This window comes from Carassius auratus, unplaced genomic scaffold (genome assembly GCF_003368295.1).
Source record: "Carassius auratus strain Wakin unplaced genomic scaffold, ASM336829v1 scaf_tig00026523, whole genome shotgun sequence".
Taxonomy (NCBI): Eukaryota; Metazoa; Chordata; class Actinopteri; order Cypriniformes; family Cyprinidae; genus Carassius; species Carassius auratus.
In genome coordinates, this window is record NW_020525524.1 from 1 (window position 1) to 119,344 (window position 119,344).

Genomic DNA, 119,344 nt, shown 5'->3' on the forward strand with positions numbered 1-119,344 from the left:
ACTTGATCATTTTGGGTTTTTCATATTGAAATACAAGTATATATTTAATGAATAAATGAGTGACAAGGAATCTTGATTTAGTTGAAATCATTTTAGTATAAATGAGAAAAAAAGACCACAAGTGGATGGAGAATATGAAATTTGCTATGTAGAAAAGACAACAATATGCAAAATATTTGACTGTCACGATTGGACAGTCAGAAACCATGTATTCCAGAGAGGCATGTAAATATTATGTAATATTCATTTTGCTATAATTTCTCATACTTGTAATTCTCATAACATAAAAGGTCCTAGCCTCAAAGATTATTTTATTAAAAAAATCAGATATTGGGAGTGATAATAGATATTAAAATATGTGGGAAATGACTGCAAGCTCAGCATAATCCAACAAAGACGAAAGATAAACCAGTTATATATCTGTAAATGAACACTATGGGATAATTATTAATTTATGAATATTTCCAACTCAAGTGAAGCAAACAGACTGACTTTTTTAAAGTGCATTGAAGCCCCTGCAGAGATTATATATTGATTCTTATTAAATTCACATGAGTGTAATGAAACCGGTAAGCATAGCTTTATTTTAAGCAATCTCGGACTTGCTGTTTCTAAGTTGCATCTTTAAAATGTAATGGAGATATTTTCACAGCGAATAGTGTATTCAAAACATTTTTACATTTTTGAAATTCCCAGTCATTAATACAAATCTGAAATAATTAAAAGTGTAAAACTCTCCATACTGTTTTAGTAAGGCTGCTGCTGCTGCAACTCAGAAAACCAAGGACACATTTTGCAGCCCTGCTGGCTCTGAATTTTAATGCTTTTTATGTGCAAAAGGCGGGACATATGCTTTTTATGTGAGCCTTTAACACAGACAATGTAGTTAAAGGCTTTAAAAGATATACAATAGTTTTGGTGAAGAAATATGTGACGTATTAATGACTTCAATCAATGTAATATTCTTCTTGAAACGTTCTATACACAAAGAAAAGAAAGAGATAAATGTGCAATGTTTCACAGAGCTTTATGAAGTGGTCTTCAGTTGCCTTCAAAATCTGTTTCCAAGGTGATACACATCAAAATATTGCTCAGTACTGAAGGTTAAATATAGACAAACAGATTTTTGAACTTGTATTTTGTGTCACATGTATGATTACTTATCTGATATTTATTCTGAACTCAAGCAATGTGACATGCAGCCTAACTGAAAGAATAAAAAAGTAAAGCATCTGTTGTTATTAGTCTTTCACCTTAAAGCATGAAACATATGCAATCTGAAGTGAAAAGGAGGCCTACTGTTGCCAATACAGAGGGAACATAAAAAAGTGCATCATTCTTTTCATCTCATTTAATTTAAAAAGCTCATTTATTTAAGCGTACTGAACTTTTTTACTGAGACCTTCATTTCCATTTTGCAGGTTTGCAAACAAATTGTTGCATTTGAAACTTGAAAATAGGTCACAAACAAAAAACAAAACAACAACAACAACCCCCAAAAAAATTTTATCATTAAATTTAATGTTTGCCTCGATTCCTGAAAAATTGAAATGGTTCTTAGATTTGCTGGATGTTGAGAGCCTAAATTATAAGTTATCTTTAATGAAGCGCTTCTGAATTGTTAATAATATTCTGGCTGCATATCCATGTGTCAGCGGGAGGTAAATTCACAAGTCAGATCTGCTGTTTTTCCTCCAACTTTTTCATTTCGTTGGGGAAGTAGCGAGGTCAAAGAAACGCAGGCTGGATGCTGGGCTGTCCTCATCACAGAATCTGGGGCTGTTGATCAGGGCCAATAGTTATGCAACAACAAAGATTACTTTTAAGAGAGGTTGAAACTGAAGAGAATTCCTCTGGACTTCACATCACCTCGCATCATTTTAGCAGCTGTTTGGACTCTCATATCGACAGCACCCATTCGCTGCAGAGCATCCACTGATGTAATGCTAAACTTCTCCAAATCTGTTTTGATAAACATAACTCATCTACATCTCGGATGGCCCGAGGGTGGATACATTTTCAGCATATCTTCATTTTTGGGCGAACTATTCCTTTAACAATTTAAAGTTTTACCAAAAGATACATTATTTGTGCTTCGATCATAATGTTGCACAATAACAAGCAATACGCAAACTATGAGAAGCTTAAATATACATTGAAAATCCACCAACAGTGTGTAAGTGTAGCACACAAGAACGGAAATATCTGGATAACTTGACATGTGTCCAATGTGTACCTCATGTCTGACAGCACAAGTTACATGAAGACTGCTCTCTTTTCACAGAATCAGTGAAGACCATGTGAAGAGCCCATAAAGCCTTTTCTTAATGTGGAGCGACAGCTTAAGTCTTGAAGCAATCTAATCCTCTATGACAGCCTCTGATTGGTACATTCACTTCAGCTGCTGACTAGTTGTGACTGAGAACTACGGCTGATAGATTTAAATTACATTCGTTTTGACATGGTAACACTATTTCAAATGCTGCTTGGAAAGAGTCCTTCTTTGATTCTAATATATTCATACTAAAAGAGAGTTTGGAGTTCTTCACTTCACCCATGTGCCTTGACAATACATAAGTGCAAAAGGAAAAGCCCTCAGTCACAGATGCGTCCCTGCTCTCGCTGAGTAAATAGCGTTTGGCCCTCTGATGGAGATTATAAGACTAAACATGAAATTGTCTTACATAACACATTGTAGTTTCACTACAGATGATTTAGTGTCCATCCAGAGAGGAGCAGCTCTTGCGTAAGCGGCTCTGACCTCATGAGATTTACCCATCAGCCTTCATTGCTGAAGCAAAGGTATCCCCTGGGATTAGCGCTGGTTCTCTAACCCCACAACGAGACACTTCCACTGCACACGCATGAACCCTGACAACACACACCAACCAGTGAAATCAGTTACATGATATTAGTGCCGGGGCGGAGGCAGGACCTTGTACTTCCTGTGATGCCAAAGAAGTTAATTGTTCCTTGCAAGCAAAAGCTAAGTGCGGATGGCCTGGAAAGGGAAAAGTGTCTGAGTCAATCAACACTTCTTGCATTTGGTTCAATGTAAAAATAAGTATCATTTTAGTAACAAATTAAGAATGACGTCTTATATAAATTTAGATATGTGGTAGTGAAATAAAAATACTATTTTCCCGTAGTTGTGAGTAACAAAGAAAGGGACTTTTTTATTTTTTTACAAAATCCTTTTAATTTTTTTAACAAATAAAATGTATACAATATGGCAAATGTACATGCCAGTGGTTCTCAACCTTTTTGCAAACAGACACTACTGTATAAATAGTTATTGAGGGGGGAAATAAAGAAATAGCATTAGTTGTTAAATTAAACTATTAATAGCCTATTATTTGTATTATAATAATAATTCACTTGAATTATTTTAAGTCATCTTGTGCCCCCTTGGAAGTTTGCGGAAGTCTTCTAATGGGTCCCGGGTCCCATCTCCTTGACTGAGAACCACTGGTATATGCAAATCGACCAATCATATGCTTGTTTGTTCATTTAAAGAAGCTGACATGCTTCAATAACAATTTTAATGAAATGAACAGACAAAAAAATATCATAAGATCAAATCAGATAAAAAATCTTCTATAGAGGTAATAAAAATAAATATGACTTCAAAGGGGAAAAAAATATTTTCTAATTTTTACTTTTAAGCAATTAATATTACTATTAATATTATTATTCTTTTTTTACAATGTATATAGAAGATAACAGATGTCCATGCCCTAAACATGTGACAAAAGTATGAGCACTTGTGACCTTTAGCACAGAATCTTTTCAAGGTAAAAAAAAATACATATATATTATTGAAAAAAAAGAACAGTACAGTAAATTGCCCTAAAAAAGCTGCTGAGAAACTTAAATCACAATTTTAAATGGGCAATAATTTATTTCAACAAAAAAAAATGAATGTTAAAAAAAATCACTTTCTTGTTTTAAAATGTATTTTGAAGTTAAATTAGATGTTTGTGACCTACTGTACAAATGTGGCAAAATTACTGTATGATCTTGCATTCGTGACTTTGGAAATGACTTTTACCATGTTTTTGTGGAAAACTGTAGCACAGTTGATTGATTTTGCGTAAAAATACTGTATTAATGAAAAAAACAACAAAAAAGTTACTTACTTTACGAACTTTGCATGAACGGCTAAGTTAGCCGTGCAAGATATTAAATGCACAACAGAATCCACTGTATATTTTTTATATTTTTTCCATTTTGGATCGTTGAAGAGCAGCAGGTGGCCCTGAAGACGATTGAAAGCACAAGCGAAGTCTGTGTGAAGCCGTCACTCTGGAGTCACTGTAACAGGATGGAGGGCTTTCAGTGCTCTTCAGTGAGGATACACCTGAGTCCCGTTTGGCACGGTCTGCCTGCTCCACCTCCTCTGGCTCAGAAGCTTCCGACTCCTCTGCACTTTCAAGCGCACGTCAAACACCTCTTCTATGGCTTTCTTAAAACAGTGGAAATTGTAATCGATAAGTCCTGCATGAGCAAAGACAAGTGTAATTAGCCTGCGGCAGGAAAGTCGTTTGACCCATTCTCAAATTGGATCACTGCATAAATGCCCTTTGAATTAAGATTGTGACACACATAACAAGAAATGTCATTTAGCTTTGAACATAAAATATTTATTAACACCTACATACAGATATACTTTGAAAGCTAGTGTAAAACAGACAGTTCCACTTGACGGGTGCCAACTTAGATTTTTGAAACAACAAATGATTAAATATTCATTTTGAACTGAAAAAAAAAAAAAACAGTTTCCATAGCAATTTACCTTTCTAATATGGGAGTTAAATATTGAGTTCAGTTGAATATTGAGTGAAAAACTGAATAAAATGTATTATTACTTTATGATGCAGAACATGTAAGTTATGTCATCCAAGAAGCCAGTGCAAATCTATGCTTTTGTAACATGCCTTGTTTTCCCTGCTGACTAACATGATTGCTCATGATACTCTCCCTAACCCCCTTAGTAATTCCTAGCATGAATATTTCAATCTTCATTAGCCTCCCAAGGATTCCACTAATTATCCCATTCTCTCATGTGAGAGCAGGTTCTTCTCTGACTGATTTAAGACAAATGTAGTGTAGCTGTAATTGCTAAAAACAGCTTGTAGGCAAAAGCTGATCTTTAGGTCTTTATTGTAGTCCCTATTGAATCCATATGTGCTGCATGATGATTATTAGGGGGAATTATTCATAGTTAACACATATTTTGATGCATGCTGTTCTTTTTCTTTTAGCTTTCTTTTAGCTTTTTGTCAATTTTGTATACTAACAAACCTTAAAGTGTTGGTTACAAAAACCAATTGCCAAGTAAAGATTTTTTTTTACTCCATTAAACACATGCATTTACACTACTGTTTAAAAGTTTGTGCTCAATAATCTTCTACAGGTTTTTGAAGTCTCTTATGGTCACCAAAGCTTCATTTATTTGATCAAAAATAAAGAAAAAACACTGCTAATGTAAAATAGTTTTAAATGTTATTATATTTTAAAATGCATTTTGTTACTGTAATGACAAAGCTGAATTTTCCACATCATTACTCTAGTTTTCAGTGTCACATGATTCCTCAGAAATCATTCTGATATGCTGATTAAATGCTCGAGAAATATTTATTTAATGTTGAAAACAGCAACAGTGAAAAAAAATTCCCAGGACTTTTTGATGAATAGAACATTTAAAAGAAGAGCATTTATTTGAAATGGTAATTTTTATAACAATGTCTTCACTGCCAGTTTCGATTAGTTTAATGCATCTTTGGTAAATAAAATTGAAATAATAATTTTAAAAAACTTTTCATCTTGAACCGTAGTATATAAAATATTAAACAAAATAATTTTAAAACTAGATGATTGAATCCAACATAGAGAAGTGCTGCAAGAGAAAACAGCTATTTTTATAATTGGACTTTAATAAAGTTACTGAGACTCTAAATAACCCTTGAGACTACTTCTCAACAGCCCTGGAAAAAAGCAGATTTAAACAATAATATTCCACCAAACTCATTTGCTTGATGTCCAGAAAGCTCACCTTTCCTCTCAAAACTCTCTTCTCTGAGGAAACACACCAGGGCAAGGAATTTGGTGACCTCTTTTAGGTACATGACCGTAGTGTTGTTCAAGTGGATAATGGCCATGGATTCTTTATCATAAGGTGTTCCCACCTCATCTCCAGTCAACCTATATAAAAAAAATAACAACAATAAAAACGAAGAACACCCAAAAACACAACTCTCATCATGTCTTCCCTGTTCTCAGCAGACATATTATGCTTTTTTTGTACTTGTCCTTCAATTTGTATGATAAATGCACATAATGAAAGTGTGCCTGACAGGCAGCTTCCTCTGAGGATGAAGAGGAGCGTGAATTACTGCTCCATCTGGAAGACACTTTCCCAGTTCAGCTGAAGAACAGACTGGATGCAGCTGAAAAATCGTGCAGTGTGGAACAGATGTTGATTCATATCATAATTATCAAAATGAACAGATGCCCTGTCATAATCCCCCCCTTTTATAACCAAACAAATTTACGCTATTATGCATGGATGTTACAAATATATAAATATTTTCACACAAAAAAAGAAAGTACGGAAATATGATGAGCAAATTAAGTCGACATAATAAAGCATGTAATTTGAAGCTTCCTGAAACTGAGAACACGAATCAATGTCAATATGATGAATAGGGAACTAATAAGCAACTTATTAATTTCAGTGAGTTACAAACAAGGCTTGCAGAAATTTATTCCACAGCACCTCACCAAATCTATATAAAAGCCACATACTATATATTAATGCACATTAAAATGCCGAAATGGGCTGAACTGACATGAACATCTTGTGCCTTAAAGGAATTCACCCAAAAAATAAACATCTTATGATTATTTACCCCCAAGCCATTCAAGATTTTGTAGAAAAATTTTCCAGGATTTTTTTCTCTCATCTAAAACAAAAGAACTGGGTTTAACATAGACCATTTTTGACTGTCCACAATCCATATTAAGCCAGTTTAAGTAATCCACATGACAGGCAAAGGTCTTTTATAGTGAAAATCAGTCATTTAAAAAAAATAAAAAAAATTACGTATTTTTCGGACTATACTGTAAGTCACACCTGAGTATAAGTCGCATCAGTCTAAAAATACGTCATGATGAGGAAAAAAACATATATAAGTAGCACCTGACTATAAGTCGCATTTATTTAGAACCAAGAACCAAGAGAAAACATTACCGTCTACAGCTGCGAGAGGGCGCTCTATCTCTTCAGTGTAGACTACAGGAGCACTGAGCAGCATAGAGCGCCCTCTCGCGGCTGTAGACGGTAATGTTTTCTCTTGGTTTTTTTCTCTTGGTTCATTTCTCTTGGTTCATGCCAAATTAATTTTGATAAATAAGTCGCACCTGACTATAAGTCGTAGGACCAGCCAAACTATGAAATAAAGTGCGACTTATAGTCCGGAAAATACGGTACATACTTTTTAACTACAAATGATTGTCTTGGTCCAGCTCAGTTTAAGTGCAATGCACAAAGCTTACATGTCAAGCATCCTTCCCACTGTAAAACAGTTCAAAACAACTATGTTGAACAATTTTGAAGTTGGACGAGAAGAAGAGATAGAGTTGGAGAACATTTTTGATGTTTGATATTTTTATAATAAGAAAATTCTCAATTTTGCATAAACTATTCCTTTAAACTCCATGCCTCTCAGTTACAGACTAATACGGCTACAGTTTGCAGGGTTAACTGTCCTGCCTGCTCTCCTATTCATCAGATAGTGATGAGGTGGCCCATCTGCTCTCGCAGGCCACCGAGAACTGACATATGTGGGGCCCTGGGTAAGGCCTGTGTTCCTTTACCTACCCAGACCACTGTGTCCCGTCAAATTCAAGGACAAATGGCGCTGGAGGTGCAACGCTCTGCCCTTCCAATGTGTACAGCCAGTGTTTACATATCCCCAAGTTATATGCTATTAAATTCACAAAAGATTCAATTCCATCCAACAACGGCTATAGGAAAACAAGGTTGTTGCATGTGGAGTGTTGTATTTTATTGTGTATTTTTATATTGGTTAATAAGGGAAAAAAAGGTCCCGTAGTTTAATGTGACTGTGGAGAGATTTCCATCCAGTGTCACTCACCCATAGATGCATGAGATGTCGATAACCACATCTATCATGTCACAACATAGTTCATAGGTCTGCATGTCCACCGGGCTGCTGTCGGTTGCTATGTAAATCTTACTGACCACATCAAAGAGAAAAGCCTTTTCAATCCCTGAATTCTGCAATGAGAGCACAGGACGGGGTTAGAGGTCAGCTGTTATTCTTAAGAAATGCAGCGGAACAATCTAAGAACACTTTGAAGTGGAAATGAATTACGCAACCAAGTAATCAACTGCATTGCAAGTACTGTTGTTAGAAAATGCATTTAATTCTATAAAAGCTGTTGAAAGCTTCTTCCCAAGTTATGTGACTCTTCCCATGTGACGTTTTTTTCCCCAAACATAACAGTAAAAAATTATATTCAGTTATATTTGTACTTTATATAAATTTAGATTTTACATTTACATTAACTGGTCTAGATGTATTTATTAAAAATAAAGTTAAACAGTAATATTGTGAAATGATATTACTACTTTAAATTTTATTTATATATAAAAAAAATTCTCCTTTTTTTTCCTGTGATTTAAAGCATCATTACTCCAGTTTTCAGTGTCACATTATCGTTCAAAAATCATTCTAATACACTGATTTGGTGCTGAAGAAACATTTCTTATTATTCTTAATGTTGAATACAGTGAGAACAGTAAAAAACGCTTAATATTTTTGTGGAAAACATGATTTTATTTCAGGATTTGTTGATGAATAGAAAGCTCAGCATTTAGTTTAAATAGAAAATTTTTATTTACTGTCACTTTTGATTCATTTAATGTGTCCTTATTGAGTAAAAGTGTTTATTCTTTTAAAAATGTATCTAAATATAGTTAAAGGACACAGATCAAGGGTCAATCTGAATCAATCTATGAAATCAGACAATGCACTGAATGTAGGATGGTTAAGAGATTTCATTCTTCATAATAATAAATCTATAGATTGCTCAGTTATTGTACTGATGTAGCAGTCTTTTTATCCCGTCAAATTACCCTCTGCTGCCGCCAACTGACGAATTTAAAAAACCGCTGAAGAATTTCTGAGTCTGCTAAATGTAATTGCTTTCCTGATCAACATTAAAATACAACATGAGCACCATAAAATTATATTATGTCGGAAAGATATAATAATAAATAATAATGGGTTCTGTGATCATCATATTATTTCCATTACACCTCACTGCAAGCGGCACATCACAGGCCAGTGCTAATGTACCTATGCTAATGGTTGATTATGACAGATATAACAGACAGAAACTCATGCTTTCTGGTTATGCTTGTTTGCATCAAATATATAATATCTTTTAACATGTTAATTTGTTTGATAGTGAAAACTATTTGCAAGTTATTTATAATTAGTGTACCACTCTTTTAATCCTAAAGATAACTTTCCATGCATCATCGACTGTAACCATTGATGTCTTAATCATACGTTTCATTACCTCTGCTCAAAAATATATCAATTACTAGAAATAGTTACGTTCTACATGATCATTCATTGAGCAAGAACATAATTAATTCAACACTAAGCACTGATCAGAGATTCACTTTGGTTATCCATGATGAAAATAAGACAGGAAGAGGTGCATGGGCCACACAGTGAACTAAAAGATGTTCATCTACTCACAGATATGAAAATGTTGAGCAGATTCTCAAGGGTGGGAAGTTGAGGGATGAGTTTCTGCACGACTTTACTGAAGGCCTCAAAGATTGAATGATCATAGATGCTTGTCAAGTAGAAGCTGAAAGAAATAATGCATTTCACATCGCAAATCCAACTTCTGATGATTTCAAAAATGCCACGTAATATCTGATCTGTTATTATGATACCAACCTTAAGTGTATTCTTTCTAAACCAGCATCGGCTAGATCGTCATTGGCTCGTTTGTGTATGTCCCTCTGTTTCTCAATCTTGTGGTCATCTGAAAGGCCGTCCACCTTGTGGATGAAGACCTCGAAGTTGATGTCAGGATTGACCTTGTAGGCTCTTGTCACGGTGAGGTGAAGTCTACTCAATGCCTCCACGTAATCGTCCTGCACAGTAACACGTTTGTAGTGTATTTTTAGAAAACAGACAGACAGACAGATAGATATTTCACCTGAGAGTCTATGACAAAGATGAGTGCCCCTGTGCCACGAAATATCATCTCATAGTCGAATGTGGGGTCGAAGAAATCAATCTGACCAGGGAAGTCCCAGATTTGGAAGCTGACAAAGGAACTGTTGGAAACGTCCTCCCGACAAATCTTATTAGTGCTCTCCAGGAAGAGAGTCTCGTTGGGTGACATCTTGTGGAACACAACTTTCTGAATGGAAGACTTGCCACTTCTCCTCAGGCCCATGAGCAGGATCCGAGGTTTCACCTCACTGCTGAACGGATCACTGAAGCCCAGCACTGTACAAGAGCCAAACACAGAAACACCGCTTGAGAATCTTAAATCATCATAAATACATACGCCACATTTGGTTAATGATGAACCACACCCAGGATTCAAACAAAACTAAACCGAGCCCATGAACTGCTGGTGACATTCATTTGAATACTTTAGTAATATTATATTTAATATAACACATTTATTTCTTGGTTATACAAATTTGACAGTAAAGAACTAAGCTTGATTTGAACAACATTTACTTAGTAACAGTAACGTGCAAAATTAGATTTTTTTATGGAAATTGTATATATTCTACTCTTATTAAATGGAGTATTATTTTTTCTATAAAATGATTATAAAAGAAGCACCTTTTGCTTGCGTTATGTGTGATTCAAGGCACTTTGTGGCTTTTCTTTCCTCATACATACAACATGATTTGATTTCTTGAAGATTTGTTATTTTATAATAATAATTTTATCATCTCAAAATATGAAGCAAAAAAGTGGAAATGAAATTACTAACAAGTCAGTAAGTGCTCCTCTAATGCCATCTACTGGTAACAATGGTAATAACTTTTTATAATTGTTTAAAATGTGTAATAATTCTGACTGGATCCATATATACAGTCAGGTTAAGGCGATTTGTAGTGATGTGTTGTCATCTCCATGTGGTCCTATTTGATATTGCAGCTTATATATATATATATATATATATATATATATATATATATATATATATATATATATATATATATATATTCTGTCTCTCTTTGATGTATGTCAAATGCTAAATGTACTGACAATAGCGGTACACAATAACACCTAATTAACATGCCGTCATCAGCCGACAAAGGTTATTAATTACTTTAGTCAGTGTGCTGCAGATTTTGACAAAACAGTCAGATGTGAAGTTCCTCACCTGAAAAGAAAAATCATGCATTCGAATGAATAATAACTAGTCTAAAATGAAAGTACACCTAATTTTAATAGAAGAGTTGCATGAGGACTCTCTAAATGGAAAAGCTCTGATGTTTACGTGTTTACGATGTTTACGAAACGTCATAAAGGAGGTTTTAGAATAACTGTCATTTTTATTTGATTTCAAAACAGCATCATTCTGCATCATTACACATACTTTAACATCTAAAAGAGGTGTCAAACCGCCAATAATATAGGCTTGTGACAAGTTTATACACTCCTAATTAATTAGACATGTAGCAAAGTGAAAAGAGAAATGGCATACTCATCCCATCAGTCTGAATCATATTACATGAGAGCATGAGTGTGGAGTTGTGGGCAAATCCTCTCGTGGCATTCCACTCCTTCATATCACATGCTGCAGCTGATTTGAAGACTGTGACCTTGCTAGCTCTCAGCTGAGGAATCTCAACTGCGTTTGGTGAGACTGAGGGACACTTCTAGTCTCAAAATACAGTCTCAGGAATCCTGCAGTGTTTATCGAAGTGTCCAACTGTGTAACACATAGTGTTTGTTGAATTGGTAGACAAATGTAAAAACAAGTGAAGAGAAACGTCCGCTGACTGTGCTGACGATTACAGTTTGCTTCTAAAGTTGTGTAGAAACAATGAGGTGTAAGCAATGCCTTAAAAACATATACATCTACCTGCTTTCCATAAGGTGAAGCTTAATGGTATTATGATCAAATATCCAAAAAAAAAAAAATGTAAAAGCCAACAATTGAGAAACCAAATGTGTTCACTCTTATTAATAAAACCATTGTAAGCATTTTTATAGTATTTCCTACAGCTGGCTAATGCCAAGCTAGCAAAGTTTTACTGTACCATGATTAATATCATGCCAAATTTTCCACCAAAACACCTTAGCGTTACTTTTAAATCAATAATACATTTTTAGGGGTTCTCAATTATTCATTAATGACGTTGGCGGACATCTAATTACAATAGTTTATTAAAAAATCCATCATGAATATTTACCAAGCAGAGTTTACACCAACAAGTTTAAATTATTTAAATTATTGGCGACACTTTCAAAACCATAATAAATTTATATAAGATGTCACAGAGTGGAAGCTTATATAATTTATTGGGATATTTACTTTTTAATGACTTTGCTGGCTATGAAGTTACTACAAGTTAGTAACAAATTAAACTGACATTTAAGAGGGAACCACTGTTACATTGGTAATTGCTTTGTAATAGCGTTACACTTAGCGCTCGTTCAGAAACACGTAAAATATACACGAGCCCTTATTTCTGGGTGATAAATGAATACTGCCATCTAACCTCCTTCTTCACAGCCGCAGTCTCCGTCCTCGAATGTGTCGAAATCATCATCGTCATCAAAATAATCGAACAACAGCGCTTCGTTTTCTCCGTCCACTCCGTTATATTTCCGTTCGCTTGTCATTCTCCGAGTTTGAGAAGTTTAATCTGAGGAGGCAGCCAAACTTTTCTACATTGTCACCTGATATGGCCAAGCCATGGTGAACTTTCACCTCCCCCTCGCTCTCCAGCTCTGTGACACAAACACAGCAGCAGCCCGCCAGGAATCAGAGACTATTCTTCACTACCATCACAGAATGAAGAGCTGCAAGAACTTTGTGAGGAGACGGAGACGGAGAGGAGAAGACGCCTCCCTGTCCCTTCCCAAAAACAAACGGGCTATGCGAGTTTGCGTGGACTGTCACAATGACTGTGGATCTCGGGAGATGTAGTCTTTTCTTCACATAAGGGACACACTTAGAGAATTTATAATGCATATAATGCATTGCATGCTTTTAATAACTTATTGTTCTGTTATATATATATATATATATATATATATATATATATATATATATATTCTTATAGCCTATGTGAAATGTAAATAATTTATAGCCCAGTAGCATAATAGAAACACAATATTTTACTTAAACCGTAATAATGCTGTAATGCAATTATAATAGATATTCAACACTCTAACAAAATACTAATAATTCAATATAAATAACTGACAACAATAATGATAATAATATTTAGCTTTATTATTATTATTATTATTATTATATACACATTTATTGAATTGTTATTTAATTGTTTAATCAATGTTCTATGACCTTATATGGCTCTAAACTAAATATTTTATTTATTTCAAATGTTGATTTCGTGGCCAGTCGACAGACGGCGCTGTAAGTGCTGTGATGTATCCCTCAATAACTATTTATAGAGAATAATAAAAGTACGTTTATGAGAGACCAGTGTTATTTTCTCTTTATGTTCACCGCTGCAAAAATTGTATAATAAATATTTTTGATTTCATATTTTTCTAGTTCAGCTCTCGTTCTGTTGGGTGCAAACCTACAGTCTCAAACTTTATTATTGTAGGCTACATACTTTGTACTGATGCTCCAATAGGCCTTATACAACCAAATAAGGGAACATTCGATCCATTACCGAATATGGAAATAAACACAATTGCACACTCTTCTGATTCCTCAGGGTCATAACTCGTCTGTTGAACTTACAGAGGATTAACTGGCTCTTTTTTACAGCTAATATTTTGACAAATGCTTAAGTTACTCTTTTGTCAGACAGCTTTTAAGTTTGAAAATCACTTACAGTAGGCTACTGTTAGGCTGTATTCATTAAAGAACAGGTATAAGGTATATAACATTGTTACACACTTTACAGTGACTCCAGTGTGAACTCCAGCCCATCTTCTCTTGTGGTTATTGTGGTCTCACAGGATTTGACCTGCTGTGATACCTCAGCTTCCGTACAGACACAAAGCCAGCAGACTGCCTGCTCGTGTGGGTAATTTCCTCTGGGACAGCAGGCGGTGAGTGTGGTTAGGTGGTGTAGTACAGATGTTTAGCGTGTGCATATGCGAACTCTGGACTTTTACTCCAGCCACTGACGCTGTGGAACCCATCTGACCCAACAGAAACTCTAAAAAGGTATTTATGAATTGTATTATTATGATCATCATTCTTTGATTACCTTATTATTTGAAATGTAAAAAAATAAAAATTTCCAAACATTTTTGTAAAGCCCACAATATATGTACACATTAAGTAAACCAGTTCTTAGCAGATGCTGCTTCAGTTCAAGCTTTGAGATCAGCTGATCATATAAAATAAAGATCAGCTTAGAAATGATCCATGAGGCTCGAGCTATAAGCAGAAAGACTGCAATAACAGGAGCCTTTCATCTGTACTGATTATAATTTTCCTATAAAATGGATACAGTAAAAGGACTACAATATATGCTGAAACAATGCATGATTTGCATTGATTTATTAAAATTTCAAATGGAAGCAGAATAAAAATAATAATCAGAATAGTACAGTATTAAACTACGAAAATGACAAAATTTTAAGTTGAATATTTATTATTATTATTTTGTGGTATTATAGTGTCTGCAGGGCATTTCTCTGGTTACGCTCCTTAAATGACCAGAGATTGAACTTTTTGTTAATTATTTTATGATTTCTAACATGGATTCAGCAATCTGGCCTTCATACACATTTCATTCTCGTGTTATTTTAAAACAAATCTTAATTTCCCTGTGGACTGAGTAATTCATGAATCCACATGATTAATGCGGCCTTGATAACAACCCATATGAGCAAAACACACTCACTCAGAAATGCTGTACTCTTGTGATTGCATGCAACATTTCCACCCACATTAAACTCTCAGTTTTTTTACATACTTCATGATGACTTCAAATCAGATACATTGACATTTAGAAGGTGTCATGTTGAGAGTTGATTGCTTTATTCTAGGATTTGTGAGAGGCTGAAGACATTGACATCTCTCTCCTTTTCATCCAGACTTAATCTGTTTGTTTTATCGTTTAAGATTTGTATAAACAATTTATTTACCTCCAAGTTTTGTGTTCTTTTCAACATGTGAATGCTATGAGCTTCCCTCAAACATCTGGTTTAATTTGCTTAAAGGAACAGATTTAGAGAAATATAAAGTAACATTACATCACTTACTCATCAATGGATCCTCTGCAGTGAATGTAAGTGAAGAACACTAATGAAAATTAATGCACACAAAATGTTGGCAGTTTAATTCAGTATATGATCAAGCAGAGACTTCTGTAAGTATGATTGTGGGTTTAAAACAACAAACTGAAGAAAATATGATTTAATTCTATTTTGTGAGCTACTTCCAATATGGACAATTTCAGAGCAGTCTTATAACTTAAAGAATTTTGAATATTTAAGTACAAATGTTGCTTGAGTGCAGCAAAACATTAATAATTCATGAGCTAGACTAGGTTATAAGCACCAATTATTTCATGAACTGTTGAGCAACAAGCAACATTATGATTTATTTTTCTATTTAACTAAAAGAGACACCAGAGCTATTCTCCATCTGTCCTACCATGACCCCGCTGTAGCTTTTAGGACTCTCATCTTGCTAAAACCATGAGATCAAACTCTGCAACTCTTCAGACTTGCTCTCTAGCACATTTGGTTCAGGCTTTTCATGTGTATATTGTTTAATGCATATATTTTTACGCCGTTTTCAGCGATCCCTCTAATGCTTCACTGTGGTTGTATGCAGTTAATATCACTCTTCAATGAGAGAATGAGATCATCACCAATTCAACAAAATGCTGATTTATGAGAGTGGTACAAAAACCATTTTGATTTTGACATTAATTAGGGAAAGTGTTATTATACACTTTAATAGCATTTATTTATATTTTGAATACATTTTTATTTTTATATTTTCTTTAAAAATGATTTCGTTTTAGTAATTACCTTTTGTCATTATTTTTTGTGTTTTAGTTATTTTAATATTTAAATTAATTTCAGTTCTTATTTTTCACATACTGTATGTATTTTCTTTTGTCATTTTTTATCATTTTATTTCAGCTTTTCAGTTAGTAACATTTTTCAAATAGTTTTAATTTGAGTAAGTTACTACCTTTTTTATTTTACAATAACAAAACTGACCAGAGACCATTAGAATATTTCTTAAATCTTTTTTAATGTTTATTTGATGAAACATTTAAAATAAAAATCTCAGACCATAACTTAATGCAGATTAAAATATACTGAATAACATAAGAAACATCAAGTCATCATCACTGTCAGATATTTATAAAAATATTACTATAACATGAATGTTAACTTATATTTATACAAATCTAGTAATATCAGAGTCAGCCTTTTGATGATTGGTTTGTAAAAGATTTTCAGTTGGACTGCAGTGTTCAATACAATTCAGTAGAACTAAACACAATTCAATGTAGCTAAAAATCTATTTATTACCAACCTGTTGTCTGAATAAATTTTTTAATTGTAGTTAAATGTTAGATTTGCAATTGTTTATTATAAATATTTTGCATTACCATACACATAATTGTCCTGTGTTGACGCACTAAATTTCAGAGAGTAAAAACACATTTTTGTTTTTTGTCCCAGGGTCAGCGGACAGCCCTGCACCGGGCAGCTGTTGTGGGAAACCGTGACGCCATCGCTGCCCTCATCCAAGGAGGCTGTGCACTTGATCTACAAGACAAGGTCTGCTCATTTGCAATCAATAAATCATCCTTTTTTTTCATCATGAATATTAATAACAGAACTGTTGCAATTTAAACGAATCAAGACTGAAGTATCTTGTTAGCTGTAAATAAACCTGTCAGATGTAAAAATCCTGACTACTGTGGGAATGAGTCAGTTTTTTTAAATGAAAAACTCAATTGCTATAGAATCTGATTTTCAGGAAGGAAACACTGCTTTGCATGAGGTATCATGGCATGGCTTCAGTTGTGTAAGGCTATTGGTCAAAGCTGGAGCCAGTGTCCAAGTGAAGAACAAAGTAAGTCAATATTTTCCATTTACTTTAGGATTAAATCAGATTTTAATCAGAATTTCTATTTAAAAATGTACATTTTCTTGGGTTTTTTTAGAGACCCCGTCAAATAATTTGAAAAGCAAAAATTTCCTTTCTATGTTTATGGATTTAATTTTAAAACAGGACGCTCAAAAGCCATCAAATTAAAATTGTATTACTATTTACAAATATTTTTAAGGGTTTTCCATTTAGACAACATAAGGAACTTCTGCTAACACAAATGTACCAAAACAAGTAGCAAAGCACATTTCCACCAATCAGCTTTCAAATATGGTTTGTTTAGTTATAGCAGGATTTGCTCTTTGATAGTCAGCTGATAGTATAGGCAAGGGAAATTCTCTTTCTACAGAATATTTCAGTGTACAGAAAAATAAATCTATATGTCCATGTTCACCCCCCCCCAAAAAAAAGTAATTAAAATAATATATATATATATATATATATATATATATATATATATATATATATATATATATATATATATATATATATATATATATATATATATATTATGCATTACTGTAGATAAAACAGATCGACTAAAAGCTGATAAAACTCAACATTTTGAAAACTGGAGATGTTCTATTAAATTTCAAAAATCTCTTTTGGTGAATTCTGATGAATGATTATTATGCAATCAGTTTCAGTTCTAATATTTAAACTGTATTCATATTTTATTTTTAAAGGCAGGAAACACACCTCTCCATCTAGCATGTCAGAATGGACATTCCCAGAGCGCTCGAGTTCTAATACAAGGTGGAGCGATGCCTGATAGCAAAAACAATGCAAGTGCACTCTTCTAAAATCATTACAATCTATTTTAAATGATTATATTAATTGCAAAGTGAAAGTAAAAAGTTCAACTATAAATACTGAAAATATTATTTCCTTCCAGGCAGGTGACACTTGTTTACACATTGCTGCACGCTCAACAAACCATAAGAAACTGGTATACAATGAAAAATTGAGAGACAAATGAACAAACAATTAATGGTCTGCTTTGAACCACTAGATTGTAGTTTACATTACAGTAACTTCTGTTAATTGCATCTACAATTACAGCTACAGCAGGTCATAGTCTTATGGAAAATCAACATATTTTACAGATAGGAGACACTGCGCTCCATGTCGCTGCTGCCCTAAATCACAAGAAAACTCTCAGTCTGTTGCTGGAAGCTGGAGCTGATGCAAACATCAGAAACAATGTAAGTCATGTAATCTCATGAAATGCCTGAATCTCTTTATGATTGAGTTATAATGGGGTGGGAATGGGGTTATAACAGAGCCGCTCAAACTGAGCTGTAAATAGCTTTGGGTGACAGCATCTGCTAAATGACAATTTATTTACACGCTGAATCTATCAACAGACTGGCCACACTGCGCTTGATAAAGCCCGAGACAACAACAACTGAGATTTGGCTATACTTCTAGAAAAAATCTAATCAGGTAAGTTATGTTATTACATTCAAAGATTTTCAATTTCGAACCAGTTCTTTGTCCTGTTAGACATGCTCTTTATAACAGAGCGTTTTATGATTACTTGAATAACCTCTGACTCAGTCATCTCTACTAAGTGAACCAGTTGATTAATGAATAATGACTCACTCATAAAGGCAGTTCCTTAATTAGTTCCTAAATGAACGAATCAGTTTTAATGCTTTAATGGCTCATATAGGCGGAACATAACTAGTTTCAAGGACCAGAACAAATGTATTAACTAACATATCTGCAGGAAAGACTGCACATCCATTCATTCACCACACAGACTTTCACACTACACAGTACACCCTGGACTTAATTGCCCATAAACCCCTGCCGAGGAACTCATAAAGATCAACTGTGACTTGAGCTTGTTCACAAAGATCAACTGTGACTTGTCTTGACTCATGAAGTTTAACTATGTGGTTTTACTTGACACATGGGGTTTAATGGTGACTTGACCTGACTCCGGACGGTCAGAGGTGACTTGAATGGACCTTGATTCTGGAAGATCAACGGGGACCTGAATTGACTTTAGTATCTTCCAGAGTCATGTCAGGACCCCGTCGAGTCACCTCTGATCGTCCGGAGTCAGGAAAAAGGTCAAGTCACAGTTGATCTTTATGAGTTCCTTGGCAGGGGTTTATGGGAAATGAAGTCCAGGGTGTACTGTGTACTATGAAACTCTGTGCGTTAAATAAACAGATATGCAGTGACCAGATCATGACACTTTTCTTGTGAATATATTTATTTCACCAAAATACACGGAAAAAGACATGTACTCTCTGATGGTGTAGTTTTTTTTTCTTTTCGTTTTGTCATTTTTGTTCACATTTTAATTTTAGTTCATTTTAATTAACATTATTATAAATGAAATGTAATTTAGTTTTTGTCATTTTTATTAGTTTTTTAATGTCTGTTTAGATTATGATTTTGTTTTTTTAATAAAAATATATAAAAGGTTTTGTAAAATATTGATTAATAAAAATATATAAAAATAAGAAATGTTGCTTTGGCATATATCTCAAATTTAAAAAAAAGTAAGATTTTTTTTTGGTGGTGGTTTAAGTTATTGCCATGAACCTTGCTGTGTGGTTACAGCATCTACCGGCAGGAGCTAAATGAAAAATCCTAACCATCCAAACTTCAATCTTTATTTCATCAAATGCTTCTCATAACTCAAGTTGTATGTCCCTGCTCAGTTGCAGAGGTTTCTGCAAGAGATGTCTTGGGGACCCAGAGAAGAACTCAGTCCCTCCCCAGAGTTCATTCCTCCCGACAGAAGGTGGAAAATTCAGATAAGATTCACGCATGCAGAATGACATCTGTGCTATCGCAGATTCATTGTTTGTAATATGATTGGGGTTTAGGGGCCAGTAAGAAAATGTCACATGACTACTGAGCTTCCATAACCCTAAAAGAGATCAGAGGTCATGTGATTGCTTTCGTCTAAATATCTCTCTCATGCCAAGCACTCCCATCATTGTGCAGGACTGTGCTGAAGTGGCAGAAGACACAAACGACTGTGATCAAGAGCATCACAGGATACAACCGGAACAGAACACAGCAACTTTGAGCCCTGGCACAGGGAGAAAGATCAGGAGCCCAAGAATAAAGGTGGCGATATTACATCCAAATGAATAATAACTAACATTATTATATACTTCAATTTAATACTACATACCAATATACCATGATGCAGTGATATGGTTGTATGGTGATATGGTCTTGTATATTTTCGATAGATGGTTTATTTTGCAATAATGACATGCTGACTGTACATTCTTATGCATATTAAATGACATAAACCAATAAACATGAACTATTGATTTATTATTTTACTATTAATAAAATTAATCTTAATAACATTGATATTAAATTTTTTTACTGATTGTTACATAAATTTCAGAGTGCAATATATTATCTTATATTCACTGTAAAAGGTTAAGAAACATTTCTTTTAATCATATTATATGTTCGTCTTATTTATTTAGATGTTATCACATTTTTAGGTGACAATTTTTAAATGATCCTAGAAGGTTTATTTTGCAATAATAAAATGCTGACTGTACATTATTCTGATTATTATGTTGCTTTATAACTAAAAAATAAACATGAGCTATTTTAACTATTTTAACTTTTTTAATATTTAAAAAATCTTAATGAATCTTAAGTTTACTATTAAAACTAAATCGAAAAAAAAACTTTTTTTTTAATCATCTTAATCATTGCTTTTATTGATATAACCTAATATAATAAGGTAGACTCATTATTATTATTATTATTATTATTATTTTGTCTTAAATAAAAAGTTCATTAGATGTTATCACATTTTCATCAATTCACATGAGAATTTATTTTCTGCATGAGATGAACAGCAGACTTGGCAGAATAGAGCAAAAAAAGAAGCATCAGGTACTTTTCCTTTACAACCCTCTATATTTAGAAATTAAAAATACTTTTTAATGTTTGGTGTATTTTTACAAAAGAAATTCTATAAAATGTCTCTTATGCTTACAAAAGCTGCATTTATTTGATCAAAAATACAGTAAAAATAGTAATATTGTAAAATGTTATTACAAGTTAAAATAACTGTATTCTATTTTAATATGTTCTAAAATGTAATTTATTCCTGTAATGGCAAAGCTGAATTTTCAACAGCCATAAATTATTTGAAATGTTTAGGTCATAATTAGATTATTTGAAATATAAATCTTTTGTAAAATTGATGAACAGCAGACTTGGCAGAATAGAGCAAAAAAAGAAGCATCAGGTACTTTTCCTTTACAACCCTCTATATTTAGAAATTAAAAATACTTTTTAATGTTTGGTGTATTTTTACAAAAGAAATTCTATAAAATGTCTCTTATGCTTACAAAAGCTGCATTTATTTGATCAAAAATACAGTAAAAATAGTAATATTGTAAAATGTTATTACAAGTTAAAATAACTGTATTCTATTTTAATATGTTCTAAAATGTAATTTATTCCTGTAATGGCAAAGCTGAATTTTCAACAGCCATAAATTATTTGAAATGTTTAGGTCATAATTAGATTATTTGAAATATAAATCTTTTGTAAAATTATTATTGATTTTAGTTTACTACCACTTTTGAACAAATTAATGCATTCTTGTTGAATCAAAGTAGTAATATAAAAAAAAGGAAAAGAAAATCTTACTGACTCTGAACTTTTGAACAGAAGTGTAATATAAATCAAATATGAGATTTTTTTTTTTTAATTTGTAATTCTTTGAATTGGAATGAAAATATGCCTTTCAAAATGTATGAAAATAAGAATAAATAACTTACGAATATTAGTTAACTCAGAAGGAGAAAGACTTGATCACGGTTGGTTTTGATGCATGGCTCTTTATTGTAGATTTCTTGGTGAATCAATTAGAAAAACAATTTCAAAACACTGAAAATGTGGGTATTAGAGACAAACATCTCTTTATGTTCAGATTAAAGTTCTTTAGAAACTCATGCAGGAGCGTGTGTCGGCTGAGACGATGGAGTGTCATTATCGAATCAATCAGAGGGCCACCCTGGAACGCATAGAGGATGAGAGAAAACAGGTACAATACCTTAAGAGAAGAGATGCTCTACAATTGCATCAGTCTAGACATGATTGATCAAACTTATAATGCTGTTTTAATCTTTCATGCAGGAAGCTGCTAGCAGTGCTGTGAAAAACTGGTGCATGTCTAAGATTCAGGATCTTGAAGTGCAAATGCCTGCAGAGACACAATACTACAAACTTCTGCGGTCTCCATCGGTGGATCACTCTCTGGTGGACTCAGACCCCGAGGGTCTCCCGCTGCTGTCGCCTCATCTCTGAGGAGAGCTCCAGCTCGCTGGCCACCTATGTCAATATGTTACCCAGCCCAGAAGCAGATCATAACAATGATGTAAAAAGTCTTGAATTTTGGGGATGCACTTGGAAGGAGATACTTTGAGATGAAGTTGAATGGTTCTTCAGTTTTTTTAAATCAGTGTCATTAATTACAGTAAAAATATCTAAACACTCATAAAGCAAGATATACTTTTAACCGGAAAATAAATAAATACAGTCAATTTCATTTATTCATGCTTGCTTTAAGCATTAAACTAAGCATTTTATTTATTATTTTGAGAAGTTTTTTTGTGTGTGTGTTTTTAATACTCTAAAACTAAATATAAAATATGAAATGAATATTTGAGAGTATATGACTCTAAACAATCAAAAAATAAACACTTATCTTTTGTTTCATTAAAATACATTTCTTTATTCAAACAGATGATTAATCATAACCTGTCAGCTCCTTCAATGGTCAAACACAAACCTCTTTCCCGGAAGCTGGGGGGCTGATGACCCCAAGTGGCACAGAGCACAAGTGCAGGAGGTTGATGTCTCAAAGTCAAGGATAACTGTTCGATAGCACTGCCAGCAGCAGTCTGTCCACATCCAGCAAGTGTTACACACAGCGTTTCTTTGAGATGGTCTCCACACAGCTGGAATGCTGGTATGAGAGGAAGATCCAGGAAGCAGAAAAGAAAGCCATGCAGGACAGAGCCAGTCTACTGGAGAAGATCAACACACTGGAAGAAGAGCTACAGAAGCTTCGCGCTAACACTAATACAAACTCTTGACACATGCGGCACTTTCCCCATATACCTGGATTCCACCTAATATGAAAGTCATGGAATTACAAATGAGACTGGAGCTTTGTAAACACTGAGTGAGCTTACAGTAGTTTTATTGTACTGTAAAACACAGGGATGCAAAACTATTTTAAGATGTATAAGACTCCAAATCAAAGTTTAATTTTGACCGTGGCATGCAGGAATCATTATATGTAGGTGGTGGTTATGCTAACGGTAACTAACTACAACAGTGCTCTATTAGCCTACTGAGTACAGTACTCCTTTGCTCAATGTCAAGTCATCCAGAAATGGAAATTGTTATCATTTACTCACCATATTGTCTTTCAAACAGGGTTGAGAAAGATTCAGAATCAAAGAAGTACTTCCTTTTAATGAGCTGGAATGTGAACTGAATTGGCCACAAGTTCAATTGGAATTTGAATCGGAAAGACAGGAAGAGGAACGTGCAGAATCACGGTTCAAAGAAATGTAATTGCTGTTCCATCATTGTGAAATATATAAAGTAGATACTTTGTTTTCTATAGTACAAATGAAAATAAATGAAGACTAGTCTATCAACGAAATAAACAAATAAAATAAATAAATTTCAGCTGACATCAAAAGAATAAATGTATTTTATATATATTAAAATAGAAAAGTATATTATACAGTTTGGGATGCATTATGGTAAGTAAAAATTACAGAATTTACAATTTTTATATTTGTATAAAATATTACTTTCAGTAATTAAATTATCTTCACTGTTTGTAAAGACTGAAATATTCTGAATTAAATTGTAATGAAATACTTTTCAGTCAGTCAAGATTAATAGTAGACTTTTTATAATCCTAGATAGAATTACCTTAAATAACATAGTACATGTTAATATAAAATGAATGTCACTATAATATATTGTTTGAGTCTTCAGTATCTGCACATACAAAATGTAATTAAAAGGTTTTAATTAAATTGCATCTATAGTAGTTTAACTTGAGAATGAAGAGAACTGTTTAAAATGCATGCCATAATGCAGTATGTTTTGGTTTTTATTTATGATACAATAAAGAATTCATGCGATACGTGTAAAAGCTATAAATGTTTGATGAGTCAAATGTTTAACACTCATGACCATGATCTCTGCTGCACAGCATCCTGCAAGAGTCAGATGCATGATTATCCTATATACAGTGTCAGATTTGATAGTATCTTTTCATAAAGAATTCATATCTTTTCCACTAAATTATTCGTGATCATGTTCACCACAAAGTTGAAGTCAAAAACTATCTAATACCTTGAGACTCAAGTACGAGGATAAAATAATTAACAACAACAAAAAAAGACCCTCAAAGTCTAACATTATTATAGATGTTTTCAAGGTATCGCTATTAACGCTCTGTTCTTTACCCTGTTCACACCCTAAACCACTTCTCGGTAAACATCCGCAGGCGTGCTGGAATCTCATTATCTCAAAACAGTCAGATCAGGGCTGCACGAGTCTGTATTGATTGAAATGGATCAGAGTGAAATAATCTATAAGCATGGCGGACGTCCATCCCACCGCCTCCATCCACCCCTAACAACAAAATATTTGTAACACTGCAACAAAAACAAAAGGCTGTTGCATTATTACATATTTTAATATTTAGATATTTGCAGTGAATTTTGAATAATATTTAAATTGGCAATAAATAAATACAAATAACGAAACAAAAGTAAAAAAAAACAACCAAACACTTTCATTCCCAGTTATTCAAACAGGGAACATCCATTATCAGATAGCATTATCACTTCAGTCTACTCTAGCGCGAGTTTAAGTAAATGAAGTTGCCTACATTATGAAATCTCTTACCGTATGTATCTCAGCACTTTGTTGTTTATGAGAGAATTCGCGAGATTGCAGAGTTCGGTTTTCTAGCCCGTGCACAGAACAAAACTCCGGGGTTTCAGCGATGACTTATCTGGACGCCTCTGATTGGCCGATGCATTCATAAGCTCAACAGAATCGTGTGTGATTGGTTACAACGCAAACGCAGCGAAAACACGTAAAAAAGGAAATTTGATGCTACATGGCCAGGTTCACACAGCAGGAGAATACTGTTTTTAGTCCTGTGTGTTCATTAGTTAATTTCTGGATTGACAGCCATTGTAGAACTGAACTCACACTCATACATTTTTAGGGACTGGAACCATTGTGGACAAGTTCTTGTCACAAACTCCTTTTCCACCATGGCAGTTTGAGTGCTGGTTCAGAGCCAGAGCTTACAGTAGTTTTAAATCGGTTCTTTGTCTTTTGATACCCAAAGCACCAGCTCTGAACCAGGAAAAGTGGTTCATTAGCAACAAAATATCGCTGGTCTAGAAGTAAAAATGGTTTACAACTGTAAAAACTGCATCAGGGGCTGGGGGCGATGTTATTTTGACAAACAAGACGAACAGAAACTTTTGACCACCGTTTTTGAAGCACGCTAAACACAATGGACATGATTAAGCAAAAACAACAGTGATCCGAGAAGGAACCAAGCTGCTTTCTTGCACTCAGGTCCTCTACAGAAGTCCAGAGTAAATTAGAGGGAGCTTCACACACGAAACCAGTGTTGCACCAAATTTAACGTGAGATGGCTGCAGCGGGGTTCGACAGGAACATTGAACAGATTAGCTACAAATATAAAAAAAACTGAAGGAAGAGTGCAGGGACCAAAATACGGACCCATTCACAATGGTGGGAAATGGTTTATTTGGGGACAATGACCATGTAGTAGGTTTCAGCACATAGCCTATGACTTTTGCACTACAATTTTACCTAGTTGCAATACCCAACAACCTGTTCCTCAAAAATTCAGTGCACATTTTGGCCCTGATCAAGGCAATTAGACACAATGAACCACCGCAGAATAATGACCAATAGATGGTTTTCTGCCTTTTGTGTGGTACCATATGAACTCATTATGTAATGCAACGTCCCTGATGTGACTTTTGGCATTTGCAGTTCAAGCTTCTGCAAGGGAAAATCAAATCAATCTCCCATTGACTCTGTCAGCATGTGATGGAAAGCTAATTAAAGGCCCTGAGGGATGGCTGGTCATTTTATGAAGCATGTAGTGTGATCGGTGAGATGATCCAGTTGTGCAGTGCCTGAAAGGTTCGGCTAGGGACGAATCAGGATAACAAAATCACGTGCGTATGCTGACTGGTGGATCATGGCTTGTCCCCCCCCCCAACCCCCTTTCAATACAAAACCATGTTTTTTAAATCAATCGCTATTGGATTTATAGGGTTAATGCACAATACTGTGAAAATACGCTTGTAATGAGATTTGTGCCATATAAAACTAGAAAAAAGTACATGCTAAACAAATCACTGCGGTATTGATGGATTGAGTTTAGGAGGGGGGCATGATGCAATCGACTGCAAGGTCTTTCATTTGACATTGAGTGCTCGCAAACGTAAACAACATGGAAAGCTTCGGCAAAAACTCAAAGGGAAACAAAGGAAAACGGTGAAATAGAGTTGATAAAATTGATATGGTTCATTTTGTTCGAGGTGCAGGGTTAGATATCCTTTATTGAAATCTCTATCTAACAGATGTGCACATTGCAGTTAGGAGCTATGAAACTGGGCTTTAATTGACTAGCATTATAGATTACACAAAAGATTAATGGTTAAATAGGGTGGATATACATGCTTACAAAAGTTTGAAACCCATTTTCTGTTCGAGCCAATATGTAGTTGGGTTTGCAAGAAAATGGCTCACTAGAGAAAAATATCATGACTTTTTGTGTGGCAGAATATACTGTATTGACTGTATAGGGGACATTTGGTTGGTTGGCATCGCGAGCAACTTTTTATGTGTGTGTGGGTGCTGTTTTTTAGCAATTGCTTGATAAGATCTGCCATGGGGCATTGTCCTGTCAGTTCCTGATCAATTTCTACATCCTGTGAACTCGCTGCATGCGACAACTGTGGGGAGCATTCACTGTAGCCGACATTATGTGGAGAGACCGGCTGCGTTTTAATGTGCAAACTCCATGGCTGTAAAATGAAGAAATGATTTTCCTTGTTTGGGAAAAAATGACTGTTTATATACTAAGGAAACAAGACAGCAAATCTCACTGAAACGTAAGTTCATTTTAGTTTGGTTCTGTGGAAAAAAGCTTTGACTGGCTATGGACTATTATTTTGGCAAAATTACATACAAGCAGTTTGTTGATCCATGTGCATGACTTTCTAGACTTGGAATTTATTGTTTTTTGTTTGTCGAATACATGCAAAAAGCCTTATGCATGATGGCTAATGTATAAATGCAAAAAAAAAAGAATAAACCAACTTGAACAGTAGTCTAAACTCCTATTTTTTGTCTTAAACTAAGCACGGACATGTGGCGGTGAAGATGGGGGACTGGAACTTGTTGGGGAGCATTTTAGAGGAGGTCCATATCCACTCCACCATCGTGGGTAAAATATGGCTGACCATCCTGTTCATATTCCGGATGCTGGTTCTCGGCGTGGCGGCTGAGGACGTTTGGGTGGACGAACAGAGTGAGTTCATCTGCAACACGGACCAGCCGGGATGCAAGAACGTCTGCTACGACCAGGCGTTCCCAATATCGCTAATTCGCTTCTGGGTACTGCAGATCATTTTTGTTTCCTCACCTTCACTGGTATACATGGGACATGCTCTGTACCGGCTGAGGGCTTTGGAGAAAGAACGGCACAAGAGGAAAATCCAGCTGAGAGCTGAACTGGAAGAGATGGAAGCCCTCTTGGAGGAGCACAAGAAGTTGGAGAAGGAACTGAGGAAACTAGAAGATCAAAAGAAAATTAGTAAGGCTCCTCTGAGGGGCTCCTTGCTGCGTACATATATAATTCATATCCTTACCAGATCAGTGGTAGAAGTGGCATTCATTGTTGGGCAGTATATCTTATATGGGATTGGACTGGATCCTTTGTACAAGTGTGAGAGGGTGCCTTGCCCGAACAGCGTGGACTGTTATGTCTCCAGGCCGACGGAGAAGACCATCTTCATGGTTTTCATGATTGTCATCGCAGGGGTTTCGCTGTTCCTGAACCTCTTGGAAATATCCCACTTGGGGGTGAAAAAAATTAAACAGACTCTAAGAGGACTCCAGTTTGTTGAGGACAAAAGTCTTTGCAAACCCAAGCACTCGACCATTCAGCAACTGTGTGTAATGACGAATATGTCCCCCCACAAAAACCCCCAGTTGAAAACGTTTATCCAACAGGGGCAAATGGACCCTCCACTGTTCCTAACCAGTGCTTGTGTCGGCTCGAGCAACGACATGCTGCAGCACAACAGTTTCACCGCAGCCACCCTCCCAGTGTCCTGCATAACCCAGCAGCCCCGGCAAATGCGGCAGCCAAGCCAGGGAATGATCCATGAACTGCACTCCCAAGGGTCCATGGAGTTACTAGAGGACCGGGAAAACCGCGGCCAGCGTCTAGAGAGCAGTAACGGCTCAGAGAGGGATGTTATGCCTTTTAACTCGGGTCATCTGGGTCCTGAGGTTCATACAGAAATACCAGCCTGCCTTCGCAACGTTCTGCACAGGCCCAGTCGTGTGCCAGAACTGGGGGACGATGCTGGGGAGTCTTCAGAGAGCGACTTCTGTCAACCTAACAGGAAAGCCAGTTTTATGGTCCGTATGCCCTCGGACAGCTTTTCTGGCAGTCCGTCCTGTCCCTCCACAAGGAGTTCAGAGTCCGAGCTGGGCTCCCTCAATGACCTGCCAATGAACCCACCACCAGGGGGAGGAAGACGGATGTCTATGGCAAGTAGACACAAATGACATCCAGCTACTAAACTGGTCATATAGAGGCTTTCATAGGCTTCTTTATCCAAAATGAAATTTTGGAACAGAAAAATGTATTTATTTCTAGATCAGATTCCGCCTGTTACATTCAACATTATTTATTAATTATAATAAATATTAATAGCAAAATTTTGTTTATATTGATGAGTGTTTATGTTTTAGATTTTATATATAATAAATACTAAAAATAGATACTTACTGGTGATTGTTATTTCTCAGATGTGTGCCAAATTTGTTTACTGATATGAAAAATGTCCTCTTTTTTTTTTTTACAGAGTGTATTCTTGGATATCTCTTCCATCATGAAAAAGTGAAATTAAGAAGCGCAGAAGGACAACAGGAATGTAACAGGCCGTTCATGAGCAGAAATGAATGGAGATATCAGCGACAAATGCTCTGCAGGATAGCACTGGTTTAACACAGTTTCAACGTGGTATAAGTTGTGCTGTTTTGTACTGTTCATTTTTTATTCTAAGCACCTTAATTTACCAGTTAATCATGTTATACCGTTTTTCCATGTCCAATTATGGAAGCCAAAGGTATGGTGGCTGGTATGGAGAGCTTAATGCGTTGCAACTTCAGAAAACATACACAAATAAAGCAACAGCTAAAAAAAAAACAACCTCTACATCAGTTTGACAGCAGGTGCTACAAATGCACACAGGAAAACAAATAAAGAAACGCCTTGCAAATGCACACAATAATTGTATTTGTAGTGCATTTTTTTCATTTGCTTCTATTGTGAGTATTCGCAGTGTGTTTGTTGTCTAATTGATTAAGTTGTTTTCTTTATTTGCAGGTGCTTTTATAATTTGCAGCGCGTTGAGCTCTCTAAGAAACTGTACAAAAGACATCTGTGCATATTTATAAAAATTTCAGACCTTTCGACAGCTGGCAAAAAATAACATTTTAAAATCATTTCGCTTGCATCCATAAAATGTGATGCAAGCTGATGGACTCTTACATCAAATTCAGAAGAAAATAAAAGTTTTCTCATTTCCAAAAGGGTTTGTGTTTGAATTCAGGGTGAATACAGATCGTGCCTATTTTAAACTCCTCAGAGCAAATGATGCAAAACGCATTCAATCTGCATAAAATATGCTTGGCAATTTATTTAATATCCTAGTAGACAAATTCAATGTGGACACACTCAAGAATGAAACAAACACAGATTATGAACATTGAGGTCACAACTTTTTGAGATTTAATTAACAAAAGAAAAAAAGAAACAATCATTTTCAAAGAATTCCACAAATACCTATTAACAGAATATGTACAATACATACAAAATCTACATAAAATAAATGATTGTAAAACAACTTTTAAAAAGGTTGTAAACCAGTTCTGCTACAGACCTTGTCCGTGATGAGAGGTATATCGATTTTACAGGTAGCTCGGTGATCTCAAAACTCTCCCTACTGCATTGTAAACTAATAATCAATATTAATTTTGCCCCTTATCATAATATTCATATCACAACTGTGGTGCATCATATAACAAAGGTATGATTAATTGATTTATCCAAATCCATACTCATGAGAATACAAATTCAGATTATGCACAGAATTCTGAAGACTCAATAAACATCATGAGGACATATCTGATGTCCTGACAGTCAATTATTTGAGAATCCTTTTTTTTGTGGTGCACAAATTAGCAATTTTTTTTTTTAAGGCCAAAGCTTTTCTGATTGATTTTGCTCAATCAATGTTTAATCAGATTCCCAAACGGTTTGGTAAAACCAAATATTAAACAAAGCTTAATCATGCCTTAAATCTTAAACCATGCAGTTCACAATAATTTAAAGTAAACAGACTAAATTAATTAAAACATGAAAACATATACCCCATCTCTGCTTTGAACTTTAGTATTGTGACGAAGCGGATGTGAGTGGCTCTTACACACGGTAGCTTACCACACAACATTAGAAACAAAAATAGAAATGCAGCATTAAGCTTTTTCAACTCTTGTTACTTTAAGGCTTGATTTTTCACCCCGTTATTAAATCAAACATGTAAAAAGTGTTATAAGACTAGCGAAAATTACACCGAACTGAAGGAAGCAGTGAATTGAGAACTTGTTATGACCATTAAACTAATGAAACACTGAAAGTGGACTATGGACAAGTATACACACTTATTATCATTTTAAAAATGATAAAGGACTGCAACCCACCCATTAAAAAAAAAAAAAAAAAAAAAAAAAGAGAGGAAAATAATATTGATTTGCTTTGATTTCTGACTGCAGTAAAATTATCATGTGCATAACCCCCTGAAGGAATCAAATCAGATCTGAGAGATCTAAGTGTGAGCTGCCAAAATGAACGTCAGAATAACTGAAAGTCAGAAGTTTGCTTGGGGAGTTTTATACAACAGGCCTCCCTGATCAATCATTTGAAAAGTCTAGAAAACCGAACTTCTGTAGAAAATTGCTTCCATATCAAATGATGCTTCATCACAAAATATTTGAGGGAACATGCAGGCTAATCGTCACTGCTTCATCATCTATTCTGTAGAAGAGCTCTCCATTATGCTAGTTTAGAAAGAGATGATCAGATGTTGACTTCTCCATGCTGACAAACAGATTGTTTGGCTTTTTGCAAATTGGGGTGAGCAGCTGTTTAGTTTTCTCCATCATTCTATTTTGTTAGGAATGCTTTGATGCACAAAAGATACAAAACACTTTCAAACACTCAATGTCACATTTGCATATGTTGCTTGATTTAAAGTTGTGCCAAAAATCTGAAATTCCTGAGATAAATCTGAGAAACTAGGTAGCATAAAATTAATATGAAAAAAATGAAGGAACGGTTCAAAATGAAATGATTTTAGCATCATCATAGAACAAATCCATATGCGCACACAAACAAAACACATCAGGTGATGCACCATGAAGATAACACAACAGAGCAGTCCTTTAACGTAGTGGGAAAAAAGTAAAATTTGAACACAGAACCAATTGTCATAATAACAGATAACAATGCAATTGACCAGACTTAGTTTCTCTCGGGCAGCTCTTCTGTCGTACACTTCTCTGTCATTTCCTGGCAGAAATCAGTTGTCACACTTGAGCTGCCCACGTGGGAAGGTTCTGACCTCTCAGAAGTGACTCTTAGGTGTAAGTGTGGTGGTGGTTCGGCTACGGCCTGGCAGCTAGTTAAGCCTGGAGACAACACCACGCTGTTGTGTGAGGTGAGAGTGACGTCTATACTGGTGGGATTGGGAGAGATTCTAAGGTCTGTATCGGTTGGACTGGATGAAACTGGTTCTGGGTGTAGATTATACAGAGACCGAGACTGTTCTGGACTCCATTGTTCTTCCCTGCAGACCTCCTGAGACAAAAAGGAGAAGTTCTCCCACAGCTCCCCCATGCAGGTCTTCAACTGGCTGCGTTCAGTTAGGAGCTTCTGTCTCTCACAGACCTAACGGAGGAGAAACAGATGCTATAATGAAGGTGGTATAGAACAATCTAGATTCTTATGCAAGCAAACGCTCTTAGTTCGTTGGTCGTGGCCTACCAGTTTGTGAATCTCACGCTCCAGGTTCTGGATGCAGTCCAGTTTTCTTTTCCTGCAGCGCTGAGCTGCGATGCGGTTTTTACTGCGGCGTCTCAAGTTGTGGATGAAGTCTAGCTGATCTGAGGTCAGTGTATGCATCTTAATCATCAGCTGAAAGTCATTGCGTGGAAGCTCTGTGATATTGTCTATTGAGAAAGGCAGTTTGATCTGCAAGTGTACAGCACATTATAGTTAAGATGTATATTTTACAGCATGCAACATTTTATACTGGAAGAAACATCAAAAAAAAAAAAAACGGCAAAAAAAAAAAAAAAAAATATATATATATATATATATATATATATATATATATATATATAGTAAATTTGACACTTTCTTCACAGAATTTATAGTGCTTCACCACTAGATGACACTGCCATCTAACTTGTATGAAAATGTTTTATTTATTTGCATCCAGAGCACTGATAAAGGCAGTGGAAAATAAACTTGTATACACATGTACATACATACATATATATATATATATATATAGATATATATGTGTGTGTGTGTGTGTGTGTAAATTCTTGATAGATTTCATATAAATGCTATTAAATGATAAAATGATTCAGTATCAGATCAGTCATTCGGTCTCAATTTTTTATCTTATCACTACTATTTTATATTAACAATGATCACTTTTATTCAACAAGGATACTCTGAGAGCAAAGACATTCATGATGTTTTAAAATATTATTTTCCAAATAAATGCTTTTCTTTTGAACTATATATTCAACAAAGAATCCAGACAAAATATTAAGCAGTTACACTGTTTTCAACATTGATGATAATAATCATTTCTGAAGGATCATGTGACACTGAAGACTAGAGTATACAGTAATGGCTGCTAAAAAAATTCAGCTTTGCCATCACAGGATTAAATAATATCTTAAAAAATATTAAAATATTAAATAGTTATTTTAAATAATGATGTTTAATAATTAAATGCTTTGTGATTAATTAATATATAAATTTCCTTTCCGGCAAGCCACTGAGTCTACATTTTGTTCTTTAATATGTGCTGAAGGATTTTATGTGGGTTGGTAATGTGTGATTGTAATAAGCTACACATTATGGTTCAATTACATATTCTGCAAATAGAGCGACTGAAATTTCATTTCTATGCAATGACAAAGATGGAACCTGACTCAAAACTCTGCTGAGGGAGTTGGTCACAGTGATCACCATGACGATTACTCCCTCTCTCTTCTGTGTCCTTGTGCCACTGCTCAGTCTGTGTAAAATGGAGGTCTATATTTAACCGCTCTACTACAGAGAGCTCTGTAATAAGGCTAGAATGACAGATTAGGCTTCCAGCTGCACAGGCACGTTTTCTCCTCTCCTTCTTTCTGAAGTCAGGTGGTTTCTGGGAGAAAGCACTCATACAGTGAAGTAGGGCTCATCTGTTAGCCAGTGAGGTGAAGCGGCCCATCATCAGATGGCAGCCTGGGGTCCGGTGCCCCACTTCTGTCTGGGGAACTGCAGCTGGGAGCTTTAAACTCAGGCTGAGTGAAGGGCAGAATAAAGACGGCTATAGAAAGATCTTTTCTGCAGAGATTTCTACACTTTATTGGGTCAAATTTAACATTTTGGCATAACGTTTTTTTTTCTTTAATTTGTGACTAATAAAAAAATAGCATGGTATTACCATAGTGCTTTGGATTATTTTGAAGTACCATCTAAATACCATGACTTTATTTTTAATTTTTTTGCCATAATGTTCATTATATAGTTAACATCTATTTTTACTGACAATCATTATAAACAGTTTTCTAGTTAATATCTAAAAACACCTGAAATTAGATAAAAGTACTTAAAGGGATAGTTCACCCCTAAAAAAGGTACCAACTTATACTAGCACTTACCTTTTCTTTTCTTGTCTATTATATTCTTTAAAAAAAATAACAACACCTGGCTACGTGTTCTGTACTAGACTAACTGAGACTCGTCATGGTATTTGTATACTGTTCTCTTGTTGGTCTGATTGCTTCTATTGTTCTCATTTGTAAGTCGCTTTGGATAAAAGTATCTGCTAAATGATTAAATGTTAATGTAAATACTACAGTATTTTTCTTTTAACCAGTTTTGAGTACCACATTCTTCAAAATATATTCTTTCGTGTTCTAGAGTGGGGACTAAAAAAACTGCTTGGAAGAAAGAAATCCATACAGGTTTGGAACAAATTGACAGTGAAAATTTTTGGGTGAGCTATCACTTTAAGAAACAAAACTCCAGAAGATATTGTTTTCAGAGAATGCTTTTTCTTTAATCTTTAATAAGAGTACATTTTAACCTACTTGCAGATTTTTTTCTTTTCATTTTTGAAGTACAAAGTTTTGAAGAGAGATTCTATTTAGATTCAAGATACAATCTATGAAAACAAGTCTTATCTTGTTCAGTGTAGCTTCAAGTCATTTATCTTGTTATATATATATATATATATATATATACATACATACATACACACACAGAACTAAAGTTTGGTCATAGGTGCGCACATATATCCTCTATTTTAAAGCAATGTAGAAGGAAGATCATTCAATCATATTGTAGAAGCTATCAGTTTCATAAAGCTGCTGTGATCTGGGTTTTTATGCAGCTGCTTTCAAAACTTTAAGAATTCCACAAAAAAACAAAACAAACAAACAAACAAAAAACACTTAATCTTTGTAGTCACTTGAATAGACAACAACTTACTCAACTAGGTCATCAAAAATCAAACGACTAAATCAGAGCACAAATGATCATACACAGATTCTTGAACTTGCAATGTGTCTGTTGTCAGGAGGAGGAGCAATTATGTTATTGGGACCTTAGAAACAAGAATGGCTCAGAGCTTATTGCCATGGCAACCCTCCAGCGTTAGCCAAGTTGATTCTTGTTGCTTAATCCCAGAAGCTCAGAAATCGGATGTTGGAATGTTTTGTAATGTTTATTTTTTTCATAATTATTTATGTGGCTTTTTCTTTTCTTTTGGATTTGAACACCATATGTGTGCTAACCACTCCAATAGGGCTGCACTATTTAGGCAACAGAAAAATGAACTTGTGATTATTATGATAAAAATTGTGATCATGATATAGTCTGATAAAAAAAGGGGGTTCCAGGTTTGTTGTGCCTGCATGCAGGGATGCCCAATTTGGCGAGGAATATTACTATTGCAATACTTAACTGAAAAAATAAAAATCTGTATCATTTTGCTGTCTCAATTTCTAAATTTTACATTTTCAAAACATTGAGGTGATTTTTGGTGGAAAAAACAAAGGGAGCCATGAAAGCCAAAAGCCATGCAACCATCGGAGACATGCAGCTCTTATATTTATGTGATTTGATAATTGCACTAAGCCATGTCTCAATTTCAGCATTACACTTCAAGCTTTAATTTCCACTTTGCTATTTACTTTGAACACAGAATGTGCAACAATTATTCCAAATAATCCTAAATATCAGTGCATTAGACCAAAACTAATATTTCCAAACGTACACCAACCTCTTGACTGAGCTCTTTGGAGGGAAAGGATTCGCTATCTCCATCAGAAAAAGATCCAGATTCATCACTGGAATTAGTGTCGTAGGACTTCTCGAACTTAATCTTTGGTGGCCCCGACATGCTATGCTCCTGGTGTTCAAGGACCAGGCATCGCGCCATGGTGGAACAAGGAGAGGTAGAGAGCTCAAACTGTGGCAGGCTGGAGGGAGATCCTCCACTGCCATCCTCAGCGTAGGAGTAGGAAGAGCAAGAGCTGGAGGTTCTGATGTGGCTCTCGGTTTGAGATGAACGGGGACACATCTTAATGGGCACCGGACAGCTGCTCTTTGGCCGGCGGCGGTAGGGCAATGCGGGTTCTTGAGTGACAGAAGTTGGGGACAGTGCTTGGGAGCAGGGGAATGACTGGCTGGAACCTGCCCATAAGTCATCCGGAGTCTCCTGGCCCAAACAGCTCTCACCCGGATAAGAGTGAACGGGTGCCGCCAGATGGTAGGGGGCTTGAGAGGAGAAGATGACACTTCTTCTGTCGCTCTCCTGTTCAGATTCTTGAGAGCAGATCATCTCAAAGGAAAGTGACTTGAGCGACACGCCATCAGTTAATTTCTCAGCCTTCTTTGAGGATGTCACTCCAAGTCCCCCAACGAAGGCCTGATTTGGAGCAACTTGTTCTTGAAGGGGAGAGGTTCTGCTGGTGAGTTGCAGATCACTGCTAAGACAATGATCCGAAGACGTGGCTTCCTTTTTAACAAGGGAGCGCAGGCACACTGGTGAACGTTTGCTCACAGGCAATTCCATGGGTGTTGAACTAAGTTGTCTTCCTTCAAACTCCATTTCCATCTCCATCTCATTCCCTTTACCCCTGACCAGACCGTCCTGCTCCAACTCCGACAAATCCAGTGCCACACAGTCTTCCCCACTTGCTGGTTCTGCTTTGACCTTGGAAAGATCAAGGCCCTGGGCATCGCTGCTGGTGACGGTATCCTGCAGGGATCCGTGTAAGCTTGAGGTACTGCTGTGTGAGGAGGTGGTTGCGGTGCGCTTTGCATGAACCTGATGGTACTTTCTATATTTGGGATAATGAGGGATGTCAAAATCTGGAGGTTGGTCTGATTGATGCAGGTTGTTGGTGACTTTTAATTGATCATTTTCAGGGTGCAGGCTTGATCCGAACAGTGGTGGTTTGGAAACACTCAACCGTACCTTCGGGTCCACTGACCCATTATCAGGATGTTTCTGAACCAGGGTCTGAGGTGAAAGGGGATTCTTGCTGGTGTGCATGCCAGGAACCTCACTTTTCATCTGGGCCTGTAGGAAGCGGAAGCAGGAGTCTTCGAGGTTGTGCATTCCCAGGAGTTCTGCACAACACATAACATCGTGGATGTTGTCCCTGTTGAGAAGCAGCTTGGCTGTGTAAGCAAACTGCAACAGTGGAGCAAAGCCTTTCTCCGTGATCTAAAAAAGAAAACAAAACAAGCTGACATTCCAGGGTCATCGGTGGTATTTTCAGCGGCACTTTTGTGAAGTTTTATTTGTTTTCCCAAACAGCACTTATATTGTTACTCAAGGTTTCAACTCATTTTCTACCTTCTTTAAAAAAGTCTGTTTACTACTGTACCTTTAAGACTTAAATAATAGTGATGCACTGATATTTCTAATTAATGGTAGACATTAAAATCTGAAAATACTTTGTCTAAAAACATATAAAAGAAAAAAAGAATGAAAATAATTCAAACATAATTGAATGTAGTTATGACATTCTACAGTATGAAAAACTGATGTTTATTTTGATCTTTGCTAACGATTACGTTACAGTTTTATTAAATGATACACATTTTGTAAAGATTAAGTGTTAGATGATGACAAAGGGTAGAGCGGAGCATACAAAAATTACTTAGATATTGACTGATATATAGACACACACACAACTGTTCAAAAGTTTGGAGTGAAGTTGTTAAAACGTTTCTGAAATAACTATTTTATGCTTACCAAGGCTGCATTTTTTAAAAAATCAACAATACAGTAAAAATATTGTGAATTCTTAAAATTTAAAATATATGTTTTCTAATTTAATATATATTAAAATGCAGTTCATTCCAGTGATGGCTAAGCTTAATTTTCAGCCTTCAGTCTCACATGATCCTTCAGAAATCATTCTAATATTGTGATTTGGTGCTCAAGAAACATTTCTAATAATTATTAATCTCGAAAACAGCTGCTTTATATTGTTGTAGAAACTGTGACCACAAGTGACGGAGAATAATCAGATCATCCTCAAATCACATTTAAAATCATAACTGCGTCTATGCTACAAAGTATCTGAGCTTCCTATAAAGGTCTTACAAGGCTTTATGTGAAGTAATAAAAATAATTAAGCTGCAGAGTGTCAGGAACTAAAATAAACCAACCCCTCTCATCCCTTTCAATCACTATCGCTCTCACAGGTATCCATGAATGCTTGGGGCAGTGCAACCACACCAAGAACATCATCTCTAAAATAGAAAGTCATCCTGCTGAAAATACAGCTCTCCCAGACATTCAGTCCGTCTTCCCAGAGATGCTAATAAATAGAAAAGCTTTGGGGTGGGGTGGGTGGGGGGTGTTGCTGAGCATTCTGTGGATCTATTTTCAGCTGGCATAAGCAGCTGCCGCCTGCAGAAGCATGTCTTTATGGAAGCCAAGCACCATATGAGACTCTTTTAATGTTATAACCAGCAATCCTAATGAAGGCAGCGGGCAGGGACACACACACACACACACACACACACAAACACACAAACACACAAAGCAGAAAGCAGAGACTCCACACTATAAAGCAGCTCAGCATGGCTCTGAGGAGAGAATGAGATATGAAGCCTATTTCCCGGTCATTGTAGAATACAATTTGACATTAAGTGTTTTGAAGATGAATGATAATTAATATATAAACAGAGGCAAAAGGGGCTTCTGACATATCTGGGATATTGTAATATAAGTTTGAGCTTGCCTTGAGTTCGCAAAGCACCTAAAGTATTACAACACAAAAGCTCAGCCATAAATAAATCATTCTTCATTCAAGCTGAATGAAGTTCTGAGAGGTAACAGTCCTGGTAAACAACATAAGCAATTAAGCCAACTCAAAGCTGCAGACGATGAACATGTTTTCTTCACTGACACATTCCTGTTGGACTGGTCTATCTATCAGTACACAAAGAAAAACATTTCTAGATGTTAGAAAACAATATTCCTAAAAGGAAACTAAGTTGATACAGTTATATATATATCAACCACAATATAAAAAACATAATATATTCAAATATAAAAAAAAATTACTTGTTCCTTTAAATGACAAAGCTGAATTTTGAAAGTCTGCAGTGTCACATGATCCTTTAGAAATCATTCTAATATGCTGTTTGGTGCTTAAGAAACACTTTTTATTTTTGATTAACAGAAAGATAAAAAAACTATTTGAAACATATTTTGTAACAAAGATATGCTAATTTGGTGTTAGGAAACATTTCTTTAATTAACATTAAAAAGGGTTCTGCTGCTTAATAATTTAAGAAAATCATAATAAATGTTTTTATAATTTCCTTGATGAATAGAAAGTTGAAGCATTGTAAGCAGAAATCTTTTGAAAACATTGCAAATTTCTTTACAAATATATTTAACAAGTCATTGTTTGAATAAAAGTAGTAACATCCATCTTTTGAATGGTAGTGTATATTCACTACAGAAATGTCAAGACATTTTCAAATGACTATTTCAGACATTCTTCAATTTACACAGTATTTTTCATGACATGGTACACAACATTCACTCTAAACGCAATCACAAATAATGCAAACCATAAAATGTATTCTCTGTTGAAATCACAGCTTTTAATTTTCAAGGCAGGCATAATTATCTCTGCAATAACTTGTCTGATCAATGACCTTATCCACAAAAATATAAAAGTAGTCCTGACAAACTAAATTAATTAACAAAGAAATGACAATAAAGATGTTTATATGCAGTCATCTTCAAAAAATAAAAGATTTCATAGATCTCATAGTTAACCTAATCTAGCACCGTTGGGATATTTGTGAGGTTTTCAGTGCAGGTCTTTCAGGTGTATCTTCGCAGGGTGTTAATGTATGCTGAATCTGTACTTCTGCCAAATGAGGACACTCACCTTCTGTGGCAGGTTGATGAGCGGCTCATGTTCCGTCTGGCCCCTGAGCAGCAGGGAGAAATACTGACTACAAGCTGCCAGCACTGCCCTGTGGGCACGGATCTCCCTCCCCTCAACTAACACTGTCACATCACACAGGACGTCCTGCTTCCGCTGTTCATTCAGGCACAGGAGGATGTTGGCACAATGCACCGTCGACTCATAGACATACATGGGAGCTTCAGGCTTCTCCTCCGTAGACATTCCTTACTCCGAGCCTGTGGATAAAAGTGACATGACACGACTGCTCCAAATTTTATTAAATATTTACTGCACATGTGAAAGCTAGAAAAAAAACATATATGCTATCTATCTCAATGGCAGTTCTTCAAAACCAATAATGGACAACTGCACAATTGCTGATGTCTCAGTCACAATTGCTCGCACAGATGAGCTGATGGCCAATTAGCAGCATGTGTCAGCTTTAAACTAACTTTGGACTAATGATTAGGATTTTGATATCTGAATTTCCAAAGTGACACTAGTGGAGTTTCAAAGAGGCTGTTGTCACACATAAACAGCAAAAGTGTTAGTATGTCAAAGGTAATGGTCTCAAAACAAGCAAGTTCAAATTCAGGGCAGTTGCTTAATATAGAAAGCCAAAAACATGTTGGCAACCGTAAAAAATGGAGTGTATAATAGTACAATAGTACACAACGATGGCTCTGCATGACCACAATAAAGGCAAAAGAGTATGAGCCTAGTTTGCAAGAATAAATTAAGAGTAATGTGGCAGATTAATAAAATTATCTAGATTAATATTGTAATATTAGGACATTGATAGTGGTCTATTTTTCTAAGCAGAAGTTAATCTACAAACAAGACAATATAAAACTGCACTACGTGTGAATATAATGTTTTACATTATTGAAGATTATACAGTAAGCATAAACCTTTAGATTTTAGCCAAATATGTTAAAAAACTATATTCATAGATTTGTAATCCATGTAATAAACACAAGAATATTTCTTCTAAGCAGAGGTCAACAAGTAATATAATACAATAACACAAATAACCACTTTTTTTTTTTTTTTTTTTTTTTTTTTTTTACAAGTGGTCATATTTATATTCATTACTTCAAAATACATTTCTTGAGGATGACAGAAGACCTGATCCAGATTTATTTTGCAGGAATAATTGGTTGACTGTGCATTATCCCTCACATATACTTCTACAACAAAACAAGTACCGTATTTTTCGGACTATAAGTCGCACCTTATAATAAGTCGCATAAGTCCAAATATACGTCATGATGAGGAAAAAAACATCAATACGTCGCACTGGACTATAAGTCGCATTTATTTAGAAGCAAGAGAAAACATTACCGTCTACAGCCGCGAGAGGGCGCTCTATGTCTTCAGTGTAGACTACAGGAGAACTGAGCAGCATAGAGCGCCCTCTGGCGGCTGGAGACGGTAATGTTTTCTCTTGGTTCAGGTCTCTTAGTTCATTTCTCTTGGTTCATGTCAGATTAATTTGAATAAATAAGTTGCACCTTACTATAAGTCACAGGACCAGCCAAACTATGAAATAAAGTGCGACTTATAGTCCGGAAAATATGGTAGTTTCTACTCTATTATCACACTTGAAAAGCTGAAAGGAGGACCTAGTAAGAGCTCCAATTATTTTGAACCATTCTAGTAAAGATTTGCTGTTGAATAGCAATTGCTCACTCTAACAAATGGCATTTCAGCATCTTGGCTTTGGTTATCTTAGCATCAGCTTGTGAATCATTAACACATCTCCCAATAAAGCACATAACAGAGAAATGTCTGATAGCAGCTGTCACTCGCTCGCTCTACGCACACTAATGAGATATCACCAGTATGACAATTCATTCAGAGATGGCGCTCTGAAAAAGAAAAATACCATGCACATAAACAGAGGGAATTACAGCATGTTTCATCATCAACACTGATGCATGACTCTGTCAGACAACCATGACCATGATGCAGATAAGCATCGTTACAATGCTGCTCGAAGTATTGTGTATTGCACAAGCAGTACAATGAAAAGGGGTTATGAAAAGACAAATTATTCTGAGAAAAGTGGTCCACTAAAAACTCATTCAAGTGCAAAACTAGGCTTAACCGGTTGCTGTGGAAACAAACGTGGTACAGTAATATCCTATTCGGTTTCTGCTCCTCCAGGACTGAATGGAAATATAATTAGAAAGCATTTGTTAAAATGCCCACGATGTTGACCAACCCAGCAGTCTCCCTAATTTATTAAGCCCCTAATTCCCCGACCTAGATCCACTGTCAACAGCAATATGGTTTCAAATGCAAGAGCGAAAACTCCTTTGATGGAAATGAGCATGTACACACTCTAGGAACAAAGTCAGATAAACTGCGTATACATAAAATTCTGGATAGTTAAGTTTAATTTAATTTATTACAAAGAGATTTCAGCACAATTTTTTTTTCTCAATTTTACATTTTCTGAAGAAAATGTAAGTACCACAAAACACAAATGGAGCAGGTTAAAGTTCAATGCTAAAAGGGATTGTTGTTAATGGAAATTCAGTTACTCACCCTCAAGTTTTTTGTAAATTACAACTGTGTAAATCAGTGATCCTCAAATCTGGCTCGCGAGATCCACTTTACTGCGGAGTTTAGCTCCAATCCTAATCAAACAAACCTACCTGTGATTTAATGACCTAATGATCCTAAAGACATTGATTAGCAGACTGAGGTTTGTATGATCAGGGTTAGAGCTAAACTCTGCAGGAAAGTGGATCTCGCGAGCCAGATTTGAGGATCATTGGTGTAAATGAAGACAGAATTTTTATTTTTGAGTGAAGTATCCCTTTCAAAGTTGGTTCAGAGAGCAGTTGTAATTGTGATTTTTACTTTAGGGTTTCCATTTAAACTCAACAAAAGTTAAGTTCAAGTAAAGAAGTCCGTTAGATCCCACATGGACAAACATTAAATAGTTGATAACACAGCACAAGTGTGGTGACCCCATTTTCCACACAATCACCAAGACAATTATTAAAAAGTACATATAACTCAAAGCCTCCTACTTCAGGGGGTAATATGGCCGTTATGACCACCAAGAGAAGCCTGGCCTAATTTCATCCTGACCTGATTACAGCAGCTCTTCTTTCAGTTCCAACCACTGAAGAGCTTTCTGAGAATCACAGTATGCTGTATTTTAAAACAAGCTGAAATGAGATGGTTTAACATGGTAAAAAGGAGAAATTATTAGCTAATAACTAAAATAATATGATAAAATGTTTTTAGAAACTTTTATCCAAAGCAACTTACTATAAAACTTGACCGATGAACAAAGGAGGAAAGAAAGAATCGAACATAAATACAGGAATATATGACTTGATAAAACAAATACAATTCTTTCTTTTTTTTTTAAATCATCACTTTTATAAAAACAAAAAAACATTTAGTCCTAAACTGATTTTTTATTATACATTACATTAATTATTTTATGTTTTTAAGTTTACCTTAATTAATTATTTAATGCATTAATTTCTGCCGGTTTAGTTTTCCATAAACATAAACAAGAGTGTTTGTTTAGAATAAACATAAAAAAAAAAAGTCTGAATATATACAAATATATCTATGTATAAATGAATATATGCATGTACAAATGTCTCCAATAAAAGAATAAATTTAAAGATTTAAATATTATGCTCTCTCACTTTTTATATATACAGTAGGGGTGCTCCGATCACGATCGGACGATCGTTAATGCGCATCTCGTCAGTAGGCTAAAGCCGGTTTTCTAATCAGCGGTTAATTCCATCAGGTGCGTGATTTCACATAGAGCAGCTGTTACTACACAGAGCCGTTGTTAATAGAGAAGATGCGCAAATCAACTTCATTTTCAGCGTTTTTTGGCGCATCTGCTCAGTTAACAACGGCTCTGTGTAGTAACAGCTGCTCTATGTGAAATCAAGCACCTGATGGAATTAACCGCTGATTAGAAAACCGGCTTTACTGAGGAGATGCGCATTAACGATCGGCCGATCGTGATCGGAGCACCCCTAATATACAGTAAATATTATATAATAACATCGATATAAAACATATTACAAATTAAGTACATTAGATTTGTTAACCATGCACCACACCAATGTAACGGTCATTGACCTACACATGAACTCTATGCCTGTCTGATGCTCTGGTTGTGAGAACATTTGATGAATCATTGTGCATATCCTTGTGAAATATATAAGCGAACCACTATCTGCAGATTGCATGAGCTCACACTTTGTGTTGCGGGACGTGGCTGCTTGAGACTGCATGTCAGGAGAAAAACCAGACACAACTAAACAGAATGACCCAACACAACTCAGATAAGAGCTCATCTTGGGGGGATTTTCCAGCTGGAAATTCAACAATGACATCAATAGTTTCAACAATGAACTATTGTGCTCAAAATAAGGTTAGCTGTCTCTTATTCAGAGGGTTACTGTCATATTCACATGCCAGTATAAAGGATGTGAACAAATGGTGTTTGAAAGAATGGATCTCTTTGAAAAAAGCAAGCTATTTTTTGCCACTTCATGGGAAATGTCCCACAATGCATTCACATCTAGCTTGCTTCAGTTCCCTTTGCAATATAGAAATAGAATGGCAAAGTCCTTCAGGAGTAAATGCAGTTGTGCCAGTTCATTTAGTTCTACAAATTACTGTTGCTTATTCAAAAGGAAATCAGGTGTGAGATAAACAGCTGAAATTCCACTCCTCAAGTCAATCAGGGCATTCCTAAGCAGGCTTTCCAACTTAAAGATGGGGTGACTCCATGCCAGAGTATTTTGGGCATTGGTTGCTGAAACAGATCTTGAATGAGTCATGGTTTCCCAGACTGAAGTGAGAAGTGACTCATAACTGTCTTTAATATGGGCAGAGGCAACCATGAAAAACAAAAAACAAAAACAAAAAACACAGCAAGCAGGCTATAAATATACGTAGAAGCTTGCAATGAGCTGGATAAACATACTTTAATACAAGCGGTACATAATACAACTAGCAGATGGTCATGAACGAGTCATTAAAAACATAGATCACGGATATTTTAGACTAAAAATCACAAGGGACTGTGAATTACAGTTAATTTGGCATAAATAATTAGTACATTAGATGAACTGTTAGATTAAATGCTAGTGAAAATGTTTTCTTGCTCACCAAGGCTGCATTTGATCAAAAGTAAAAGCAGAAATATTATGAAATATAATTACATTTTATTATTGCAAAACAAAATTACTGTTTTCTATTTAAATATATTTTAAAATGTAATTTATTCCTCTAACGCAAAGCTGAATTTTCAGAAGCCAGTATTGTCACATAATCCTTCAGAAATCATTTGATTTTTTTTTATGCTGATTTGTTTCTCAACATGCTTTTTTCCCGCCAGGATTCTTTGATTAATAGAAAAGAACAGCATTTATTTGACAGAAATGTTTGGTAACATAAATGTCTATAACATCATTTAGTCTTTTGATCCATTCAATGATTAAATAAAACTAAAGTACTAATACCTATAGGAATAATACTAATAATTTATTTAAAAAAGAAATTCTTAATGACCCTAAACTTCTGATTGTTTTTTGTTTTCTACAAGAAAACTGATGAAAATTAATACTGAAGCAATTTGCTAAAGGAGATTTAATGCAGATTTAATGTAAAATTTAAATGCAAAATATGTTTTGCTATTGAAGCATAAATTGAAAGCCACTATTTAAATATCACACACACAAAAATTAAAGCATTGCAATATTGACACTGTTATGCCTACATTTATTTTGCCTATAAGCACAGATCAGCTTTTGAAATGAGATTAAAAAGCTGAACTCTTTTTCTCATTGCCTTTTGTAACTTATCTACACTATTAGAAATTCCTGAAAACACAACAAAACTAGTATAGAACAGTCCCGATATAATCAACAAGGCTGCCTACACTGTCTGCACATTGCAGTTATGCTTTTCACACTTTTGTGGTCTATACAGTTTTCTTGATTAAAACTGGAGCATGCTAATTTTGTCACGTCATGTTGCTTGCATACAGTGTAGACGAGATGTCAGCATGACTAAGGTCTGGACATCCTTTCTAAACAGATGGTTACTGAGGCCAGCATGGGAGGCAGTAACCAACTGAGGGTGACTGACGGTTTAGGCAGCAGGTTGCACCTGATTTCCTCCCTACAGTAAAATATCATGAATTTCAAATGAATATCACACAAGTACCATGGGCTCAAATAGCTTGGAAGAAACTATTAACATAATCAACTAGGAAACGCTGAAAAGCTTTGAAGATTTCATTCTGCTGTGATCTCATAAACCGATTGCAAAACATCAAAAAGAAGGAATGCAAAAAAAGCAAATGCTGAAAGGTTTGTGCGCTTATTAAAATTTCACCATGTTCTACAAATCTGATGAAGAGCATAAACACACATTTGAAGACAGTTTACTACTTTTTATCCATGTAAGACAACCTAGACTTGTGCGAAGGCATGCCAGGACAACAAACTGTTGAGAAATGCTAAAGAACATCTCTGAAACATTTCAATTCAATTCAAGTTTATGAACTTGAATTATTTGTTTAGTGCTTTTTATGATTCAAATCATTGCAAAGCAACTTTACAGAAAATTACGCTTCTATAATAATTAGTAGTAGCTTATCAGTGGTGACTGTAATTTATGTGCATATGACAGAAATGTATGGAAAAATAAAAAATTTAAATCAAACAGACGATGAAGATTATTAAAATCAATTATTATACGATGCAATCAAATATAGCAAAATGTTGTTTCAAGGCTAGCATCATCTGAGGTCCTCTGAGGGGTTGGCATCATCTCTTCTCATTTATTTTTGTGGTAAGATCTCTTTCTGTTATAACGAAGGACATTTGACAAGGTAGAAATGTTTACAAGTATAATACCATAAGCATGTTAGTGTCCTAAAAATTTATTGTCTCCTGATGCATTTCCTTTTTCGCTTAGACTGCTAATTAGGCAAAACAGGTTGATTAATTAAGGACTTGATTTATGAGAAATTCCCAGTTATAATTACAATTAATGGCACAGTCTTGCTTTTCAAGACTCCTTAAACTGTGGAAAACAATATCACAGTGACATTTAGAATCACCACCCTGAAGTTGAGCTGAAGTTCACTGTTGTCATTTCAATAGATCTCTCCTACACTCAAAAAAATTAATCATGGCATAGTTTATAATTATGTATTTGAATCCTTTTGATTTTATTTAAATAATAATATTTTCAAAATGTATGTAGGCAAATTGCTTAGAATCCATGTAAATTTGCCCATTGTGAAAACTATTTGATTTAATCAGTTAACAATTATGAATATGGTTTAAATATATCTAGCTGTGGAACGAGCCAGATCATATCAGTTATATTTTATGAGATTGGTTTGCATATAATTTATGGGCAATGGAATTGTTTAGAGGCGGAAATGATCCATACTCCAGTCGGTAGGGAGCGGTACGGCACATACACGTGTCTATGGCAATGCACATGAAAAAAAAAAAGCAGCAACCAGCGCGCGCGCGGCAGAGAGGCAGTTGAAAAACCACCGTTCTCCTCGCCATCTTACATCGGATCATCTTCTTGGATCAACCTGATTGCAAGGCAAGTTACATTTGTACTCATCGTATAAAAGTTGACTGCTTTCAATATATATGTGTGTTATTACTGCTGTTGATATCGTATTAAACTGTATCAATGCACTGACTATCAATCTGCATTTATTCCACTTATGTTAGCTAACTAACTTGCACATGGTTCTTATAAAAGCTAACTTTATCTACTTTCCCCTTAAGCTACTTTTTTCAGCTAGACAGTATAATTAAAAGTAACTGGGATGCGTATTTATTTTTAGTTTAACGTTATATTAATTTCCGTATTTTCTGACCTGAGTAACATAACTAGACCTTTGGCCACGTGCATAGCTTAAGTTAAATCCGAGAGGAAAAATGGTGTTTACTGTTTAAAGATTAAAATAGCGATGTGTCGTTAAACGATTACTAAACCAACTGCAATTTTAAATGTATTTATATCGTACATGGATAACTTCCAACAGTTGGTCGTGTGTTCTATGTGAGCCATGGTTTTATCCCGTCTGTGTCTTTTGCTGTTGTTCTGCTCTTGTTCTGTGGTTTAACGTTTGACGGCAAATAAAGACAGTTATAAACTACTGCAATTAGTAAATGAGAGTACTATTCTAATAAATCTCTAAAAATATAATGCTGGCTTTGTAATTTCATAATCAAAAGTATGCTTTTGTTTCTAACCAAAACCATTTTTTTCCCTTTACAGATACATCAAGCATCTTTTCTTACATCTAAATGGTGGGACAACCTCCTAGACCTTGTATGTATGCTACAAAGATGTTTTTTTAATACATAGAAGAATCAATACATCTGATTATGAACAATTAATCTCAGTTTGAATGTTAAATGATTCAACATAAAAAAAAAACATAACATACATAGTTAAAAACATAATTAAAAACATATTTTACAGACATGAACAGCCTAATATCATCCTGCAATCAACCAAAGTTTCTTATAAATTGGACCTATGTAGTTATTTCATTGTTATAAAAAAGTTATTAATAAATTATTATTAGTAGTAGTAGCTGTATTTTGAATTACAGTAAAATCAAGTATAAATTAAATTATTTATGTTGATTCTTTAATATTTGGATGTAACTGATTTTTTTTTTTCTTTTGTCTTTGTTCACAGATATGTGAATGTGGCCATGCAAAGTGTGTGACATTTCATTATCTACCCGGTATGAATTGTTAAAACATTTTAGGCTGAAACATTTCCACTATGGTCGCAATTGCCGGTATCCCTGTCTATATGCAGATTGCCCATGTACATTCACAAGTTGGAAGAATCTTTTGAGTCACACATATCAAACACACAGGAAGTTAACAGCAGCAAATGTTCAGTTAACTACATTCTTTTGTCAGACGTGTGCATGTAAGGAAATTTTAACTGAAAAGGAATACTTTGCTCATGTAAATCAACATCTTAGGCAGTATGAAACCGTAACTTGTATGTTTGAAGGATGTAAGTTTGAGACAAACATATATGGAACATTTCACTCGCATAAAAATCGTAAACATAATCCCTACACTCTAAACGATTTTAAGGCAGGTATTGTTAAACTCGCTGCTCAGTCAGACGAATCTGGTAGTACTGTAGATGAAAGCCCCTCATCTTCTGCGGACATAGATTTTGTACCTCCGTTAGATGCAGATAGTGAAATAGATACTTCTGATGACCTGCCGAAATTAGTAGAACAAAAAATAGCTGCAGTTTTGCTGAAGTTGGAAAACATTTTTCATGTGCCATCTACAGCTATTGATGAACTACTAGATGAACTACACTTCCTCTTAAGTACTGTGTCTGTGCCTGTAACTTGTAGCAGTCTTTCAGATTTTTTAAAAAACAAAAACCTTGAAGTTGATAGCTTAATTATTAAGGAACTAGCTGATGTACTGTGTAAATCTAACCCTTTAGTAAAATCAATAGGGAAAGATGGTCCCCTTTCTACAACTTATAAGAGAAAAGAGTACTTTAAGGATTTGTTAAATATTGTTGAACCAGTGGAGTTTATTCTGGACCAAAAAAAGAGCAGGACATTTCAGTATATCCCATTACTGCAGTCTTTACAGCAGCTACTTGATTGTACTGCAGTGTTAAACGGTATTATCAGTAGCCACAGAACACAGGAAACTACAGACAAGTTAGATAATCAGCAGTATCGCTCTATAAGAGACGGTTTGTATTTTAAGGACAACACTTTCCTGTCAGGTGATGAGTAAAAAATTTGTTTAACTTTGTACATCGATGATTTTGAGTTATGTAATCCCCTGGGTACATCGCGAAAAAAACACAAATTGTGTAGTGTGTACTGGATTCTGAATAACTTGCCACCAGGCTCTCATTCAGCACTTTCTTCCATTTATTTAACGGTTTTGTGCAAAAGTGACGATGTAAAGGTATATGGCTATGGAAAAATTCTAGAGCCACTTTTACAAGACCTTTGTACTTTAGAAGAGCATGGTGTTTTCAGCTCAAAACTTGGGAAGTTTGTCAAAGGAACAGTCCATAGTGTTGTAGCGGACAATTTGGGAGCCCACGGATTGGCTGGTTTTGTAGAGAGCTTCTCTGGCCAGTATATTTGTCGATTTTGTACTGCTCAGAAAGTAGATATTCAAACAAGGGATGTTCATTCAGGTGCTTTTTTGCTTCGAACAAAAGAAATACATGAAGCACATGTAAAGTCTGCACAGGAAACTGACACAAATTGCTTTGGTGTGAAGAGAGCGTGTGTTTTAACAGAAAAACTTCAACATTTTCACGTTAACACAGGCTATCCCCCAGATATAGTGCATGACTTATTTGAGGGTATTGTCCCTTCTGAACTGGCACTATGTTTCAGTGTTCTCATCTCTAAGAAGTATTTCAGTCTTGAATGTCTTAACACACGAATCGTCAAATTTCCCTATAAGTGGAGTGACAAAAAAAATAGATCTCAAGTTATACCAAACAGCTATTCATGTAAGAAGACAATAGGTGGCAACGCCCATGAGAATTGGAATCTAATTCAATTGCTTCCATTTCTAGTAGGAGACTTGATTCCAGAGGATGAGCTTGCTTGGCAAGTGATATTAGACCTGAAGGAAATTGTAGAATTAGCTGTGGCACCAGTTCACACTGATGAGACAATTGCTTATCTTGATGTCAAAGTGTCTGAACACAGACAGAGACTACTCGAGCTTAACCCGGACGTAAAGCTTTTACCTAAACACCACTATCTTGAGCATTACCCGCACCTGATTAAGTGTTTTGGGCCTCTTCTAGGTTTATGGACGATGCGATTTGAAGCTAAACATAGCTTTTTTAAACAAGTAGCTCGACACACAAATAATTTCAGGAACATTGCACTCACATTGGCAGCCAAACACCAGCAATTCATCAGTTACCACATATATTCATCCACACTCAATACATCAAATTTGGAAGTTTCAAATGTCTCTACAGTCCAGGTTGATGTTCTGAATAAGGAAGTTGTGTTGGCTCTCAGGCAGAAGTATCCAAATATCAGTCAAGTTCACCTTGCAAAAAGTGTCACCACTAGAGGAATTAACTACAAAAATGGAATGTTAATTGCATGTGGTTCAACTGCTGGAATGCCAGAATTTGCAGAAATTCTGCAAATGTGCATAAGGGGAGATGAGCTGAGTTTCATTGTGCGTTTATTGTGTGCATGGTATAGAGACCACTTCAGATCTTTTGAGTTGACTTCTTCACCAGGTAAAGAGGTTGCCCTGGTTCAGCTTGAAGAACTGACAGACTGCTATCCACTTGTGGCCTATACAGTTTGTTCCAAACGTATGGTAACCCTGAAGAGACACATCGTCATCAAAGGTGTTATTTATAAGACTTTCAGTACCTTTTTTAAAAGAATGTAGTAACTTTAACATCAATGTTTTATTTGTTAATAAGACAATTCCTATGTTTTTTGGGTCTGCATTCTAGATTAAAAAATCAGGATGGCAGGACCAGTTAGCTTCAGAGTCCTGTTTGGAAGTGAAGATGATGCAAGAAAACTAACCATTAAATCCGGAATACCGTCTTCTGTGGATGAATTGTCTTTTGAAATTAAGACCTTCTTTGGAGTAACAGAGCAGTTTAGGCTTCAATACAAAGACGTAGACTTTGGAAACGAATTCATGAACCTCTTATCAATTTCTGATATTCAAGATCGCAGTACTTTGAAAGTGGTGTACTTACCTTGTGAGGCTACCACCTCCACAATATCCTCAGCTCCATCCACTAAAGATAACTGCTCCACAATCCCAGTTACTCCCTCCAATATATCTTGCAGCTCCTCATCACAAGAACCAATTGATTCAGCATCTGCTGACTCCTGTAGCAGCAACGATACTGTCATATTGTCATCTCCTGACTCCCGGTCTTGCACTTGGCCTAAAGATTTTGTAGTGCCACGATTTTCATATTGTGCCGAGATGCAGCTCCAGAAGGGAAATGATGAATTCAATGCAAGTGGAACTCTCCTATCTCTTACGCCCAAACTCAGATCTGATATTCTTGAAGGCATTGCAGAAGAAATAATCAAGTATACAGCATATCCAAAGGACAATCAGTTTGAAAAAGTTGCTGAGGCCTTGATACAAACCCATCCATGTTTGCGTGAGAAAGGAACTCGGACTGGGTGTTGTGGATGGAAGCACTGTATTAAGATAAAGATGATGAACTTCCGAACCAAGCTTGGCCGAGCTGGACACCCAGAAGTCACAGTCAACTCACTTAAAAACAAACAGAAAGGCCAGGGAAAACCAGCTGCAAACATAAAAAAGCCACGGAGGGCAGAGGTTAATTTCTGTCCAAACCATCCGAGAGGTGAAACCAATGACAGCCTGGAGGTGGAAAGGGTTGCTCTATTGACCGAGGTAAAAAAAAAGAATAACGAGACCATTATCAAGGAAAAGATGCAGCGTACCTTCTCATACCGACGACAAGAAATTCTTCAGGAGCCAATGATTACAGAGGTCTGAAACAGATGGCCAGCATTGTTTGAAGTTGAAGAAGTAAGTAGTTAAGTGTTGTTTGAAAGGGAAGTGCAGATTTATACACTAACACATCTTGTTTAAGGTGAAATATATTATTTTGTGTCCTTTTTCATCTTTTTTCAGGTCAACATGGAGTTCATGCGTATAACAACTGTTCCGCTGATATCAAAATTCATTGGTCAACTGGACAAATACACTGATGGCCTGATGAAGGTGTTCCGTCACAAAGGAGGATGTGCAGGACAGAAAATCCGCACCATAATGGCATTGACAACTAAAGTAAGTGTGTTTTTATGTTTTGCATTTGTTTTCAACTGGTTACTCATTTGACTTGACAGGAATTCAGAAAACTCTCTCTCACACATGCGCACACACACACACACTTTCTCTATCCCTCTGAGATACCAAGAACACAATCTTTCTTACACATTAAATACACATTTATTTGATTTATTAGTGAGGACATCTCAATCTCTCTCACACACATGCACACAGTCTTTCTGTTTCTCTCTATTCTAATTACAGAACTTTAAAAATATTGTGCATAAACAATAATGCCAATAAAGCATTATTCATATAAATAAGTTGCTAAATAATTAAGATTGTTGTCTGTGTATGGTGTTTTATAATAGTGTATTAGTTTACCCAAAAATAAAAAAGTGTTATTAACTGAACCTCATGACGTTCCAAACCCATAACTTATCTTCGAAACACTACGGAGCCCCGCACATGAAATGCAAGAAAAAAAGCACAATTTAATAATTAATTCCCTCGATTTGCTAAATCGTGTGCACAATTAAAAAATTTTTTCCTGCATGTCATGTGCAGGGCTCTGTACAACACAAATAAATATATTTTTTATGAAATCTGAGAGGTTTCTGTTCCTCCATTGACAGCTACGCAACCAACACTTTGACATTTCAAAAATGTTATCAAGAGATCATAAAACTATTCCATATGAATTGAGCAGTTTAGTCCAGAATTTCTGAAGGAATTAACAGATAGAATTTAGGCTTTTTTTTTCACAAACAAACATTCATTAACTCACATCAGTTATAGTAAACGGAAGCTCAGGAATTTTTGCGTTGATGTGCGAGAACCAGTGTGGTTTGTTCTAGTGTGTTAAGCAGGTTCGGTTGATCTTCTGTTTATGTTTGCTGATCAATGTTTATACAAATAAAAGCCTAAATTTAGTCTGTTCATTAAATAATGCGATCATCTTCTTATGCTTCTCTTTAGAAAATTTGGACTAAACTGCTCAATTCATATGGAATAGTTTTATGATCTCTTTATGAATTATTTGAAGCGTCAAAGTGGTGATTGTGTAGCTGTCAATGAAGAAACAAAGTTTTAAGATTTCTTAAAAAGAGATCTTCATTTGTGTTCTGAAGATGAACAAAAGTTATGACAAAATTTATGACATAATTGTACATTTTGGGTGAACTACCTCTTTAAAATGTAGCCTTACTTGAACTATTAGTTAATAATTAATGACGTTTTTTTGGGGTCTTCTTATGCTTGTTTGAGAATGAAGACATAAACACCAGGCGTGATTGTATCCTGAGGTGCCTAAGTGTCTACCTCAACGAAGACATTGAGACACTTGTCAAAGAATATGTGGTAAGTGTGTGTCAAGCTATTCTCTTCATGTTACAAATTTCAATTTTCATTGATTATGTTAATTTTCTCATTGGTATCACAGTCTAGCTTATGCCCTTGTGTGTAGTGTGCAGCGAAAGATTAAACTATGCAGCAATCAGTACAGAGCATGATTGATCAAACTAAAAATGACCTGGATAAAATGATCCAGTTGGTATTACAAAGTAAGGAACATATGAAATCAGAATCGTGAAACACTCACATCATTATGCTGATCTCAGATTTGGTGTAGATAGGAAAATTAAAGGGTTAGTTCACCCAGATAGCAAATTTATGTAATTAATAACTTACCCTGATGTTGTTTCAAACCCGTAAAACCTCTGTTTATCTTCGGAACACAGTTTAAGATATTTTAGATTTAGTCCGAGAGCTCTCAGTCCCTCCATTGAAGCTGTGTGTACGATCTACTGTCCATGTCCAGAAAGGTAAGAAAAACATCATCAAAGTAGTCCATGTGACATCAGAGGGTCAGTTATAATATTTTGAAGCATCGAAAATACATTTTGGTCCAAAAATAGCAAAAACGACGACTTTATTCAGCATTGTCTTCTCTTCCGTGTCTGTGTAAGAGAGAGTTCAAATCTAAGCAGTCTGGATATCCGGTTCGCGAACGAATCATTCAGTTCACCAAATCAAACTGAATCGTTTTAAACGGTTCGCATCTCTAATACGCATTAATCCACAAATGACTTAAGCTGTTAACTTTTTTAATGTGACTGACCCTCCCTCTGAGTTCAAACAAACCAATATCCCGGAGTAATGCATGCACTCAAACAGTACCCTGACTGAACTGCTGTGAAGATGAACACCGAGCCCAGCCAGATAACGAACAATAGACCGACTCTTTCATGAGTGAAGAACCGTTTGCATCGGTTTTCGGATCACCAGTAGTTCTTTCGGACAGTTCGATTCAATAAACCGGTTGAAGAAAACGGTTCACCGGTTCTTTTGCGCTTTACGTAATGGCGTCATTGGCGATGATTGCCCTTGATTCAAGCCTTCGGTTTACCCGCGCTCATTACACTAGCACAGAATCAGTTCAGAATCAATCACCAAAAGAATCAGTTCAGTTCCGACGCTCTGTGTCGGTCTGCTTCACGCTGAATCACACATGCGCAGTATCATCAGCTCCTCGGTTCACGAATCGGACGCGTCTGACAGAAACGGTTCTTGACTCGTGAACGAGTCAGTCTATTGTTCATTATCTGGCTGGGCTCGGTGTTCATCTTCAGTTCTCTCTTCACAGCAGTTCAGTCAGGGTACTGTTTGAGTAAATGAATTACTCCGGGATATTGGTTTGTTTGAACTCAGAGGGAGTGTCAGCCACATTAAAAAAGTGAACAGCTTAAGTCATTTTTGGATTAATACGTATTAGAGATGCGAACCATTTAAAACGATTCAGTTCGATTTGGTGAACTGAATGATTCGTTCGCGAATCGGATATCTAGACTGCTTTGTTTTGAACTCTTTCTCACAACATAGGGGAAGAGAAGACAATGCTGAATAAAGTCGTCGTTTTTGCTATTTTTGGACCAAAATGTATTTTCGATGCTTCAAAATATTATAACTGACCCTCTGATGTCACATGGACTACTTTGATGATGTTTTTCTTACCTTTCTGGACATGGACAGTATACCATACACACAGCTTCAATGAGGGACTGAGAGCTCTCGGACTAAATCTAAAATATCTTAAACTGTGTTCTGAAGATAAAAGGAGGTCTTACAGGTTTGAAACAACATCAGGGTAAGTTATTAATTACATAAATTTGCTATCTGGGTGAACTAACCCTTAAATAAATTATTCATGGCAAAACAGGAACACAGTACAATTATCATTTCAATTACATGACTTAATCAATAGGAAAACTTGGAACACATTGGGAACTTATTTTCTTTGTTTATCTTCCAGGACACTGAAAGTGTGGAGGCTGAGTCTCTCATTGCACAGACAACAATGGGCATCTATGTAATTCGAGCGGAGGGCACTGGTCCTGAAGAAGAACCTTCAGATGTTGGTGTTGTTCTTGAAGGAGTTGAAGTTCTGCAAAACCTGCCAAGTGTCACACTTGGATGTGTAATGCTTTTTGGACTAATTTATGCCCTTAACTTAAACTATCCAAAGGACCTCAAGTGCACATTTGAAGCATTTCAGAAAATCCTGATGGAACTGGATACAACCAAGCTGTCGCCAAAAGTTCAGGGACTGAAAATTAAGATGCTTCAGTGAATCATTGAGAGATATGCTGATATTTACATTTTTCCCCTTGACTTGCACTTTTTCTACTCGTTAGAACCACCACCCTATTTTTCCAAATTATTGCATGTCACAGATTTGTGAAAATGTTTGTGTAATGTTAACAAGTGTTGTCATTGAATCAGATTTGATCTGATTGTTATGTCTACCTCAAGTTTTGCAGTTTTTTTAAGCACAGTTCTTGAGGAAAAAGTACTATGCCTGCAGTCTGTTAAAATCCTTTGCATTTATTTGTTATAGGATGATTGTGGCAATAATAATAAGTAGTGCAATTAACCTTGGTTTGTTAGGTAAAGAATGAAAGTACTTTTTTTTTGAGGTGGCACACAACACAGTATAAGTGAGCACATACTGTCTTGCTAGCTCCTCTTTTTGCTGCCTTTTGTGCTTGTTATTTCTAAAATAAAAATGTGAAATGAAGTGACCCTGTGGACATTCTTTTTTGTGTTGTATATTGTGATTGGGAGGGGAAATAGTGATGAATAAGTAAATACAAATTTATGAATATGATTTTAAAATACATTGGGTTTATTAATACAAATTACTTAAATGTGATGCATATTAAGTAAAATAGGTTTATTACATAAAAACACATAAACCCATTTCTTATTAATTTAAAATAAATTGGATTAATTGAAAATATCACATAAATCTAATTGTTACTTGTTTTATTTAAATAGGACTTACATATATTTATCACATTAAGTTTATTAATACGTTTAAATTAAAAATACGTAATCCAAATGGATGGAAAATTTATATGCAATCAAATTACATAAATCTTATTTATAAGGCCTAAATATTTTTTTGAGTGTAAAATAAACACAGGTATTTCAATCCACTGGGAATGACCTTTCTTTCCGGTCACTCCATTTTCTAGGATGTTGTCTATACCTCTCTTATTTCAGCTGAAACACTGACATCACATCTCGCCTGAGGTATGTTTCATCTGTATGCAGTGAGAGCAGAACTGGACCACACACATGCAGTCAGTCAATGCAAAGATCAGATCAGATTCACGTTGTGAAATAGATTATTCCAGTTCTGGTTGATGATTTTTCGATACAGTGGCAAGTTGTGCTTAAATGAATTCAGGCTATCCAAAATGTAGATGGATTTGTTTCTTCATCAGAACAGAATTGGAGAAATTTAGCATTACATCATTTGCTCACCAATGGATCCTCTGCTGTGAATGGGTGCCGTCAGAATGAGAGTCCAAACATCTGATAAAAACATCACAATAATCTCCAGTCCATCGATTAACTTTGATAATTAATCTTGTGAAGAGAAAAGCTGCATGTTTGTATTGTATCGAATATGTAATAATCAAAAGACTCTTCTCAATCCATAATATGGCTTTCAATAGAAAAAGTTGTCTTGTCTGAATCAAGAGAGAAATCTGCACAGATCAAGCACCGTTTACAAGCAAAAACAGTCAAAGACAAGCAAAAGACAGATCATGTCAGATAAACAGATGTGTCAGTGGATTTCGATGTAAGAGGACAACAAGTAATGGATTTTTTTTTCATTGAAGGAAGCATTATTATAGATTATAGATTATGGACCAGAAGTAATGTTTCAAACATAAAACATCTTGATGGATTTGTTTCTTACAAACACACAGCATTCTACTTTACAAGACATTAACTGATGGACTGGAGTCTTGTGGATCAATTAATTTTATTTTGAGCTCATTCTGATTTGACGGCACCCATTCAGTGCAGAGGACCCACAGGTGATTATTCCAAATTTGTTCTGATGAAGAAACAAACTTATTTACATCTTTGATGGCCTGAGGGTGAGTAAATTTGTTTTTAACATATTTTCATTTTTGGGTGAACTGCTGTCCTTTCAATGTCCTTTAGCTGTGACTACACCCACACTACTGCACTACACTACATTTGTACCTGAACTACTATGAAAACTAGAAATAACGGCATGAACCGCACATGACATAGAGAGCGTGACCAAAGAGTTTATCAGGGTTAGATGTAACCCACATGTCATACTGAAATTCCTACACATTTATAGCTTACGATGCAGCTGGTTTCCTGCATTCATATTCAGCTGTGTTACTTTTACCTAAGTCAGCTGATGACCTACTTCAAAGAAGAGAAGAGTCACAGCTCCCCTTTCATCTGTCCGTCAAAGCAAAAGATTCTGGTAAAATACAAAAACCACAGCAGTAAGCATTGTGACACTTATATTCAAAGGGATAAGAGAGATGAGATGGGGAGTAGCTGGAGATTTGAGCAAGCTCTTTCATTGTGAATGCATCTTGAGGCTATATATTTGGATCTCCAGACCGAAGCTGTAATGGCTGAGATATGCATCATTTCATAAAAAGCATGGCAACATAGCTATAGAACTGTCTTGGGAATCTTTTTTTGTCAAATATGCAAAACAAAAAAAAAAAAGTAAAGAAAAGTGATTCAAGCAACTTCATCCTGCACTACTAAAATGTCACTCGTGTACTATTAATACATTAAAATGTACATAAATATTTATAAACTTTATAAAAAATATATATATTGTAGATTAACACACTTCTGTATTTTAAATTATTTGAATATCCAAATTATTTTAAAAACAAATGTAGAAAATAATAGCATTATATTCATATACAATATATTTTAGAAATAAAATGATGCATTTTATATATATGTGTGTTTGTGTGTGTGTGTGTGTGTGTGTGTGTGTGTGTGTGTGTGTGTGTGTGTGTGTATTTATGTACGTGAGCAGGTGACATTTTGATGGTTCAGGATACAGCAACATTTCCCTTAACAGTCTGTTCTGTGTAATATAAACACAAATGTCCTTCACCATTAGAAAATCTTTGAATAGCCCCATTAGCTGTGTTTGTATTATCTTGGATTGTGTCAATGTCTCTGACTAACTCTACTCTAGCCGTCCAACAGGAAGTGAACCAGTACTCAATGGGTTCATGAAGTCCACGTAGTTAATAAATGACAGCTGTGTCCAAGTGCATTCCAGCTCTGTTTCTCTCATCTGTGGGCTTTAGATGCATTATATCACAACCTGATACTTTACTATTAGCTTTAAGCATAATATGTTTGGGTACAGAGGAGGCAAAGAAATTACTTAGTAATACAATGGTAAAAAAATCATACCCGCAATTTAGTTTCAGCCAAACTGAAACTAAATGAGCAAAAACAATACTCTGAACACATCAGTCAGTGATTTAATGGTGTTGAGACTCAATATAATTGACATGCATTGCACATACACCAGTGCAGTCTTTGGGCTTATTAGTGTTTGTAGCAAGCAACACTCTTATTAATGCTCATACTTAGGATTATTTATTGCATTAATGTGAACTTCATGTGATTGGACAAAATGGGATCAAACTTCTCAAAGACTTATTACTGAAAGTGGGTGTTTTTGAATCGGGCAGTAACCAAATCTAGCAACCACATCTTGTACACTAAAAAAAGTGCTATGATTTTTTTGTCTTAAAATATGCTGATGGTGACCTGTGCACAGAGAAGCTCCTACCTGACAAATATTTCAGCTTCTATCTACTGCTGAACATATATTGTAACTCAAGCACTTCATGAAAAAAAAAACAGGAATTGAGTTTGCTTTATCAAACTAATTCATTACAGAAGCAGTTTTCCGCCAATGAAGAAACTGATGTGTTGCAAACACAAGCAGAAGACAAATAACATCTGTTTCTCAACCAGCGATAAGTGGGAAACCCATAACTGCTGTGCTTTCATCAGAAGAACAAACTACTGTTACATGACTAAGGAGAGGTTTCTGCACAGTCAACAGTAAAGACGAACCATTGATTAGTCACTGGCCATTGATTTGACCCATCTAAACACTTTTGGGAGTATAGAATAAGGATGAACAATAAAACAGATCCAAGCCCTAAGCCAAATCTTTTACTGTTATAAAGATCATGAGAGCACTTAACATCAGTAACTGGTAATGCAGTGCAGTTAAACCTCATTATCACATTAAGACCAAGATGTCTCATGATATTACCACACTAAGGTCACAGCTCTAAATAAAGATGCAGGTAAGACATTCAAAAGTGTCAAAGAGAGAGCATATTTATTAAGATGAAAGCTAAAGGTGGATTCAGTCTGAAAATTTCCAGAATCAGATAAGAATTTCTACAATGAACACAGGGAATTAGCTACTCTATATGCCGCACCATAAAGACCTGTGAACATCTCATCTCACGGGATGTAAGCTACAAACAACTCATCCCCTCATTAACCATATCTTCTTCACCCTTACTGAATAATCAAAAACGCATCAAATCTGGATCTGTGGTGCAACGCAACTGGTTTCATAAACAGTAACGGAATAGATAGGATAAAGATGATATTTCATAAGATATTCTAAAGTGTTAGACATGTCTGACAGTAAAGATTCACAATGACAAAACCAAAGCCCTCTCACACTTCTTTCATTACAACACAGTGCTGCACACAGTTTTTTAACACAGTTTAACACACAATATGTTATAGTATGTTTATGTTTCAACATACCTACTTTGAATTCCAAAATTCCAAAAATAAGAAACATTAAGAAACACTTTAGTCTATTATTTATTGATTTATGTTTTCGTTGTTCCAAAGGCTTGGTTATCGGTTGACCATTACCAGCTTTACTTCCTCCAAAGTCATCATACACATATTTTTTATACAAGTTATTTTTCTATATATATATATATATATATATATATATATATATATATATATATATATATATATATATATATAAAAATTATATTTACTTAAGTTGATGTAAATTTTATTTTAAATAAAGTTTTTGTGTGTTAACTATAATAACCCTGGGATTAATGTTTTTTTTTTTTCATTTTGCCTTTGCATGGCAGTACTACTAGATAGATAGATAGAAGTTTGAGAGGGATGAGCACCAGAGGTGGGTAGAGTACCCAAAAACTTTACTCAAGTAAAAGTAAAAGTAAATCTATAAATATTTACTCAAGTAAAAGTAAAAGTGCTAGTCTTGAATAGTTACTTGAGTAAGAGTAAAAGAGTATCGGATAAAAAATCTACTCAAGTAGTTAGTTACTAGTTACTTTGGGTCATATATACGGAGCCTATTTTTATTTAGATAAATAGATAAAATGTATGTAATGTATGTGTGTGTATATATTTCATCAGCCTTTACTCCAATTTATGTAATTTATTATAAAACCCTGTCTGTTTACTTAAGTAACAAATATAGGCGTCATGCCATAACATATTTTTAATTCGACTGACTTTATATTAAATGTGAATTTAACATTGAAAGTTAATGTGATATAAATATTGCTACTAATCTTTCATTGTTCAGAAAGAGAGCAAATAACATTTACATGATTAAAGATCATTTTCACTGAATGTCTAGATTTCAATCACTCTCAGAAACTCCTGTTAAAATCACTGAAACTGTTTACACTGTGAAATCAATATCTTAATTATAGATTCGTACACACATCTGCACTTTGTTGTTTCTGACGAGAGAATTCGCCAGAAAGAGGTCTCCATTCAGTGAGCGAGTGAAGGAAGCACCGGCATTTTAGCGATGACTCATCTGAACACCTCTGATTGGCCATTGCATTCAAAAGCTCAACAGAATCGTGTGTGATTGGTTATAATGCGCAGCGCTGTAAAAACGCGTCTGTCTCTGGCTCAGCGCCAGCAAGCGATCACAGATCTGAATTTAGCAGCTGATATGACTTGTTGAACGTACTCGCACCGGTGTGATTGTATTAAAATTAATAAAATCTTAATCGGCTATTTTTTTGTCTTTTGGAAGCTGCATTCAACTTGACTCCCCCTCTGTTATAAGCCACACACGTAGGCCTACAACAAACTAATGTCACAGTGGTATCGTGTACTGTAATAGAATGTAGCTCAAGTTATTACCTGTTAAACAGTAGACAGCACACGTGGTGTTCATCTAATAAGGATCTCCATCGCAAGCAAATAATAGCCTTTGAAGATTTGCTTTCAATTCAGTGCAGTTCCATAGCCCCGTTTTCAGCGCTGCTGATATTCTTAAACGTTACAACTCTGAGTGAACTGATTCATGAACCAATTCACTCGTTTGCCAATTGGTTTGATCAAGCCTTTGAACAGAATTGACTCAAAAGAATGAATCATTCGCGAATGGGCATCGCTCATTGCCCAGAGAAAAGTAGACGGCGTGTTTGGAATAAACTGAAGCATTTATAACATTTATTGCTTTAAGATAAAGTAACGAGAGGGGCGTCGGCCACAGTAACGAAGTAAAAGTACAGATTTTCCCCAAAAAATTTACTCAAGTAAGAGTATAAAGTACCCATCTTTAAATATACTCCGAAAAGTATTAGTTACCCCGAAAAATTACTCAAGTAAATGTAACGAAGTAAATGTAACTCGTTACTACCCACCTCTGATGAGCACACACATTATATTACACAAAAACGCATGAAACACTGTCTTGCTGAATCACTGCTTCCCATTGTCTCAGTCAGAGTGCATCCAGTCCAGCCCATAATTGTACCTGACATCTACAGGAGGCTACCAGTGACTGTATGAAGCACGAACCTGCAGACCTAAAATCGTCAGTGCAGCTCCTCTGACTGACTGTACATCCAAAACCGTTGACGTAAGCTTTCTGTCTGTGCGCAAGGCATGCATGGACCACAAACAACTTACTCTTAATAATTAGACGCACATAAACTGTAACAGCACCACAGTCGGCTTGGTCACTCACCTAAACTTTCAGTCGTTCCCGCACGAAGATATTCTTCAAAAGACGCTTTCACATGGTCTCTTTCTTCGCGTTTCGCAAACAGCTGGAGGAGCGTGCACGGTTGTTCGTTTCTTTGAAGCCGGAGGAACGCTGTGTTTAGTCTTCGTCTATGTTGAGTTACATTCGAGACCGCGTGCTTTTGCTTTGCTCTTTGCTGATTGTGGCATTTCCAGCACGCGCCTCCTCTAAATTGCAACATTGTTGACATTGGGGCGATGACGTCATGGCGATGAGCCCATAGTAAAAAAAAAGTGGAAAAATAGCACGAGCCATTCAACGTTTTCACATATTTGTGAGTCTAACGGACTAACTTCTTGACACCTGTAAATTAATCACTTAAAATGTATAAAATGCATTATTCATTGAAATCCATTTCCAACCTTTTGCAAGAAAGAAAGCCTGCAGCAACCTGTTGTAAGGTTTTCATATAAATAATGGTTTGTAGTTCATCGTTTATTAAATTACATTGAATCAGTTTAGCAGATTATTCATTAAGTTTAATTTGTTTATTTCCATGTTTAAATTAATTATGAATTAATTGCATTAATTTTATTAAAACTCATTTAAATCAATTAATTTTAGCAAAGCAAAACTGTAGCAGAAACCTATTGCAAGTTATTAAAGTAAATAAGCATTTTAATTTTGTTGTTTATTAAACTAATTCTGAATTATTTTTATAATTTAATTTTATTACACTTTATTAAAATAATTTATTTGCATTAATTTTATTAAAACCTTATGCAAGAAAGTAAAACTGTAGCTGTAACAAACATTATTCTGTAAGTTATTCGTTTTAAAATATGAATAAATAAGAAAAAGCCTGATAAATGAATATTATATGTTGGAACACATGCACTCAATCTGTGACAATGAGTAATATCTAATCGGTATTATCTAATAACATTAATAACATTTATTATTATTATTTGTAACTTCCAAAACCATGGATTACTGTTTTTATTTGTTATAAAAAAAAGAAAAAAAAGAAAATTGGATTGCAACCACATTTCAGGTTGTTATACATTAAAACTGAATAAATCTGAAAAAAAAAAAAAACTGATCCAATTTTATAATGGTTGTATGTATATTAAGATTAGAGCAAGGGCAGAGTAAGCATAACAGCACTTAATCTCACTGTACCCCAAGGGAGCTGGCAAGCAATTATGTGAATTATCAGGTTGTCGCAAGACAGCTCTTGCTTCTCCTTTGATTCTTATCCAAACGAACCATAATTTCACTGTTAGGTTCAAAAATAACTGTGAAAGATTCTCAAAGGCACAGAGTGGCACCGACATCAAAGTCTTATTTATCAGAGAAATTGGAGACTTTAAGATGTGAAAAATCCCTCAGCTCTGCATCCGTCCTCATAAAGCATCACTAGAACCTGCCATATTGTGTGTACATAGTGCACTTTGGAAATGATTGCTTGCAAGCTTTGTTTGATTAACTGAAGTCATTTCAGACACCAGGGACTGTTTTTCACTTCTGAAGCAGCTCAGTGTTGACAATGGAGTGTATATAGTAGTCTAAATCTATATCCAATAAACTACATTTTAAAGTGGAATTGTCTAAAATGTATTGTGGCTTATATTTTGAGACGTGCAGACCCAGCACTTCATCTTTTTACTTTTACTTATTCGCCTATTTTAATTTTTATTTTATTGATGCCGTCTTGTGGAAATTCACAAGAAAAGGTTCCTGAAGTATATGCTTATTATGAATATATCGATGTTCAAGATGCATTCAGAAAACTGCACAAACACATAACTACTGTGTGCCTATGTAGCCAGACTCTTCCCTCGCAACCCATTCATTTGAATGCAAACAGTGCCCTCTCATGGCTGCGCATGCGACTATTAAAAAAAATTTAATGAATAAAAATAAGAAACACGAAATTCTTCTCTTGGACTAAAACGACAAAGATATATTGCTGTAGGCATTTTTTGTAACTTATTTTTCTGTATGTGACAATTGTGAGCTGCAACTGAACTTATATTACACATTTGTTTCCTCTCAAAGAAAACATTAATCTCCGAAATTAGCTGATGCAAACTGTAACAAACAATGAATGAGGCGATGAATTACTATAACCCGTCTGACACCGAATTTACGAACACTACGTAAACGCTTCCTAATTATTATTCATGAGTTCAGTCTTCGCCATAATAGAATTCGTAAATTCATCTCCCGTCCAGTAGAATGCAGTAAAGATCGCTCATATCTACAATTACTGAATAAACAAGACAGAAGCAAATACTGGTTTCTTTTACTGTCTGTGGTCACTGACACTGATCTTTCCGCGTTAGTTTAAAGTGTCAGTCAGATATATTAATATATTTATAAAACAACTCAACAAAGGTATGATGCTGCATATGTTTTAAAATACAATAAGTATAAAATTAATTTCAGTCTCAGTTCTATATGTGTCAGTGTTAAATAGCTGTTCCATGTGCCTCTTTTCTATGAGGTTTTGTAATAACTATTCACTGGTTCCCGTTTTAGCTCTAAAATATGAATTATTTGTAACAGCAATTTATAGATTTTTTAATGGAACACGTCTTGATTATTTTAATACGTTTCATTTAATAGGTAACCATTTAAATGCAATGACATACATGCACTTGTCATATATTTAAGTCTTGTGTTTAACATATATATATATATATATATATATATATATATATATATATATATATATATATATATATATATATATCAACATACTAATACTGCCTATTTAGATGAATACAGTGAATTTCACAAGTATGACTTATAAGTTGATAGAAAAAACTGTTAAAATGGCCCTTCTATCTTATTGTACGTGTACTTAGTATAAACAGCATCGTAGGCTAAAAGTTAATGATTAGTGTCATAAAAGTAAGTTGTGCAACTAAATGTAGGCTACAAGTCTTTTCACACAAGAGTTTTATTTAAACGTGTATATTTTTTTATTTCATTTATATTAACAAATAATTGTAATACATGAAAATATATATATTATATATAATATATACACGTAAATAAAATCTATTTATCTAGTGAGTTATTTATTTATTTTACAGCTATTCTTGTAGAAGCTTGGAGATGAAGAATGAACCTTGAGGGTTTCAATTAACATATTTGTTCCACCATTGACTGAACATCTTCCGTGGAATGGACTTTAACTATCCAGGGTAATGGCACGTTTTAGGCGTAAGTCATGTTGTGCACTTATCGCATTAGCCTTGGCCGTGTTTATTATAACAGTCATCTTAAAGTCTCTGAACCCTGAGGATAATCAGTTTGGCAGTCAGTTTGCATTAAGACTTATTCCACCTCCGGGACAAATGGAACAAGATAACAGCGTTGTTGTGTCTGCTAAACCTGCACAGCTGATACCAGCAGAGAAAGCTGATAGAATGGAGAACAAAATGCAAGATTTTCCTGAGCCAAATTACAATGTGCACGCTTTCTACTATGTGTGGTATGGGAACCCACAGTTTGATGGAAAATATGTTCACTGGGATCATCCACTCTTACCACACTGGGACCCCAAGGTGGCCTCAGGTTATTCGACAGGACGACACCACCCTCCTGATGACATCGGGGCCAATTTCTACCCTGCGCTAGGTCCATACAGCTCCAGAGATCCATCAGTTTTAGAGGAACACATGCGACAGCTGCGAACAGCTGATGTTGGTGAGAATCATCTTTGAAACATTTTCTTTACTGTATTTGCTCCATCTACTGAATATTTTTATTTTATTTTAGGTGTTCTAGCAGTTTCGTGGTATCCACTTAGTATGAATGACGACAATGGTGAAGAAATTGATAATTTTCTGCCTTTGGTTCTGGATGCAGCTGACAAATATCAATTGAAGGTGGTGTACAGTAGATACAGATGGAGGTTTGAAATGCATAGTCTTTGCTTTTGTGTCTCATGCATTTATTTTTTTATTATCCCTGACAGGTTGCTTTTAACATTGAACCATACAAAGGGCGAGATGATGCAAATATGCATGAAAATATTAAATATATTGTGGAGCGGTATGTTTGATAATTTTCATTCAACTCTATCTATTCATACTTAGAAAACATATAAAAGAAATAACACTTTCAGTTTCTTAACATTAGTTACTTAAAGCTGCAGTAGGTAACTTTTGTAAAAATATATTTTTTACATATTTGTTAAACCTGTCATTATGTCCTGACAGTAGAATATGAGACAGATAATCTGTGGAAAAAATCAAGCTCCTCTGGCTCCTCCCAGTGCTCCTATTGCCATTTGCAGAAATTCATCCACTCCTGGTTAGAAAATAACCAATCAGAGCTGCGGTCTGTAACTTTGTTTGTGTTCAAAATGTAGAAAATATATATAATAAGCGAGTACACCATGAATCCATTTTCCAAACCGTGTTTTTAGCTTGTCTTGAATCACTAGGGTGCACCTATAATAAGTGTTTATATTCGGACTATTTTAGATTGCTTCGGGGGTACCGCGGCGGAGTAACCCAGTACCTTTGTGATTCTTCATAGACTTAAATAGAGAGAAGTAGTTCCGGCTACGATGTTCTTCCGCAAGATGCAAGCAGTTCTGTTTATTAACCGCTAGAGTGTCAAAAGTTACCTACCGCAGCTTTAAAACTATCATGTATCAGCGGACAATGACAATACTTCTACAACATTTATAAATCTAGGTTAATATTAAAGGAGTAGTTCACCTAAAAATGAAAATGTACTGAAAATGTACTTACCTCAGGCCATCCAACTGATTTTAGCATTATATCACTTGCTCACCAATGGATCCTCTGCAGTGAATGGGTGCCGTCAGAATGAGATTTCAAACAGCTGATAAAAACATCACAATAATCCACACGACTCCAGTTCATTATTTAACATCTTGTGAAGTGAAAGGTTTTGTGTTTGTAAGAAACCAATCAAGGATTAGATCACTTCCAGAATAAACATTTCCTGATAACTGAATAATTAATGGACTTCAGTGGTGGCCAATGAGTTGAATGTCCAAATTGTATTTTCAATGCAGCTTCAAAGAACTCCACATGATCCAGCATGATTCTTTTCTAGCGAAACAATAATTTTCTAAAAATGTGTATATATTTTTAACCACAAATGCTTGTCTGTGTGTTTGCAATTGTTTATTTCAACCGTGCAGATCTCTTATTCACAGGACATTAATGGATGTGATGGAGTCATGTGGATTACTTGTGAATTCGTGTGATGTTTTTAAACTCTCATTCTGACTGCACCCATTCACTCCAATTGTTCTATAGTTAATCTAAATAATAAATAAAGAAAATCATTCCACAGAGGTGTTTAATTTCACTTATTGTTTATTGTGTTTTACAGGTATGGAAACCATCCTGCTTTTTATAGATACAAAACAAGCACTGGCAAATTTCTTCCACTGTATTATATATATGACTCCTACTTACAAACTCCAGATGTTTGGGCACAGCTGTTAAAGCCAAACGGTATATCGACAATCAGGAACACACTTTATGATGGCATCTTCATTGCTCTTCTTGTGGAAGAAAGCCATAAGAAGGACATACAGACTGCTGGATTTGATGGAATCTACACATATTTTGCCACCAATGGCTTTACTTATGGCTCCTCACATCACAACTGGAGATCCATCAAAACCTTCTGTGACTATAATAACTTGATATTCATTCCAAGTGTAGGGCCAGGTTATATCGACACTAGCATTAGACCTTGGAACTCCCAGAATACAAGGAACCGCATTAATGGCAAGTACTATGAGACCTCATTTAATGCAGCTGTGGAGGCAAGGCCACAAATCATCTCTATAACTTCATTCAATGAATGGCATGAAGGAACACAAATCGAAAAGGCCATTCCAAAGACATGGGGTAAAACTGTGTATCTTGACTACCTTCCTCATAAACCTACAGTTTATTTAGAGATAACACAGAAATGGGCTAGAAAATTCAGTGAGGAGCAGAAGAAATGGCTGGAGTAAAGAAAAGTCTAATATTTTCAAGAGCAATTCTGCCTTAAGTAGTGCTGACAAGGGCCATGGTTTGTTTTATTTTGGTCTGTTTGAGTTGTGTGCAGTTTGGTTTACTTACATGCCTCTTACGATAACTTGACTGATTAAACTGGTCAAATAGTACTAAATCATAATCAGAGATATTCTACCTTGAAATTGTAAATAAAACCTAGTTCTACATTATACTGTTTTTAACTACACACAAAAAAAATGATGTAGAAACAATTTGCACTCAGAATTGCTGGTACATTTCACAAATAATTACAAAGAAAAAACAAATAACACTGAAATAAAAATTATTGTTATAATATACTGTGTACTTAGCTTAAAATTGAGTTTTAAATAGATTACATTTATTTGTAAATATGCATTTTAATCTACTGTTAGATGAAAAGTCTTTAAAGATTCACATGACATTCATAAGCTTTCTTTCTCAGAACAATACAATGACACACTGTGTCACATTCTTTAAATTTTAATGTAAGTGCATAGTAATAAAACCACCTAACATAAAGTGTGACCAACATAACTGGCAGTTTCCCTGGCATCAAAATGAATTCAATTGATTATTTCTTATAAGAATGGGAGTTATTAAATGAACAATAAATTATGTAAAATAAAAAACACTGTGTTGTACATTTTCATTCAAAATATCCATATATTCCATCAATATATTTAACAATTCAAACAGCAAAATGGAATATAAAAGTTGGCCACGGTTTATTTAGTTATTTTTTGTATCGTAGGCATTTGTTTTACTTGCATGCATCTTAACTCCTTTTTATGGAAACCTGACTCATTAAACTCATCCAATTGCATTCAGAGATATTTACTTTAAATAAACTATAAATGCCATGCGGTCATCATTTGCTCACATAATTGATTGTGTAATTGCTTATTTACCAATCTACATGTGTTTAAATTATTATATTAAACCGATTTTAAAACAAATTATTACATGAAATTTATATGTGGACCACGTTTTTTTCTATACATAGCATGCATGTATTTATAAATAATACACATCTGACTGTCATAGGCTGTAAGCCACTGAATGCAAACAGCAATGATAAACAAAGGGATAATCCACGAGTACATACATAATCCAGTGTAACGCAGTTACAAATTTAATTTCCCCTTCCATGCATATCTTTGCATTCTTGCATGTATTAACTGCACACAAACACGCACGCACGCCCATATACGCACACACACTCTAAATCTATAATTACATCCATGCATATGGACAGCACGGGGACATTATTATACATCACATCACACCGCGTTACGTGGGGTCCTTTCCAGCGATGCACTTGCTCGCGTTCTCCGTTTCTGACCCATAGGATCGTACATTTTGACTTGCACGCGCTGATTTGAGTCTGTCATCACTGCGGACACATTGCAATATGCAGTGAAGCCCTGACGCGAACACTATGGGTCCAGGTAGCCTACATCCTATCCGAATATTGCCATCATTGGAGATTTTTCAGCACCATCCCGACATGCGAGGTATGTGGGATGTAGATAAAAGAAGCGCATGATGTGGCTTTCCCTCGAGGATGTTTGCTGATGGACAGGTGAGACAAGCGATTTACCGATATGAATATTACCTGTATGCTTTGCATATATTGCAGGACACGACTTCAGGCTTTAAATATCACGCACTGCGTGCAAAATAATTTTTTCATTCATCTCTTGGGGGATTTTTGAGCTATAATAATTAAACATGGCAGGGACGATCATTCTCAAGGGATGCTTCATGCGTCCTTTTTGGATACAATGCGTGTTTGCTTAAAACAGACAAAGCAGTCGAGATGTTGGAAAGAGGAAACGTGTCATATTTAAGGAATAGCCATATTTTGTGTAGTATTTTGTGACAGTCTGTTTTAAGATGACCTTCAGCATCACTGGCCAAAACATAACACCTTGCACTATACGTTCATTTTGTTTATATGAACGATTTTAGATGTGTGTTCATTAAATATTTTACCACCATATCACTGATGGGACAGACACTAATTGGTAAAGCTAAATAAACTACAGAAACGCTTCATATTTAATGGTTCTTCTTTTCATCTTCATGTCCTTCATCCACATCTTCTATTTATTAGACGTCAACACCGAAGCCAACTACCAGCATGCAACTCTGTGTCCCAAATACATCACAATACATTTAAAACAAAAGGCCTTTCTTTCTCAAAGAATAGTCACCGTTTGTGTCTCCGAGAGAGACACAATTATGCAACCTCATTGATCTTTGTTTACTTTAATAAAATCATGCATCTGATGTATGGCCAAAAATATGTAAATATATACAGTATATAGGCCTGCATTGGAAACAAGATGTGAAATGCCAAACTCTTAAATGATCCTCCCCTCAGGACCTTAAAATAGTTGATTATTGCCCAGAGTTTGTAAACTCTGAGAAATGTATAATCCATTAGGATAATTATATTTGATCATGTACTGGATGAGCAATGTTTGATTTAGCATATGTATGATATATTTCCCAGAAGCCCTCTCTGTGTCCGCTCTTACATAGAGCGTTTGCTGTGATGTGAGATGATTGAGTCACAAATGCACTGATAAACCTTTTAAACAGCTCTTCCATGTGTCCACACTTGGATTAATAGCGAATGAACACTGCAGAGATTAAAAAAAGCTCATTTATCAGCCAACAGTGTTGTGTAGTGTGTGCAAAACCCCACAACTGAAATGCATTATGAATATGAAATGAATGAGTAACAGGTGTGTTAGATGCAATATTTCTCACAGGAAATATCACAAATCGTTTTATTGTCATGTTGCCTTTTTAAGTCCACATACATGTACAATGTAAAAATGGTAACAAATTGCATTGAGGTTACATTAACATTATTTAATGTGTCACCTGATATTACCTAACAATGAGCAATACATTTGTTATAGTATAGTAACTAATGTTAACAAATGGAACCTTATTGTGAAGGGTTGCTGTGAAAGTTAATAGAAAGAAATGTGACTTATTGGTTGTTAATTGATTTCTTCAATTATTAATTTGCTTATATGTGTCAGGTTAGCACATCTATTAAACAGAACAGGGTGAAAGCTGTGAAGATGTATTTTTTTATTAGCAGGTGTTCCTGTGAAACTGTACAGTTAATTGAGCTGTTGATTCAGTCCATTGAAGTGAATTGAATAAGTGAAGTGAATGTTTATTTGATTTTTAATGGTATGTTTTGATAATAATCTCTTTTTTTAAGCCTCTTGAAGTCATTGGTTCACTTTTGAAGAATTTGGATGTAATGGGCAGTGTGGTTTTAAGAAAGACTGGGAAATGTATTGCATTATAGTCCCATGGTTTTCATTTAGAAAAAAGAAAAAGGGAGGAAAGAAAAAATATTTTGGATTCTGTTCTGGGAATGTATTCTGAAAACAAACTCTAGTGTTTCTAGATCCTTAAACTGTAAGATCATTTTAACATCTTGTCAAGGTGGAAATTTGGTGTAAATATAGGCCTTTTGATTCTATTATCTGTTGATATCCTAAAGATGGCAGTGTTTCCAAATAAATAACTGATTGTCTAATTGTTCTTGCAATGATCCAGAATTATTTTTAAGTATACAATCCCACAACAGGCCCAGGACCACCAGAGACGATGAGGGAGGTGCATCTCCCTAAATATTCTGAACAGTGGTCAAATAATATGGAGTTTTTAATGACAAAATCTTAAACTTTCACATTTGTATCCCCCAGTCTAAAATGTTTGTTTACACCCTTTCTACACAAAGTGATAGATATTGATATTCAGTTTTATAGTCAGTCTGCAGCTTTATTCATTAAAATGCTTGACATCTGATAGTTGTTGATTGTACAGTGATGAAAATCTATTTTATGTCTTTTTCCCCCTCATGAGAAGACCTTTGATTTTAAGACTGACAGTCTTCTGGTAATAAAAAGAAGAACCTGGAACATACAATCAGTTTACCTTCTGGATATCAGCAAATCTGTCAGGTGAATTTTTAAGATTATTTTCTTTGCATTTAAATTGGAATTAACTGTGCTTGTGATTAGTTGACTTATTAGTCATGTTAAATATATTAATCATATATTTTTTCTCTCTAAATAATATATATATATATATATATATATATATATATATATATATATATATATATATGTGTGTGTGTGTGTGTGTGTGTGTGTGTGTGTGTGTGTGTAAACCAGCCAGCATTTTTATCTCAAGTATACTTGTACAGTCAAACGTCCTAGGCATGTAAATGTCTCTTTATAAAAAGTCTAGGATTTTTATGCATCTTATGTTTATATTCATTACAGTAGTGCACATCTAATCATCTGATGGATGAGACACCTTAACATATACCTTAACATATATATATATATATATATATATATATATATATATATATATATATATATATATATTCAAATGGCACGCACAGTATAAAGTTCCTACATCAAGTAATTTTCCCAGTCTCAACTCACAACTGTTTTATGGAGATTTTGTCTACTGAACGTTTTACAGAAAGACGTTTCAGTTTGTTGTTAAACAATAGCACAATTAAATTGAATGCACTGTACTTCTATCCCTTACAGCATTGTTTTCATACCTGTCGAAAATTAAATAGTGCATTAAATTATATAGGCAGGTCTATAAGGTCTATAAGGAGCTGTTTCATACAATAACCCTTTTTTGCCTTTTGATCTTCATCTACTTCCTCTTTAAAGGCCAGAGTATGCCATCTGCACCAACTTACAGAATCCTACGACCCCTCCTGCTTGGTATCTTTTTATTAGGATGCTTTGTGACTTTGTTTTTAATGTACATCAAACCGTCTACGAGCTGGTTGTCAGGCCCGGTCGAGTCAGAAACGTCCACAGCCCGAGTGAAGAGCCTCCTTTCCACCAGAAGTGAACAGAACCAGACCACCATCCTTGTTTGGCTTTGGCCTTTCGGTGAAACGTACGACCTGAACGTCTGTAGCTCTTTGTTCAATATTGATGGCTGCTTCCTCACTGCCGACCGAAACCTTTACAACAAATCTGACGCCGTGGTCATACATCACAGGGACATCACCAGCGACCTGTCCAACATGCCACCTACATATCGGCCCACGTTGCAGAGATGGATTTGGATGAACTTCGAATCACCTTCGCATTCATCTCAGTTACCTGGAATTGAAAACCTGTTTAATTTGACTCTAAACTATCGGCGGGATGCTGATATAGAAGTGCCTTATGGATCGATTGTCGGGGCCCAAGGAGAGGAGGACTTCGTGCCACCAAGCAAGAACAAGCTGATTTGTTGGATCGTCAGCAATTGGAACCCAGACCACGTCAGAGTGAAATACTACAATGAACTATACAAGCACATCGAGGTTCATGCATACGGACAAGCATTTGGTGAGTACATTTCCGACCAGGACTATTTCCCTACAATTGCAAGCTGTAAATTCTATTTGGCATTCGAGAACTCAATTCACAAAGACTATATCACTGAGAAATTGTACAACCCACTTTCCATCGGCACTGTACCCGTGGTGCTTGGACCACCAAGGGAGAACTATCAGAACTTTGTGCAGGGAAATGCTTTCATCCACGTTGATGACTTCCCATCTCCAAAGGAGCTGGCTGATTACCTCCTGTTCCTTGATAAAAATGAGGAGCTTTACCTGAAGTACTTTGACTGGCGTAAACACTTTAAGGTGAAAAAGGCATACTTCTGGGCTGAACACACGTGTCTGGCTTGCGATTACATTAGAAGGCACAATGAGTACAAATCAATTAACAATCTTGACAAATGGTACTGGGGTTAATCCACAACTGAAACACTGGACTGGCTTAATGAAAGTTGCTTGACAATAAGAGCTTCATGTAACTTCATGAGGGTTAGTCGTGAGCACTTACAGACTTTTATTTTTGTAAAATGTAAAAAAAGTAGATGTACATTTATTTTGTGTTTGGTTTCATGTGTTTATTAATCTGGATGCAAATGATGCATTTTAGAGTTTAATAAGTTTGAAACTCTGTCATTCTCTGTAAAAACTGAAAATCTGTCACTTAAATACGTACTTGTCGTTCCAGTCTTGTATGACCTTTTTTCTTCTGTGGAACACATACACACAAACATATTTTGTAAATTATATTTTAGATGCAAATCATGCATTTTAGTGTTTAATAAGTATATATTTATTGGGAAAGAAGATTTTAACCAAAATGCACAATTTGCATTAGAAGGGACAGTTCACCCAAAAATCATTTACACAGCCTCATGTCATAAAAAAAGTCATAATTTTATTTTTTATTCTTCAGGGGAAACAAAAAAACAACAGCTGATACATAAACTCAGAATTCTGAGAAACAAAGTCTGAATTGTGAGATACTGTATAAACGAAGAAGAGAGATATGTAAACTTGTTAAGGAAACTGTTAGAATTTATGAGTTTGAAAAAATGGGCTTCCATAGTTTTTTTTTCCAATACAGTGAAAGTTAATGGGGTCCAAAATAACACACAAAAGTAATTTAATTTGTGTTCTGCAGAAAAAGTAAGCCATACAGATTTGAAACAACACAAGGGTGACTAAATGATGACAGAATCTTTGTGTGAAATATTGCTTTAAAACGTCACATGTAACAGTGGTTCCCAGAGAGAGAATGAGATGCTGCGTCCTCTAGCAGAGACTATGGGGACTGCTGCCAGCAAGACCAGTGTCTGAAGCACATGTGAATCAACTCCAATCCCATTGGCCCATGTAGCCCATGATGTCACAGGCAGGTGTCCGGGAGTATAAGAGGGCACCTGCTGAATGCCTCATCAATTTAGTCTTTAGTCAATTTAGGCATGGTGAGACCACCCAGCATCTTGTTTCCTCTCGAGGAGCCATGGTTATAGGCATAGATCCCCTTCTAGGCAAATCACACTATGTCCTCACTATGGGGAACGGACCTAATCCAATGCCATGTGCATGCCTGTTCACCTGGTGAGATAGCACCAAGGGAAGCGACAGACATACATCAAAACTTCCCTCAGAAAGGGAGTAAGCCACTGATGCCCGGGGCCACTAACATAACTCAGAAAAATGGAGAACCCATCCAAACATGAGGGACATCCCATTAACCACAAATGCCTCTCTGTAGCCACCATTGCTGCCATTGCACGGCAAGTCTGTGGTGCGGCACAGTTCCTTGACTGCCTGAGGGATAAAACCTTGCCCTCATCTAGATTTCTAAGCGAGTCAGCTTGATAAGCTTTTAACAAAGCCATTGTATACAAAGCTCCACCAGCTTGACCTGCCGCCACATACACCTTGCAGTTCAGACGCAAGTTGGTCTGAAGCGGGTCTTTAAAGACGATGACTCACCCTGGGAGAGATAGCTCACTAGCATCTCCAGGGGGCATCTTCACATTTTCATGCTCACCCGCACCCTCAATATTAGTGTAATCCACATGCTGAAAAAGATGCAGCTGAGCTGGATATGGCCTGTCCCGTGATCTCACTAACTTGGAGGTTGGAAAGAAAGGGGAGTCCCCTGAGGGAGGGGAGGTCATGACTGGCCAGAAAGCACTCGTCCAATCTGCCACAAGCTTCTGCCTTTTGCATGTTCAGACTCTTAGTAGCATGAACGCATGTGCTCCTCACGAAGACACAGCACCCTTAGATTGTGTGTCCTCGGGTGTCAGAAACCTCAGAAACCTGCCTTGGTTTTCTCCATTATGCCTTCACACTAACTGTCAAACAAACGGCTCCTGAAGACAATAAAATTCGGTGACGTATTCGGCCTGTGATGTCACGGGCTATGTGGGCCAATGGGATTGGAATTGTTTGACACGTGTTTCAGGCACGGTGGCAGTCCCCATAGAGCAGAGCCATGAAGAGCAGAGATAGTTCAGAGCTAGAGGACGCAGCGCAAGTTCCCTAGAGAGGGAATTCAGTTTTGCTGTTTTCATGCACCTAACCGCACATTATACAGGAAATCAGTTTATTTAATGAGAACCAAGCACTTTCTGAAACTGATATTTTTATGCTTTATTTATATCATTGGTTATTGTGAAAACATTAGTGCATCTATGCAGTGTTTACAGATCTTATGTTGTGCAAAATGTCAATGTACTGTAAATGTACTGTAAATGTATTTTGAGACAACCTGCCTTTCATTTTCCATGGTTTTGGATGTTGTTTTGCAAATTCATATTTTACCATTTCAGTAACCAACATGATTTGCAACTGAAAAACAACATATATATATTATATTATATATTATATATATTTTTTTTTACTGAATAACTGCTGATAATATCACTGTTAAGTAGCTTACATGGCTTGGATATGTGATACTGTGAAGTATCAATGTGTACTGTGAAGTTCTGTCTTCTAAATGTCACTTTTGTTTAACAGTGAAGTGTTGAATCAATAGCAGAAGGCCGGTATACATACAGTCATGTGTGGGAGGTGCCATATTCACAGGAATGCAAAGGACTTTTTTCCAAATGTTGCCAAATGTTTCGACGTGCTCATACGAGATGTATGAAATCATAATGTGAGAAGCATAATGACTAGGTTTTCTAATTCAGAAGTTGCTTCAGATGGAAGCTTGGAAGATTTGTTTGCAGTCAAAGTTTTCTTTCTCAAACGTGATGCTACTGATCTTTTATCTTTGGGATTCAGGTCATCCCATTTATCAGATGTGCTTTCATTTAATGGTGAAGGACTGTTTTAGATGTGCTCACATACATGTAGTCAGTCTAATATTAGATGAGGTTGAAGAGCTCTATTATTGATCAATGATAACATTTTCAGCTGTGGAAGACTAAGCTGCTGATACTGGAACTGCAAAAAACAATCATGTTCTTAACGTTTTGTCTTATCTCCAATATAAAAAAAAAATCTGAACATCCTTAGAACAAGATTTTTATTTATTTATTTTTTTACCTGAGAAAAAATATTGTGTAAGACAACATTTTTTCTTTTGTTTTCTTTTTTTATGTTTTAAGTATAAATCAAACATGATTTTGAGAAGTTTATATGTATAACGGTCATAGTTGGGTGAACTATCTATTTAAGTAAAGACATAACAATGTGCCAAAATATATTTTTGCTAATTTTAAGCATTACATTTAGCTAGATTTAGCCTTAAATAATAATAATAATAGGTCATATTATATATTTATGCATTTGGCAGATGCTTTTTCTTGCATTTAAGGTATACAGTTTATCCTGGGAATCGAACCCCTGTCCTAAGTGTTGCAAGCACTATGCTCTACTGTTTGAACTACTGAAATGCATTTGGTAGATTCTAAATGATTATACATATGTTCTCTGATCATACAATATTTTGTTCTTCAAGCAAATATATTTTTTTTAAGGATGTTTACTTGTTTTTCTTGGAAACCAAGGCAAAAGCGATTAAGAAAATGATTTTTGCATATGATAAAGCACACTTTAATTGATGATATTTGTACACATTTTGTTTATAAGGATTATCAATCATTTCCAGGCTCAGGCACTCACGAGTCTTGAATCACATGTATATTCTCATGTCTGAAGCACACATGTTTGTGGGTTATTGTTCTTGTTGTGTTCCAGTGTCTTTCAAATTGAACAAACTGTATAAACTGTAACATCAGCGGATAAATATTTTATGCCTGGGTTTTTAACTTTTGTATACATGAGGGACCATCCGTTTAAAAAAAAAACAAAAAAAAACAGAAGTGCTATTTTAACAATGTCCATCTGTATATTACTCAAATGTGCACAAAAAGCCAGAGTTTTTTATATTAACTTTGAGGAAAATCGGGATGACGTGTAGTAACACAAGCTCCACTACACATCTCAGATCAGTGTTTGTCAGAGATAATCGGTTTGCCGTGAATGCTCTTTAGGCATTGTAAATGGCAGTATTGTTGGACAATCTCAAAACTGTAGCGAATGCCACGAGGATGAAGCCCTGATATGAGACAGACAAAATAAGCCCTTTCTGAGCCTTTGCAACAAGGAAGAAAAGTCTCCTGCTGAAAACAAAGACATTTTCTGTCTCTAAAGCAGTTTCCACAATGAACATCCAAATCATTTTTGGTATTAGGAACTAGTCTTTTGAATAATGGACTGGAAAACCTAAAAGCTAAAACTTTCTCTCCAGTGTGATATATTGAACTGGTGACAGTACAAATACATATTGTGACTAAAATGTGAACTGTAAAAAAAAAGGATTAACTGTTTATTGTTTCATCTTGCTGTACAAAGTGAATCAGCGACCGCTTATTTACTTCCTGACCATTAATTACTGACTTGTATTGATTTGTGGTCTCTCTCTCTCTCTTAACCTAATCTTTATTTCCTGTGCACAAAATGCTGGCTGTGAGCTCTTGGTACCCTTTAAAACAGTTTTTTTTCAGAATGAGTGTGTTAGCAGTGTCTGACTAAGAGCCCCCGCTGACTCACACATGTAGGCTGGTCTCACTAACTCCAGCATCGAGTGTGATATCTCCTCTATGCATTATGGACTCTAATGCAAAATGACCCACATTCCTATTGTGCTGTGGAACTCGAGGGTGTATAGAACTGTTCATTGCAATGTTAATTACCAAAACATTGTTATTTGCCAAATTTAGATGTCTGTTAGTAAAATAAAGAGATGAAAATTAAATTACATTCACAGAACATTTTGCTTCCCATCTTGAAAAAAGTGTGAAAAAAAGTTTGAATAATTCAACAAGAAATTATTAACTCACCTACATATTAAATTAATTGTTACATTTATCCAAAATGTTAAACTTGGCCATAATTTTAACCCAAATAGTTTTTTGATGAAGCTAACAAAAAATAAATCACTCACACACACACACACACACACACACACACACATATATATATATATATATATATAAATACCACAAAAGTAGTACATATTACTTTTAAAACTACTACCAAGTCGTCTGAAGCCATACAGCCAAATGTATTATTCTCTGGCTTTGAAATAAGTGCAATTAAAAAAAAAAACATTTAACTATTAAATATTACTAAATTCCAGGTTTGTTTTTTTAAACATGAAACATTACACAATGTCTTCATTGGGAAAACATGCCTGTAGTGACATTTCTGCAAAATGATTAGGCTCTCAAAATGAAATATCCAGGGGTTGTACTAAAACACATACACTTTAATCTGAACTAGGCGAATGCAAATCTGGCACTGTTTTACAATGGTAGTTATTGTACTTCTTGCTGCAGTTTGTAAATAAAGTGTTTAGCAAGTGATGCTAAAAGATTAATGCTCTATCACTTTTTAAAATGTTATTTCAATTTTATGAAACCTTACCATAAACTACCACAAAAGTAACCGTGAAAGAAAAACACATTTGTTGTAGCAACCATGCCATTTTAAGTTGCTTCTGCAAGTCTTTGAGCTGTTCATCGCATTTCACTGAACTAGTACCTTGCTACAAATCATGCAAATGTTTTGCATAAGTGCACTGAAAAAAAAACATATACATTTTCTACAAAAATGATATTTTTGTGTTCCGCTGAAATAAATTAACGGCAAATAGGTTTGAAAAGACATGCATGTAAAACACAGCTGCATGCCTATTGAATTGCACCACCATTAGTCAAACAGCAACTTGCTTTTTCAGCAACATGTCTCAGGCTGTTAAAAATAGCCCAACAAATCCACTGTATGCTGAATGATGACACCAAAGGGGCAGCTTGGTGTGCAGGCCATCAAATCCCTCGCTGTTGTTGTGACCTCCCTGTGTTGATACTCTGGCATTTAGAGTTATCCTTCTGAACCCACTAAGGTGATGCACTCTTATCCTGTTCCTCAAAACAATAGGACTCCCAGTTGTTCAGTCCTTATGCCAAATAAGGGGGTAAAGTTCATCGGGTTACTATATATTTCAGTATTATGTTGATGAGGGAATGTATGTTTTTGTTTGTGTATGTTTGTGTGTGTGTGTGTGTGTTTTGTGGGCATAGAGGACCAGCATATAATCAGTGTGTAAATCCATATAGGACAGAGATTAAGAATTAAATTCTATTCTGGACTGGGATATTTAAAGATCTGATCAACAAAATCCACAAACAGAGAAAATAATGTAGATCAACAAGCAGATTTTACACAATACCAACTCAAGTACTGCCGCCGCAATGCAATGAAATCTACCCGTGAAATTTAAAGCCATTTCATTTCTCTACAGGATCACAAGGCGGCAAATTCATTAGGAATTCATAAATAAAATAAATGTTTGCTCTAGCTATAGACAATAGCTTCAGGCTCCTCAAAAACACTGATAAATAAAATAATTATGTACATTCGCAATTCATTATCTCAAAATCAAATGTTATTGTCAGGGTTTGGCAAGGAGGAACTCAGGTGCAGACAGGAAGTAACTAAACACAGGATTTATTTATACAAAAAGGGAAAACAAAACCCACGAGGGGGAAAACAACGGCTAGGGCAGAAACTAAACAACTTAACAGGACAGGATTGACATGATAAACAAACTCTTAAACACTAACTACAAACAAACACTTCAAGGATACAGAAACATCTAGAGCAGTGGTTCCCAACCTTTTTCAACTCGCGGCCCACACAACCAAACACATATGTTTGCGCGGCCCACTTCAAAAAAATTAACTGACCCCGCTATTGTTGGGTTAATAACTTAGTACTCCGAAGCTAGATTTTAAACTGTATTTATTGAATAAACTAGGGCTGTGCGATATGGACAAACAAAAACAAAAAAAAACTATCGCGATTTTTTTTAATCAATTTTGCAATTGTGACACACATCGATATGCTTTTACAGTCATAAATGCATTCAGGATTAATTTGAAACATATTTCCAAAAGAAAACCAATCAGAGCTTTATCAAAAAGTCATCTCTAGAACAGACATAAGTCAAAATTATCACTATAGTGAAGATGTAAAAAAATGTATAGACTTCTGTATAGAAATCCTGTATACAGGGACTTTTTTTTCTTTTTTGCCATGCATTGTTCATAGAGCTCATTAATTGTAGTGGTGCCTCAGGTGTTTGCAGTGTGTATACAGTATGTGTATGCGGTCAGCAGTGAGAGCGCATAAATATAACGTGAAAGCACATTAAAATAATGTACGAGTGCGAATCTATCTGTTCGCAGCAGATTTCCTTTGCTCTGTCACAAAACCAGTCGTGCTTGCTCAGATACACGCTGCTTTGCGAGGAGAGAGTGTGCACACTTAAAACGTGTCTCCTCTCACTTAAACTGCATCCTGTTCACTAACAAATTCACTCTATGCTTATGTGTTAGACATGAATTATCGCACGTTTTTATTTCTAGCCCTTTACCGCAGTGAGAACGCTCTGATCCGTCAACATTGGCTCAGAAAAAAGGCGCATCACAGACAGTGTGTGAACCTGGAGTTAGGCATATGCCCAGTCTCTGTTCTCGCGCTAGGTGCAATGCATTCTGATGGGATCGGATACGGGAGGTCAGGGCTGCGGAAAATTGTGGTATAAAGCGATTTAGAAATCGCGCACGCTCAAATCGTGATTTTAGGACGTTTTCTTTTAATCGCACAGCCCTAGAATAATTGGCGGCCCACCTGCAATACCACAAGACAACACAAGCACATGGCCCAAAGACAAGGCCATGTGCTTGTACACAAAACATGGGTCTGTCATGATCCTGCCTCAAGACTAGAGAAAAGTCAGGACATGAAGGCAGAATCATGACAGTTATTTTAGTATCATATGTTTTTATTCATGTTTTGAATGTTTATATTCTGTTTATATATTTTATTTAAATTTTGTATTTTTTTTTTCATTGTAGGTTTAGTACATTTGTTGTGTTTTTTGCATAAAGAGTATGTCAATAGAGAGTCAATAGAGAGTATTTTGGATGAAAACCGGGAAGCTTATGACTGTCCCATAGACTTCCAAGTAAATTAAACTGTCAAAGTCCACAAGGATGCGCTGTTTCTGCATGTATTTATGCTTTGATTTGAATGAAAACAGCGCACCCTTGTGGCGCGGCTGACACAGAAGAGCGTAGGCTAGAGCGTAGAGCGTTCGAGTGATGTAGAGAGACACAGAGGAGACTGTTTACAAAGGAACTGTTGAATAAAGTCAGTATTTTCGTTTTATTCACATACAAAAAGTATTCTCGTTGCTTCATAACCTTACTGTTGAACCACTGATGGTAGATGGACTATTCTGATGATGTCTTTCATGCTTTTCTGGACTTTGACAGTATAACATTCTTGGCAGTCTATGGCACAGTCACAAGCCTCCTGGTTTTCATCCAATATATCTTAAATTGTGTTCCGAAGATTAAGAAAGCTTTTACGGGTTTGGAACGACATGGGGTGATTAAGTGATTTATGACAACATTTTAATTTTGTGGTGGAGTATCCCTTTAAGTTATTTTAGTACACAAGTTAAACTAAATGAAAATGAGAAATTACGTCTTGGCAGCAAGTTGATATAAAATAAGTTGTTTTATATTTTATTTCAGTTAAAGTTTTCTGGTTTTAGTTGAATATAATAATTCAGCTGAAAATAAGCAAATGATACAAATGGCATCTTATAAAACAGCCAAATTCCTGGCTCAAAACTAGAGACCAGAATATCATAAAGACTTTGGATGGGTTAAACCAGCTTTTATGACATTTCCTGTCACCTTGTCTCGCCATTCCTGCCTGGACATTGCCAATAGAGCGTCTCAGGATCCCCGAAGGGGTGTACAGTTCTGCAAGATCATAGGGTATGGATTTTGCCTCTTTGTTTCTTTGTCCACCAAGCCTATCTTATTTCCAACTGAGAGTTCTGCTGATCCTCGCCTGCTCGGGCAGCTGTGACAGGCAATCGTCAGCTCAGAGAAACTGAAAGGTGTGAGAACACTTATTACTGTGAAGGCCACCTGATCTCAACACAATGACTTCACTTATGCTGTCAACACTTTATTAAGCATCTTAGTCCTGAGTCGAATGTGTGAGAATGATGTAGCCGAAGAAATGCCTTCCTATAATCAGTGTCAGATCAGCAGATTTTACAGCAGATGTGTCACAACAGATTAAATAGACTGTTAGAATGTATGATTGTAAGATGTGGTTATTGTTTCTGCTATTTGTAAAAGGGAGGAAAAACATTTGTTAAAGTTAGCACATGTGCTCTAGACACACTAAGGCCAGAGACACTACTGCAGGCATGAATATTTGGCCAAAGCATTGAAATGCACTGTTCTTTTGAGACCACTTGAGGAGATGCTTGAATGTAGCATTTTCTCATTTAATATTAATGTTTCCATTAGAAATTATGATCATAACAACCTGAAAAAGATTTTCAAAGAACATCAAAGAAAATTTTCCTTCATCTTATTTTTTTTTTAGATTTTTAATATCAGATTTTCAATGTTGTCTCTAATTTGTGGACCCAGCTTTCAGTGTTGTTATTGTTAACTAAAACTGTTGTTGGTAATTTAAATAAAGCTGAAATAAAATTAAATAAAATAGAAATATAAGATAGAAAACTTGAAACATTAGATGACTATGAGATAAATCCTCAAACAAGATATTATATAAAAACCTGAAATGAAAATATTGAAATGTTGACTTTGCAAAATAAATAAGAGTAAGTTGAAGTACTAATTAAAAAGTAATACTGAACTAAAAATAATTAAATCAAAGCTAAACAGAAAAAATACTAATGACAGAAACACATAAAAAAGCTAAAAATGTAAACTAAAATTAATAAAAAAAAATATACATAAAAGCTAATGCAGTATATTAATAAATGCTAAAATAACACTGCCACCTGTGTAACTGCATTACTGTGGCGGTAACAAACCTCAGTAAGGGGGCAGTAGAATTAATTTCAAATATCTCTGCTATAAAATCAAAGATGCCAAAATTTTGGTAGCTAGGAATAAAAGTGTTGATGAGTTTCTGGTTATTGGATTAATAATTGCTCCAACATGAAAGAAGTTGATCTGGAAGAGTAAACTGACTGTAGAAGTAGAAGTAGAATGCATTGTATTAGAATTGCATTCTAATATATTTTGGGATCCACTCACACATCAATCAAATCTAAAATATATTTCTGGTCACACATCTCCATCATTTTCTGCCATTCTACCACTTCAACAAAATGGGATAAAGTCCAGAAATATTAGTGATTTATTACAATAAACACATTAGCTACATGCTACTTCATAATTCCGATTCCTTTATTTAAAAGACTCCATCTATTCATATTTCAGTTTAAAGATATTTTTCTTTTCCAACACTTCCTCTCACTTCCGTATTAATCTCTCCAATCACACAAATACATAAATAAAGACACATTTTACTGTGGACTCACTAGTTTCATTCAAAGGTGCAGCATGCTCTGGGATGCCTAGCAACCGAAAGTCTGTGCATGTTTGTTTGTTCTGAGCTGAGCTGCTAGCAGCGCGGTTGGAGATTAATCTGGTGGTTGCAACAGCCGTGCTCTGAGCTAAAAACCCCTGGTGATGGATGTTCATCAAATCAAACATCAAGTCATGTTGACACCTGTTAAAGAGAACAAAAAGACAGACATGAATGCTTAGGACAGATAATGAGACTCGAAATACTGCTGTCAGGGAGTTATGTAATTGTGGCATATGTAATTGTGGCACGATGTTCTCCAAACTGTCACTTTTGGCATCCAGGACCAGGACACTTCACTTTACGAGACAATTTTGCAAAGAAGAATCATATGAATGAACTGTTATCACACTGAATAAATTGCCAAGCAATGAATGGGTTTTTTCCCTTCATTCATGAAGACAGATGATGTGAGTCTGAAACTGCAGAAAATCTAAGGCAGCATTTATCACTACTTTCTCTAATAGACTGACCTCCCTATGCACATGCATGATGGATTAAGTTCTTTAACTGCTGATCTTCTGAGCTATTTTTGCACCGAGATCATTTCTCTCATCCTCTTGATAAATGATATGACTACAAACTCAGACTCATTTTTTAATAAGTTGGATGCAGCTCAAATGTCAAGTACCAAATACTGCAAATGAAACAGTTCTGTACTGTATATATAATCTATTAATGTACTGTATATATATTAAATTACTGCAAACTTTGCAAAAGCATCACAGCAACGGAAGAAAGAAAAAAAAGCTAACTTGTCTGAAAATTAAAAATAAGTTAGAATTTTGAAATGATACATTAGGTCTTAAATTCTTACATTTCATTAAAGGGGGGGTGAAATGCTCGTTTTCACACAATATCCTGTTAATCTTGAGTACCTATAGAGTAGTACTGCATCCTTCATAACTCCAAAAAGTCTTTAGTTTTATTATATTCATAAGAGAAAGATAGTCTGTACCGATTTTTCCCGGAAAAACACGACTGGCTGGAGGCGTGACGTGTGGGCGGAGCTAAAGAATCACGAGCGCCAGTAGGCTTTTGTGTTGAGAGCGTTTGGAAGCTGTGACACCGTGAGGAAAAAAACATCCAAAACAAACCATGGCTAACAGTCAGATTCAGCTGTTTATTTATGATCCAGAATCAGATCCCGAGGCTGAAACTGAATGAGAGCAGCAGCAGCAACGACTCTCTCCGAGCGGGGCTCGAACCCGGGTCTCCGATGGGAGGCGGACGCACTAACACGAAGGCAGAGATACGGAAATCCGTTTTTTGGTAATCTGTGCATGGTTGTCTTGCCCTGGCAACCAAAAACACACTCCTTTTGTGACATTTCGCGACGCTCTCGTTCTGATCAGTGAATGAGTTTTGTGCTCTCAGTGCTCTGCTATACGGGAGCGTGCGCTCTTCCGGCAGAAGTGCACTTAGGACCCATATAAGGAAATTCCGCTCCATCTAACGTCACACAGAGCCATACTCGAAAAAAAACTTTCCGAAACTTGTGACAAACCGGAAGGAGTATTTTTGGAAGAGAAATACTCCTTCAAACGTACAACTTAATTTTTGAAACTTTGTCCATGGGAATCCAACTCTTTAACAGTGTAAAAAACACAGTATGCATGAAATAGCATTTCACCCCCCCTTTAAGAACAAAAAAAGTTTTACAGCCTGAATGCCTAACTATACATACAGATATATAGATTGCTGCAGTGATGAGGGTTTTATTGGCTTTTGGATTAATGTTAAAAATAAGTTGACCAACAAATGTTTTCCTGTTTGGTATGATAATGTTTACTGTCCCCAATAACCTCTGTAGTCCCATTTAGTTACTTGTTAGCAACCTCCTTTTTCAAGACACACTAATTAATTAATGTATCTTATGTTGTAGAATTAAACATGAAAATATTATGAGGCTGTGTTAGTTTAAAAATGTTTTTGATCATGCAAACATTAAGGGAAAATTCCAATTTATAATTTTGCAAACATTATGGGAATGTTAAATGTCCATTGAATGTTCTGAAACTAGTAACATTAAAACAATTTTTATTTAGATTAACATCCTATTGAAACATTTCAGAAAAAAATGAACCATGTATAAATAATTGTAATCGAATTACAATAATATAATAATAATCTCTGAGCATTCAAAACATCCAGTTTTAATGTTCATTTATTTATTTATTTATTTGGTTATGCAAACATCAAGAGAACATTTCATGTCTGTCACATGTCTGAACATTCTGAGACACGTAGATGTTAGTCAAACATTCAATTAAAACATTCTAGAGAAAAAACACTCCATGAATGATGTTAAAAAAAAGAATGGACTTTGTGCTACCATTATTAAAGACCAGAAAACATGAATAAATTTTCATTAATGTGACTGGAAGAATGTTTGCTCATGAGAGAACCTTGTCAGGACATTAGCCAAAGTTCTGAGAATGTTCCCTGTTATCTGGGTATATCCCTTAAATATAAATGTCAAGAATCAACTCTTCCATTTACATTTAAGAGCCCCCCCGGTGTCAAACCTGTTTAGCTGTGGTAATTGCTGCATAGTTCTTGTAATCCAGTCAACCCAAGGCAATTTTAAAGTGGTTGCAGAGAAGCTTGGCATCCTCTACAACATTTGCTTTCAACTCTCTCTAAGCCTTCAGCAGTTGCTTGAGGGCTCAGATGTGGATACAGTAAGATATCCGGTATCCGAGGACAGAGCAATCGCTAATTTCACTGATATGCGAGACATGAAGTATGTAACTATGAAGATAATGTGTTTCATTTGAAGATTCATTTGACACAAATTAATTCAGCTAAAATGCTGATTTCTGTAACTCTTACAGGAATAATATGTAATGGAAAAGTACTTTAAGAGTACACAAATGAATAACATTTCAGTGGCACCATTCACAGATCTTGACCATAAGGCATGCGTTGTGATTGGACTCCCATAAAAGGTGTAGAGATCAGCAACTGGGCCGTTCTCCCCAGGGATTTCTAATAAGAGCAATCGTATTTATAGAGGCTCGTTTTAATGCAACCCCTCAATCACTGGCCATCTCACCCAGCAGCCACTGAAGGTGAGTTTTACTCACTATCACAAGCCGTTCTCTTGATACCTTAAAGGGGGTTTAGGATCCCACGGAAGGGATTTTGTTTGCAGAGACCATAATTTTAGCTTGTTGTGTCTATTTTAAGAGGCGTATGTTTTTTGTGGGTGACAATTACCTTATTGCTTTAGCCTGGTATGTTGTGACATTTTTATGGTTCTGTTTACTGCTTTTAAGACATAAACAACAATGTCTATGGAACGATTCGACTGCCATTACTGCAAGGACACTTTGCTCGGAAAGAAATACATCCTAAAGGAGGATACCCAATACTGCACAAAGTGCTATGAGAATCTGTTTGCTAACTGCTGTGAGATGTGTTCTTTGCCAATTGGGTGCAACTCTAAGGTAGGCATAAGAAAGCATTAAATGACATCATAATTCACACCTTTATATTTGAAAATGACATAGAATTAATTTTTAATGCAATGCAATAAATCAAAAATCTGTGAGATCAGTGGACCCTTTACACAGACTTTTTTATTTATTTTTTATTATTAATGCATATTTATAGGACTAAACTTTGTGTTACATTTCCTTTGTATTACATTTCAAAATTCTCTTCTAGGGATGTAATCAATCAAAATATTTTTTCCCTTTTTAAAAAGTCATTGAAATGCTATCATGGTTTTTTTTTCTTTTGCATTTGGATCAAATGGGAACACAAATTATATGTGTTGTAGTATCCATTCACCCCTATAGAAGCATACCCAACTATGACTACATTTGCTTTTAAGAACTCTAGAAATGTAAAAAAAAGGATTCATTAATAAAGGATTAATGAGTAACAGAAAGTCAGAACAGTTTTGCAGTCTTTTAACTAGACTTTCTCTGCATGCATAATGAAGGATCTCTCCTACAAAGACCGGCATTGGCATGAAAATTGCTTCAAGTGTGGCAAGTGCAGTCGATCATTGGTGGACAAAGCATTTGCTGCTAAAGATGACCTTATGCTTTGCACTGAGTGCTATTCTCATGAGCATTCCTCAAAGTGTAACACCTGCAAGAAGACTATCATGCCAGGTAGAACACTTTATTTTTTCTTTTCTGGAGAAATTAAATGTAACTAAATGATTTCCCCCCTTAAAAACATATTAAAAGCATGTGTTTGTATTAAAAATAGGTTGTTTATTAAATTGAATAAAATATTAAAGATCTCAGTATATAAAGGTTGTCTTCTGCTTATGTGTTAGGATCACGAAAAATGGAGTACAAAGGCAATAGCTGGCATGAGACATGCTTTCTGTGTCAACGCTGTCAGCAGCCAATAGGAACCAAGTCTTTCATCCCTAAAGATAACAGTTACTTCTGTGTCCCTTGTTTTGAGAAGCAATTCGCCTACCAATGCTGTGCTTGTAAAAAAGTAAGTCCTTTACTTTGTGTATTGTTTGTGAAGGAATCAGATATTTGAAAAACAGTATTACTGTTACAGTTCACCCAAAAATGACTCACTCTTTTATTGCAGCAAATTAATATGACTTTATTTCTAATGTGGAACACAAACAGAAAAAAGTTTGTGAAGGTGAAGGTCTTTTTTGAACCTTGAAAGCTTTGGAATCAGACATATGAAAAACTATTACATTTCATTAAAGTTATCGTTCAATCAAAAGTGACTCACCTGTATTCACCTTCACGCTGTTCCAAAACAGTATTTTAAAATGTGGAATACAAAAAGAGAAAATTTGTGAGAGAATATATCAAAAAGCATTTATGCAACTGGAGCTTTGAAGATTCAAAAAGCATTTTTTTCAGCATAACTATAACTAAATCCTCAACAAAGCTATCATTTGCCATTGAAGACATGGAATATAGCAGATTAATTGAATGCAATATGATACATGATGCTTTTGGATTGCTTTTTTGACCTTGAAATCTACAGTCTATGCATTTAAGCAGCATGGAAAACTGTTTTGGCAAATTGGTGAATTAAATTCTCATTTTTACACTTTCGGTTGATTTGATTATGCTCACTGACATACAGGTACATGTAGGGTGCACCATCAAGCTTAAAAAAAAAAAAAGAAAGAACATTTCTGTACAAATCACATACAAATTCATATGAAAACACCAATTAGTAACATATTTACATTTCTCAAGGATTTGATTGGGATTTTAATTTTCGTGTATTTTCTTTTTTGTTTTTAATGTTGGACAATATGGTTAATTGATATTACTAAAATGAAATCCACACTTTCAATTCTGTAGGCCATAACAACTGGTGGTGTCACGTATCATGATAAGCCCTGGCACCGAGAGTGTTTCACTTGCATTGGATGCAAGAGACAACTGGCAGGCCAGCGCTTTACCTCAAGAGAAAACTACCCATACTGCCTGGATTGCTTCAGTAATCTGTATGCCAAGAAATGCGTGGGTTGCACCAAACCAATTACTAGTATGTTTTCATTCTTGACATCTGGCAGCTATTTTTATACACCTCTAAATTAAAAAAAAAAAAATGAATCAGCACTGTGCTCGATTGTAAAACATCCGTGTGTGTGTCCAGGCCTGGCAGGTGCTAAGTACATCTCGTTTGAGGAGCGACAGTGGCACAGTGAGTGTTTCACATGTATGCAGTGCTCTGTGTCTCTGGTGGGCCGTGGATTCCTCACCCAGAGGGATGACATCCTGTGCACTGACTGTGGCAGGGAGAAGTGAGCTCACCCGACTGGGACAGACAACCACAGGAGCAGCACAGTCGTCCAGCTATAGCAGGAAAGCAATATGAGGGCAAAATAGATTTGGATTTCTGCTCAAATAAATGGAATGATAAATATACAATGAATAGATTAATAATCTGTGTGGCATGCTGATAAGGATGCTTATTGTATTGTTTAATACGTTTTCAAAAATAACTGTCTTCATAAACCAGTATGGAATAATATAAAAAATGTTTGAAGTTGGTTGCACAAAATGCTCTTTTGTTCAATAAAATGTATTCTTCTCTACTACTGCCTGTTTTTTAAGTATCACAATAAACATGCAGCATTATTCCCAATCTTTTATCCCCATTAATGGTGTAGTCATAGTTTGGTGATGCTATGATTACAATGCATATATTAATTGCTACCATAAAGGTGGTAAAAGTGGGAATGGTTCTGGGGTCCAATTATCTAAACTTAGCTAAACTTAGCTAAGGCTCTGGGAACAAGATGCGTCATTGATATTTTTGGTTCATTGTCCCCATCATAGAGAAAGTTACATGTGTAAAAATGGCTAATTTGTTGTGACATAAACTAGCATGAACTCTCAAAAACAAACATGATCTAAAGGCCACAAAATAAATACATTTTTTTAAAGGTGTTCTCAGTCATTTTCTGTTTAAGTTTCGCTGGTGAAATAAAGTGAGTAGAGGTGTGTTTACGCCAAGTCAAAATGACTGTGATTACAAGATTCTGACTTGTAAAAAGCGTTCATGTCCTCATAGAACTTGTAATTACAACTTGTAAACTTTGACATTTTCTGAGAGCTCCAACCGTTCAGCCTGACCACTGCAATGTCATGTGGAAACACTCAAAATTAAGTACACCCTTAAAAATAAAGAAAACTTTAACATCCATGGATAATTTCCTATGCACAAAAGGTTCTTTGGAGTGGAAATAGAAAATATGTTTCTTTTAAGAACTGTTCACTGAAAGGTTCATAATGGTGGTGGTTTATTACAAACACGTAGCGTTTGGCTGCACAAAGCATTAATTGATGGACTAGAGTCGTGTGGATTACTTGTGAATTATTGTGATGCATTTATCAGCTTTTTAGACTCTCATTCTGACAACACCCATTCACTTAAAGGGGGGGGTGAAATGCTCGTTTTCACTCAATATCCTGTTAATCTTGAGTACCTATAGAGTAGTACTGCATCCTTCATAACTCCAAAAAGTCTTTATTTTTATTATATTTATAAGAGAAAGATAGTCTATACCAATTTTTCCCGGAAAAACACGAGCGCCTAGAGGCGTGACGTGTGGGCGGAGCTAAAGAATCACGAGCGCCAGTAGGCTTTTGTGTTGAGAGCATGTGGAAGCTGTGACACAGATCCAGAGGCTGAAATTTAACAAGAGCAGCATCAGCAAAGGCGGTATGCTATGTGGTATGTACTGAAACTGTATATATTTGCTTAGCGGTTTTGGAAAATGACTAAGTTCCACTTTATGTCGTCTTTTTTTTTTTTTTTTAAGCTGTACATGTGGAAAGTGCAGTTTGATGACAACATCGCATGTTGTTTACTTGATGTGCTTACGCGCTGATAGCTAAGTTAACAACACAGAGATATTTGAAGCAGTTTTACTCACCTGCATGTGGTTCCAACACACAATCGTGACCCTTTTCCGTTGGGACTGCATTATCCTTAAGAAATAAACGATGTGCAATCCGAAATGCAGGGCACAAACAAAAACACTTGCACAACTCCGTTGATGCTCTGTAAAAATAAACTCCATCCACTGGTCCCTTAATGCTGTTTCTCTTTTGGTAATCTGTGCAGGGTTGTCTTGCCCTGGCAACCAAAAACACACTTCTTTTGTGACTTTTCGCGACGCTCTCGCTCTGATCAGGCTGTGCACAGCCTCTCTCTGCTCTGCTATCAGTGTTGCCAACTTCTTTCAATGGAAAGTAGCTAAACCCTGCCTGAAAAGTCGCTAAATGTCGCTAGATGACGTCATATGCTAATTAGCATATTCATGACGTAAGTGCGTCATATTATCTTGCCCTTTCTATGCTCACCTACTGCGTTTTAAGGCAGCCAAAATTCTCAATAAAAGTTTTTTATTATTATATTTTAATGTTTCTGTTGTCCGACAACGGAATTAATATTATAATGACTGAAACGCGGTCCATTAAGAATACATAACCAGCTCTCAAAGATGTTAATCTCTGCACTAAAATCCTATTCACGACATTGTCTAATGAAATCACATACACATAAGATTAAGATAATGATTGTACTGTGATTTCGGCAAAATTTTTATGTAAAATAGAGTTAGAAGCAACAGAATATATTTTTTTAACTGAAAGTGCTGCTTCTCTCTGCTCGCTGAACATAGCAGAAGCAGATGCAGAGAGAGAGAGGCGTGTGCGCACGCTGGGAGAGAGAGAGAGCGAGAGAGAGAGCTCGTGCGGCAGTACCGGAGAGTCTCAGAGACTAAATAAGGTCTGTCAAAAAAAGTCGCCAGATTTGTCGCTAGTCGCTTTTTTGGAAAAAAGTCGCTATGGGGGTCTGAAGTTGGCAACAGTGTCTGCTATACGGGAGCGCGCGCTCTTCCGGCAGACGTGCCCTTAGGACCCATATAAGGAAATTCCGCTCCATCTAACGTCACACAGAGCCATACTCGAAAAAAACTTTCCGAAACTTGTGACAAACCGGAAGAGGTTTTTTTGGAACAAAAATACTCCTTCAAACGTACAACTTAATTTTTGAAACTTTGTCCATGTTTAGCATAGGAATCAAACTCTTTAACAGTGTAAAAAAACTCAGTATGCATGAAATAGCATTTCACCCCCCCTTTAAGGGGATCCATTGGTGAGCAAGTGATGGAATGCTAAATTTTCTCCAACTCATCTACTTCTTGGATGGTCTGGTGTTAAATACATTTTCAGCATATTTGCATTTTTTAGTGATCTATTCCTTGAATGCTGTATTATGTTTGAAATGAACATACTCTTAAACTTAACCCTACACTAATCCCAATTGATAATGTGAGCAAAAGCAAACGTGAGCTAAAAATGCATTTGATGAAGCAACAAACACTGTTTTAGTTTCCTTTCATACACTTTAATTATTGTGCAATCAAACATCCATTCAGAGTCAGAGTAAAAAGCAGTCAAACTGCTGACACTTACTTCCTCTCAGGATGAGAGTCACATGGCAAGGCCAAAATACACTTGAGTAAAAAAAGAGACTTCCATAACACTGACAGCCTCTCTGCTAATGAGGTGAGACCGTCCTTTACTTGTTTTATTTAGCTTTACAGCATGTATATAGCTGGGCTAATGAAGACTGTTTTCCTTCTCTGCCCAATTTACTATGTTTCTCATTTATTTTTAGGTGTATTTTTGCCACTGAGACCTAAGTTAAGAGTAAATAATCATGAAAGTCTTCACCCCTGTGCTAGTCTTTCAAAAAATGCCCTTTGGGAAAGGCAAAAACAACTTCAGCATTGAGTGTTTTGGTAAAAACCTCTATATTGGGACTAAAGAGGGAGTCGTTGAGTACCTCACTGTAAATAACATGAGTGGTGAAGAAAGCCTTTTAGTCCGGGAGATGGGGAAGAGGCAGATGGGCCGAAGTGGAGCAATCAGCCAGCTGACGGCGGTCCCTGTTCTGAATCACCTCTTAGTTCTCTGGGATGGTTCGGTCACGGTGCTTGACATGTTCTCTCTGGAACTGATTCCTGTCCTGAAAAAAAATCATCTAGAATGAGAATGTGCCACTCTTCTATGTCAGTGAATGAGCGGTTCAGACTGATTCTGTCGAGCTCATTGCAGCTTCGACCAAGAGGAAAACAGTGAGCATTTATAAGGTGCGTGTGGACAGACGGGAGTGTGTGAGACAGGTGGCTCTCCCGCAGGAACCTGGGACGTGTCTGTGTGGGGCCACTTGAGACAGATATTTTCTCCATGACTATCAGAGCCAAACCACCCTCGATCTTTTCCCACATAACCTGGGAAAGCAAAGTAGCATTGTTAACAAATGTGGAAAAGGAGAATTCATTTTAAATGGGCCTGGAGTGTTTGGGTAAGAATTTTTTCTTAATTATAAAATAAATCAAAATTCAAGGTTTAAGTGATAAACAAGGTAAAATCTGCCAGTACATGCAATAACGATAAAATCACATGTAAAATATGTGAAACAAATGTAAAACATATAAATATATATATATATATATTTGAAAGAATTGTCTTATGCTTACCAAGGCTGCATTTATTTAATCAAAAATACAGTAAAAGTAGTAATATTTTTAAAATAATATTACATCTTAAAATACATTATTGTCCATAAGACAATTCTTTCAAATATATATATATATATTTGAAAGAATTGTCTTATGCTTACCAAGGCTGCATTTATTTAATCAAAAATACAGTAAAAGTAGTAATATTTTTAAAATAATATTACATCTTAAAATACATTATTGTCCATTTCTTTATATTTATTACTGTGATAGAAAAGCAGAATTCCAACATCAGTACTTCAGTCTTCAGTGACACATCAGAAATATGCTGATTTGCACTGGAAGAAGTCCTTACCATTCTCACCAACTACAGTTGCTATCACTGTGTACTTGGAGTATTTAGTCAGTGAATTACACAGCAAGTTGACTTATCTATATGTAATAAATAACAATTTTAAAGGGGTCATCGGGAGTCAAATTTACACTGATGTTTTGAAACATAAATTAGCTTTAAATTATTTAAATATTTAAATTATAGAACTAATAAATTAGCTTTTTATATATATATATTTTGAATTAGCTTTTATTTGATAGTTTTTAGCTTAATTGCATCTTAATTCTTAGTCATTTTGTCGCTACTTAAACTTAGACAATTGGTGAAGCTAAGTTATAAAAACGACTCGTTCTGAACTTCTGCACTTTTGTGGCATCGCATCCACACATGACTGTCCACGTTTACACATCAGAACTGGATGATCAGATTCTTCATCAGGACATACATAGTGATGTAATAAGGAGAAAGCAGGATAAATGCTATTATTTCTAAGACTTAGGGCACGTATTACAGAAAGTTAAGTCTCAAATTAAGACCTAACAAGCTTGAAACAGAAATCACCATGACTACTAAACAGATAGGACTCTATAATGGATGTTTCTGTAATATGGTCCCAGAAGAACCAACGATAAGAGTAAAATGTGGGTAAGTGTGTAAAACTGCTTCTCATACAACATGGGATGTTTTTCAATGGCAAAACAACAAAAGAAGGTTAAGGAGTATTTTTGCGGGTCAGAGAGAGTATAAAGATTGAGAAAAACTAAAGAACTTCTGTAACAATATATTACACGACCCATTTACTGCCAGTTTTCCTTGACTGAATGTCGCATTTAAGAAACACAATTTGTCTGTTCACAGGAGGAAAAGCATCATTCCATGCTTATCACATCGTATGTCAAACAGATACTGCAGTCAACCGAGAATAACAATGAATCAAGCAAGCATGAGATGAGACAAACTTCAGCAATTACTCTGGCAATCTTCTTTCTATAAAGCCGATGTCATATATGGTGAGCACTTTGAAAGGTTAATTACACCAGCATATCTGAAATTCAAATTTAAATGTGTTTGATACTGTTGCAAGTGTTCATGGATGAAACAAATAACAGTCTGGTTTCTTCATGTGGAGAGAGCAATTTTGCTCGGGAAGTCTGGTAAACACAAAAAGGCCCTGCAGGTTTTGTACCATGAAGAAAAAGATCATCAGGCTGCTGAAAGCTACTGTTGGAGGACCTCTGCTGGACGAGACAGGAACTTCACACAGGGACTGTTTTTCTCCCTGCTTCAAATCTATTCTCACAACTGCACAAGCCAATACTACACCACAATACAGCTGGGATGATACTGGACAGACTACCACATATTATAATCTGAGAAGTAGATTCAGAATTGTGAGGGGAAAAATATAGGTCAGATTTCTGAGTTTATCTCTCATATTTTTCTTTTCTTTATTTATGTCTCACTTTTTTCCCCTCAGAATTCCAAGAAATAAAGTCTCTTATTTGATAAAAAAAATAACTTTAAAATTGTTCTATTTGAAAATGTATTCATGTGAAAGCAAAGCTGAATTTTCAGCATCCATTTCAGTTCAATGTCACGTGATCCTTCAGAAATCATTCTATTATGCTGATTTGCTCATAATTATTCATGTTGCTTACTATTTTTGTAGAAAACATGAATACATTTTTCAGGATTCTTTGAATAGATAAACAGCATTTTTTTTAAAGTGACATTATAAATATCTGTACTGTCACTTCTGATCGATTTAATGCAAACTTGCTGAATAAATGTATTAATATCTTTCAAATTAAATCACCTTTTTTTTGCATTATTTAACAGTATATTTCTCTTTTGCAACATTGCAAAATATTGTACTTTCTCTGCAAATAACAGACATACAATTCAAGTATGAGCCAAAGCCTAGGCATGCCAGTATAAATAACAATAAACTATTATTTTCAGCCATGTTCATTCATTCTTCATAGATTCATGAACATTGGCTGAAAATGACCTTTGCATGCCATGGGCCTCGACATGGGTGGCCAGAGAACAACAAACTATATTGTAAACAAGTTGACATCCCTTTTACACCCACTGGACTGGGCTGGCTCAGTGCTGTCTGCTTCTAGACCAAGCATGGTGAGGAACTGGCAGCCTGACAAACCCGAGCTGTACACCACTTCAGGACATGGTGCTCTCCAGATAAGCCACCTCTCAGACCATTTCGTTTGTGGACATAAAACAATAAATCACAAAATGCCTCAAATATGTTATCCACGTGAATCAGAATACCAAACAGATTGTGATATGTCAAAGTGAATCACTGTCGCATAAAGTCTTCCATTCCTGGTATAAATAAATCTCTTGCTACTCTTGTCGTATTGGCTTTCATTTTACTGTATTACCAAAATTGTAAATTGTACAGTCATGGCCATACGTTTTGACAGTTACACATTTTGTGTTTTGAAAAAGTTTTGATCCAGTATGTGGTTCTTTCAGGTGCAATATTCTTTGTAGCAATTTCTTTTTGCATGTGAGGCCATTTTGATGCAAAGTGATGATGGCTGCATGTGTTTCTTTGGAGGTAACCACTGCTAACAAGAACAAAATGATTGGAAACTTCTGATCCCTCTACACAATAATCTAGCATTAACAGCAAAACCCCTTAAGAAGGAAACTTTGCAAAGCACACATTTTATGTCACTGCCAAAGCTTTTGGCTTTGAATGTATGTACATAAATATCTAATATCTATATATGGTGGTATTCATAAGCTGTATTCATGAGCCAAATTATCTTAAGGGATGCATTTTGAGAATATTTTGTGCATTTTTTTATGTTATGCACTGGCAAAATCTCTTGTAAACATGTCTAGGTCATGATTTAAATAAAATGAAAAAAAAAAAGGAAAATTAAATATATATTCCATTTTAAATAAACATTCCAGTAGTGAGAATGAGATTTGTTTGCTTTATCGTAGGTTAATAAATAGGCATCAGTTGTGTATTGATTACCCATACTTTTTGCTATGTGTGAAGAATGCTGCAAATAATGCACACATATTTTATTGTGCAATTGTGCATTAGAGCAAAAAATAAAAAAAATAAAAATTACGTGATTAAGTATAAAGTACATCCATATGGGTCCATGTTCAGCAAAGAAGTGTTGACCACACTGACTGTGACTCATTCTGCCCCAGTTAAAGCCGGCCGCTTGTGTAAAGGGCTGGGCCGATGGTCATTTGGGTGGACGCTAAATTTACTTTAGGATCCCTCCCTTCTTTGATAGAAGCCTCTTGGGGCTCTTTTCAGGACTAAGGAGACTAAAAACCAACAAGCTTGCAATATTGCAGAAGTTTAAGTAGGGTTGATTTAAACTGGCTTCACTTGACATTTCGGGTGGTATTTATGCTCACCAATACTCAAATAATAAAGCAAACTGGTGCAGATACTTGCTTATGGACAGTCAGCATGTCCCCTGGAGAGTAGCCAGGGATCTTTAAAGGCTTCTACACAGATGGTCATTTTACACATGAGGAAACAGGATGGATGCAAAAATCAACAGTTACACAACAAATTGTGGTAGAGAACCAGTCATATTTATAAACATCGACACCACGGACAGAGGAAAAGAGTAAACAATAAAATAAAATAAAAAAAACTTTTCCTCTCGTGCTTCTAAATATAAAGGCAGACATCTAAAATGCCTGTGTTTACTTCATGGCTGAATTTAATGGGGATATAAATTAAGTGCTGCCATTTTATGATTTCAAACTCAAAACTAAGACTTTTTTTTTTTTTTTTTATAAAAATGAAACTATATGTTGTATCATTATACCCACAAGGATCATCTTAATTTGCAACCTTTGGGTATCAATAATGGTAAGGTACCAAAGAAACAAGAAAGATAGAACCATTCCTAATTTGCAGTTTTCTTGAAGAGGCTAATGCTACACTGAGTAAACCCAAGAACAGATATCAAAGGATGATCAAAACATATCTATTTTTCAACCCTTATAAGCAACGTTGTCATTTCCATAGCTTTCTTTACCTTTGGTTTTGGAGCCAGGCCACCAGGGGATAGTCACAGCGTAGACCACTGGAGACACTGGGGGAGAGGCAAAGACCACAGGCTCCTACCATGCATCCTGGCTCCCAGACATGGCCTGTAGTTTGGCGTGTAGAATAATCCCACAGCACGGCATATGGGATTTTTTCATTCCCAGCTCACATTTGATCTGCTTTGCCTGTTGTCGTACCCTCACACAATGGACTGAATGCTCATTGTCTGATGGCCATGCAATCAGTCTAATTAACATGTAGCAATGGAAATGTCAAACTTCAGCTGCCTTCCAATTTTTCACCAAAGTGTTATTTAAGGGCTAAAATGAAATGCAGGAGAGCATTGCAAGCTGGCAAGGTGGATTGGCGTTGAAACTTGCAGTAAATGGGGCCTTATGCATGCAGATGTTTTTGAGAAGTAAATATAGATTCATGAACACACCACCATGCTTGGAAACCTGTTTATCTTCTGCTTATGGGTTATTAACATAACGAGCGTTACTGTAAGTACTAATGACTCCGTGAGATTGGTCGATGTCCACAGAAAACTCTTGGTTCAAATATGTTAAATAAGGGAAAATTAAGATATTGAGTTTAAATATGATATAACAAGCCTTTAAATAAATAGAGAAATTTACAGATCTTGGGATCGTAAAACAACATTGCCATGCTGACACTAAACTGAGTGTATACTCAAGGGTGTTTCCCTTGACTTGGTTTTGAACTTGTGGACCTGAGTGTAATACACAAGTATTTTTTCCTAACCCTGCTGCATCCCTGCTTCTGGGAAGGAAAGTAATTGTTTTTGCTGACTCATGGAAGTTCACATAATGGCATTGTTATCCTTGTTTTTGGTGCGTTAACCCTCAAACTCTCTGCTACTGTTAAAAGTCCTTTTTAACCACTGAGGGTGGTTAAAATCACCATCATTTACCCATACCCATAATTCTATATGATTTTCCTATTTATATCTCATTGAATTTATTGTATGACAACATAAATTCGGTGCACGGCTAAAAAGCTAAATCTGGTGCAAAACAAATTTCTGATAGTTCAGAGAATAAAGCACTATTACGAGGAAGACTTTCAATTAGATTTTGTTATAAAGTCTGCACTCTACATGAGTAAAAGTTAGATGTTCTGACCAACAAAATTTAACAAACATGTTCTTCTGACCGACAAAAATCTCTTTTACAGCAACTCTGTGTTTTCATTTGGGATTTAACACTGCTGATTAAAGACTAACATTCCTTGACATACACTTAAAAAACATCAACAGCAATATAGTAATTAGAAATTCAGCAACATCATTTTCCACAAATGAACACACCCAAACAAAACGTAGCTTGGTGGGCGAGAAACTATTCACACGTAATTCCCATTTACACATGCTGAGAAATTATGAGACCTCCAATCACAGTTGCACAGTAACGATTACACGTGTCACCAATTTTCATAAAGTTCTCATGAAGACACCTGTTGAACCCTGGCACAACACATCACATCACGCACCCTCTATAGCTTTACATCTAAATGTAAAGAATGGCCATTTATTTTATGATATGGCTGATGAGAAAATCACAGGATTTTGCCATTTTAAATGATTTCACAATTCACATCATTTATTTATTTTTTTACTATTAAAAATAACTGCTAAAACTGCTTTTGTGTTTATGCAGAAGAAATTGTATCAATAGCTGTTCATACTGAATATTGTCCAAATCGTGGATCTCTTATAATAATTTTCCTCCTCATCTCAAATACATCAAGCTGGTTTTAAGTAAGCACAGTGGGCAAGTGTGTTTAAAAACAACAACAACAACAACAACATGCACTTCATTTTCCAAGCCAAGCATATAAATTTTAGAATATGTTTTTGCAAGTATGCAAAGGTTTCAACCATTAGTAACCTGTCACAGTTAAGGAATATCAAAAATAGTTCTTGCATTTTCACAATAAAGAGCACTTGGCGTGAAGTTGACTGTAAGCCGCTTATCTCACATTAAGATGGATGGAGATTGAGTAGGCGCTGCTTTAAAAAGCACACAGCTCATAATGTCGGGCTCTGGTGCGTTTCTGTCCTTTAATTTGGGAAGGGCGTTTCAGAAATGTCACGGAACTTAGAAAGATAATGGAGGCTAAATGTATAGATTACAGTGGATTTCCAAGGTCCAACGGTATAATTTGGCTAATTTCAATGGAACAAACCAACAACGGCCGGAAGCCTGTAAATGTAGTTTAACACTGACAAAAATCCTCAATTGACTTTAAATGTTCAAATTTGTGTGAAGAAAAAAAAAAAAAACGAAAGGCACTTAACTCTGGGTCCAGATGAAAATACTTGGATCTTGGCTGTCCACTCTGGTTTGTGGATGAAGGAGCGGATATTTAAATGGAGAAACATGGGCAAATCTTTAAGGAATAGCTAATCAAACAGAGCAAGAAAATCTTCTGAAGGTAATTTGTCTGCAATTGTCAGCTCTAAGCTGGAACATCTGGAGAAGAGGAAATATGAAGTTTTATTTCTACCACTAATAGCTGAATTTCAACCAAACACAACTTACCAAAGGCTCTAAACCCACATTTCTGGCAGGTTAAGCCTTGTGGTTTTAGCTGTTCTGTTTGTACACCATAAAACCACAAACTGCCCTCTCTGAATTTATTCATATATCACTACAAATAGCTCAGGTGTCCCCTTAAACCAACATGACCCCCTTAAAAGTGCTTCTTTTAAGAATGCGCCACTTCTTGCAAAGTACACTGCATTTCAAAGCTATAAGGAATGTCTTATCACACAAACCCAGGACTATAGCATATGGGAAAAACTTAACAAAAAGGAATTTTGCTCATTCTGGAACACTGAACTCCACAGTGTTTGTTCACTTCTGTTTTGAGGACAGAATGAGGAAAAAACTCCGATCATTATGTGAGGCAGAAAGACCATCTTACATGTGGTTCTTGAAAGTCAACAGGTCATCGGTTGTGGTTCCTGAAGAGCAACTTTGGCACATGTTGAAATTACAGAGATCACTGGAGCTCTCACAGTCACACTGAGGTTGTCTCACAGTTTGGTGCCAAGCTCCTATATTAGCCCAGACTGTCTGCTGAGGACCTGTCTACTCATCTGGACTCCAACTGTTTGTGACTGCAGTAGTTTATAAATGCATTAGCCCACAAATATATGTTACTAAAACTGTCCGGCACTGAAGGTCTTGCTTCAGCATGATTATTTAAACAGAATCGACTGTTTACTCAAAGAGGAAATGCAAGGTGTAACACTACTCAAAGCACTTTTGTGTCTCAAACTGTAATGATGCTACTATCAAAAAGACAATTCCACATTACTGATGTAATACAGTAATACAGGGTGAGGGGTGGTTGTCACATGAATGGCGGCGGTTTATAAGTGTAAAATATATTGTTTTTTTAAAGAATATCATAAAACTAGTTATTCAAACTAACATCAAAATTTTTGCTTCAAGTCCTTTTTTTCAGAAACACGTTTATAAAGAATGTTTTGCGATTGATGATCAATCCAATTGATAACGCCATGTCTTTTTTAGTGTGTGCCTATTATATTATTTCACAATGCCTTGACTATTGTATTTCAGAACACTTTTCTAAACTCCAAATTATTCTTTAGGCTTTAAGATGTTTTATTCTAAAACCGCTTACATTTTTTCTTGCAGACAGAAAACCTGCAATTATCTTTGGAAGACACTCTTGGATCAGTTATTATCTTTAAATACAGGATTTAACCACCAAAAGTTATGTTCTGAAAAACCCATTAGGTAGCTTTATTTAACCAATTCCTTTAAGTGATTCTGATTCCCTGAAGTAAAGGATATATTTTTTCTCCCATGCTGTCATAAAAAAGTGAAAGGTGAGACATGTCTGCAAGGTAGAGGATCAGACATACCAACTCCAGAGAAAGAGTTGCCAATGCTTTTAGAAGACCCACCTATAGGCTGAGATGAAATGCGAATGAAGCCAGTAATGTGTTTAACTCAGAGATGCACACTTGACACCTTGAATACACCTTTGACTTTCAAGTTCTTTAAATGTCTCCTGATCTTTACACTTACACTTTACACTCCACTTGGGACAAATAACACTGATGGTATCAGTGTTCCCTTGACGTTTCATGCTTGATGAATAATGTCTCAAAGACCAGTTTCAGAGTGCCTATTTCCAAGACCCTATAATTTCACTAACAATCTATTTGAGTATTTCCCATAAACCCTTTCATTCATAAAACTCTAAGTAGCTTTTAGTGGTTCAGTTAGTTTATTGAAATCTTACATTTGTGTCCTAATCCAGATGGGGTATCTTTAGCTCTCACTCAAAGGCAGATCCCTGTTACATCAACCAATGATTATTTTATTGCATTTTCTTGTCTTGGGTGAGGAAGTGCTCTGGTCACTGGGAAGTGAGCCAGAAACATCTGCTCATCTTCAAATATCACATTGCTAAAGCTAATGAAGCTTGGAGGTTCAAACCTGAAATACTACCATTGTAGCCCTCAGTGAAACACTTGACCTCAAGTTGCTAAAACGTGACATCCGAAGTGTACTGTATAGTTCGCAATATCAGTGGTCCTGGCAGTGTTTTTTTCTCTCCTTCTTCTGTTGATTGGCAAAACGTATAGGCTACTATAATTTAACAAAACATTTGCAATTTATTTATCTTTTTTCAATGCACCTTAATTAGTAAGTAATTAAATATTTGTGATTTGTATTTTTATAGGTCCTTTTTTCAAAACATCTATGTAATAAAATTCCTCTCTTTTTTTGTGAGAATACGCAGGAGCTTTTAAATGGCAAAACTATGGAGCCCTGCACATGACATGCAGGAAAAAATATTAGGCTAAATCGTGTGCACGATTTACTAATTTGTTCCCTCGATGTACTAAAACGTGCACAAGATTACTATTGCGTTCCCTTGATTTACTATTTTGTACATTCGATTTATAAATTGTGCGCATGATTTTCTAATTAGTTCCCTCAATTTGCTAAATTGCGTTCTCATTGCGTTCCATGATTTTTTAATTGCGTTTCCTCGATTTAGCAAATCGAGGGAACGCAAGAGTAAATCAAGGGAACGCAATAGCAATCGTGTGCACATTTTAGTACATTGAGGGAACGAATTAGTAAATCATGCGCACAATTTATTTATTTTTTCTTGCATGTCATGTGCGGGGCTCCATAAAAAACATATATACTGTAATTAAATGTATTATATATATTATGTATTATTATTAGATGCTTTGCCATTCAAAAGTATCTGTGCATTTTGATGAAAAAATCTGCATTGCATGATATGATTAGCTACCAATGTGATCTCTATATTATATAGCTACATTTTCAAAATAAGCTAAATTTTTGAATAGCAAAACACTTACTGTATTTAAATATTTGTGATTTCTGCCCTGGAAGCTATTTTTTCCGATCAAAACATATTTTGAATTACCAAATATCTGTAATAATATTATTATTATTTGTAGTTGTAGTAGTAGTAGTAGTATTTTCTATGATGCTGGCATTTTTTTAATGGTCAAAAAATGTTATGTTTTTGAATATTTTTGCCCCAGGAATGGTGTAGTTACAACATTCACCAGCAGGGACTCCGTGATAGAACAGAATTGTTTCCCCAATTCTTTCACCAATTTTGTTTTTAAACCTGTATTACTTTCTTTTGTGGCACACAAAAAATATATATTTTGAAAAATTATTATTATTTTGTCCAAAATCAATGTTGATTAATTCAACATTGATAATTAAAGAAAAAGTTTCTTGTGTTCTCTAGAAGAAAGTCTAAAATTACATGAGGGTGGTAAAATGGTGACATAAATTAAATTTTTGGGTCAACTGTACCTTTTAGAAATCATTATAGTAGAATGTTAGTGTTAATGGCACTGAATACACATAGTAGATTTCTGTAGGTAGACCATTAATTCAGAAGTACAGTATCTTGTTACTTTTGTGAATGCCTACAATTCAGGCCATAATGGTTATTATAAAGTAAGATGGTAACCACAACAAGAGGGTCAGAGAATGTAATTAATTTAACAGAGGCCTATTTGGCTGAAAGAAAGTTTTTTTTTCTTTCATTCTCCATCTCCAAAGTGAAGTCACCATAACTTAAGTGCTGTGTCATTTTATGGCCCTATCACACAGCTCATAAAAAGAAAACTAAATCACTCACTTAACAACATGGACTTTTAATTACCTACACAGCAAACACAAGCATGATTTCATCAGGAGGACACATCTTGAGCTCTCTGGTTTTGAGATGAGGAATTAAAAACTCTCCATGCTGCTTGTTTTGACCATTTTTAAATGGAGGACATAAATTATCTGAACCTTGAAAATGTTACAAAAAGACAGAGTCCACCCATATTCGCTCTATCATTAAACTAAATGTTAGTAGCATTTTGAGTCACTTGCCTCGTTAGTGGGTTGTAAACACAAACAAGGTTTGCAAAAAAAATCTGTTTGCTGGAGATTTCACTGCAGGAGGTGCGATGACACATTTAGAAAGACTATATGTTGTCAGCAGCAGAGCGGAAAGTGTTTATGGCATTAAAAAACATTTTCAGTTCACTCAAAAAAATTTATTTTCTCACTATTTCCTCATCCTCATGTCATTTCTAATCCATGTGAAGTTATTGTTGAACACAGAAAGAGAAATTTCTGATGTTTTTCACAGAGGCAGTGAGTTAAACTGAAGAACCAGATCAGTTCATTTACGAATAATTGTTTTACTTTTTTCATTTATTTATTTTGCTTTTTCCGTTATTTTAATGGACTTTGTCAATTTGTCAGTGACTCAACTCAACTAACACAACTGGTTCAACTCAATTAATTTAGTTCATAACACAAAGCCAGTGGCGTAGCGCAAACTGCGTTGGCCCACCCGCAAGAGTGAAGGCGGGGCCCCTCACCGCATAGATGGGGGATTCCCCTTTTCATTCAAAATCGTGAATTAGTACTGTGGAATTTAATAGTATGTAATTATTTCGTATTTATTTATTAAGAACTTTTCACAAAAAAAAAAGAATAAAAGAAACACCAACAATAAAACAGCAATTACATTAACTTGTTAAAATGCAAGGGAGCACATGACTTCAAAATATTTTTTCTATCTGCAGTATACAACAAAGATTCATGACGTTTAACATTCAATAAAGGTAATATATATTACCTTTAAAATCCTCCAAGCGGCCCTTTCTCCTAGCATTTTTTTGCGCAAAGTCCTTGACAATGTCTGTTATGTCTGTTATGACGCGCGTGCTGGCTTTCAATGCTGAGTATCGCAAGTTCAGAAAGTCTGTCCTGGCTCATTGTGCTTCTCATGCAGGTTTTTATTAGTTTTAGTTTAGAAAAAGATTTCCGTTGGTCCATTTTTGAGCTCCGCTGACATATTTTCTTTTACTCATTTTGCGCTCATAAGCTTCACTTTCTAAACAGTTGCGGAAATTCTTAATCGTGATTGGATTACAAGGACAACAGATATGGTCATAATCGCCAAATAAAAGTCCTATACGTTCACGTTATAAAAACGCTTTCATTATTTATTCGAGTCAATTTTTGGGGGCCCCGTCCGCTACGCCACTGCACAAAGCTGAGATATTAAGATTGATTTATACTTTATTTTATTCCGCAAGGATGAATGACATTAAATACTTTTACATTGTCACAAAAAATGTATATTTAAAATACTTGCTTTCCATTCATCAAAGAACCCGGAGAAATATTCATTAAGCAGTACAACCATTTTTAATAGTCATTATAATAGGACATCAGCATATATTGACTTCTGAAGGATTCTGTGTGTGCAACGGGGGTGACAGAGACTTGAGGTGAGTAGATCCACTTACAAGGCATTATTCAATGACATTGTCAATACCGGCAAAAGTCAAACAATGACAAACAGATATTTCAAGGGTGAGACTGAGAAGTAATCCTTGAAACAGGCGTGGGTCCAGAGGGCGAGGCAAACGGTTAATCCAATAACAGGCGATAATCCAGGCATGGCGTAAACAGAGTTTGAATGGTAGAACGAAAGGGGTAAACAAAATAAGAAGGCAAGAATCAAAACATGAGTAAACAAACAAGACAACATAATGAACTAAAAACTAGACAGGCTCCATATAGTAGCGATTGCTTGGAGAAAGATAAATGCATGCAATACTCGGCGACTAGAGCAGGATCAGAGTGAGTCTTATATAGGATGCAGGTGAGTGCACAATCAGTGTATTGGACCATGGGAGATGTAGTCCAGAGTGATGTGTGACGTGTGTAGTGTGAGTGTCAATATGGTGAGAGAGAGCGACCTCTTGTGATAACCAGATGAAAGCCCATGGAATGGATTAGTGACAATGTGATACTGAAGTCTGAAACACTGGCTACTACAAAATCCAGCCTTTTGTCTTTCTTTTTTCTTTTTATAATTGACATTATAAACATAATTCACAACATTATTTACTTTATTTTCGATCAAATAAATGCAGCCTGAGCATGTGACTTCTTTAATGTTTGAGCTGGTGTGCACATGGTCTAAATAATCATTGTAAGAAACCGTTTTCACAAAACAACATACCGGTTTGAAGCAACATGAGAGTGATTAAATTATCAGAATTAAAGGAAGAGGAAAAATCTGTCTTAGAATAAATGAAATGTCTGAGTGTAGGTTGTAATTAAACATACTGCATGCTGCCAACAGCTGATATTGTGATCTGTCTTTTAGATGTCATGCCATGTCTATAAAACAGCATGTCTATTTTACCAGGTCAAAGTTGGTTTTCCAGAGCAAAACATGTTAAAACAATGATTGTCAAATGCAATTACTGTTCAAAACTATTTCGTATGTTAAGGCACCACTTTGGAAAATTATACATGATTGAGACTAATTCTGAAAATTGGAAACTAAGTTCATGTTCAAGTAGCACTTAATGATATGCTATGTGGCTAAAATCTTCCATCAGGTGTGCAAAGGGATCTTACATTCAATCTTGTCTTTCTGCTTCAGTTAACAGTAGGGCTATATCATATATAAAATCATATATGAGCTAAACCATAGAGTTTCTGTTATTATGTAAAGATTTAGGAGCTGTTGACTGCCGCACATGGCTGATCATGATAATACCGCAAGACTACTCTTGTGTAGTAGAGGGTATGATAAATTGGGCGTGCACGTTTCACATGCACCCAAAAATAAACTGGGAAAAAATCCAGCAGCAGCCTCGGAAAGTTAGGGATAGCTGTGTGAGAAGACGTAATTTATGGAAATTAAACGTGATGAAAGGACCATAATAGCAAGAAATGCTTAGTGATGAAGACGCTGACAAATCCAAAAACATACACAGACTTGCTCATAAAGGCTACTGTACAAAATGTGCGCCCCCTTCTGGACGCTTTGTGAAATTCTCATCATAACCCCGACACAAGAGGTTAAAAAAGTCAGTCAGATGTATTTTCCAGAACGTCTTTTTATATATTCTTTATTAGCTGTTTCTGGGTGAAGCACTTACAAAAATACACATGTAAAGAACCATAAACTTGGCCTGAAATAGTAGATTTTATGAAAGCCTCACACACTCTCCGAACAGACACTCTGAACAAACAGAGTCAAAGTGGCCTCTGTATGTGGATTTCTCAAGGAAAAGAGTTAAATATGTTCTCTAATGGTCAGGCACTTTTGGATCCATCATGTTTGTTGTTATGGACAGCAGGAGGTTTTTCGTTACCACACCAACCTGCTGAATCTGTCTTCCCTCAATGTTTTTGTATATATTTTTCTGGGAGAAATTCAAATGCACCAGACAGGCCAAAAAAGTGAGGAATTTGTAAAGACAACCAGACAAGGCTGAATTTGGAAGTGATTTTCACTAGCAGTTTAGAGATGGCTTTAAAGCATTTTGAAATGTTATATTTAGAAATGTGCAATTAGACACTTTTAATCTGTTAATCTGAAGAAAAAAAAATTCACATAGAAGTTTTTTATATTATTATTGTTTTTATCTATCTATCTATCTATCTATCTATCTATCTATCTATCTATCTATCTATCTATCTATCTATCTATCTATCTATCTATCTATCTATCTGTTTTTAATTTTAGATAGATAGATAGATAGATAGATAGATAGATAGATAGATAGATAGATAGATAGATAGATAGATAGATAGATAGATAGATAGACAGATATTTAGATATATAGATAGAAAGATAGATAGACAGATAGATAGATAGATAGATAGATAGATAGATAGATAGATAGATAGATAGATAGATAGATAGATAGATAGATATTTAGATATATAGATAGAAAGATAGATAGACAGACAGACAGACACTGAGAAACTGCTAAATTCTGTGTGAATTATTGTTTATATCATGTTTCTAAAGATAACGACATTACATAGGGAAGTCCACATCATACAGGCTGTCCGTACCCTAAAATGAAATTTTTCCAGCCAAATTTAGGACTAAAATGCATCTTTTGCAGCTTTGAGGGGAGCTTAACAAGATCTAATCATGGGTCTAAACACTCAAAGGAAAAGCCATCCTGAAGTGACATGCCAACAGTGGGCAAATGTGCTTGGTAATTACAGCCTTGCGATGAGAGGGGAGGTACTAGTGTGGTAGGTGCTTTTTTAATGATGCAAGGGCCAGATATGGTATAAAAACCCTCATCATTGTGCTAGGCAGCAGCAGATCCTGTCTGTCTCCTACTACAGGGATATTCAGAAGTGGGAGCTGCGGCTGCGTTACGTTTTTTTATTTATTTGGAACCCAAGTATGCCGGTAGGTGTCCATTTTTTTTCTTTGGTTTTGGGGAACTAGGCCCTGATATTAAATGACACCAATCAGCAGGTGCAGATGGCAGGGTGCTCTTATTACTACTTTGAGTTATAGTTTATACAGATTAATAATTATTTATTGGAATGAAAGCTGAAATCATAGTTTATGGTTGTTTATTTTAAAAATGGGTAAACCAATTGTTCCTTCAGAATGTTTTTCCCACCAACAGTGCTTTTTTTTTTTTTTTGCTTTTTTTTTTATGTCATCACATCTAACTCTTTTGATTCCATTGCAGATTTGACCTCAGACAATGGAACTAAGAGTAGCAAGCATTCTTCTTCTCCTGGTTGCCTTGACGGCTGCCCATGGTGACAGATATGTTGTCAAGAAGGTGGCGAAGGCCCCCAAGTACCAGCCTTACTCAGTGAAAAGCCATGGTATGTATAAAATTGAAAAATACTTGTTTTTGATTTCTTCAGGGTACTGAAGATCTTTTTCTGTCTGTCATGTTTGACCTAAAGATAAAAAAAGATTAGCATGTGAATGCTACACTGAGTTTAAATGCAGGCAAAACAAATCTTAGGGAAATATTTGGTATGCACATAGCAAAGCTGTATGAGTAGAATCCAGCACACTGATTGGTTCCGGATACACTGTGTCCTCCAATAGTATAATGCAACTTGTCTAAGTTTAGAATATTCAAATTGTAGATTCATAGCAGGCAAAAACATGTCATGCCTTTACAGATGCATCATACTATAAAGTCAGTTCTTCTGTCTTTGATTATATATTGGAAGTAATTTTAAAAACTATTTTAGTTTAGGTAGCAAAAAGGGCATTTTACATAAAACAAATGTATGAAAGATTCAATGTGTTAAATCTGTTTTCTTTATATTGTGTTTAACTGCATGGTTTGATGAACTCCCCAAAGGTCAAATATAATCACTGAAGTCATCCTTAGATTGGTATTACTGTACCACGCACTACTGTACAGATTGTATGATTTGTTTGAGTAGAAGCTATTCAGTATTGTTTTGAAAGTATATGCACATAAGAAACAACCAACTTTCAAAGGTTATGAACAGCTATTTAAAATTAGCTTCTAAAGACATGTTGAAAAGTGATTTGTCTGGGTGTGCCACAGCAAATTTAAGACACATCTGTTTTGTTCCATGAAAGCTGTGCCTAGAATAATGACCTATGGTATGATGCAGTTTACAAACCAATAGATTTGACCACATGAAGGCAATCATAAAACTGGAGCCCTAGCCCCATTATATATATATTAATGCAATACAAATAACTTATGGTTCTGATATTAGTATGAATGTATATATAAAAAAACTAAATACAAAAAACAAAACATGAAATACTAAATTACTTTGTCTCGCAAGGTCTTTAAATACATGTTCTGGTAGGCCTTTGTCCGGTCAAGTTTATTTATCAACAATATAGCAATAAAGCATGCAATTCCAGGAAGTGAAATGTTTTTGAAGATAAAGAACTGAATCACAGATATAAGATTTAACATTTTTACATTTCATTTGAAACAAGGCACTTTTTTCCCCCAAAATAATTACAAAAAAAGTATAATTATAATTTAACACACAACTGTTTGTGTAACTGTATATGTATAGATTTGTTGTGAATTAACAATATATCAGGTTTGAAATTTTTAAATGTGACTCTAAAACTAAACTAAAGTTTTAAAATGTATTATTTCTGATGTACGAACACTGCTTTTATAAAAAGAGCTTGAATAAAAAAGGTATTTATAGTGAATCTGTAGAGCATACTGACTTCCTGCTTCTTAGGAAAACAGCTCTATTTCAAAAAGCCTGTAGTTATAGAATCAATATATAGTCAAACAATTCCCAATTAGGCAGACATGGGTTAAAAGGTACTATATGGTTATAGGACCACTTTTAGTCAGACATTTCTAAAATCTGTCCAAATGTTATCTGTCCAGATCTCTAGCAACACAATATATTATCAATTTTATACTGGTATATTTTGTACAACGTAGAATTGCATGAAAATAATAAAATTTCATTCATAAATTCAATTGGAATGTGCAATTCTACCAATAACTTGTTATTGCCACTGATACATAATGTACATAATGACTATGAATATTGCCACTGATATACTTCTTGTTTTATTCCAGTGGTATCTGTAGCAGGAGAACCAGGCATCCCTGGAGAGCCAGGCCAACCTGGACCTCCTGGCCCCCCTGGAGAGCGAGGAGAAGATGGTGAAGGACTGCCAGGGCCACAGGGACCCCCTGGACCACCTGGTCCTGCTGGTTACTCTGCACCTGGAAAACCTGGTACTCCAGGTGGACCCGGCAAACCTGGAGCCACAGGTGCACCTGGACATAAAGGAGACTCTGGTGCACCCGGTCCTCAAGGCCCCAGAGGCATGCCTGGTCCTGCTGGTAGCCCTGGACCAGCAGGCATTTCTGCAACTGGCAAAGCTGGACCAGCAGGCCTGCCAGGAGCAATGGGACCCCGCGGTGAGCCAGGTCTTAAAGGATATCCAGGCATTCCTGGTGCACCAGGACAAAAAGGAGAAAGGGGTTATGGGGTTCAGGGGGCACCAGGTGAGAGAGGTCCAGCAGGATCAGTGGGTGCTCCTGGAAAGCCTGGTGAGCCTGGTGTTGGAAAACCTGGCAGATCTGGACTTCCTGGTGAACCAGGTAAATCAGGCTCACCTGGCCGTGATGGGGAACCTGGACGCGTGGGTCCACAAGGTCCAAAAGGTCAAACGGGTGCTCCTGGAATTGGAATGCCCGGCAAGCCAGGCGAGAATGGTGCCCCAGGTATGCATGGCTCTGCTGGCCCCAAAGGACCACAAGGCCCAACTGGTGCTACTGGTGCTCCTGGCGTTCCAGGTTATGGCAAACCAGGTGAACCTGGTGCAAAAGGTGAGAGGGGAGTAGCTGGTAGCCCAGGTACAACAGGTCAGAAAGGTGAGCCAGGTGCTAAAGGGCAAACTGGATACACAGGTGCTACTGGTCCCATGGGTCCAGCTGGTCCTCAAGGGGCAAGAGGTTTCCCAGGTGAAAGGGGAGCAACAGGTGATAAGGGTGGTCAAGGTCCAATGGGACCTCAAGGGCTGAAGGGGCACAAGGGAGAGCAGGGACCCCAAGGCATTGAAGGCAAGCAGGGTTATACAGGGGCAACAGGCCAACCTGGTCCAAGGGGAGCTACAGGTGCTCCTGGTAACAAAGGAGATGCTGGCCAAACAGGCGCTCCTGGTACCCCAGGAACACCTGGACCTGCTGGATCAAAAGGTCTTCCAGGATATCCTGGAGCAGCAGGTGAAAAAGGAGAGGAAGGAGCTCCTGGAGCAAGAGGCCCTGTTGGTCCAGCAGGTCCTTCAGGCCCAAGTGGCCAAAAAGGTCACCCAGGTCTTCCTGGATCACCTGGCCCTGCTGGTTTGTCTGCCAAGGGAATTCCTGGGCCTCAGGGTCCACCTGGACTTCCTGGATCTGATGGACCTGCTGGACTTCCAGGTCCTGTTGGACCTCCTGGCCCTCCTGGTCCTCCTGGTGAGGTCATGTTTGAGAAGGCCCATAGTGAAACTACATTCCCACTTCTTGTCAAAAGTCCTGTGTCTGCATTCACTGTTGCAACTGTGACACCTTATCCCCCGACTGGTACCCCAATTAAGTTTGATCAGATTGTGTACAATGCAGAGCAGCATTATGATCCCGAGACAGGTCTGTTCACCTGCCAGATTCCAGGAATTTATTACTTCACCTATAGCATGCATGTGAATGGTGCTAATGCTTTAGTTGCACTTTATAAAAATGGTGATCCAATCATGTTCACCTATGATGAGTACAACAAGGGATTTGTGGACCAGATGTCTGGTAGTTCAGTCCTTCAGCTCAATGAGCAGGACACTGTTTATATCCAGATCCCTGATGATGAGGCTAATGGTGTTTTTGCCGCTGATAATGTCCATTGCTCTTTCTCTGGGTTCCTGATTGCCTCTACGTGATAAGGTGATTCAACCACATCACTTATGTAACTTCACTACTTCTCAAACAAAATATCCTGTTGTGCAAACCTTAATGCACAACAGACTGTGCTATTGTTCTGAGAAATTCAAGCATCTCAACGTGAAAACTCCAAGAAGTGGTGCCAAAAAGAAGGAAGTGTAACATGTAATCAGGGAAAGAAATACAGTTAAAACCTTTACAATAAATTTTTTGTGTGTGGATTGAGCATGTGAGGTTGTGTCCTGATAATTTCATGTCTTTTCCTTGTTTTTTTGTTTTGTATTTTTGTTTTTTGTTGCTGATGCCAGTGGCTAAATCAAATTCTTATTTTTACTGTTATTGTTGTCCTTATATCCTTGCTGATTAAACGGAAATGATCTTCCTGACATCCTTATATTTGACTTGAATATTGTGATATGGTGAAAATGAAAAACAAACCCACAAGCAAACAAATAAACATCTATAAATGTTATCCCATATGATACATTTTTCTCTGTAAATCATAATGCCTAAAATAAAATATTTCCTAAAGAGTTCCTTTCTGTGTTTTGTTATACAATGCTGAATAATTTCCTTTTTTTTTGTTAAACAAGTTTCACTACAAGCTAGTATACAATGCAGCAGAATTACAACAGTACATGTTTGAAATAGATATATTTCTATTTTGTGTTGTCAGTTGCAGAAAAATTATAATGATAATACAACATTCTGTAGTTTCAAGAGTAGTGCCTTTAAAAACAGAAGGAAGTAGAGTATGCTTTGATGACTGTTAAATTCACTGTCAACCAAATGATGTGGGTTAGGTGGAGAACCAAGTAAAACAGGAGACACTGGGTGGAGGCAATCAGAAGCTGGGAGCCTCAAGCCACAGGCAGGCACTGCATTTGGAGGGTTTGAGGGAAGTGGTTGATTTTAAGAAAAGAGCACCTGGAGGGTGAAGTTGTTAGCATCTGTGAGAGCAGAGGTGGGAGCCACAAGTTTAACATTGCCATATACAAGATGAATATCCAGCATTTAAACTAGGAACAGGAATTTTGGGTGAAAACACACCCATCTTGAGGTTGTTAGATTAGTGGCAGAGTTCATCTTGGAGTGCAGAAAATGCATGGTTCTAAATTATCTTTAGCTCCTGTGGTAGGCTAAAAACATCAGAGTAGTGGCTGTTAACATTCATTTTATACTTAGAAAAATTCATTTTATACTTATATGCCTTTTCTTGGAATTTAGAAGAATGGCAATTACCAGTGCTGAGGATAAAGACACAAACATAATAAAAAATTTGTGATTTCAGAACAAGCGCCTACAAACCAAAATATAATCACATAATTAAATGTTTATCATGGTGCTCTTGTTCAATATATGTTGCCACAATGGGTTTGATGGTGATGGAAGAATAGACCTCAACCAACATAAAATGTTTCACATTATTCTATTGTAAAATTCTCAAAATCACACACACTATAAAGACAATGTTTCAAAATCAATACTCAAAACATATACTGTCTGTCGAAATCCTTTATTTTTGTTTTGAGTGCCCCTAAAATTAAGGGGTAAAGAAGCATTGTGAACAATTTACACGCAATTACATTCCATTTAAAAATCAAGTAGAGTGGTGCTGACGTATTTACAGGAAATGGGGAGAGAAAAAAAAATCTACCTGACGATTGCACTGGTAATTTTTCAAACATTTGTGGAACTCTGCTGGAATAAAAACCACTTGGACTGCATTACACAAGACAGGTCCAATGCTTTGATGTTAAACATTTCAAAAAAATCATTCTCATTGAAACAGGATTATAGAAAGAGAGGGAAAAAAAAAACTTCATACTTCAAACTTGATACCATAGATATTAAGAAAGAAAATATGATCAACACTGTAAAATCCAGCAAGACAAAAGCCAATACAAATACGTAATGCTGCAGTATTGCACAATGCATCTGCTGAGGTTTTGAGCACCTGTTTTTGGTGATTCATGTAATGATGTCTGTAAAATCAAATGAGAACTGACCAGTAAACATCTGAATTACGTTTTTTCTGATAGCTCCTTTTTCCACACACTTGATTTACCAAATTGTATGGCACCAGTACCTTCAACTAACATTTCAACTCAATGTCCTTATGACACTAACATAGTTCACCTACAAAAGAAAATGAACAAAAACAGCAACAACAACAACAATTGAAACAAGCAATGCTCTATTAATCTCACTCATCCACACACAGCCACACAACTGCTACAAAAAAAGGGGGAAATGTGCCTTTCACTTCAAATCATTCCATCCAACTTCCTTCCTTCAAAATGCCATATACAATGTAGTGGATGAAACAGGAATGGATAAAAGTATGGGAGAAAACTGACGGCTTGAAATGTCATTGGTTTTTTGTACAAATTTTCCATGTTTGTGCTCCTCTGACGTCACTTAAAATGGGATTTTTACCCTCCATCTTACTCTGTGGCAGTGGCTGGGGCATCTGAGCTCTCTGCGGCTGCTGGGTTCCTGAGGAGCAGCCTCGGCTTGCTTCTCCTCAGCTGGCTTCTCTTCGGCTACCTCACTGGATGGTTTTTCTTCTTTGTTTTCCAGCTGGCTCCTCAGCTTTCGGTTGCCTCAGCTGGAGCCTCCGTCTTGTTCTCGTCGCTGGAGGCCTCAGGCTTGGCCTCCTCAGATTCTGGTTCAGCATCCTTCTTCGGTTCACCATTCTCCACAGCTGCTGCTGCTGCCGCCTCTCCACCTTCAGCATCCTTTTTAGCGCTCTTCTTAAAGAGAAGCCGCTAAGTTTGAATGGTTTCTTTAAAGGAGAAGCGCTTTTTGGTTTTGACGGGCTCACCGCTCTGCCGAAGCAGAACCGTTTTCTTCTGTTTTGGCTGTGTCTTCACCATTGCCGACGGTGGAACTTTCCACTTGGCCCTCAGGAGCAGCATTCTCTGCACCTCCTTCCTCGGCCTTTGCTTCCTCTGCTTTCACCTCCTCATCAGCAGAGTGCTTTCCATTGGCCTGCACATCCTCCGTGGCTGCTTCTGCACTTGGAGAGGCATTCCCATTGGTTTTAGCATGGCCATTCTCCTGTGGGAATAAGAAAATGCTTCATATAATCCGTTTTTGTGTAACAGGGTTTCTATACCACCTCATATTAAATTTAAGATCTAAACCTGTAATGGAAATACACATTACACACACACATGTAATATTTAATGAGTTTAACGTAAAAACAAAACAAAATATAAATCACTGTAATAAATTATATTCAAGATATACAGTGAACTTTTCATGACAGAGGATAATATTCCATACAAAATATCCCCACAAAAGCACAGCATCACTAAGATTTTTGGTGGTGCAAACAATTTATTCTGAAGCAATATTTTCTACCAGCTTTTACATACTGAAATCTGCTTATTTTTATTTACCGAAGGCCTATTTTTACAAATACATAAATAATGTTTTGATATTAATCAAAGCGTTAAATACTGATATTTGAATTTTAAATAAAAAGGTACTTTATATGTGAAATCAAAACCGCCAGTAGGTGGCAGCAAGTCTCTGTTAATAAGTGAGTCATGCCGATTGAACTGAATCATTTAAATTATTGATTCATTCAGGAACGGACCACCATCATGTTGCTCAGGGACACAAAACAGCAGTCAAAATAGTGCACAAACGGGCAATATGGTGTCTCTTAATTAAATTTAAGTTTATTGAACTGTTATCAATATCACTTTTGTAGTTACCGTATTTTTCGTATAAGTCGCATCAGTCCAAAAATACGTCATGATGAGGAAAAAAAAACATATAAGTCGCACTGGACTATAAATCGCATTTATTTAGAGCCAAGAACCAAGAGAAAACATTATCGTTTCCAGCCGCGAGAGACGGTAATGTCTTCTCTTGGTCGATTACTCTTGG

General features: G+C 35.9%; 9 protein-coding genes and 1 pseudogene across 20 annotated transcripts; 7 read left to right on the forward strand and 3 right to left on the reverse strand.

Moving 5' to 3' along the window:
• Positions 1-3,172: 3,172 nt before the first annotated feature.
• On the reverse strand, positions 3,173-13,220 carry LOC113078768 (ras-related GTP-binding protein D). 4 transcript variants are annotated; one of them, XM_026251067.1, is made up of 8 exons: positions 12,809-13,220; positions 11,815-12,015; positions 10,270-10,565; positions 10,005-10,204; positions 9,798-9,912; positions 8,160-8,302; positions 6,056-6,204; positions 3,173-4,497 (listed from the first exon to the last, which is right to left on the reverse strand). In XM_026251067.1, exons 2-8 carry the CDS (start codon positions 11,870-11,872, stop codon positions 4,346-4,348), a joined length of 1,113 nt encoding a protein of 370 aa, XP_026106852.1. In that variant the 5' UTR covers positions 11,873-12,015; positions 12,809-13,220; the 3' UTR covers positions 3,173-4,345. The 4 variants fall into 4 exon arrangements, with proteins under 4 accessions (XP_026106852.1, XP_026106851.1, XP_026106853.1 ...); XM_026251066.1 differs by having other exon boundaries at positions 11,788-12,015; XM_026251068.1 differs by lacking the exons at positions 11,815-12,015; positions 12,809-13,220 and adding an exon at positions 11,410-11,778 and having other exon boundaries at positions 3,174-4,497.
• LOC113078771 (ankyrin repeat domain-containing protein 6-like) lies at positions 13,006-24,091 on the forward strand (annotated as a pseudogene).
• A 3,782-nt stretch (positions 24,092-27,873) lies between these two features.
• LOC113078769 (gap junction alpha-10 protein-like) lies at positions 27,874-29,317 on the forward strand. Its single transcript, XM_026251069.1, has one exon. The coding sequence runs from the start codon at positions 27,874-27,876 to the stop codon at positions 29,287-29,289; it is 1,416 nt and encodes a 471-aa protein (XP_026106854.1). The 3' UTR covers positions 29,290-29,317.
• Positions 29,318-31,886: 2,569 nt separating this feature from the next.
• LOC113078762 (transcription regulator protein BACH2-like) lies at positions 31,887-64,032 on the reverse strand. Of its 3 annotated transcripts, none has more exons than XM_026251056.1 (5): positions 63,805-64,031; positions 40,510-40,766; positions 36,360-37,811; positions 32,831-33,037; positions 32,309-32,734 (listed from the first exon to the last, which is right to left on the reverse strand). In XM_026251056.1, exons 2-5 carry the CDS (start codon positions 40,750-40,752, stop codon positions 32,309-32,311), a joined length of 2,328 nt encoding a protein of 775 aa, XP_026106841.1. In that variant the 5' UTR covers positions 40,753-40,766; positions 63,805-64,031. The 3 variants fall into 3 exon arrangements, with proteins under 3 accessions (XP_026106842.1, XP_026106841.1, XP_026106843.1); XM_026251058.1 differs by having other exon boundaries at positions 32,614-32,755; positions 63,805-64,032; XM_026251057.1 differs by lacking the exon at positions 63,805-64,031 and having other exon boundaries at positions 31,887-32,734; positions 40,510-40,752.
• LOC113078763 (uncharacterized) lies at positions 47,844-57,480 on the forward strand. 6 transcript variants are annotated; one of them, XR_003281638.1, is made up of 7 exons: positions 47,844-48,162; positions 48,850-48,881; positions 49,279-51,978; positions 52,090-53,162; positions 53,268-53,423; positions 54,672-54,764; positions 56,716-57,480. XR_003281638.1 is itself a non-coding variant. In XM_026251059.1 (6 exons), exons 4-6 carry the CDS (start codon positions 53,274-53,276, stop codon positions 57,031-57,033), a joined length of 561 nt encoding a protein of 186 aa, XP_026106844.1. In that variant the 5' UTR covers positions 48,848-48,903; positions 49,279-51,978; positions 52,090-53,162; positions 53,268-53,273; the 3' UTR covers positions 57,034-57,314. The 6 variants fall into 6 exon arrangements, 1 of the variants encoding a protein (XP_026106844.1); XR_003281637.1 differs by having other exon boundaries at positions 47,851-48,162; positions 48,850-48,903; XR_003281640.1 differs by lacking the exon at positions 47,844-48,162 and having other exon boundaries at positions 48,848-48,903; positions 49,279-49,327; positions 51,827-51,978; positions 56,716-57,314.
• Positions 64,033-66,112: 2,080 nt separating the features above from the next.
• LOC113078772 (glycoprotein endo-alpha-1,2-mannosidase-like) lies at positions 66,113-70,561 on the forward strand. The gene is made up of 5 exons (XM_026251070.1): positions 66,113-66,201; positions 66,906-67,521; positions 67,594-67,703; positions 67,793-67,869; positions 69,190-70,561. The coding sequence occupies exons 2-5, from the start codon at positions 67,020-67,022 to the stop codon at positions 69,824-69,826; spliced, it is 1,326 nt and encodes a 441-aa protein (XP_026106855.1). The 5' UTR covers positions 66,113-66,201; positions 66,906-67,019; the 3' UTR covers positions 69,827-70,561.
• Positions 70,562-70,997: 436 nt separating this feature from the next.
• On the forward strand, positions 70,998-76,363 carry LOC113078773 (alpha-(1,3)-fucosyltransferase 9-like). The gene is made up of 3 exons (XM_026251071.1): positions 70,998-71,433; positions 73,755-73,849; positions 74,585-76,363. The coding sequence occupies exon 3, from the start codon at positions 74,593-74,595 to the stop codon at positions 75,670-75,672; it is 1,080 nt and encodes a 359-aa protein (XP_026106856.1). The 5' UTR covers positions 70,998-71,433; positions 73,755-73,849; positions 74,585-74,592; the 3' UTR covers positions 75,673-76,363.
• A 12,913-nt stretch (positions 76,364-89,276) lies between these two features.
• LOC113078767 (four and a half LIM domains protein 2-like) lies at positions 89,277-92,240 on the forward strand. Its single transcript, XM_026251063.1, has 6 exons — positions 89,277-89,315; positions 89,523-89,693; positions 90,194-90,368; positions 90,539-90,708; positions 91,551-91,737; positions 91,849-92,240. The coding sequence occupies exons 2-6, from the start codon at positions 89,535-89,537 to the stop codon at positions 91,998-92,000; spliced, it is 843 nt and encodes a 280-aa protein (XP_026106848.1). The 5' UTR covers positions 89,277-89,315; positions 89,523-89,534; the 3' UTR covers positions 92,001-92,240.
• A 19,094-nt stretch (positions 92,241-111,334) lies between these two features.
• On the forward strand, positions 111,335-115,977 carry LOC113078766 (collagen alpha-1(X) chain-like). Of its 2 annotated transcripts, XM_026251062.1 has the most exons (4): positions 111,335-111,435; positions 111,728-111,869; positions 113,600-114,754; positions 114,809-115,977. In XM_026251062.1, the coding sequence occupies exons 2-4, from the start codon at positions 111,743-111,745 to the stop codon at positions 115,438-115,440; spliced, it is 1,914 nt and encodes a 637-aa protein (XP_026106847.1). In that variant the 5' UTR covers positions 111,335-111,435; positions 111,728-111,742; the 3' UTR covers positions 115,441-115,977. The 2 variants fall into 2 exon arrangements, with proteins under 2 accessions (XP_026106847.1, XP_026106846.1); XM_026251061.1 differs by having other exon boundaries at positions 113,600-115,977.
• Positions 115,978-117,070: 1,093 nt separating this feature from the next.
• Positions 117,071-118,523, reverse strand: LOC113078764 (myristoylated alanine-rich C-kinase substrate-like; the record flags this gene model as incomplete). Its single annotated transcript, XM_026251060.1, has 1 exon — positions 117,071-118,523. A coding segment is annotated over one exon (259 nt), but the record flags the coding sequence as incomplete, so codon positions are not given.
• Positions 118,524-119,344: the final 821 nt, after the last annotated feature.

What these genes read in the sequence shown, in the direction of transcription:
- LOC113078763 (XM_026251059.1), top strand. Translation starts at nt 53,274, where the DNA reads ATGGAGTTCATGCGTATAACAACTGTTCCGCTGATATCAAAATTCATT. An exon ending in TAATGGCATTGACAACTAAA is followed by an intron (nt 53,424 to 54,671) that starts GTAAGTGTGTTT and finishes TGCTTGTTTGAG; the next exon opens with AATGAAGACATAAACACCAG. An exon ending in CACTTGTCAAAGAATATGTG is followed by an intron (nt 54,765 to 56,715) that starts GTAAGTGTGTGT and finishes TTTATCTTCCAG; the next exon opens with GACACTGAAAGTGTGGAGGC.
- LOC113078762 (XM_026251057.1), bottom strand. Translation starts at nt 40,752, where the DNA reads ATGTCTACGGAGGAGAAGCCTGAAGCTCCCATGTATGTCTATGAGTCG. An exon ending in TCATCAACCTGCCACAGAAG is followed by an intron (nt 37,812 to 40,509) that starts GTGAGTGTCCTC and finishes TTTCTTTTTTAG; the next exon opens with ATCACGGAGAAAGGCTTTGC. An exon ending in CCAAAGAGCTCAGTCAAGAG is followed by an intron (nt 33,038 to 36,359) that starts GTTGGTGTACGT and finishes GTACACTTGCAG; the next exon opens with ATCAAACTGCCTTTCTCAAT.
- LOC113078767 (XM_026251063.1), top strand. Translation starts at nt 89,535, where the DNA reads ATGTCTATGGAACGATTCGACTGCCATTACTGCAAGGACACTTTGCTC. An exon ending in CAATTGGGTGCAACTCTAAG is followed by an intron (nt 89,694 to 90,193) that starts GTAGGCATAAGA and finishes TGCATAATGAAG; the next exon opens with GATCTCTCCTACAAAGACCG. An exon ending in AATGCTGTGCTTGTAAAAAA is followed by an intron (nt 90,709 to 91,550) that starts GTAAGTCCTTTA and finishes TCAATTCTGTAG; the next exon opens with GCCATAACAACTGGTGGTGT.
- LOC113078773 (XM_026251071.1), top strand. Translation starts at nt 74,593, where the DNA reads ATGCCATCTGCACCAACTTACAGAATCCTACGACCCCTCCTGCTTGGT.
- LOC113078768 (XM_026251065.1), bottom strand. Translation starts at nt 12,932, where the DNA reads ATGACAAGCGAACGGAAATATAACGGAGTGGACGGAGAAAACGAAGCG. An exon ending in TGCTCAACATTTTCATATCT is followed by an intron (nt 8,303 to 9,797) that starts GTGAGTAGATGA and finishes CTCTCATTGCAG; the next exon opens with AATTCAGGGATTGAAAAGGC. An exon ending in GACATCTCATGCATCTATGG is followed by an intron (nt 6,205 to 8,159) that starts GTGAGTGACACT and finishes TTTTTTATATAG; the next exon opens with GTTGACTGGAGATGAGGTGG.
- LOC113078772 (XM_026251070.1), top strand. Translation starts at nt 67,020, where the DNA reads ATGGCACGTTTTAGGCGTAAGTCATGTTGTGCACTTATCGCATTAGCC. An exon ending in CTGACAAATATCAATTGAAG is followed by an intron (nt 67,704 to 67,792) that starts GTGGTGTACAGT and finishes TATCCCTGACAG; the next exon opens with GTTGCTTTTAACATTGAACC. An exon ending in ATTAAATATATTGTGGAGCG is followed by an intron (nt 67,870 to 69,189) that starts GTATGTTTGATA and finishes TGTGTTTTACAG; the next exon opens with GTATGGAAACCATCCTGCTT.
- LOC113078766 (XM_026251061.1), top strand. Translation starts at nt 111,743, where the DNA reads ATGGAACTAAGAGTAGCAAGCATTCTTCTTCTCCTGGTTGCCTTGACG. An exon ending in TTACTCAGTGAAAAGCCATG is followed by an intron (nt 111,870 to 113,599) that starts GTATGTATAAAA and finishes GTTTTATTCCAG; the next exon opens with TGGTATCTGTAGCAGGAGAA.
- LOC113078769 (XM_026251069.1), top strand. Translation starts at nt 27,874, where the DNA reads ATGGGGGACTGGAACTTGTTGGGGAGCATTTTAGAGGAGGTCCATATC.